Below are 137,633 nucleotides of genomic sequence, written 5' to 3'. Positions count from 1 at the left end.
CTGCCAACCAAAAAAGTATGGTGAAGCAATTCAGGCATTCTTGAAAGTCAAGACAATCCTTGGCTAGTCCTGCAAAGAAACATGATTTGTTATAGATGAAAAATAGACTTTGCAAGCAGTGGGCAATTTAGAATGAACTGTGGAGTGGAGCTTTACAGTTACGTGATGATATCACGTGACCCCGCGTACCTTAAAAATGATTTGTCAATCATTTATTCTAAAAACACAGTTACCATTAACATTTTTCTCAATAAAGAAATTGAGACAAAATAAAAATCCAACCCTGTCGAATGGATAAAAACTGTGTCAATCTTTAAAACATTTCTCCTATAGCTGACAGTTCCATTACACATATTCTTTGCAACATTGCTTTTGTCTAATATACCTGGGTCAATGGAAACCTGCCTATTGACATGACCTTCTCGCATCTTCTCTAATTGTAAATATGAAAAACACTTAGATACAAGCATGTGTTTTAACTAACATTTTATCTTCTAAAGGCTTGACATGTTGATGTTGAAATGTTGATGATATGTTGATGATATGTTGATGATATGTTGATGATATGTTGATGACATGTTGATGTTTAAATGTTGATGATATGTTGATGATATGTTGATGACATGTTGATGATATGTTGATGAAATGTTGATGATATGTTGATGATATGTTGATGTTTAAATGTTGATGATATGTTGATGATATGTTGATGTTGAAATGTTGATGATATGTTGATGATATGTTGATGATATGTTGATGATATGTTGATGATATGTTTGATGTTGATGTTGATGTTGATGATTTGAAATGTTGATGATATGTTGATGTTGAAATGTTGATGATATGTTGATGATATGTTGATGTTGAAATGTTGATGATATGTTGATGTTGAAATGTTGATGATATGTTGATGATATGTTGATGATATGTTGATGTTGAAATGTTGATGATATGTTGATGATATGTTGACACTAATTCCTTGCTGTTGGACCATTATTGGAGCTAAACATGTTTCATGTGTTACGCGTTCCTCTCAATGTCAGTTAGAAAAATCCTTGGAAGAGCAAAGTCCTTAGGGCTACAGAAACCAGTTGAGGGGAATACGGCATGATTCAACAGAGTCCTATACGACCCCTCAAACAACGAGGGCAGTTGGCATTTTCAAGGTGAGCTCCACTCGGTTAAATATCATTGCCTTTCGAGGACCATGATGAATTAGCTGCCATCAGGACAGGGAATTAAAATGCAATAGGCCTACTTTTTGTTGTTCTACGGTGTGAATTCACCTCAACTGACATTATTTCCTTCGACAGGATGTCAGAAATCACACCGAGGCCAAGCCAGGCAATTAATACAACATTTAATAGCGTAAACCTATTTGGTTCACTTTCATCCGTCTATCTATAGTGAATTTAGTTTTCTCATGGAAAATAAGCTTTTGTTCCTTGCCGTCATTTTTTTTCTGAAAACAAATAACCATCGCTGCCCCAACGAAATCTGGAATTGGAGAATAATGCTGTCCCACTTGGCACACACTGGTTGACTCAACATTGTTTCCACGTCGTTTCAATGAAATTGAACCGATGTGGAATAGAAGATGAATTGACGTGTGTGCCCCGTGGGGTCTATCACTTTATAAGACAGATTCACCCGCTCTTGGACCAAGTTGACTCTTTGTACAAGGTTGTCCAGCAGACTGGAACTAACAACAACTACTCTCTGAAATATTAATATCCATGGAGTGCGAGTGTGTCGTGGCCATCAGTGGAAAACTGGCACAACATTCAGGCAAACATGTGTGATGCATTACTAGAGGGGGAAGTCTTCTGTCTCTCTCTGTGCCTCCAGGCTACATCTCCCACTATCGATGCTAAATATCCTGTGACTTCCCAGAGCTACTATTTGTCCCACAAAGGCCCTGTTTACCGTGTACAAAATATATCCACTCTTCGTCCCGCTCTTGGAGTAATCAATGATCCGACAGGTTTGATTGGTCAAAGCAAGGGGATGGAAACTACACTATCCATCCACGTACAGATCAGTGATGACTTCAAGGAAGGATACATTTAAAAAGTATTGAAAGGGGGGCACTACATTTCATGCATCTCACAGTGAACAATGAATAGAAGGTTAATTCACTGAGGTAATGCTTTTAATGGAGGCTTTTAATGAATTGCTGAGTGTGGTTTTAAAATCAGTATTTCAATTTAACAGTCATCCATCATTCTTATTCTTTACCTATGAGACACAACATGTGGCAATTACAATGGCTATGTCATTGAAATTGGAGCAAGGGAGTCAACACTCATGTAAAGGTACCCTCATAACAAACAAAACCAAATAGTTTACAGGGATTCTAACACAGCTCTACTCCCAAATGGCGTACCCAAATTCTCATTGTAAATTCATAACCCCTTGAGTGCTGAATTATTAACTCTAAAATAACAGAAGAAGACATCAAACAATAACATGTCATCTTCAGAAATCTAGGACGTGGAAATTGTATCGTGAGAATTGTAAAACAATGCAGATTTTAATAATTTATAAAGACTTGGTGGAATCGAAGGCCTAGTGATAGGCCAACTGACTGGCCTAGTGATAGGCCAACTGACTGGCCTAGTGATAGGCCAACTGACTGGCCTAGTGATAGGCCAACTGACTGGCCTAGTGATAGGCCAACTGACTGGCCTAGTGATAGGCCAACTGACTGGCCTAGTGATAGGCCAACTGACTGCGGTGGATACTCATAATAGAGTATTAGTTGTCTGTTTCTATGTCTCTCTGACTCCTTTGAAAAAAATAACTGATTTGTCCCTGTGCATTTTGCTTACCTAACCGGCTCATCCAAGAGCTACAAGTTTCACACCTCTCTTTACTTCCGTACTTTCCCCTTATTAGATCTATGAGATAGGAGCGCCTGTGGAGGAAAAATATATTGTGCAATGACTCTTTTTCATCATAGTGCACTAGCATGTCCCTTGAGACAAACTCAAAGAAGGGAAAAAAAGGATGTTCACAATGAAAGAGCACTGCATTCTCTCTGGGTGCGGAGTGATGCCCTCATGCAATCTTTCTGGGTGCAGGGTGATGACATCATACAGAGAGAATAAACTCTTGGTGCTTCACTACACCGTGACACCATTGTTTGCATGGTAATTGACACCATTAGGATTCCTCACATTGCACAAAGGACTAGAACTCATTTAAGCAGTGGTTAGAATATGTAAGACATTCTAGTTGCAAAATGGATCTGAATGGAGGCCAACAGGTTGCGGGTTGAGACCTTTGTTGGCCAAAAACATACAGTAATTACTCATATATTACTAGTAATTAGAAATGCATTATGAGCGTTAATGTAACATTAATCATTTGGGCCACAAGGTCTGCAGCACTGCTGGTTTGCATTCTTCCCCACTAATCAGGGGTTGATTCAGACCTATGGCACCAGCATATTAGACTTTCTGGCCTGCTGGTGATATAAATAAATCAAACCAGGGAGAAATGAGGCATAATAAGTCATTTGATTAGAACTCTTAGAACTGCAGAAGTGATTAGGGGCGGATGGATACCTTAGCTGCTTCTCCGTCCAGACAGTCCCACTTCCTTCCCCTTGCAGTGACCTCCAACTGACCTGGAGATGACATGGCTATCTGTTGTGTTGCCACACTGCTGCCCAGTTTAACGACTGGTTCAGCTCCCAGCACGTTGTGTTTGTGCAGGCCATAAAGTCTGAGGTCGCGAGCTGCCTATTTTTATAGTTTTCCTGGGACAGTGTGAATTTGGTGCCATTTAAAAAGGAGAAGGATGATGGGAAGGATCTTCACTATAATAGAGAACATTCGAAAATGTGTGAGAAGACAGGCAACAAAGGTTTTAATGTCTCTTGCATTTGTCTTATTTGCTTAGTCTGACTATCAAGGTTAGTGATGGCTGGAGAGAGACCACCAGGGATACCTGCACCATGGTGACCCTCTCAACAAATGGTCCAGTTACCGGAGAGGCCGAGGTTGTACCAGGCGTCATGCATTCTCTGATTAACCACACACACGCGCACGCGCACACGCACACGCACACGCACACACACACACACACACACACACACACACACACACACACACACACACACACACACACACACACACACACACACACACACACACACACACACACACACACACACACACACACACCAAGAGGTCAAAGGTTGCCACACTTGCAGAAGTCTTAATATGTTTAACAGAACCTGTGACTAATTTGATGGTTTAACAACCATTGCCTTGCCCTCCACTGGGAGTGAAACTTAAGCATGCCAAATGCCTCTGCAATAAAATTGACATGATAGACACAATGCAATGGAAAATGTTTAGATTCAGTTGTTGATTTGCAATGTTATGTGTATAAAACTTCAATTACACCTCAACAATGTAGACTTATCCTCACACTGTTAGGGTATGGAGTGTTAATTTATCACTACCTTAATTCTACCCTATACGATTCCAAGGCTCCGCACTAGTGTTGTCGGTGTTTTCAGAAACATACAATGATGCCTGCATCGCTTCTCTCTCGTTAACCATGTTTCAACATACCTTCAACAGTGGTTTCAGTGTTGCTGAGGAGATTACACTGTCAGGCCCTCGTAAGGTAGCCATTCACAGGGTGGCATTTGATTTCCCTTCCCTCACTATGCAATTACTGCCTAAACTGGGCTCTGTCTGAAGCCTTACCAGGTGCTGTTGGAAATTGTGTGTTTGGCAAGAATTCCATCCGTTCAGGCAATATCAACATTATCGTCTCCCTTCCAGGCCTTTTATGGATCTCTGTCATTGATAAAGGTTACGAAACACAGCTGAAGCCATTGTAAAAGGGTCATATTGAATATTCTAAATGCACTGTTAGGCCATGGATGAACATACTGAACATATTGTCATGAATGTGGCCATGAATCCATGCCATTTTATCTCAGTAGATCCAAACTGCATTCACAGTGTAGGCTACCCATCTGGCCCTGGCACAATACTTCACTGTACAGTGGCGTCAAGAATGGCCTGTTGACAAATGGACCAGGTCTACTGGAGCTCTTCCGTCACTTATTTACCTCCCCTCAAAAGGGGCAAAAGCATGTTGGCTACAGAAAAGCTCGCTTCATGTCCAGATGGCCACGCCATGTCGTTGAATGGTCTCCATTGAGAGTGAAAGAAGGGTGGTTTCTGTCATCTTTCTTGTGTGAGGAAAATGTCTAATTATAAAATGGTGTGTACTCAACAAAACAGTGTTCACCACGTAAAACAGAAAGAGTCATTTTAATTCAAACATGCTTTTCTTTATTATTCATTTAGACTTATTGCAGAACCGATCACCCTCATTTATATGAACCGTCCATTCTGAGTGGGAGAGAACGACAAGGGATAGGGGGGCCTCAAAGCCGTGGAACATAACATGACTAACGTGGAAGCCAGAAGAAGTGGCAGAGGAAGTGAGATCCTAGATCCATGTTGTTCTCTGGACCATCTGGAGATATATGGAAGCCAGTCGTATGGCTGTGCTCTGCTGCTTAGGTGGAACAAAGAGAACATATGGCTTGTGAACCTCACCAATGGGGGTCTATGAATGCTGTGATGTCAGGCGTTCAAGCCTACTCAAACATGTTCTCCTGCTCGTTAAAAGAGAGAAGAAGTGGAAAGAGGGTTAACGAAGGATTTCTCACCGTTGTTTTGTTCTCTGTGGTGCAGTGAAGAGTTAACAAATGCATATCGTGTTCGTGGATCATTTTATTTCCAGGCTTCATCTAGCTACAAGCCAACAAAATTCCCGGGAAAAAGAGTTCATGTGGCCGAATCTATGTCGAATGCTTCAACTGAAGATCATTTTCATGTTTTGCCACACGATGACCGTTCAATAACGTCATTGTATCTTAAGCAAGACGTTTTCCCGGTGTCCACACGTCATTACTAGTTGGCAACATTGTGTCACACGAATGTGGAGCAAGAGGTCACCTCGACTGGAGGAGTGCGTTAGCGCCAGCGCTGAATATTGACACAGTACAAAAGAAGCCAAGTTTCACCAGCTATCCGTCACATCTCGGAGGCATGTGAACTATGCATGACGAAGTAGGGATCTGTAGGGAGCCGTAAGTGGACGTCGAGCTCACAAGTGTGTATTGTTTAATTACAGCCCAAGTGTGGATGATGGAGTCAGAGGGTGTTTGTTTGACTGAGTAGCCAGAGGACAGTTTGGAATAGCATGACCTTTTCAGCATTGCCAATTATGTTAATGTGTTTTTGTCTATCTGCTTGTTGTATAATTCGGTGTTATATCATGCTTGTTACGAACATCAAAAAGCAGTTTTCCGACTTTGTCTGTAACAGTTGTGAAATTTGATTGAGTCTGTTATTTTTTGTTGCTGTTGAGTATAGAGTATACATCCAGGAATTGAGACAGATACACAACAGATTTCCTGTGAGCTGTCCTTGTCAGCGCCGGTCGAGGTTAGAAACTTAACGCTTTCACACTTATTTAGTCTGTTGTCACTTTGTTGTTTACTTTACAGTATGCATACTGATATGAGAAAAAAAAATCATTGATGCTATAAGAAGCATATCTAGCACTCTACATCATAAAATGTGACAGTTGTCAAATAAAAAGGTTATCTCTTATTTTTTACAAAACCACGTTTGGAGAAAATGCGTTATTTATAGAATTGAGTTTGAATTTATGAGGCATTCTCAGTTCAATTATGAATTGAGCCCAACCCTGACGCACGCACACAGGCCGTCACTGTCACAACAAACATACTCGCCCACTGGTAGTGCAATAGGTCAGGCTTCACCTGAGACTGTCCCCTGTGTTACAAAGCGTGGCGAGAGTATCGAATCACCATAATGCACATATATAGATTTTTTTCTCAAATGTTTTGCCAGCTACAGCCCAATAATGTTACACTATGCAGTACCAGTCAAAGTTTGGACACACCTACTCATTCAAGGGTTTTTCTTCATTTTTTACTATTTTCTAACCTGTAGAATAACAGTGAACAAATCAAAACTATGAAACAACACATATGGATGTACTAATGGATGTAGTAACCAGAAAAGTGTTAAACAAATCCAAATATATGTTATATTTGAGATTCTTCAAAGTAGCCACCCTTTGCCTTGATGACAGCTTTGCACACAACGGCTCAGCCGTGAAGTGATAGGTCACACTTGCTCACAGAATGGAACCGCCGAGTGCTGAAGCGTGTAGCGCGTAGAAATCCCCTGTCCTCAGTTGCAACACTCACTACCAAGTTCTAAACTACCCCTGGAAGCAACGTCAGCACAAGAACTGTTCGCCAGGAGCTTCATGAAAGGGGTTTCCATAGCCGAGCAGCCGCACACAAGCCTATGATCTCCATACACAATGTCAAGCGTCGGCTCAAGTGGTGTAAAGCTCGCCGCCATTGGACTCTATGTTCTCTGGAGTGATGAATCACACTTCACCATCTGGCAGGCCGACGGAGGAATCTGAGTTTGCAGATTCCAGGAGAACCCTACCTGCCCCAATGCATAGTGCCCCTTAGTTCCAGTGAAGGGAAATCTTAATGCTACAGCATACAATGACATTCTAGACAATTCTGTGCTTCCAACTTTGTGGCAAAAGTTTGGGGAAGGCACTTTTCTGTTTCAGCATGACAATGCCTCCGCGCACAAAGCGAGATCCATACAGAAATGGTTTGTTGAGATTGGTATGGAAGAACTTGACTGGCCTGCACAGAGCCCTGACATCAACCCCATCGAACACCTTTCAGATGAATCGGAACGGCGACTGCGAGCCAGGCCTAATCGCCCAACATCAGTGCCTGGCCACACTAATGCTCTTGTGGCTGAATGGAAGTAAGTAGCCTCAGCAATGTTTCGACATCTAGTGGAAAGCCTTCCCAGAAGAGTGGAGGCTATGATTGCAGAAAAGGGGGTACCAACTCCATATTAATGCCCATGATTTTGAAATGAGATGTTCGACGAGCCCACATACTTTTGGTCATGTAGTTTATCTGCCTCCCACTTCACAATATGTGTCCTTTTTCTCTATATTTCCTACATACAGTATTTATAAAATTCTTCAGTATGCAGGTATAAAAGTAGTCTTCGGGTGGTCTCTGGATACATGCCCATCAACCGTAGACAGCAATGAAGCATGTCATTGGCTCACTAATAGGGGGATCATGGATGGCTGTATAATGAGAGCAGAGCCCTGTCAGTGGCCGTCTGCAGGCGTCCTTCCCAACCTGGCTTGCAGCAGTACCACCCAGCACTGTCGAAGGCTCTAAATCTCGTCTGCTGCTCTGCTGATGAGCCAAAGGCGTCCATCTCCCACAGACAAAAGCTATTAGGTTTCCACTGAATCCCCAGTATACTGGAGGACAGGAGTTTGCCTCTCTCCATCCAGCTCTGAATCAAACTCCATCCTGTCAGGCAAAGGGTGGTGTGTTTGTGTGTGCATGTGTGTGTGTGTGTGTGCGCGCGTGTGTGTGTGTGTGCGCATGCACGCACTAAGTTCATAGCCATTAAGGGCATTCTCTGTGTTCTGTCATTTCACTATTCCGGACAGTAGACAGAAGTAGGACAACAGGAAGCAAAACATTTTTGGCCAAAAACACTGTTCTGGCTTACAGGCAGATGCAACGTTTTTGGTATGGTCCAAAATCTGAAATTATGTATCTCCGAGAGTATTTTCTAGGCCAGTACTGTAAGCCAGAGTCATAGCAAAACACACTAGGCCTGTAAGGAAGCAAATCCATCTTGGCATTTCTCTTCCTGCAACACCAGCACAAAGCCTTACTCTATATGTTCTTGTCCACTCTAATTCTTGCATGTCTAATCGGTTCCAGAAGTTCAGAAACATCTGCTGTCAGAAGTTAGCTTGTGTCAAACTAGGCTGGCTGCAGTGAGTATCAAACAAAATGTCAGAGTCGAGATAAGCATGGTGCTGGGAAATGAAGAGCAGTAGAGGTCCACCAGCTGACACATTCTCGATCAGAAGGACTGGGCTGTAAACAGGGGTTAACTAATTCAGATCTACTGATAGTGTCCATGAGAAACGCCACAGCTGCCTCCTCATTGAGGTTGTTCAGAGGGAGAAAAAACATGTCTCTTAACGTTAGACGCTAATATTTGTTGAACATACTGCATTACAAAGATGATGGTACAAAAAAAAACACAAACAACTGTTGCTTTTTTCTTTCTAAACTCAGCTACAAAGAACATCCCTTATTCAGGACCCTGTCTTTCAAAGATCATTTGTAAAAATCAAAATAACTTCACAGATCTTCATTGCAAAGGGTTTAAACATGGTTTCCCATGCTTGTTCAATGAACCATAAACAATTAATGAACATGCACCTTTAGAACGGTCGTTAAGACACTAACAGCTTACAGACTGTAGGCAATTAAGGTCACAGTTATGAAAACTTAGGACACTAAAGAGGACTTTCTAGTGACTCTCAAAAAAACTAAAAGAAAGAGGGTCCTTGCTCATCTGCGTGAACGTGCCTTAAGCATGCTGCAAGGAGGCATGAGGACTGCAGATGTGGCCAGGGCAATAAATTGCAATGTCCGTACTGTAGACGCTTAAGGCAGCGCTACAGGGGGACAGGACGAACAGCTGATCATCCTCCCTGTTGTAAGGCAGGTCCTCACCAGATATCACCGGCAACAACGCCGCCTATGGGCACAAACCCATCGTCGCTGGACCAGACAGGACTGGTAAAAAGTGCTCTTCACAAACACAAACTGGAGAGGGATTGATTTGGAGGTGAAGGGTCCGTCATGGTCTGGGGCGGTGTGTCACAGCATCATCAGACTGAGCTTGTTGTCATTGCAGGCATTCTCAACGCTGTGCGTTACAGGGAAGACATCCTACTCCCTCATGTGGTACCCTTCCTGTAGGCTCATCCTGACATGACCCTCCATCATGACAATGCCACCAGCCATACTGCTCGTTCTGTGCGTAATTTACTACAAGACAGGAATGTCAGTGTCCTGCCATGGCCAGTGAAGAGCCCGGATGTCAATCCCATTCAGCACGTCTGGGACGTGTTAGATTGTAGGGTGAGGGCTAGGGCCGTTCCCCCCAAAAATGTCTGGGAACTTCCAGGTGCCTTGGTGAAAGAGGGGGTGTAACATCTCACAGCAAGAACTGGCAAATCTGGTGCAGTTCATGACGAGGAGATGCACTGCAGTGCTTAATGCAGCTGGTGGCCACACCAGATACTGACAGTTTTTTAAATATTTTGACCCCCCCCCTTTATTCAGGAATACATTTCTGTTAGTCACATGTCTGTGGAACTTTTTCAGTTTATGTCTCAGTTGTTGAGTATTATTATGTTCATACAGATGTTAAGTTTGCTGAAAATAAACGCAATTGACAGTGAGAGGACGTTTAATTTTTTGCTGAGTTTATTATCTTTTACCAGATCTAATATGTTATATTCTCCTACATTAATTTCACATTTCCACAAACTTCAAAGTGTTTTCTTTCAAATGGTATCAAGAATATGCATTTCCTTGCTTCAGGTCCTGAGCTACAGGCAGTTAGATTTGGGTATGTCATTTTGGTCGAAAATGTCAAAAAAGGGGCGGATCCTTAAGACATTTTTAAGCTAGCTAGCTACTTATCCCGCCTGCTGTGTACCTGAGTCCTATCTTGCTCACTAGCTAGGTAGAACCCAGTGTCCTAAAAGCCTGCCAAAATACTGCCCTCACCAACAGCGGGAGCGAAGAACACTGTTTACCGTTGTCCCAGCTAGCTAGTTATCGTTGTTGCCCCGCCTCTTCTTGTGTGGGATTTATCATGGTTGGTATCCAATGTTATGGTGCATTACCACCACCTACTGTACTTGAGCACCCCTGCCTCTAGCCTTTGTACCCGAGTCCTAGCTTAAAAATGGACCAATAGAGTATAAAGAGGGGCTCCTGCAGATGCAGGAATGCCCAAAATTGCTGGAGGCAATTGCACACTTCTCAAATTTCTAGGCAGAACGTCAGAATTGGCATATCCCAATCCCATGTATCCTTTGCCGATTAGGCTATCCCATAACACCTGGCGGCGCAGCAAAAATGCGGAAATATTTGCCAGAAGAATAAGGAATAACTTTGTGAAATGTAAGCAGAATGCGTATTTGTTCACCAAATTATGTTCAAATTACTTTTGTATGAAATTTGAATTCAAATGTTGAGCAAATGGTGTTAAACAGCCCGTTCCCAAGCTAACTAGCGAAGGCAATCTCATCGTGAAAATTGGCTTTTTACAGACGAACAACTAAACTAACTAATCAGAGTTACTGCAATGTGTCAATTGTCAAGACCCGGACAGTTTTTAAATCATGAATCAGTGAACTTGCTAGCCAGCTAAAGACATATAGCAAATCATTTTTCACACTATTGCATTAGGTAATGCATTTAAACAACATCTGATGAAAAGCTTAGGAAATGCAAGCAGCTGTATTCTGTTCAATCTAGGCTTTCTAGCCTAGTTATTATTTGTGCATTCTGTTGATGTGTCTGTTTTACTAGCTGCATGCAGTGTCTGTTTACCTAGCTAGCATTAGCTAACTTTCTCTTGCCACTTTCCCTTCCCCTATTGTGTTGAAAATCAAATCAAACTTTATTTGCCACATGCGCCGAATACAAGTGTAGACTTTACCGTGAAGTACTTACTTATAAGCCCTTAACCAACAGTGCAGTTAAAGAAGAAAGAAATATTTACCAAGTAGGCTAAAATAAAATGTAATAATAAAAAGTAACACAATAAAAGTAACAATAACGAGACTATATACAGGGGGCACCGGTACTGAGTCAATGTGCAGGGGTACAGGCTAGTTGAGGTAATCTGTACATGTAGGTGGGGGGGGCAAAGTGACTATGCATAGGTAACAAACAAACAGCGAGTAGCAGCAGTGTACTAGAGGGGGAGGGGGTGTCAATGTAAATGGTCAGGTGGCGATTTTTATGAATTGTTCAGCAGTCTAATGGCTTGGGTGTAGAAGCTGTTGAGAAGCTTTTTGGTCCTAGACTTGGCGCTCCTGTACCGCTTGCCTTGTGGTAGCAGAGAAAACAATCTATAAATTCTGTGACTGGAGTCTCTGACAATTTTATGGGTTTTCCTCTTACACCGCCTATTACATAGATCCTGGATGGCAGGAAGCTTGGCCCCAGTGATGTACTGGGCCATTCGCACTACCCTCTGTAGTGCCTTATGGTCAGATGCCGAGCGCAGTTGCCATACCAGGCAGTGATGCAACCGGGTAGGATGCTCTCCTTGGTGCAGCTGTAGAACCTTTTGAGTGTCTGGGGACCCATGACAAATCTTTTCAGTCTCCTGAGGGGGAAAAGTTTTGAGGTGCCCTTTTCACGACTGTCTTGGTGTGTTTCAACCATGGATAGTTCGTTGGTGATGTGGACACCAAGGAACTTGAAACTCTCGTCCCGCTCCACTACAGCACCGTCGATGTTAATGGGGGCCTGTTCGGCCCACCTTTTCCTGAAGTCCACGATCAGCTCCTTTGTCTTGCTCACATTGAGGGAGAGGTTGTCGTCCTGGCATCACACTGCCAGTTCTCTGACCTCCTCCCTATAGGCCGTCTCATCGCTGTCGATGATCAGACACTGATCAGACACTGATCAGACACTGTTGCGTCGTCAGCAAACTTAATAATGCTAAGGATCAGCATGGCAGATGTGTTGTTGCCTACTATTTCTTACCAACTGGGGGCGGTCCGTCAGGAAGTCCAGGATCCAGTTTCAGAGGGAGGTGTTTAGTCCCAGAGTCTTTAGCTTATTGATGAGCTTCGTGGGCACTATGGTGTTGATCGCTGAGCTGTAGTCAATGAACAGCATTCTCACATAGGTGTTCCTTTTGTCCAGGTGAGAAAGGGCAGTGTAGAGTGAGATTGAGATTGCGTCATCTGTGGATCTGTTGTGGCGGCATGCAAATTGGAGTATGTCTAGGGTTTCCGGGAGGATGCTGTTGATGTGAGCCATGACCAGCCTTTCAAAGCACTTCATGGCTAATGACGTGAGTGCCACAGGGGGGGGTAATGATTTAGGTAGGTTACCTTCGCTTTCTTGGGCACAGGGACTACGGGTGTCTGCTTGAAACATGTATGTATTTCAGACTCAGTCAGGGAGAGGTTGAAAATGTCAGTGAAGACACTTGACAGTTGATCTGAGCATGCTTTGAGGACACGTCCTGGTAATCCGTCTGGCCCAGCGGATTTGTGAATGTTGACCTGTTTAAAGGTTTTCTTGACATCGGCTACCGAGAGCGTTATAACACAGTCATCCAGAACAGCTGTTGCTCTCGTGCATGTTTCAGTGTTGCTTGCCTTGAAGCGAGCATAAAAGGCATTCAGCTCATCTGGAAGGCTCCCGTCACTGGGCAGCTTGCGTCTGGGTTTCCCTTTGTAGCCTGTAATAGTTTTCAAGCCCTGCCACATCCGACGAGCGTCAGAGCCGGTGTAGTAGGATTCAATCTTTCTCCTGTATTGAGACTTTGCTTGCTTGATGGTTCGTCTAAGGGCATAGCAGGATTTCTTATAAGCGTCCGGATTAGTCTCCCGCTCCTTGAAAGCGGCAGCTCTAGCCTTTAGCTCGATGCGGATGTTGCATGTAATCCATGGCTTCTTGTTGGGATATGTACGTACAATCACTGTGGGGATGACATCATCGATGCACTTATTGATGAAGCCAATGACTGAGGTGATGCATTCCTCAATGCCATTGGATAAATACCGGAACATATTCCAGTCTGTGCTAGCAAAACATCATCTGACCACTTCTGTATTGAGCGAGTCACGGATACTTCCGTGGGGAAAGCTTTCTTTGCATCTCTTTGCGTGGAGTAAAGGTGGTCTAGGATTTTTTTCCCCCTGGTTGCACATGTGACTTGCTGGTAAAAATGTGGTAAAACTGATTTAAGTTTGTCTGCATTAAAGTCCCCGGCCACTAAGAGAGCCGCTTCTGGATGAGCATTGTCTTCTTTACTTATGGCCTTATAGAGTTGGTTGAGAGCGGTCTTAGTGCCAGCTTCGCTTTGTGGTGGTAAATAGATGGCTACGAATAATACAGATGAGAACTCTCTTGGTAGATAGTGTGGTCGACAGCTTATCATAAGGTACTCTACCTCAGGCGAGCAATACCTTGACACTTCTTTAATATTAGACATCGCGCACCAGCTGTTATTCACAAAATAACACACCCCCACCCTTCGTCTTACCATGGGTAGCGTCTCTGTTCTGCCGGTGCATGGAAACTCCAGCCAGGTCTATATTGTCTATATTGCACCATTCGAGTTGGTGTTACTAGTTCAAATTAGAGGCTAAATTATTTTACTCTTACTGTAAACAACTTGACCAAGCCTAAAAATATGCAAAACTGTTAACAAAACGATTGAAACTTAGTAAAGGTAGTTGTGGCTTCAGCAACTTCAACCATCACTGAAATTTGAGCAGTGAAGTGAATTTCTCTCCCCTTGTCTCTGCTTGTTCCAGGTTGAAGGACATCCCACCCTGACACCCTGTAGATGTAAACAACTTGTTGTGAATCTCGCCGCCACCAGGATAATCCCAGGATATTACTCAGGAATGTGCACCAACATCACAAAGTTAGATAGAAATAGATTCACCCATGTTATTGTTTATCATGCAGATTTGTCAGGACATTGTAACTTATTAAACTCATTCTAAAATACTGACATTATTTCTGTCCCAGGGATTGCACGGTGTGCAAGTCTTCAATTTTAACCACAATTAGTTGAATTGGGTGTTAGTGAAGGGCTAGAACAAATACCTGTTAACTCCTGTCCTGTCTATTAAAAGAAAACTGCTGGTCATGATAAAATTGTGCCTCATGTACCGAACAAGCTTATCAATGTTTGAGGTTAATCTCATTGATGTACCTCACTTGGGAATTACTTATTTTGTGCAATGGACTGTGTTTTAAGGACTAATGCACAGATACAGGAAAATCAGTTCAAATATTTTAATTTCCACATTTTTCTGGTTTTGAGGCTTGGGTATCTGGTGACTGCAGTTCCGAAGCGTGCTGCTCAGACCAATGCACTATGGCAGTTCACAATGCTCTTGCAAGCCGTGAGAATACTTGATGACACCCGATGGTATGAGGTCGGTTGGTTTGCAGAGCCTTCCCCAAACCATAGCCCCCTAAGGACGATACTGCATTGTATAGCCCACAAACACTGCTTCCAGCTGCTCCCTGGCAGCGATTCTAAATATTAAAAATGAATTCTCCTGCTGCAGGACTATTTTCCTCCTGCAATGAAATGGGTCATATTAAGATCCAACATCTGTAATGCGTGACTCATGCCTCTTTGATGTCTATTTATGCAGATCGTGATCTGGTCTTGCCAGTCTGTGTGATCTATATTTCCATGCCTAGAATTGTATAATTGCAGGCTATGCTGTTTCTATTTTAGATGCCTCTTTAAGCCGTGATGGCCCAGGGAGAACAAATGTAGACCATGCTGTAAAGAACCACCCAAACTGACTGAATAGGGAATATACTGAAATTACTGTACTTCAAAACACAGCTTCAACATAGAAATGTGAGAGTGCTTTATAGTGATTGAAATCTTTGTTGGCTGCCATACATTCTAAATCCTTTCAGTATTGCCATTCAACCTTGGATGTGCCTCAGCACGATGTTTGTTTGGACTACAGGGGAGAGCATTTTTAATGGTTTACCTACTTGGCACAGACATCATTTCCATATCTAGTTTTGATTTACATTTGGTTGAGTTGTCAACTAACATGAATTCAAATACTTATGGTAATATATATATACTTTTATATACATGTAAATAGAAGTTTACATGTATATAAAGTAGCTATAAATATATGTCAAGAATCAACGAACATCAGTGTAGTGGTAGTAATACATTTAATCTATAATCATTTTAGCAACAACATATGTGTGTGGGGGAGCAGTAGTTCTTAGCCAACAGTCTTATGGCCAGGGTTAAGAGTCTGTTGGTCTGAGCCTTGATGCACCGGTACCGCCTGCTGGATGGGAGCATGGAGAGCAATCCATGTCTCGGATGGCTGGAAATGTTGTGATTTTTTTGTGTGTCTTTCTCAGACACGGCCTGAGAAAGAACGTCCTGGATGGCTAGGAGATCACCCCCAGTGACGCGCTGGGCCATCCGCACCACCCTCTGTAAGACCATCGAGGGCTGTGCAGTTGCCATACTAGACGGTGATACAACCAGTTAGGATGCTCTCCATGGTGCAGTTGTAAAAGTTCCTAAGGATCTGACAGGACATGCCAAATTGTTTCAGCCTTCTGAGGGAGAAGAGGCACTGCTGTGCCTTCCTCACGAGTGTGCTGGTGTGAGAAGACCATGTTAAGTCCTCAGTGATTAAGACACTAAGGAACTTGAAGCGCTTGATCCTCTCCACTGCAGCCCTGTCAATGTGGATGATGGTGTGCACCTGCTCCTGTTTCCAGTGGTCCACGATCAGCTCCTTGATCAGCTCCATGGTCTTGAGGGAGAGGTTGTTGTCCTGGCACCACACTGCCAGGTCTCTGACCACCCCTGTCTCATCGCTGTTGTCATGTCATCAATAAACTTGATGATGGATTTGAAGTTGTGCATGGCACATCATCTTATGTGAATAGGGAATACAGAAAGGGTGCTAAGCACACACCCCTGGGGGGGTCCTGTAGGAAGTCCAGGATCCAGTTGCAGAGGGAGGTGTTCAGTTCCAGGGTCGTAGCGGGACTTCTTGCACACTTTTGTGTCCACAGCCATAGCCCAGGGGTTGGCTGCGATTGCCCTGTGATTGGTATATCTGTCCTTCAGCTAAGCGCGTACCTCTGACTTCAACTGTATATGAACACATGTCTACAGCCAATTGCTGGCTTCCAATACAGGACGTTAGTATGAGCCTCCATATCAACATTGCCTCCGGTTGTACTCTATATAGAGAATAAAACGTTGGCAGTATCCAGGTTTTTCTTCAGACACCCTGCTATAACTCTTGTTATGATAAACAGTCTTCGTGTGTCATTGTCAGGGAAGATTTCATTCAGCTCCAAATCTCCCCTGGGACCAAAACAAATCTTCATCTTTAGATTTCTACTATTCAGCAAGTTGTTTGTGTTTTCCACCACAAACGGATCCAATTCTTCTCAGAAAACCGCTCCAGGGCATTTGTCAGATGAACATTCAGGAATCCCATTGTTGCAATGACATAAAACAAAATTCAAATGCCCTAATGTAAATACATTGCACTTTATCTATGTATTATGTATTATTCCTCTTTATAATGAGCCATAAAGTCAACAGCATCTAGTGAAAAGCCATTGGAATACTAAGGGAACAGGGTTTGTATTCTGTATTCTAGAGCCTACACCTGCTGCTCTTTGCTGAGCTCCATCATGAATGAGCCGGACTCAGACACCACAGGACCAGGCACGTACTGTAGAGATGAATGTACATCTCACACAGTGCATTTTCAAGGCCAGACCTCACTCGATTGAATTTCAACTCGGTACTCGCTGATAGTGTCTGTCAGTTTTAATTGAGTTGTTTAGTATCTTCAAAATGGCAATTTAATCCTGGTCTGGATGTGAAAGGCTCGAAATGAGGAGCCTGGCCTAACTCACCGATTAGGAAATGAGGTATCTCAGCTATGTTTTAATTGGATATAATTATAATTACGGGCTGAACTCTTAGGGGGGTCAGGGGATTAACATTTTTGTTGAGCATTTAATTGAAATGGTCACTCTTCGTACGTTCACACAGAGAATAAGTCTAAATTGATTGTGGAAAACAAACAGAACCTTAATCCTTCTTAATTATACAATACTTCTAAATAAGATATTGGCCAGTCAATTTGATTCAGGGCAGTTGCTTCATGCGGTGTTATTCTCTGTGACAGAACCACAAGGCTTTTCCTTTCAAACTGGATTGCTGGTGCAGGATGTTAGCCATCTTATTAATGTGGCGTGTCCAAGCAAACAGTGAATTGATCCCACCACTGCAACCTCCCCAACACCCCACCGACACCCTCTCCCTCACCTCTGGGAAATGTAATTGGCTGGGTGTCAGGTTTGCTTACACTCCTCTGTGGGCTGTGGTAGGTGTATATCAGCTGAGAATTAATAGCACACGGAGGTCAGCCCATAATCACCCTGATGAATATGGAAGAGGACCCTTTGGGTTTACACGGGATGGCTGCCAAAAATGATAATGACCCCCTTTGTGCCTCTTCTGGGGTCTATATGTCCTCATCTCAAGGTTGGGACTGACACACAGCCACTGGCTTAAGAGGAATGGACACTGTTGCCTTTTAGTGTAATCTGTTGGTCGCCATTTTGTTAATTTGCTAAGAAAATGAAACATACCTACCTGTAACAGAATGTGTTCATAAAAGTATTAGCCATGCAAATCTAATGACTATCTCATGGTCGGATGAGCGAAGTGTAACAGTCTATACATCTCTCATCACAGGTTGCGAGGAAAACTGTAGCATACCAAAGTGGTGTGATCAGGGGTCATCCATTTTTCAGTTGATTTTGCCTAGCTACCGGTAAAGTAGGCGGCTGTGCCAGATCAACTGTGAGTTATACGGGCTAATTAATGTGGGCGGCGTGCTGTGACAGGCTGAGCGATGGTGTCTCTGGGCCCAGCCATTCCCCCTTATCTCCATCAGCCACTCCTGGCCACTCATCAACTTCAGCCTGCTTATTCATGCACCCAGATGAGAGATATATTAGGCTGGGTGAAAGCGGTCACAGCTGTCCCAAATAGCTCCATGAAGATACTACTTAGCTGCTACCATGCCGTCCCTCTGTCAGCCATTTTGAGACGTTGACTTGTTGGAAACTAGAGGGCTGGTCAAACTGGCTAGACTTCTCCTGACCGGGTAAACGGTTAATTTCCTTCCAATTCTGCAACTTCATGAGGTGAATTAGAATTCAGTCTGCTTGCCAGCCATATTCACATATTAAATTGCCTTCACTCCGCTCCAGACTATCAAGAGAAACATTAAAGATGTCGAGGTCAGCACCTGCATGACCCACGTCGCTTTCCATTTGAAAAGTACTCTCAAGGAGAATGTACCAAGCTTCAAAGTCCGACAGATGAGACTCTGATGGGAGAACTCATCACCTTCCACTCTGATTAGGGAATGAACTTTATGAAGTATATGGCTGCTAATGTCAATAAATGATGCACCGAGGAACATGACTATAATCAATATTATCAGCTGATGGAAATGGGGCGTTTGAAGGGCTAAGGTAGCACAGTATGTGCACCAGTGGATTTACTCTAGGATAGCTTCAAGCCAATATTGTGCCAGGGAGGAAGGTTATAGACACAGGAGAATCATTTTGCAGTAGTTGACATAACGTCAAAGCAGTTAGGTGACATGCTGCAAAAGTCCCCATGCTCTTTTGCCTAAGAAAAACATGCATGGGTACCATCTTCTTTTTTTGTGTCTGGTCGGAACATATTCTCACTGTGCTTTCGGGGGTGTCCCATCTGACTACTATCACATGGCTTGGTATGTAATTAGCTCTGAGGAAATGAAAAAGCCTGGCCCCCATCAACAGATGAGATGCCCTGTCAGGGTCGACCACACACAGGCCTCCACCACCCCACCCAAAACAAGCCCTAGTCACACTAAACATGGTTGCTTATTTGCTTATGTCTCCCTGTTGTGATATTTCAAAACACTTACTCTGTCAATTATTAACTGAAGTGTCCTTGTTGCTGACTATACTGAACAAAAATATAAACTCAACATGTAATGTGTTTGTCCCATGTTTCATGAGCTGAAATAAAAGATCCCCAAAATGATCCATACACACCAAAAGCTTACTCTAAAACTGTTAGTGAGCATTTCTCCTTTTCCAAGATAAACAGTCCACCTGAGAGGTGTGGCACATCAAGAAGCTGATTAAACAGCATGATCATTACACAGGTGCACCTTGTGCTGGGGACAATAAATGTGCAGTTTTGTCACACAACACAATGCCACAGATGTCTCAACATTTGTGGGAGCGCACATTCGGCATGCTGACTGCCAGAGAATTTAATGTTATTTCATAAGCCTCCTCCAATGTTTTTTTTGAGAATGTGTAAGTCGAACTGGCCCCACAACCGCAGACCAAGTGTAACCACTCCAGCCTAAGACCTCCACATCCGGCTTCTTCACCTGCGGGATCGTCTGAGACAGCTGATGAAAGTGTGGGTTTGCACAACCAAGGAATTTCTGCACAAACAGAAAACATCTCAGGGAAGCTCATCTGCGTGCTCGTCATCCTCACCCGGGTCTTGACCTGACTGCAGTTTGGCATCATAACCAACTTCAGTGGGCAAATGCTCACCTTCGTTGGCCACTGGCATGCTGGAGAAGTGTGCTCTTCACGGATGAATCGTGGTTTCAACTCTACCGGGCAGGTGGCAGACGTCGTGTGGGCTGATGTCAACATTGTGAAGAGAGTGCCCCGTGGTGGCGATGAGGTTACGGTATGGGCAGGCATAAGCTAGGGACAACGAACACAATTGCATTTAATCCATGTCAATTTGAATGCACAGAGACATCGTGACGAGATCCTGAGGTCCATTGTCGTGCCATTCATCCGCAACCATCCTCTCATGTTTCAGCATGGTAATGCACGGCCCCTTGTCACAAGGATCTGTACACATTTCCTGGAAGCTGAAAATGTCCCAGATCTTGCCTGCATACACACCAGACATGTCACTGGATCCATGCGCTAGATTGATGTGTGTGACAGCGTGTTCCAGTTCCCGCCAATATCCAGCAACTTCGCACAGCCATTGAAAAGGAGCGGGACAACATTATCAACAGCCTGATCAACTCTATGCGAAGGAGATGGGTCATACTGCATGAGACAAATGGTGGTCACACCCGATACTGACTGTTTTTCTTATCCACGCCCCTACCTTTTTTCTAAGGTACTGTATCTGTGACCAACAGATGCATATCTGTATTCCCAAATCAAATCAAATCTTATTGGTCACATACACGTGATTAGCAGTCTGACGGCATTGAGATAGTAGCTGTTTTTCAGTCTCTCGGCCCCTGCTTTGATGCACCTGTACTGACCTCGCCTTCTGGGTAATGAGTTGTGCAGACCGCACCACCCTCTGGAGAGACTTGCGGTTGCAGGTGGTGCAGTTGCCATACCAGGCGGTTATACCTGTAAAAGTTTGTGAGGGTTTTAGTTAGCCTCCTGATGTTGAAGAAGCTCTGTTGCGTCTTCTTCACCACACTGTCTGTGTGGGTGGTCCATTTCAGTTTGCCAGTGATTGTGTACTTGAAGTTTTCCACCTTCTCCACTGTTGTCCCGTCAATGTAGATAGGGGGGTGCACCCTCTGCGGTTTCCTGAAGTGCCCGATCTCCTTTGTTTTGTCGACGTTGAGTGAGAGGTTGTTTTCCCAGGCACCACAATCCCAGAGCCCTCACCTCCGCCCTGTAGACTGTCTCATCATCGTTGGTAATCAAGCCTACGTGACTTCCCAGTCATGTGAAACCTGTAGATCAGGGCCCAATACATTTATTTCAATTGATGTATTTCCTATGAACCGTAACTCAGTCACATCTTTGAAATTGTTGCACGTTTGCATTCATAGTTTTGCTCAGTGTAAATTATCATCTGTTTATTTTCACAGCAACGAAACAACCCACGAAGCCAACTGATCTTGAGAGCATAGGAAATGAATCTGACATCCGTAAATGATCAAATAAAAGTTCTACATATGATAACCATGTCATGTCTCCATGTTTGATTATGCAATATTCATGTTACAGGGTGGCTTTTTATTCAGCTACTCCAGTAACAACCAGATCGGCACAGCTGTCCTTTTCACGCAATTAACTATTCGACCGCTGTTCAAATGTTTCGAAGTCTCACCTGCTCTCCAGTGGCTACAGCACCTGGTATTTTCTTTCATCATGCTACACAACTTGGTATACCCCTCCAACTCACCATCATTGTGTTGTACAGGAACAATGAACTTGAACACAAAACCGACTTTTTCCAAACAAGCCCATTTTAGGGCTCGAAAAATGCCTTAATTCTTAGTGTCATTAATTACTATTTCATCAACCTATGGATCAAAAATATTTTACAAGCAGTTCTCTTTGCTCTAAGAAGTCATGTGTCCTCAACAAAATGTATTTATTCAAGTATCTAGAGTCAAAATCCTTTAGCGTGTTTAGTAGGCTGAACGTAAACATATCAGACATACAGCTCCTTTGAGAGAGGAAAAAGAGCCATTCCAATAAATCACTCATCTGTATCCTCTCCTCGTCCCCACCCCCATATGCACAGAGCACACAGTAGCCTTCCTCTGGGAAATAAAGGAAATGCTAAGAAAATGAAGACGTCATCAGGTGTGCTCTCTGTAGATCAGGCCAGTGCCATTGCTTTTGCATTATTTGTACAAATGTGTATCTTTCTTTTAAGAACCCCCCCCCCCCAGCTCATTCTACAGTGCCCTCAGAAACTATTCATACCCCTGGACTTATTACACATTTTGTTGACATACAGCCTGAATCAAAAATGGAATAAATTGATTTTCTCTCTCTCACGCATCTACACACAATACCCCATTATGAACAAGTGAAAACAAATATTTACAAATGTATTGAAAATGAAATACAGAAATATCTCATTTACATACAGTGAATGGACACACCTACTCATCTTTATTTTTAATATGTTCTACATTGTAAAATAATAGTGAAGACATCAAAACTAGGAAATATGGAATCATGTATTATCCAAAAAAGTGTTAAATAAATCAAAATGTATGTTATATTTGAGATTCTTCAAAGTAGACACCATTTACCTTGGTGAAAGCTTTGCACACTCTTCGCATCCTCTCAACCAGCTTTATGATGTAGTCACCTGGAATGCATTTCAATTAACAGATTTGCCCTGTAAAAAGTTCATTTGTGGAATGTCTTTCCTTCTTAATGCATTTGAGCCAATCAATTGTGTTGTGACAAAGTAGGGGTGGTGTACAGAAGACAGCCCTATTTGGTAAAAGACCAAGTCCATATTATGCCAAGAACAGCTCAAATAAGCGAAGAGACAGTCCATCATTAATTTAAGACATGAAGGTCAGAAAATAGGAAACATTTCAAGAACTTTTAAAGTTTCTTCAAGTGCAGTCGCAAAAAACATCAAGTGCCATGATGAAACTGTCTCTCATGAGGACTGCCACAGGAAGGGAAGACCCAGAGTTAACTTTGTTGCAGGGGATAAGTTCATTAGAGTTACCAGCCTATGAAATTGCAGAAATTGCAGCCCAAATAGATGCTTCACAGAGTTCAAGTAACAGACACATCTCAACATCAACTGTTGAGACTGTGTGAATCAGGCCTTCATGGTCGAATTTATGCAAAGAAACCACTACTAAAGGACACCAAAAATAAGAAGAGACTTGCTTGGGCCAAGAAACATGAGCAATGGAAATCTGTCCTTCGGTCTGAAGAGCCAAAATAGGAAATTTTTGCTTCCAATCGCAGTGTCTTTGATAGACACAGACTTGGTGAACAGATGATCTCTGTATGTGTGGTTCCTACCGTGAAGCATGGAGGAAGTGTGATGGTGGGCTTTGCTGGTGACACTGTCTGTGATTTATTTCAAATTCAAGGCACACTTAACCAACATGGCTACCACAGCATTTTTCATTGATATGCCATCCCATCTGGTTTGCTTTTTATTTATTTATTTTACCTTTATTTAACTAGGCAAGTTAGTTAAGAACAAATTCTTATTCACAATGACGGCCTACACCGGCCCAACCCGGATGATGCTGGGCCAATTCCTTCAAGACTGTTGGAAAAGCATTCCAGGTGAAGCTGGTTGAGAGAATGCCAAGAGTGTGCAACGCTTTCATCAAGGCAAATGGTGTCTACTTTGAAGAATCTCAAATATAAAATACATTTTGATTTGTTTAACACTTTTTTGGTTACTATGTGATTCCATGTGTGTTATTTAATATTTTTGATGTCTTCACTATTATTCTACAATGTAGAAAACAGTAAAAAAATAAAAAAAATAAAAACCTTTGAATGAGAAAGTCTCTAAGAGATTTCCACACCTGGATTGTGCAACATTTGCACATTCGTTTTTTCTTCAAGCTCTGTCAAATTGGTTGTTGATCATTGCTAGACAACCATTTTCAGGTCTTGCCATGTATTTTCAAGTAGATTTTTGTCAAAACTGTCTTTTTGTTAAGCAGCAACTCCAGTGTACATTTGGCCTTATGTTTAAGCTTATTGTCCTACTGAAAGGTGAATTAATCTTCCATTGTCAAGTGGAAAGCAAACTGAACCAGGTATTCCTCTAGGATTGTGTCTGTACTTCGCTCCATTCTGTTTCTTTTTTATCCTGAAAAACTCCCCAGTCCTTAACAATTGCAAGCATACCCATACAATGATGCAGCCACTACTATGCTTGAAAATATGAGAGTGGTACTCAGAAATGTGTTGTATTGGATTTGCCCCAAACATAAAACGTTGTATTCAGGACAAAAATGTTAATTGCTTGTCCAATTGTTATTGTAGCATTACTTAAGTTCCTTGTTGCAAACAAGATGCATGTTTTGGAATATTTTTTATTCTGCATGGTCTTCCTCTTTTACACTCTGTAAATTTGGGTTAGTATGGTGGAGTAATTATGCCTAACTATGCCTAGCTAAATAAAGGTTACAAAACAAATACAAAAACAATACAACTAACATTTTGTTGATCCATCCTCAGTTTTCTCCTATCACAGTCTTTAAACTCCAACTCACGTAAATGTGAAAGTCACCCAGTAAAATGACCTGGGATGCCCAGGAATATTCTCTTGATAAATGCGTGAATTCGAAAATGTTCATGTCCTGCTAAGCATTCGAAATGTAACGAGTACTTTTGGGTGTCAGGGAAACTGTATGGAGTAAAAAGTACATTATTTTCATTAGGAATGTAGAGGCGTAAAAGTCAAAGTTGTCAAAAATAGTAAAGTACAGATATCCCCCCAAAAAAACAACTTAAGTAGATTACAGTACTTTTAATTAAGTACCTTACACCCCTCCATCTACCAATAGGCGCCCTTCTTTGAGAGACATTGGAAAACCTCCCTGGTCTTTGTGATTGAATCTGTGTTTGAAATTCACTGCTCGAATGAGCAGCATATGTGGGGTACAGAGATGAGGTAGTCATTAAAATATCAAGGTAAATACTATTATTGCACACAGAGTGAGTCTTGTTAAGAACATTTCTACTCTGAACTTATTTAGGCTTACAAAAACAACGGGGTTGAATACTTACTGACTCAAAACATTTCAGCTTTTCATTTTCAATTAATTAGTCAAAATTCCAGTTTGACATTATGGGGTATTGTGTGTAGGCCAATGGATTTTTTAAATATTTTTTTATTAATTTTAAATTCAGTCCTGTAACACAAAAATGTCAAGTGTGCATACTTTCTGAAGGCACTGTATACTTCCTGCGTTCTACACTATTGACTGAGCTTCTAGAACATCTGAGTTGATATCATAGTAAATCTCACGGAAAATACTGTTGACAAACGACAACATCAGTTTCAACTAGCTCACAGTTTTCACGTATCATATCATATGTTTCGGTGCATTTATTAAGTATGTGTAAACCCCAAACTAATGAGACAACTGCAACCACAACATGTCAAGGATGGTTAATGGATAATTGGTGAATTATGAGATAAAACTTTTTTTTCAAATAATAACTTAACATTTCTCGGATTGTAAAATGGTATCCAATAAAGGGAACTGTCATTTTATTTCGACGTTCTGATTTCCTCCCTCTATGAGTTAACGAGGAGGGCGGTCTATCGAGGCAGTTTCTACTACTGCACTTACGTATTGATCCTCTTCAATAAGTACTTAAAGATGTGTCTTTGAGGCAAGATGGACTCAGGAAGCTGTGGGTTTGACATGGACGGGCGGAACTATTTGCTGTGACTGATGAGACATGTTAGCGAATTAAATAACTGCTGGGAGAGATTCGATAGATTGGTGGCAGCTAGGTCAGATGAGAGTAAAACAACATGTCTGTCCGTATTAATGTCTTATAGGATGTGTGTATAGGTGTGTGTGAGAGAAGCATAGATGGTGACATTAGCAAACGTGATTTCACTGACAAGTGTATTAACTGGAATATTGCAGAATTGATCAAAGGAGACATTCATTATTGGTAAAGAGGCAAGAGAAGGCCTTTACATCATCGGAGCATGTACAGCATCCTCAGTCATTTTATTCCCTGTGAATCGACTCCTTGACAAGACAGTTGGTGTTATAGCTGAGTGTCAGTTATAAAATGGGCTCTGTTCTGATCAAATCCAGCTGTTTGCTCGTCTTTAGTAACAGGCATGCGACATCAATCTTGCGAAAGGACTGAAAAATCGGATGCCGTTAGGGGCTGATTTAAGAAGGGAAGTCTTTGAGCAGCTGTCTTGCCCGAGGTACGTGCTGCTGAGTACTGGATGGGCAATCCTTGACAAATGAATAAATGATTTGTGCATCTCTCTGTACGCAGCAGTCGGGAAGCCTTTGCATATACAAACTGACACACAAGTGTCCACAATGAAGCACCGCAAGAGAGAAATAGTGGATGCTGTGTTGTCCTAGTCAACCACCACCACACACACACACACACACACACACACACACACACACACACACACACACACACACACACACACACACACACACACACACACACACACACACACACACACACACACACACACACACACACACACACACACACACACACACACACACACACCATCCACTTCATTTAGACCACTCTCCATCACTCTGAAAGAGGAATGCTTTTGGCAGCTGTTTGAGTAGGCTTGAATCTGAACATTTGCCATTTAGTGAGATAAGAGACAAAGGGAATGTATGTGCTGTTGTTTTGAAATGAGCACTTTGTGTTTGCTCTGCCATTGAGTAGATTACTGCTAACACTCTACAATGTAGTCCTGTAGTGTGGGCCTGCACAATGCATATGTGAAATTGTTCTCTTCTGATAAGGAACAAAATAATACATTCTCTGTGAAACAGAAGGGAGTTTGCTAATATGGTAGTCCAGTCCAAATGTATGTCCTTTTGAATCAAGACATATAGCCCACCTATAGTAGCGCAGAAGGAATATCAATTTTGCTTTCCCCCTACACCTGTTAACTGTGTTTGATTCCTCCAATGTTTGAGGATGTTAAAAAGGAACATGAGCAGGATAAAAGGTGCACTGTTCGATATCTGAATAGTTACCTCTGTTCACGCTGCCTCCGGACATATGCACCTGGCATTTCATTACACTCTTTTAATAGATGGGCTGCGTTTTCTCTCTCAACCTTAGGTGTTGCTGCCATGCTAGCAGAAGTGCAGAGGTGTCACATTGTTGCGCTGAGGGCAGAAATTATCTCTACACCGGGTTCCAGAGACCACACAGTCTTGTTCACCACATTCCACTTGCAGCGAAGCTGGTTTTGACTGACACCTGAACCTAGTGAGTCACAGGTAGCCCGGGTCTCCCTTGGTCGTCCACACAAAGACAGCCTCAGACTGCGGTAAGGTAATCCGACAGCCATCTACCCAGCCTCCCCTTCTCTCCTCCTTGCGTCACCACCACCCCGCTCACCTGGGCTGCCAGCTGACCTCAGGCTATCTTAGTCACGGAGGGCTGACAAACACACACACACACACACACACACACACACACACACACACACACACACACACACACACACACACACACACACACACACACACACACACACACACACACACACACATGCACCCACGCACGCACGCACGCACACACACACACACACACACACACACACACACACACACAGAGGCAACTGCGAGTCATACACTTCAGACAACGCGTGTCTCTCATCGCTCCTCTTGACAACACGAGAGATGCAGGTGACTTGTCTTTCTGAGTCCTCAATCAAAAAGCTCTGACAAATGTTGATGCCTAAGGACCCGCACGACGGCCTTAGGGATGAAAGAACACTTTCCTGCTATTCACAGGGGCCACTGTTCCTGAATACTTTATCATGTTTTGTGTAAACAATGGGAAAATCTCTCCTTTAATTAGCAAAGGAGCCTGATTTTCCTTGATGACAGTTGGCTCAATGGACCTAATTGTGAGTAATTTCACAGAGGAAAAATGAGTTGCTCGGCTGATGGCCCGAATGCGTCTATTTTACACAATTATGAACTCTCTGTTCTCTGTAATGGAAAAATGATAATACAATAGTGTTTCTCCGGAGTACACCGTCTTGATAATAACCCACATCCTTCTTTCACAGAGTGAAGAAAACAATGCCACGAGTTCAACGCTAGTCACTTAAACAGTGATTAAGTCACTTAATCGACTCCCAAAGGCAAATGTTGTAGAATGGCAACACTGTATCAGAAGTATATGCTTTGAAGGACATATTTTTTGCCATTTGATTTGTGTGGTCTGGTCAGATTGCAATTGCTAAAATCCATGTGTGGGGTAACAAGAAAAATGCTGACTATAAATGTCACGGTATAAAATAAATAAAGAGAGTCACACACACTATATATATATATATACATAGAAACTCCTAGTAATTTACTGAGTAAAACACCAACGTTTCGGCATCACTGTGCCTTCTTCAGGGTTATGTCATGAATGCTTGAACCACAATAGTGAGGGGCGTGTCAAGGTATAAATGTCACGGCAACAACCTAATAAACAGGTAACAACCTGATAAACATGATACTAGGATTACATTTCACCAGTAATTACATACTACACATACTGTACAATATTGGCATTAACCTACGCTGACATATAATGCTACACAAACCCTAGTCCCTCAAAAGAAGTTTAATAAACAAGGGATCATTTACTGAGACTCCATCGGAGCAAATATGATAAACGTCCTTGTTTCAAGAACAATAGCTGAAAATCAAATGTATTTATAAAGCCCTTCTTACATCAACTGATGTCTCAAAGTGCTGTACAGAAACCCAGCATAAAACCCCAAACAGCAAGCAATGTATGTGTAGAGGCACAGTGGCAAGGAAAAACTCCCTAGAAAGGTCAGAACCTAGGAAGAAACCTAGAGAGGAACCAGGCTATGAGGGGTGGCCAGTCCTCTTCTGGCTGTGCCGGGTGGAGATTATAACAGAACGTGACCAAGATGTTCAAATGTTCATAGATGGCATTCACATTTCCCAACAGTTCATAATGCACACACTAATGTAGCTACATATCACTATGCAGATGTTTCTTAAAGACGCACAACAAGAACTTACATCCGATACTTAGTACTATTGAAGCGGGACATGAAAGCTGAATTACTAAGGAAAGCGCTTTTCTTCAACAGCTTTATTATTACAGATTACAGCTGTATGAAATGAACTATGAAAATAGTGCAGCGAGGTAAGATATCTTGCTGCATCACTGAGGCGTGAAGAAGCATCTGATAGAGCACAGCTGTTTTCACATTGTTGGACATGAAGAATGGGACTGAAGATACACTCAAGGCAAGAGGGTCTACACCTTTGATCAAAGAGATTCTGTACAAGCAATGCATTCAAGTGATTAGAGGGTTTTGTGTTTGTACAGTGACATTGAATCGCAGTTTAGGGATTTTTCCAAGGAATGTGAGAGAGATAAAACGAGATTTGTTACATGATACCCATCTGCGTTATGGTGGGAGTATTGCACATTATTGCCCCCAAACCAAATGAATTTCTTTCACAGACAGGGGTGGAAATGTCTCTTCAAATTCTTATCTGTTTTCCAAACGAAACAAAACAGGCTGTCATTAGCATTGAATTATATTCACCCAAATTCACCTTCTGAACCTGTTCCGAGTCACAGTGTTCTCCATTAGCTAGTGAAGTCAGTCTGTCAACGTCATTTAGTTCAGAATAGACATGAGGTTGTTCAACTAAGCATTCAGCCTTATAGCCGCACTCTACAGTATATAGCTTTTGGCAGTCGTAGAGACAGATTTTGTGCACATAAGTTCTCTATGTCCAGAGGTTTGTCCCTATGTCGACAAACATAAAGTGAAGTTAAAGAGGAGGAAGCCCTCACAGAGGCCATTATTGCACCTTACCCAGTGACTTCTGTGGAGCATGTATTTAATTAGAGACATGACAAGGAGGACATGAGGGAGTTCAAATGCACAAGTTTGTCATCTGAAGTGGAAATCACACCCTCACCACAGGGCAGGCTGAACACATTAGCCGGGGGTCGGAAATTACAGAACATCTCCCAACCTCAATGGAACTCTGTATGCGCTTGCCAAACTCCTGGACCCACTTCCTGGACTCACTGAAACTCCTGTTTCCTTCACATTTGGGTAAATAGAGGGCTTTGTCCAGACATTATTATTGGCTTATTGACCAGAAATGTGATATTTATTTTGCTTCGTACAGTAGCATGCCAAATTTGATCTTATTAATTGATTTCTATCCTAATGGCACTTTTAAAGTTCATGGGATGTTGGCAGAATGTCCCGTTCATTCTATCTTTTAAAAAATGTGTTGGGTTGCAGTACATTTGACACCGGTGAAACTCCAAAAATGCTTACATGGTTGAACATGGCTCAGTGGAGTGCCTCAGGGATCAGTTCTTAGCCCAGCGCTTTTTCACTCTGCCACCAGTGAGGATATGTGATCACTGAATCAGGGGAGACAGATCAAAGGATCCTTTCTTTCCTATGAGACTTGTGTGCTTGCCCCCACAGTCAGCACATTAAAATAAGGCTCTTGGGCACAGCTTTTCCATGGCTGTAATATTATCAAAGATATTATATTCCTCCTCGAGAAATATGTAATGCATTTGTTGGGTGATTGCAGAACTGTGGGACATTATGATAAGGAAAAATGGTGGAATAAAATGAAGCACAAAATAACATGAGGCAATATTTGAATTATGTGAAGGCTTTTAACCATCATAATACACACATAGAAAAATACGAATTGCACATTTGAATACTGAAAAGGTGGAAATATGGACACAGACAACACAGCGCTTCCATCTGGGTGAGAATGAAATATTTCAAGCTCACTGCCGTTGATGAATAAAAAGTGCTGTAAACACCAAAGGTGCTGTACTTCTATCATCAACAGTTGAATTGTAGACATAATTGCTCAGACTTCTACACTATAACTATAGCAGCCTTAATCATAACCTGGTCCCCTGCCACATTTCAATCAGAACCTAAACACAGCGTTAAGATTACAATCAAAGATTTGTATGTGTCATTGAACAGCCCTAAAAGAAAACCCCTTAATGCAATATCTTTATGGCAAAATGATGCCCTCGACTTGGCATACTACAGGTCCACTGCAGTTTTCTTCATATCAAATATATGTGGTAGTGGAGGGTAAGGGTGGTGGTTTATGACACCAAGAACTCATTTGTATTCCTGCAAAGTAAAGCATTTACGAGCTGCGACGAAGCCTGAAACCTACTTACAGATGGGGGGAAAAAAAGACCCTTAAAAATCGATTTACATGTCTCCTGCGATCACTCAACATCTCCAACAACTGATTCAATTTGCAGATACACTCCTCAAACAAAATGAATACACATAAAAGGAAGCATTATCACGCTCTCAACTGGATTGAGAATACTGGGAAGACAATGTCTCTCCATGTACCAGCTCTCCGTGTACAGTTTCTCGTCTGTAGCGCCTACTGTGAGGTGCCTTTGAAAATGTCACTTCCTCCTTCTTTTCTGTCCCATTGACTTTGTAATACAGTTCCCATTCGTCTCATTATCAAGCCACTAGCCCCGTTTATACCTGCGTCCTTCATTCTGATCTTGTCCCCGATTATGTCCTGATCATGCCCGTTTTTACATCAGAATCAGTTCACAGTGTGTCTCTCAAGTGTCTACACCTGTCTAAAAATGTGGGCACAATCAAAATGTGGACAGGATCAGGGCAAAGGACATGTTGGAACGTGTACTTGGTCACTGGAGCTGCATACATTAGAACTTGAACATGACAGTCGGTAAAGCTAATCCTTACGCTGCACCTCAGGTTTAAAAAAAAAAACTAAAGTTCTACTCAGGGTTTGAAGTTTGAAAGGACATCCAAGGAGTCCATATTATCCACCCCCAACATGAGTGTGAAATGGATACGTGCTTAAAGAACAGAACCCCACTCCAACTGAGGCAATTTGTCACTGTCCTCCTAAATCCTTTGAGGCTGGCTTTAAAGTTTCAGAGTATTATTCAAAGGGATAACATACTGTGATCTGTATAATCGTTGTCATTATCTTATCTTGAAATGTGATCATTCGTGTGAACGGAGCAATTAAAATTACATTTCTGTGCATGGATGGAGGCCTGATAAAGATGACAAAAACATTCCAAGCACACCACCCTCTCCCGTTATTGTTTGCGGAAGCATGAAGTTGTTTTGCATGGTGATACAATGGTGACATCTGGTGGGTAAATGCAGACATAGTGATTTAAAAAAAATACATATGTAGGCCTACATCAAGGGAGATCTACTAATCAATAACATTTATATATGAAGGGACACTAAGGCTCTTGCAACAAAATAAAACAAAACTCTACACATTTCCATATATATTCCTTCTCCAGTCCACAGAACAAATGTCTGTGCAATGTTAGACAACACAAGTGGGATATCTCTCCAAAATATGACCACGATATTGTGGCTGAGGATCTCTTATACCCGCAACGCACATGTATTCCACCGAGTTGGCTGATTGACATTCACACGTACAGTATATCCCGGTGCTGAGACCCGCTAAGCACAACCGGCCAGGGAGATGCAAATTCATGGTCGTGCATACGCAACGGGAGAAACAGAGCTTGTTGGGTAAGAGAAGGCCCTTACATTCTACTTAGCAACGAGGGGTCCGGGGGAAAATCCCTGATAGAGCCTGGATGACCATTTAAAACCTGGAGGCATGGTAAACAAATACAGACACGCAATAGACGGATTTGAAAAGAGGGACTGCTGTTTCACTGGCTCGCACTTCCTGGTTGTACAACAATCTTTTTTTTTGTCATACAGTGCTTCAAAAAGTCAATTAAAAGGACTTTCACTTGAATTTATTCGGCCGTTGCCTGAATAATAAAATAGATGATTCTACTGTGCAACGACTGTGTCTACTTAAAGACTGAGTTGAAAGAAAGCCTTGAAACTATGTTCCATTCATTTGAATGGAAATACTGTGAATATAATCTTATGAACAATACATTTGCACTTGTATCTGTCGTTCTCCCATTGAGTTAACTCCTCGCTTTCATTCCCGTTCTGTCTGCAGTTTTCAATGAGGCACATGTCTGTTTTGGATTACGGCACTCTTTCATCCTCTCATTGACTGCTGCATTTGATCTTTATTACTGGGCCTTGGCTTTACAGTATGTTGACAGATTTTACGATTACATGTACTGCAGGGTTGTGCTCATGCACCTTAAAAAAAGGAAACAGGCTACAGTATTCCAGTCCTTGAGGGGGTCCAATGTAATCAGATTAAGGGATTTCACTTTTGATTCTGAGACGATAACTGGAGAAACATCTGTTTTAAGATGTCTACATATATGGTGGTAATGTGTTTAGATTCAATAGCCATGACAATCAAACAAATTATCACTGTGACAAGATGATATTGCCTGTGCTTTTCCAAAAAAGTACACAATAAATTGTGCACATTTGGATTGAAAAGTCACAGAAGCCAAAGTCAACGCTCAAATAACAGAATCTGCATGTTGCTGAGGTGTTTAAAAGCATTTAGCAGCCACGAAATGTAGCCAAATAGTAATATATATTGCCAAAGGAGTACATTTTTTGTTGGTTTGTTTGGGTCTTTGAACACTGAGCCATCTGAAGCATTTCTGCTAGGCCGAATGTCCAATTCTACTATGTTCCATTGAGGTCTAAACCATTTTGGATTGAGATGTATTTTATATTAAGAAGGGGGCTCGTACATTTTTGCGTTTGGAGTTGTTTTTGTTTTTTTGATCGTGGACTAGACTCTGATTGGATTTTAGACTAACTTATTTATTTTGGATTTGAACTTTATGAACTTTATTTTGGACTCATTTTTTTTTATTTGAATTGCATGTTTTACTTGTCTGAAACTCTGATTGGTGACAATATGCTTCTTTTGCTCTTCATAACACTTTGGCTGTTTTGTTTTTGTTGCTCTAATATTGACACAGTATTTCCCTGAACTTTAAACTTGTAACTCAGTTTGAGATCCAATCTGATTTTTACAAGAGGTACGTACGACTTGGGTCAATTGGTCATCTGGTTTTGAAGACCCATATGGATTGAAAACCGGCAACTCTGAAGTAAAAGATGAACACATCCGAGCTAAAAATGTTTTGCATAAACACAATAACAAGATGATTTTAAAAAATATATAAAAAACATCCTGAAAACTTCAAGTTTAGCATAATCAAGTTAACTGGCTGGCTGGCAGGCAGGAAAGACAGCGTGGGAAGCTAATCTGCCTTGATACTATTAGTCTCTGTCTGTTAGGCTACTGGAACACTGAATGGGTGCGTGCATTGGCTGTCAGTCCATGCTGTCTGTGCCAACCTTCCTCTGTCTGTAATTCAATTAAGATGGTTGAGTCATGTCCTCTCTGATTCTGCTGCACGGCGATGTCCTGATCACGACCTCATTGTGCAAATGGTCATTGGTCGCATACGACTGCCACGATTGAGCAGACAGTTATGGTTCAAAATTAAATGTTTTAGATGTCATTCAGACATTTTGAAGATATATTTAGTCACTGACAAGCTCATTTTAAAAATTAATTTAAAAATCGGTTACACACCATTTACGTGTTGGAGTCATTGCAGTCATTAATCTATTGGAGACATCTATTCCGTCACTTAAGAATACAATTTGAACGTTATTAACCTGCAGTATATGCGATATTTTATCTGCATTTTGCCTTGTATCATCCATCACCCATAGGTGAAGTATCATTGTCCAAAACATTAAGGCTGCTTGATGATTAAATTAAGACACTAGAGGGCGCAATGTACCCATATGTAAAATACACCTCATAAGAAGACACATGACACTGATACATTTCCAAATTGCAATCCTGTTTCGCATTTTCATCGTTAGGAGTAACAACAAACATAAAACCGTTTGCGATGCATTACGAACATCTCTGTTTAAAACGTGACAATGAGAAAGGCTATTGGTAATCTTTCTATTCAGAGTTTTAAACTAGATACCTTTCTAATGAACCTGGCCTATGGGATTTAGGTGGGTAAATACATTCCAGGTTGAAACCTTATAGGCTGCATTTGTTATCAAGTTACCGGAACGTGATAAAGTCAGAACAATGTAAGAACATGTAGGCCTACATTTAGGCTACTTTGACGAATGACCACATTTTGAAGTAACTATATTAAAAGTAAGTCGCTCTGGATAAGAGCGTCTGCTAAATGACTTAAATGTAAATGTAAATGTAAAAGGAAATACACTTTTTTAAAGACAATACTTCTACAACACATTTTAAGTAGACCTGTGTTGCAGTTATCCTAAACCTGTCACCTGTCTCACATGCCATAATGACTGATATTTGCTTTGATTGACGTTCTCCTCCACAAGCCACGACAAGGGCTCCGGTTTACAATAGAAAGGAATGGCAAGTAGGGCGAGCAGAAGCACTGTTATCCAATGGGATTACAGGTGGGAGGGAGTTTGCCTAACTCTAGTTTTGTTCTAAATTACTCGGGACCTAAGCGTATGGCTGAAGCTCCTGCACCGTTATTCCATGGGACATTGCATTGGTAGCCTACAGCTGAGATATTTGTGCCTGGCTTTCCGTATTCTATCAATACAATTATTGAATTACTTTTAACTTTTGGATACACTTTTGACAACTGAGAGGAGATATTCACATGTATGTTTCACTTTTGTATTTCCTATGCATCGGGAACTTTATTGCGCAAATTAACCATCCCGAATTGCCGCTCACAGATGCGTTTTGCTACATGGGAGCGCAGTGGTGAAACTTCATTGACAAGCAAGGGGACAGAGCACTGCAGATTCAATTACTACATCAAGATATTCTAACACGGGACAAAATAAGAGTCCTACTTCAGGGTACTCAAACTGTGGAAATATCCTTAATCATCGCTGGAATTATGAATAATTAGTGCATTTTTGGAATACAATGCTTTAGTGTTGGCCAAACTCGAATAAAGTTGATGCATCTTCGTCATGGACTTTTTCTAATAAAGGTGGACTGGGATTTTGACCATGGCGTTTACAGGTAGGGGCTTAGGCCGGTTCCATTTGATTTTATTAATGCTATGGACTTTGTCGCAATATTCTTCATCCAGTCAAATCCGTCAAGAGTTTCGGGTATTGGAGGAGCAACCGATTGGTACCTACGTGGGGACGATAGAGACGAAGCCCAGCTTCGCCTATCGCTTCAGTGAAAACCACAAACTTTTTGCAATTAATGGCACCACTGGAGTCATTTACACCTCCTCTGTGATTGACAGGGAGATTTTGCAAAGTAATGTCATCAATGTGGTGGTCCTCTCCAGCCAACCTACCTATCCTACCGAAGTTAGGATTGTTGTACTGGATATAAATGATAATTCGCCAGTGTTTCCCGACTCATCAATTGTAGTTTCGTTTAAAGAAGACGCCAGCAGTGGCAGACAAGTGATTCTGGACACCGCCACAGATTCAGACATTGGGAGTAATGGAGTGGATCACACCACCTACAGAATAGTGAATGGCAACGAGCAAAGGAAATTCCGTTTGGATATTACAGTGAATCCTAGTGGAGAGGGGGCATTCTGTCACCTCGTTTCAACTGGAGGCTTGGACAGGGAAGTAACTCCCTTCTTCCAACTCTTGATTGAAGTAGAGGACAAAGGAGACCCTAAGAAGTTTGGGTACATGCAAGTAAATGTAACTATCCAAGATATCAATGACAACCCCCCTATGTTTGATCATGATCAATATCAAACGAGTGTTTTTGAAGACACAGCAGTTGGTTCTAGTGTTCTGCAAATAACAGCATCAGACCGAGATGAGGGCGCAAATGCAGACATCAGGTACTTTTTAGATGAGGGAACACCTTTTCAAATCGACCCCAAAGCAGGGACCGTCATTATAAAAGAAAGTTTGGATTATGAGCGTAAGAAAGAATACTCTTTGACTATTCATGCTATGGACAATGGGGTACCTTCTCTGTCAGGTAGGTCAGAGGCTACTATCAAACTACTGGATGTCAATGATAATGACCCAGTTGTGAAGTTTAGATATTTCCCCACCACATCTAAGTTTGCCTCTGTTGACGAAAATGCTCAGATTGGTACAGTGGTAGCCTTATTGACAGTCTCCGATTCCGACTCGCCCACAGCTAATGGTAATATATCTGTCTCAATATTGGGGGGTAATGAGCAGAGACACTTTGAAGTGCACACTTCCCCAGTTCCCAACCTAAGCTTAATCAAAGTGGCTAGTGTTCTAGACAGGGAGCGCATTTCCTCCTACAACCTGACTGTGTCGGTATCAGACAATGGCAAACCCATGGCCAGGTCCTCTTTTGCCAGCCTGGTTATTTTTGTGAATGATATCAATGACCACCCGCCCATATTCCAGGAAGCACTGTACAGAGTAGATATCAGTGAAGACATTCCAAAAGGCAGCTACATTAAAGGGGTCTCTGCAACAGATGGCGACTCCGGGCAGAATGCCAACCTTCGCTACTCCCTGGTGTCTGGAAACGGTTTGGGCTGGTTTGCCATCAGTGAAAACAGTGGTCTGGTTACCAGCGCCGCTTTGTTGGATCGGGAAGTAGCATCTGAAATAGTGCTCAACATCAGTGCAAAAGACCAGGGGCTGCAACCCAAAATGTCCTACACTAAATTGATAGTCAACATAACTGACGTGAATGACCAAGTGCCCACATTTACACAGAGCACGTATCATGTGTCCCTGGTGGAGCACTCTCCAGCCGGTGCTGAGCTCCTATTGTTGTCAGCTTCAGATGATGACCTTGGAGCCAATGGAACTATCCGGTTCTCTTTTGACCCGGAGACCCCGTCTAGTGTACAAGAGTTGTTCCGCCTGGATGTTGTATCAGGCAGGTTAAGCACAGCCACAGAACTGGACAGGGAGGACCAGGGGAGTTATTTACTTTACATCCAGGCTACAGACTCCGGTTGTCCCCCTCTCCACTCCATTGGTAAAGTAAACGTCTCCCTGAGCGATATCAATGACAATAGGCCAGTCTTCTACCCAGTCCAGTACTTTGCCAATGTGAAAGAGAACGAGCCCTCTGGCTCATTCGTAACCACTGTATTAGCCACAGACCCTGACCTGGGGAGAAATGGCACTGTAAAGTATATCATAACTGCTGGAGACACATCTAAATTCCACATTAATAGCAACTCGGGTCAAATCACCACCCAGGTGCCGCTGGATAGAGAGGAGAAGACCGCCTACCAGCTGCAGGTGACAGCAGCAGATGGCGGTGGACTCCGTTCACACACCCAGGCCATCGTCACCATTAATGTCATAGACACACAGGACAACCCCCCTACCTTTAGTCAGAACGCCTATAGTTTTGTCATGTTTGAAAATGTGGGCATTGGCACAGTTATTGGCACTGTAGCTGCCACCACTGTCGATCTGAATTCAAACATCACATATTTAATCACCTCAGGGGACCAGAGGGGGCTTTTTACTGTCAGTAGTGCAACAGGTCAAATCAAAGCATCCAGTCCGATAGACCGAGAGGAGCAGTCTTTTTATCAACTCAAAGTCATTGCCAGAGGTGGGGAGGTAACAGGCGAGGCCCTCGTCAATGTCACAGTGAAGGATTTAAACGATAACGCGCCCCATTTTATCCACGCCGCCGAGCACGTCAGTGCAGTGGAGAACTGGAGCACAGGGCACCTGATATTCCAGGCCAAAGCCTCAGACCCTGACGAGGGCACCAATGGCATGGTGCTCTATAGCCTCACGCAGAACCCCAAAGGCCTGTTCCACATCCATGAGAAACATGGGCTTATCACACTGACCGGGCCACTGGAGCTCACCACCAGCTCCTACCAGGTGGAGGTCCTGGCCTCTGATCTGGGGGTCCCCCTGCTCACATCCCGTCTACTGCTAACAGTCAGCGTGTACGACGTCAACGACAACGCTCCCGTGTTTGATCAGCTCTCGTACGAGGTCATTCTTTTAGAGTCTGAACCTGTCAACAGTCGCTTTTTCAAGGTGGAGGCCACTGACAAAGACTCCGGCCTGAATGGGGAAGTGATGTATGACATAGTTGGCGGGAACACAGGCGATGTATTTGGGATCTTTCCGGATGGGCAGTTGTATATTAAAGCTGAGCTAGACAGAGAGGTCCAGGACAGATATGACTTAGTGCTTGTGGCCACAGACAGGGCAGTGGAGCCACTAAGTGCCAGTGTCAATGTCAGTGTAATTCTAGACGACGTGAATGACAATCGCCCCCTCTTTAACAGCACTAATTATCTGTTCCACTTTGAGGAAGAGCAGAAGAGAGGGTCACTGGTAGGGCGAGTGTTTGCAGTGGATAAGGACTTTGGCCCCAATAGTGAGGTCAGGTACACATTTGAGACTCCACAGCCCAACTTTGAGCTGAACGCCATCACGGGGGAGTTGACCAGTACTCTGCAGTTGGACCGCGAGTCACTCATGAGACAGAGAGGCGCCACAGTGTTCAGCTTTACGGTCATCTCCTCAGACCAGGGGCTCCCCAAGCCCCTGAGAGACCAGGCCAAAGTGCAGGTTTACATCCAAGACATCAATGACAACCCGCCCAAGTTTACCAAAGACATTTACCAGGCCTCCATCTCCGAGTCGGCCCAGAACCTGACGCAGCTGCTGAGGGTGTCTGCCGTCGATGTGGATGAGAGCAAAAACGGACTGGTCCACTATCACATAAAGGAGGGCAACGAGGAGAGCCAGTTCACCATCGACCGCAGCTCTGGACAGGTCACACTAGTGGGAAAGCTGGACTATGAGGCGACGTCCTCCTACTCGTTAAAAATGATTGCTGTGGACTCTGGAACCGTGCCCCTCTCCTCCTCCTGTATGCTCAGCATTAGCATACAGGATGAGAATGATAACTTTCCCTCTTTCCCCAAATCTGCCATAGCCGTGGATGTTCTGGAGAATATGAGGATTGGAGAGCTGGTGGCCTCTGTGACAGCCACGGACTCTGACTCGGGTCATAACGCTGACATAACATACAGCATCACAGCCACAAACAACCACGGGACATTTAGCATTAGCCCCAACACAGGGAGCATCTTCCTTGTGAAAAAGCTGGATTTTGAAACTCAGTCTTTTTACAAACTGAATATCACTGCAAGAGACAATGGGAGACCACCAAGGTCCTCAACAATTCCTGTGGTCATCCATGTCAGAGATTTCAATGACAATCCTCCTATATTTACCCCCGGTGACATTTTTAAATCCATTCCTGAAAATATGCCACTCTCTGCATCAGTAATGACAATCACTGCTCATGACACGGATGCAGACATCAACGGACAGCTGGAATACTCCATAGTTCAACAGACACCCAGGGGAGGTCACTTCAGCATTGACTCCAGCAGTGGGCTCATATGCACAAACAAGGAGATTGACAGAGAGTTCTCAAATCTCTTTGAGTTGACAGTTAAAGCCACCGACCAGGCAGTTCCTGTGGAATTCCGGCGCTTTGCCTTGAAGAATGTCACAATATGGGTGACAGATCTGAACGACAATGTCCCCACTTTCGTTTCCCAGAATGCTCTGGTCGCAGAGTCCACCATCGTCATCGGCTCCATTCTCACAACGGTGGTGGCGTTCGATCCTGACGAGGGCTCTAATGGCGAGGTGGAGTACGAGCTGGTGATGGGAGACTCGGACACGTTCATCATGGACCGCTATAGCGGGGATATCCGGTTGGCTTCCCAGCTGGTGCCGTCTTGCCTTATCTACAGCCTGACCGTGTCGGCCACCGACCACGGCTCGGACAGGAAGACCTCCAGGACCGAGCTTACCATAATCCTCCAGGGCGCCGATGGGCCCGTCTTCTCCCAACCCAAGTACATCACCATCCTGAAGGAGGGCCAGCCTCCGGGTACCAACGTCATCTCCCTGGACGCCTCCAGCCCCAGAGGCTCAGCTACCAAGGTGGAGTTTTTCATAGTGTCGGTCCGCGGCGGCGGCAAGGCCGTGGGACGCCTGTTCACCATAGGCCGTCATACTGGAGTGATCCAGACCGCAGCCGAGCTGGACCGGGAACAGGGCTCTGACCTCTACCTGGTGGATGTGTACGCCATCGAGACAGACGCCAGTCAGCCCAGGACACAGAGAGCTGAGGTTAGTAGCCTGTTTATTTCTCTTCACTTAATAGAGTTCAATGGCTCCTTCGCATTGTGGTCGATTGCTGCCAGACAGCATAAATTGAACCCGTACAGATGTTGAAGTCGTTTAGTGGGATTAAATGAAATGAGATCAAGTTTTCGACTGGAAAACCCGGGAGTGAAAGGAAAGTGTCCAAGTCACACCTAGTCTACCTAGTGCATTCGTACGCACATTAATTACATTCCTTCTTTCTTTTTTTTTTTACTATATTGCTAAAAGTTCTGTGTTACATTACATCTAAATTGCCTTGGACATAAGTAGGCCTTGTTTTTTTGGCAAGATAATTGTATTGTTTCAGTTCCAAAAAAAGGGCTGGCCATAACAATCCGTCTAGCGTTTTGTCTGTGTTTTCTGGGAAGGGGCCTGCGTATCCTGTGTTGTTGCTGTGCTCGTGCTGTTATGAACTTTGATATTCTTATCAGTGAATAAGAACGACACAAATTGCTCATTGCTGCCGTTAATCATGCTGGGTTGCTTCTTATGATGGGCTTCCATGATAAATTGTTGTTGGTTTCTATAGATAGTAATAGAACACATAATGAAAATATGCGGATGACCTAGTGCATGTAGACTATACTATACCAGGGTCAGTAGTACGTTGGTGTTTGGAGCCTGAGGCTGTTTTGGTTTAAGGATGGTCCTGTTGTACTCTCCGCTACCACTGGGCCAGGCTCTGCAGGAAATAAGTGACCATCAAAATTGGGTGACCTCTTAAGACTCTGTGAAAAGATATTTGGGAAGAGGAGAAAGGGGGAAAAATCTGGAAGAGTGAAACCTAAGCTCTCCATTTCGTATGCATTATGTGATGCTGCACCTCTTGGGCTTCGTTTTAACTTTCCGTTGGGGATGGAGTTAAATTCTCTGAAGTTGAGCGCTGAAACCCGAGACCCAGTTTTGGGTGGCTAAGCTCTAGCCACCCCTCAAATGAAAAACAAATGTGATTCTATAGACTGTATATGTGTTTTGGGAAATTTCAACTGGAACCAAGAATTCATGTTATTACAGGCTTGATGACACAGGTTTATAAATTGGAGTTTTCTGAGTGCAACCAAAAAGGAGCCCACTGCTGCTTTTGACAGTTTTTGTGGATACCATTTCAACCATTACAAATACTGAAATTGAAATCCAATCCAATAATAGGTGATTTGGAGGCAAACTCAGATATGATTCAAATCAGAGATTATTTGCAAAGAATTGCACTGTCATTTCACTTAATGTTAGTAGGGTCAAATGGGGATGTCAAATGCTATCTCACTTTGCCTGCAGCACCACAGATACCTTATCTCTTCAATGGAGGAAAAGTTTTCCCTGTACAAATCCTGTTCTCAAAGTCCAGTGAAGTTTTTCACCTTTTCAGTCGCCTGAGCGATGACTTTAACATACCCTATGACTGTCACACTCTATTGTTCATTCTTAAGTGTAATAGCTAAAGCCACTTTGATGGTTTTAAACGGACTTTCCTTTGGGTGAAATGGCCTTTTCGATTTGCCCTACTTTAAAGCAGTCTCCGGTACTGCTCGGCAGTGTGACATAGGAAAGGCTAAGGTTTTGGGCATAGACTGACACACTTCAAATCAAAACGTAATATTTAAGGGCCCTTTCAAAAGGGTCTTCGTATTGATTGTTAAAAAATGTTGACCCTCACTTTTCTTGTGCTTTGCACTGTGTACAATGTTTAGGAATGACTTAAACATAACAGAATTCTGTTGAGTATGCCTTATCAATGATTGCTATCATAAACAACCTGACATGGCGCTGAGCTTGCTATGAAACAGAAGTTGCCGCTGAAACAGAAGTTGCCGCTGACTTGTTTTGGAAATGCCTCTTGGTATCTGATTAAGTTAGTATAAATACCATTGATTGTTGATTGGTTTCTGTCTTTTGGGATTTGGAGTTGGCTTTGATAGCAGAACATGATGTAACAACCTGCTCTAGCTCTTAACCTGTCAGCCAATATTGTTCAGGGTGTCTGGCCCGCTCTCTCTTTCTTTCTTTCTTTCTTTCTTTCACTCATTCTCTGAATCTTCCTCTGTCTGCCAACCCCCCTCCTCTGTCTTTCTTTCTTTCTCTCTGTGTCTTTTCATTCTCTGGCTCTTCCTCTCCCTCCCTTACCCTCTGCCCTCATCTCTCTCTCTCCACTCCCAAAACCACTCCCTCTCCAGCTCCAGCTCAATTGTTTTATTTTGCTCCTGGTGAAAAAGAATGGAGCTTTTAGGAGAGAGCCTGAAGTGCTACATCACTTATTTCCCCTCGAAAGCATTGTTCCTTCTGGAAATAAACACTGCCGACTCACAACAGTCCTTCCTTTGTTTTGCCTTCACAGATATAGTGTTGCTCCCCTCTGGCATTGGTTCAGTGGGCTCTGTTGTCTTATGGTCTGTGCCAGCATCATTCACTGACAGATTTAGGGTTGTGTATGGGACCCCCTCCTTTCTGACAGAGAAATAGGGACGTGGGAGTTGGAGTGGGGGGGACTTGGGAGAAGTTTCAGATCATCTCACAAACTGTGGAGGGGAGCATCAGCATTCTGCCCGCTGACCTGATGTTCTTGGACTGGACATAGAAACAGGGGAATACAGATGGCTAGATAGATGCCTCTTACTAGTGCTTATCTTACTCTAGACAGCGGAGTTGACCGACTTCTTTCTTTTCTCTCTCTCTCCCATCTTTAGCTCCCTCAAACTTTCTGTCGTCGTCGTCCCCCCATGCAAGGTACATTTTGTCCAGAAAACTAGCCACTCCAAAGCAAAATTAAACAAAGCAAAACCGTCTATCCTCTTGTAAGCGATGAGACAGTTGGGGAAAGACAGTTTATTTATATTATGTTGCTGTTTGAAGCAAGCTTATTGGGCGTTAAATGGATTGTGACTCAACCTAAATGCCTTACCATGGTTGGCGTCACTGCAAATACTCTGAATACTTTAGCTGTGTTCGGTTTGAGGTTGCCTGGCACAATGGAACCAATGGAATAGACAAAGTACAAACCCCGTCCACCTGGCTCTCCCGGCAGGCTTGGTCAAACGCTCAACGTATTTGAAAGAAAACAAACGCTATTTGAACCCATAAACTCCTCTACCTTGAACCCTGAGGAAATGTGAGTAGGGCATTTAGTGGCCGGTGGAGTGCTTGATGTAGTGTAGAAGCACTATGAAACACAAAACCTCTACAGGCAGGTCAACAAGGTAGAGCGAGGGCTGCGCTGCCCTGATACCATACGATATGCTTGTTGGCGTGGGGGGGATGAAGGGTTTCTGAGGCGAGCGAGACAGTAAATTCACGGGGTAAATTGGCTGGATATGTGTTTTGTAGCGGCCATCACCAGGGTTCCTCACAGCCTTCATGGAGTTGATGCATATGTTGGTCCTCCCATGGTGGTCCCGTCTGAGGTCAAAGTTCAGACAGGCCAACAGAGGATTCTCTCTAAGTGCCTGTGTCTTTTACGAGACAACCTATAAACCCTTCCTCACATGCATGCAGCGGGAAAAGCAGACACACACACACACACACACACACACACACACACACACACACACACACACACACACACACACACACACACACACACACACACACACACACAGCTGCCCTATTATTTTGTTGTTAATGTTCACAATTAAATAGCTGGATTACAATGCGCGAGGTCAAGTTCACACACAGTATCTTCCATGCCAGGACAGGAACACTCCAGTTTTCATGCTACCACTTTAAAGCACTTCCCCTGGAAGAATGACTCTAACTGTTACAATATCAATGCTGATACAGTGATAGCATCGTGGGGCACGTCCGTGGCTGTCTCTGTCCAGAGACCTCACTTGTTTTCTGAAATGTAGAACTTTTTGTTTCTCTATCTCGCCCGGTTTCAAAGCTAACGGCCACATCGACTCACAATGAGTGTCTGTTTAGCCACGATGATACCCTCAGGGCTCAGGTTGAAAAACAAGGCTGTGGGGTCGTTATCCAGACCATGTGTCACTATGTAGGCAAGTTGTGTCAACTAACGCCATGACACCCCCCTCCACAATATTCTTTCTTCCTCCCTCTCTCCCTCCCGTCTCTCTTTCGCTCTCTCCCTCTTCCTCTACAGTATATACAGCATAACATTTGCAAACAAATCAGCGCATCAAACAAACTATGGCAGACAAAATGAGAAAAAATGAGAAAAAAATGAGAAAAATTAGAAAAAAAATCCAGAAAATCACATTGGAGGATTTTTTATGAATTTATTTGCAAATTATGGTGGAAAATAAGTATTTGGTCAATAACAAAAGTTTATCTCAATACTTTGTCATATACCCTTTGTTGGCAATGACAGAGGTCAAACATTTTCTGTAAGTCTTCACAAGGTTTTCACACACTGTTGCTGGTATTTTGGCCCATGACTCTATGCAGATCTCCTCTAGAGCAGTGATGTTTTGGGGCTGTTGCTGGGCAACACGGACTTTCAACTCCCCCCAAAGATTTTCTATGGGGTTGAGATCTGGAGACTGGCTAGGCCACTCCAGGAACTTGAAATGCTTCTTACGAAGCCAGTCCTTCGTTGCCCGGGTGGTGTGTTTGGGATCATTATCATGCGGAAAGACCCAGCCACATTTCATCTTCAATGCCCTTGCTGATGGGAGGTTTTCACTCAAAATCTCAAGATACATGGCCCCATTCATTCTTTCCTTTACACGTATCAGTCGTCCTGGTCCCTTTGCAGAAAAACAGCCCCAAAGCATGATGTTTCCACCCCCATGCTTCACAGTAGGTATGGTGTTCTTTGGATGCAACTCAGCATTCTTTGTTGAGTTGAGTTTTTACCAAAAAGTTATATTTTGGTTTCATCTGACAATATGACATTCTCCCAATCTTCTTCTGGATCATCCAAATGCTCTCTAGCAAACTTCAGATGGGCCTGGACATGTACTGGCTTAAGCAGGGGGACATGTCTGGCACTGCAGGATTTGAGTCCCTGGCAGCGTAGTGTGTTACTGATAGTAGGCTTTGTTACTTTGGTCCCAGCTCTCTGCAGGTCATTCACTAGGTCCCCCCGTGTGGTTCTGGGATTTTTGCTCACCGTTCTTGTGATCATTTTGACCCCACGGGGTGAGATCTTTCGTGGAGCCCCAGATCGAGGGAGATTATCAGAGGACTTGTATGTCTTCCATTTCCTAATAATTGCTCCCACAGTTGATTTATTCAAACCAAGCTGCTTACCTATTGCATATTCAGTCTTCCCAGCCTGGTGCAGGTCTACAATTTTATTTCTGGTGTCCTTTGACAGCTCTTTGGTCTTGGCCATAGTGGAGTTTGCAGTGTGACTGTTTGAGGTTGTGGACAGGTGTCTTTTATACTGATAACAAGTTCAAACAGGTGCCATTAATACAGGTAACGAGTGGAGGACAGAGGAGCCTCTTAAAGACGAAGTTACAGGTCTGTGAGAGCCAGAAATCTTACTTGTTTGTAGGTGACCGAATACTTGTTTTCCACCATAATTTGCAAATTAATTAATTAAAAATCCTACAATGTGATTTTCTGGAATTTTGTCTGTCATAGTTAAAGTGTACCTATGATGAAAATTACAGGCCTCTCTCATCTTTTTAAGTGGGAGAACTTGCACAATTGGTGGCTGACTAAATACTTTTTTGCCCCACTGTATATATATATATATAATTATTTTTTTTAACATAAATTCAATAGTCAATAAAGAAATGTCATTGGTAATGAACGCTCTGAGCACCACATTAGGTCAACTAATGTCGACCAAGAGTCAACCTCAGACGACCAGACTGGCCAAACGTTTCAAAACGGTCTTCAATAATCATTCTCCTTTCTCTGTCTGCTGCCTATCTCTGCTGTTTGAAATGAATGTGGCGGGAGCTCCAAAGAGCTATCATATGGCCTTCAGAGATACATTTCTCTGGTTCTGTGGATTTGATTGTCAGGCCTCATCACTCCTCGCATATGTGGTCTGAACACAGAGGCTGAGCTAGTATCAGGCCCACTGGGGGGACGCCCTGCTGCTTTGGACTCTGGGACAATTGATCAAACAACAACAGGACCGGAAGCTTAATGAGTTTGTTCTCTTGACCGGAACCTTGATGAGAAATGCTCCTATCGAGTGCACAGGAGGTTGGCGGCACCTTAATATCGGGAGGACGGCTTCTTGGTAACGGCTGGAGTGGAATAGGTGGAATGGTATCAAGTATTTCCCCCCCAGAAGCCTCCACTGATTTGATTGGCCAGCAGTCCAGGAACTCCGGTTTACTGGGTGACTTTGAGTAGAATGTCTTGACTGGCTTTCCGGCGTAGGTGTTACAGGTTGTTAGCATCCAGCCGACATAGAAACTGGTTCAAGCTGATAGGCTGTCTTCGGGTGTTGTTTACTTTATTGACGTTGCATTCACATTAGTATTGTGTAGTACTAGGATCTACAATATCTAGTCATCTACAATATAGGTATTGTAATAGCTGTGCTGCTCAAGTCCACCTAACTTGCCTGGTCTATGAAGGAACGGTTCAAATCCGTTTCCAGCAAAAAGATTCCACTACTTAGGCTAGTAAAAAGTTAGAGGAGTCAGACCCAGAGTGTGCTTGGGAGATTGGGAGGAGGGGAAAGTCGAGAGGGGAGTTGATTTTGGCACATTTTCACTGCAGTAATAATGGATCCCAGCTACGGAATGATTTGTTCTACACGTGACACACACACACACACACACACACACACACACACACACACACACACACACACACACACACACACACACACACACACACACACACACACACACACACACACACACACACACACACACACACACACACACACACACACACACACACACACACACACACACACCAAATGTATACAGCTCCCCCGAAGCCTCTATTGTTTTCTCTGGACAAAAGTACACTGCAGCAGTACCTTTAGGCACATCTTCATTTCATCTGGAAAGAAAAACGCTTTCAGGGATTTCGATTGCCAGACCCTATATCACCACCCTGTATCATCAGCACCAAGTGACAGACCCTATATCACCACCCTGTATCATCAGCACCAAGTGACAGACCCTATATCACCACCCTGTATCATCAGCACCAAGTGACAGACCCTATATCACCACCCTGTATCATCAGCACCAAGTGACAGACCCTATATCACCACCCTGTATCATCAGCACCAAGTGACAGACCCTATATCACCACCCTGTATCATCAGCACCAAGTGACAGACCCTATATCACCACCCTGTATCATCAGCACCAAGTGACAGACCCTATATCACCACCCTGTATCATCAGCACCAAGTGACAGACCCTATATCACCACCCTGTATCATCAGCACCAAGTGCCATTAAAGGACTTGCAGGAAACGGAATGTGCGTTTTTGTTTTCCGCCCTCTGCAATGTCTAAACCCCCTCCTCTTTTTTTTGAGCCTGCGGTTAGCAGAGATGACCCCAAGGCAAGAAGGCTATCTCCCACAGGCAGGCAGATAATTGAGGAGCAGAGAGAGAGAGGAGGGAAGGGAGGAGGAGGAGGTGGAGGAGGAGGGGGGATTGAGGTTTGAGCTGTGGGAGAGGGTCAGAGCGAGCTTCAGCACCGTCAGGCCTAGAAACAAGGAGGGATAGATTGGCACCAGAGACGAAAGTTCACATTATTGTTGTCTTCCCTCTTATTTGATGAGTTTTCCATCAAGAGAGGGGGACAAAGTGCAGAGCATACTGTATCCTGGCTGGTCAAACGGTTTTGACAGGAAGTGTGATTTATGTTTTACCTGTGTGTGTGTGTGTCTCTCTAGAGTGCCTCGAAGCATCTCTCTAAACTCTGGAGAACACTTTTTTTATTAGGTTTCATTATACATGCACACCAGCGTGTAACTGAATAGTTGTGCCTTGTTTGGCACTTGAAAAAAAGACGAACTTCTCTTGAAATTATGTTGGCCTTTCCATATCATATCTTACATAATGCAGTATTCAAAGTGAACTGAATTGAGCAGGCAACTTTGGCTCATGAGATATTTTCAAATTCCGACCAGCTATTCTCCCAAAACAAGTTTGTGGTGTCCAAGAGTTACTGAAGAGGATTTGCTTGCGTTTTAAGCAGCACGAGTTCCATTCAAGTTCCATTCAAATAGTCCCATCTACATTTTTCTAAATCTAAACAAATGTATTACATTTGCACGGCAACAAACAAAACTTGCTTTAATAATAAAACAACACTTTTGTTTACACAATTCCAACAACTGAAGTCTCCAGTTTGAGAGAGAAAAAGAGCTCTCCTCTTTAGCTGGCCATTTCGGTGAGTGCAGCCCCCTCTGGTAGGGCTGCCTAATTGAAAACATCTGGGTGTACATTTTTTGGGGGGCAGCGATGTCCTAGCCAGCCAACGTGACTCAAGCTCTCGTTTTTGATTGGGTACCTGAGCAGCTCTCTCTGAGCTTTGTTGTCAGGCAAAGGTTCTGCTTTTATTAAACCGGACGATATCTCATGGAGCAATGGGAAGCGTTTAGCTGTTTGTGCTCCGTACATCGGGACACAGAAACAGTTTCTCTGGTTTCGATTACACGCGTTGACATTGTGCAAATGTTACTCTCCCCCCTCCCCCTCTCATCTGTTTCTCCTATGCAAATCGCTGGAGTGGCCTAATTAGACCAGCTGTGCTGTCTCTGATTCCTTTGCCGTAATTTAGCCTCACGTTGAATGTTGTCATATTTGCCATTTAGCCGTGTGCGTGTGTGCAGTTGTGTGGTTAAGTCAAGAATCCCCTGTATTTTGGCCAAAGGTGCATACATTGTCCAACAAGCAAAATGGAAAATATGCTGGCTACTTCATACTGAAACACTGTGTTCTGATCCCCCACTGGTGATAGGGACGTCCTCATGAGGTTTGCTCTTAACGGGAGCAGCTTCCCTGAACATCATGCACTGTAGTCATGCATTAAAAGTGACCCCATACTGTATGTACTTCGATCTACTCTACAGGTCTGTGCTGAACTTGCTCTGTGGTAGAACCCACAGCAAAAAACCTACGAGTCCTGGTGCATTGAACTTGTGTCATTTCTCTGCAATAGAGCTGCCTCTCCATTGGAGCCCAGGTGATTTATCAAGATCAGGCCAAGAATGGGATTTCCTTCCACATTTGTTCCTCTACCGTATAAACAGACACATACTCCCATTGCCGTTGAGTCTTCATTCCGCGTGTTGGCGTGAAATGGATTACGTAAAAACTTTCATTAACATGATTCTGGTCACGCATAAATGAGAGGGAGACGTATGTGTTGGCTCAGTCTTGGTCTGATAACGAGTTAATTCCCTGAGGGAAGGTGATGAACGTTCACACCGCAAAGGGTCAGGTTGCCAGTGAACGTAGAGACGTTCGACTTGCCCTTGGCAGAGCCTGCAGAATTTTCAGAATTAGCGGAAGCAATGTCCCTTGGCAGCTGAACCACTGCGCCAGCTGTGTGTGTGTGGTCATTCTTGCATCGTGTGTGTGTGTGTGTGTGTGTGTGTGTGTGTGTGTGTGTGTGTGTGTGTGTGTGTGTGTGTGTGTGTGTGTGTGTGTGTGTGTGTGTGTGTGTGTGTGTGTGTGTGTGACATGGCCCTACAGTGCTGGAGACCCTGACCTCCCCATGGCGTCTTTATGCATCTGAGACGTGTGACAAGGCTGAGACGCTGTTCATAATGATGTGGTTATTACGTCCCATCACGCCTCGCTGCAGGCCGGCCTATGAAACAGCTCCGTGTGCTCCTTTTGCCTCTGATTGGTTGCCCATGGAGCAAGTAACCCTGTCGTACGCACATCACATTATGCTCATACTCAGGCCCAGGTGCTGGGCGGAAACGTTATGAACTTTATAAAGACCTACTCCTTATATTTTGCCGATGTCATCGTGACATGTGTTTCAAATATGTTGTTTTCTTTATGGTTGCCTGTGGAGGCATTTGCAGAAGTTCCCTTTTCGATTCAAGTAAAATCACAGGTTTTTACACCTTTCTAAGTCTTCAAACCTTTCAACATTGCATTCTGAGTGTGTGACAACTTAAAGTATTACAATTGTTTGTACGTTCTGTAGATTTAATCATTGGAATGTGTGTTACTGCTAGGTTAGATAGCGCACACGCCAGGCAAGTTATCTCAAAGTTATCCCCAGGTCGCTACTCCATATATCATTCATATTCATTGGCTGTCTATTTCAGAGTATGAGCTCTGGCCACAATAGTAAACGCACATCAGATTCAGATTTATCTTTAAAACCCTAATATACCATCCGACTGTCAAGTTTCTCGTAAGCAGGCCAACAAGTGGTTGCCCTAGCTTGATGTCTTGGCATTATCGGTCATATGGAGTCAATCAGAGAAGGCTCGTGTTTTCCCCCCTCTGTCTGTCAAATGCCCTGTCTGACCCCTGCAGTAGGTTTCATAGCAGCTTTAAAGACACTGTGCTGTTTGGCATTAGGGCCATTGGGGACTGTGGTGCGTCTTAAGGTCGGGATTGTAAACGTGCCTCTGCCTCTAAGATTTGCAAAAACTAACACGGGAAATGTTTATCAGTGCTAATCTTGGACATGTGTTTTTGACTATGCTGTTGTCGTGATGTTTTCACCCCGTTCACTTACGCAACTGAATAGGACTTTAAAAGGAATTGTGACATGGACCTACAAAAGCATTCGGTACGAAATGTAGGCTACTACAATGTTTGGCGAAGTATAAATTATGCAAAGATTATGCAAAGATTATGCAAAGAACAAGCAGTGGATACAGTAGCAACCTTCCACCTCATTTTAGATCCACTTATCTTCAAAAAATACTTATTTTTCCTGCTCATTAAGCATGCTAGTCTTCGGATATCCCATTCATATCATTATTACATAAATTAGCCTCTCGGATCATTATCCTGTTGTTGTTGTTGTTGTTGTTGTTGTTTGTTGTTGTTGTTGATGTTGTTTTTCCACTCCGCATACATCATTTCGAGTACCACTTTAATTAATTTCTCACCCGAATCAGCTCTAATAAAAATAATCCCAGGATGATTCATTGAGGGTGGTATGATTAGGACAAGCAGCAAAGATCAGAAGCTCTTTTTAGCACCAATGTTAATTCATCCTCCCCCCTCAACCCCCACCTTTTCTCTCCATAGCTTCGTAATAGTCAATTCCGCGGTCTGGTTTTTATTCTTAGCGATCACTAGACCTCCATCGGAGTTGGATGGAAATGAGGCTGGCTCTCTCCGTCGCTGGGGATTTGCTGGTCGGATGGATGGATGGATAGAGACTCATCTGGAGGTCTCCTCTCCAGGCCTGTGGCTCGTAGGCCATTGAGAGGAGATTACATAGCCCAGCCGGTGGTTGTAAAACGCCGGCCGCCCTGGCAGACACCAAACGGGACTCACAGGAGTCCTTTCAAACATCACTATTGTTAGCCAGGGATTATGCTTTGAGTTGTTATCCCATTAAACACTGTAATGGTAGCTATTTTCTGCTTAGGATCCAGAGATTGTTGGGGAGCAAAAAAAATCTGGAATGTTCTTGAATCATTTATATGTCATCGACAATCTGTAAATAAATAGCAGGATTAGATATTCATAAGTCATTATTTTGTTTCCAGTTATAGACCTCAGTATTCCTGCTTGTTTCCCGCCAAATCCAATGAAATATGTTTTATTTGTAATATATGATAATATCGACTGGCAGTAAAACATTGTAGAATTAGCGATAAGTCTCTTACTTGACATAAGACGACCTTGTTTATTATTCTTAAAGCAGTGGGAATGGATCATTTGCTTAACTCCAGACTGAAAATGGAATTCCTTAGAAAGTCAAATTCTTGCCATTTTCAGGGTAATCATTTTTTCTCTCTCAAAGTGAGCTATTACGACTCCCTTTCTTTCTTTTATTTTATTAAACTCTGCCGTCAACAAGGCTTTTCAAAGTAATGCTCTTAGCAGGTCATTAAGCTTTTTGAGAGCTTTTCTGTAAGTTTGCCCAAACACTAAAACCCTGTGTCTTTCACTTCTGATTAGTGACACTTTAATAAAGTCGTTTAAAGTTCAGTGGACTGAATTTCCCACCTTTTTCGAATGTTTCTATGGTCACAGGGGAACGACCTGCATTCAGGCATCTATGCCATCTTTTAAATGCAAATCCTTTAAAAGTAACTGTGTAATTCTGTGTATTGGGGACTCTCCCGACTTGGCTGCGAGAGAAAGTGTTTTTTTAGATTTTTTTTATATCAGGCAACCGCGGCTGTTTTTCTTTCTGTCTTCTTGATCTGACAGCAATTGACTAAACCAGCCCTTAAAGCGTGACAAAAGCTTGGCAAAATCTTTACATTTATTTTCCTTTTTTCACTCTCACTGCTGCACTTTCCTTGGTCGGCCAAAGGTAGACAAAAGCTGTCTCTCTTCCACTTGATTGGGTCGTAAGGCTGAAGTGAATGTTTGGTTGAAAATCTTCTTAACATTCCCTGCATTTAGTTTTTCCTCTTCTGGGGAAGCCAGGAAGACTATGTCGAATCAGCCACAATCAAATCATTTACGGTGAGCTCACAGAGAAGGAATTAATGCATTTTATATTGGTTCCCTCCGTTGGAAATGATGGCTGTCATCCACTTCACAAGGGGAGCAGGGAAGCAGGTCATTGACTTGATTTTCATGGGAAGGCTGGTTCGGCCATTCAGGGCCTGATAGGTCCAGTATTGACAGCCTCGGAGAGGGGAGGGGAGCACGCCGCCTTCATTGTACCATGGTTTGCTGATGAAAAACAAGAGAGGTCCAGAGACAAAGCGCTCAATGGGAACAGTAGCCCCTGTGTCCCCGCTTCTGACTGCTGCCGGGGCTTGTGTCTCCCATTCGGCTGAAGTGCTACACTCCCCCCCCACATTCCTTTTTCACTCACTCTGTCAAGTGGCTGCAGAGGTGTTGCAGTCGCTCTCCCTGACACTGAGTGCAGAGGTTGTGTTTGCCTTCCTCATTTATAGGGAACTTGGCATTCTTTAACGGGGTTGTACTGTTCTCTGGCTAGACTGGCCGTATGTGTATCAGTTCTTCTTCTCAGTCACTGGCACTAGTTTCCATCGAGTTACTGTTAGCCACCGCTCACCGTGGCTATATTATAGTTTGGGTTATCAGTTCAGGTTTATCAGGCCAGACTTTAAAGTTAAGTGGTGGCTCTGTTTAAATACATTAGTTGGCTCGGGGCTGTGGGGTAGGACTTCTAGTAAATGTTTTGATGTTTTAGGAAGTATCTTTATCTGATAACAAGATACGGGTTACATATATTCTCTAATATCTCGAATAGATATTGTAGGGAATCAGAATGACTTTATTATTGAAAAATACCTTTTTGTAATGGTGTACAAACTCGATACAATTGCAAGAAGTTGGTCTACTCTTCTCACAAATGATCGGCTGCATGCCGTTTTCTATTACCAAAGCTGCATCTTTGTTCTTGTCAAACAAAGATTAGGATAATGGTGTTACAGTAAACAAACGGGGAGAGTTCTGAGATTATAAGAGATGATAGAGGATGACAAGAGATCACGTTATTTATTTTTTTTGGCGGTGGGGTTTAAACCGAAGGGATTAAACCTTGTGTTTTTTAACTGAGGAGGATAAATAACCATGACTGTGTGGGATGAACTCTGACCCTCCCTGACAGGGCTTCCGACCTCTCGGGACACTCTTTGACCTTTTTAGTTCTCTGGCCAACCCGGGAAACTGCCCTTCCCACTGACAACCAATCAACACAGACCCTATTCCCTTGCTTCCCTTTCACTCATTTGGTTAAAGTTATTACGACCCAACTGATAGCAATTAGAGGCCATTCAAAAAGTCACATTTTCAAAGAGAAATAGTTTGGGAGAGAACATACCACATACTATTTCAACATCCTAGGTCCCTGTAAGATTTTTTAGATCTGAGGACCACAGTGGCATTGTGGACTTGAACGACACTGCCGCGCCCCCCCCACCTCCCACTCCCACTCTGTCTAAGAAGGGGGTTCTTTTGAAGTGTGGATTTTATGGAGAAGTGTTTCTCACCCCCCCCAAATCTGTCGATTGTTGTATTGAGCCTGGCTTTCAAATGGGGATATAGTTCTCTCTATTTGGTCGTGAGCTCTTTATCATAATATACTGTATAAGGGAGTGCTTCCCTCTGGTATGGAGGGATTTGAGAGGGCTGGTCATGTGCTGGACTGATTAAGAAGTTGGTGGTGACCCAAGGTTAAACCCTCCAGGGGGAGGGGGTGTCACGAAAGCAGAATGAATCAAGCAGTCCGAAGGAAGAAGCTAAAAATGGGTCAAACCCAAACTGATCAGGAAGATGTGAAACCTCCCAGGACACGAGGGATTCCTTTTACCTTCCACCTTCACTTTCCTCGCTCTGTCCATTTACTTAGAAAAAAGGGACTCTGTTTCAGATAATACCATTCAAACTAAACCTCGAGCCCCTTTTGAGTTATCAACAGGGCCCATTTTTCTAAACACTTTTACTATTACTCTCTTCTTATCAAATTCCATTAATCGAAGATCACCTCTCTTCTTTTTTTTTTTATCCCTCCTCCGACTATGGGTGTAATTCAAGTCACAGCCGGGTTGTGTTCGTAGCTGTTTTATCTCCGCAGACGATTTGGACGTCCTGAATGGTGACAGGTTTGCCAGCCAGGCTGTTGCGGTGCAGTGCGTCTGCATTGAGTCTAGCCTGTTTTTTTTTTTTCTCTCCCCTTTTCCAGTGTCTGATGGGAGTCAGACAAGCCAGGGCTTGAGTAAGTACAGAGGCCAGCTCTATGCTCAGGCGCTGCCCGCGCTAGTGGCACAGCCTGGGACGGCCCAGATTATGTGTTACCAGGCCCGAGATGTCACAAGGTGATGGGGGCTTTTGTTGCCTTCCAAGGGAAACTTGGTCATTCTTTTGCACTATTCATTATCATCAGCATGAGGCGAACGAACAACAAGGCCAAAGAGAGAGCATCATGGATGTGCAACCTCTGTGCAACTGCAGTTGACATGCTCATTCTTTTTTTTCCATTCATTTTGTTGTTACTGGCCATAGACAGGGGCTCAGCTTGGAGCTCTTTTTTTTTGCAGGATTTCCGCTTTCTTTCTGACAGTTAAATGAGTGCTGCTGTCCTTCCTGGCAATGCATTGGCATTAAAAGTCATTGACCCGTTTTGATGGTTAACGCGACCCAGCTGAGCGACGCTTGTTTCTGCAAGCAGATGTCACGGTATGTTGCGTTTCATTTGGAAAAACCGTGTTAAAGGCTAGTTTATTTTAACTTAAATCATTATCGTCAGAACTGGATCGGAAAAACTTATCCAAGACAAAATGGAACTATAGAGTCACCTTTTTACTGCGTCTACAACATAAGGTTTACAAAACCCGGCATTACGCGTGTTGTGTAGCAAAGAAGAATCCGTCTTAACGCTGTCTTCATGAGCCGTTTCTGCCTTCCAATAAGCACTGAAAACCTTGCAAAATGGAGGCACTGTAAGTGGAATTCATTAGTGACTTTTCCCTTCCCCCTAGCCTCTCTCTTTGTCTGTTAAAGTGAATGTCTTGCACCACGGCCCCTGTGCCCTGGCACGGGCTCGCCAAGCTCTCTCAGGTCCAACAGGTAATTCCCAGGCATCCCCCCCCTGTTTGGCTAAGGGAAAAAAATGCTCAGCTTCATCCCTGTGTGTTTAAATCATCAACGGAACAGGGGGGGTGGGGGTAAGAGAAGGAGGTTGTGGTTGCTCTGCTCAATCCTTAATGCTCATTACTTCATTCAGAAAGGACGTATCCATCCTGGGAAATGTTTCAAACTGAGACATGGCGAAGAAGATCTAAATGGCGTAGTCTTTTTGATGTCTGTCACGATGCACTTAGCTCTTGGTAATGGGAATACGGTTTACACAGACTGGAAAATGTATGCGTTAATCGCCCAGCGTTTCCATTTGGATTCTGTGTATATTTAGAAATAAACAGTACTTTTGATACAATCAGGCCTATATCTCTAAAGCACTGAGATGGATGACCACTCTTAAACAAAATAGCATTATTAATCCGACCAAAGGCTCAACGTTTTGTTTACAGGATCCCTTGATGGTCCATCCGTTTTACGAGAACCGCTCATGCCGATTTATCTCCTGGACTGAACGTCCCCCACCCCATCGCAGACACACTTTCACCGCAAAGAGAGGGAGAGTGCTCTTCCTTCAGTCTCCCGGTCATACAGATACTATAGATACTTGCACCACCACAGTCTTGGACACTCTCTGTGTGGCGGCAATTGTTTTACCTTACGACCACTGTGTGTGTTTGCGCGTGTGGGATGCATATGTTTGTATGATGTGTGGCGTGTATGTACGTGTGTAAGGCGGAACAGCAGGGGTCCTATGGGCTATGGCTGGGATCCACCCGGGGGCCCGGTGGTGAGAGGAGGATGATAAAAGCTCCTTGGTGACACTGAGCCACCGCTTTCGAGGATTTCCAAGGCCTTGAATGGCAACTGTGATAATGCAGGGACAATCCTGCCCCGGTGGTCCCCCCCATTGGCACCCCTTAATAACTATATTAGTAATTAAAGGACAGACCCCCGCGGACCCTCCTCTCGCCTCCGGGAGACACACATTTGGTTAATGAGCTGTGGGAAGACTTTATCCCGTGTACCACTCCCTCCTTTTCTCTCCGTAACAGATAACCCATGCACAATAGATAATGTCCGTTCACTGTGATAAAGAATATGTGCACTGTTTTCTTTCAGTCAACTTCAGTCATAGATTGGGGAGTGTTATGTACGAAGGGGGGTGGTGTAATGAAATATTGAAATTGGGTGTGAGAGTTGATATCTTCAACCCCCTGTTTCAACACTTGGAGTCACCATGAGCGATGAACTCTTTGGCCCCAGGGGATATTTTGTGGAATTGTGGGTAACATTCTTTCAATATAGTAACTTGAACAATTTTAACGTTGGCTAAATCTGCAAGAGGATCACTCGCAGGCTTAATGCATGCTCAGGCTTTTGTGTAAGTCTACCCTGTTGCACTCAAACCGCTGGTAAACGTCACGTACATTAGCTGTGTGAGCCAAAGTGCGTGTCTAACATTACACTCATGGTGACCCCTTGGCTTCGTCTCCGGTGAATAACTCTCTTGACCAGTCTTTCCCCTCGTGTCTATGTCTACGTAAGCTAAACAGTCTCATTTCAAAACAGTCTCACTTTTATGGGTGTAGGGCCTTCATGTCTCTACTTGTCTGGTTGTCGCGATACGGTTCAATGATACATGATGTGTGATTTTTGGGACATTTTCTTTGAAAAGAACTACGACTTTAAAAGCTGTTCTGTCGTCAGCGTCAGGGGGATATTGTCATTTCTCCTCTCTGTTGCTCTGACACTTTTCGTCCGCGACCCAGACCCTTTCACACACTCCCCCCATCCCTCCCCACCACCGCTCTGGTCAGCGAGAGTTAGAAGTTATGGATGAGCATACTGATTATGCTGACAAGCCCCCTAATAGGAACAGAGGATTCTATCCTCCTCCCCTGGGCCCGTGATTGGGTAGGGGAACAGGGATGACAAATAAAAGCTGAACTCTTGAATGGCAAGGTTCTGCTTCCCGGGGTTCTGTTTGCAGCGTGGACCCCAGAGGCCATAGCTCTGCCGCCCAGGGGGTTGTCAGTTACTGATGGCACTGTTGTTGGTTCCAGTGTGAAGGGGGCCGAAGAAGCCCCCACAATCCTGCTTGTTAAATAGCATGAATTAATGAAGTGGAGGAGCTGGGAACTTCCTACCCCCGAGCAACAAAAAAAAAGAGCCACTTCCTTAGCATTTCTATGGGCCCCCAACTTCTTTTCATCCTGACGGTGTTTTTTTCCAACCCCAAACTTTTTCTTTTTTTTTAAGTCCTTTAATCCTCGGGATTTATGCTGGGTGGAGAACGGTAACTGATAAGCAAGTTCTCAGTAAGCACAAATAAAACCGGGTCTTTTTGCAGAGGGAGTCGTATGTAAATGCTAATGTGAACAGTGGTCATGGCTAACGGCATGAGATGAAAGAAGGCGCCGATGTGAGATTTAGTGTGTTTCTATTTTTCAACCGTACACAGCCCACTTCATACTCCTCACTTGTTTTGCAGTTCACTAAATGTTCATGCTCAAACTTTAGTTTTAGGTTTTGTTTTTTGTGTGTGCATGGTTCTGTGGTACGCTGGACCACAATCCAAGCATCTTATGGTCATAGTCAAAACAACTGCAAACCTTATGCCCATGACTCTCAATAATACATTTAAGTTGCTGTTGTAATGCTAGGAGAATTAAAATGAGCCAGGCTCTGTAAGAGATATTCCCATGGCACATTGCTCTCTTTTTTTTTATGGCCATCTTGCTTTCTTCATTTACTTTATTTATGAAAGTCCTTACATTTTATTTGGCAGTTTGCAAGTTTTATGTAACTTATGAGCTGGGGTCCTAGACACCTGATTTACAGACAGGCAAAGACCGTGGAACACTTTTATAGAACTGTAAACTGGTCCAATGATGCTGATGGATTAGACTAGCAGCGGACCATCTTCAGTGTAGAGCTTGACACAGACCTTGTTGATTTAGTGTGGATTTAATGCAGTCAGTATCTAGCACACAAACTATCAGGGTGGCAGGTAGTCTAGCGTTTAAGACCGTTGGGCTGGTAACCGGAAGGTTGCTGGTTCAAGTCCCAGAGCTAGCTAATTTCTCCTGTAAGTCGCTCAAACTACAATGTATCACGCACCAATGTGGTACTAGAAGGAAGAACACATGGCTCAACCAATTCTACCACCCCATTTAAAAAAAAAAAGTTATTTTGGTGTCATTTTTATGAAGCTGGATTGGCCTGAGAGGCTGTGACTATGGCTGACGATGGCCTGCCACAATGGCCCCAAGTCAAAGGGATAACAGAACAGAAGTCCTGCAGTGAATCAGTCCAGTGCAGACCCAGGCGCTGGACAGATAACACAGATCCCTTTGAGGTAATGCTGGTTGGCCGCCAGAGCCTAATGGGATCATGTTTATACTTTGGGTTTATCTCCCGTTTTCGACTGCGAAGACCCTCCGACGTACAAAGGCTGGAATTCGCCTCGTAAAGCGGATACCGTGCAAGCAAAATAAATAAATAAATAAATAATCACAAGGTCGAGGGAGGGGGAAACAATGCCGCACGGGACGAAACGCTCGATTGGTATCTCGCGCTGGACACATACACATGCACGCACCGTGCATTTTGCCATGGCGAGGGTTGTAAACATCATCTGAGGCTCACATCGGTTCCGCTCTGGCAGGGGAAAACACTTCTCCAAGTTTCAGACGCCGATTGCGAGCCGCGATAAGGTTTCTATTATGCTTCCTTTACGAGAGCGCTCTCTAACTGATGTAGACGAGCGGCTGTCTGGCTGCACCAATTTCTAAGGCGCGCATTAAGTGCAGCCATCAAGCAATTATATGCTGTAGAAGGATTGCCTTCGTGCTACACTGTACAGCCATGGTTTGTTAATCATGTGTTATTTCAAGCATATTAACTCTTCTTCCAGTACCCACATGGACAAAATAGCTTGATCTGATACCAAGCAAATATTCAGACTGTAATATAACTGGAAATGATACTACGCAAAGATACAGACTTGTGTGCACATAGACTATGCATATCCATCCATCCATCCAACCCACTCCCTGGAACCCATGGTGTCACTTCAGGCTGAAATGACAAGTAAGGCAATGGGGTCTTGCCCTGGACAAAGCACTGGAAGTGACCAGCTCAGACTCCACACAGACTTCCCCGTCTGGCCTGTGAAACTAGACTCTGGCCATTATATCCTCTCTGTTTCTCTCCAGGCTCCCCCGTGGTCTCTGTCTGACTGCCCCCCCCCCCTCCAACAAAGCAAAGACCCAAGGAACTGCAGGTAGCGATGCTTTGCTTCCCCTCAAAGTCCTCGCTAAAGCAGGGTCTTTTTTAAAAGGAAGCCTCATTGAGGCCTCTTTTTAAAAAGGTTATGAAATTAGTCAATTAGAATCTGCACAGGGAAGATAGAGACAGAGCGAGGGAGGGAGAGAGAGAGAGGGATGGAGGAGAAAAGCCTCTCTTACTCTCCCAAAGCCCCAGCATGGATTAATCACCCTGTCTGGAGAATGAATGGCCGCTCACATCCCCGGGCCTGTTATTTACAATTAAGTAGTTAGACAATAAAACTCACGCCGCAGAGTCTGCTCAAGCCCTGCCTGCCAGCTCTCTCTTTTAATTTTTTTCCTCCCTCACCCTCTCTTTCTTTCTTTCTCTCTCTTTCTCTCCCTCTGACTGGCATTCTGACTGCCGAGAAGTAACAGAACCCGTGGAACCAGATAATGGGGCGAGGAATGTCCCGGGCCTTTATGTTTTGACTTGTATACCTTTTTTTTGTTGTCGTTGCATTTACTTCGAGCCCTGTAAAAGTCACACACCCTTGTGCACACATTTCTACTAATACACTCCTCCTGGTAAAGCTCGAGGGAAGGCGGTGTCAGGAGGTGACTGGTGTCAGACATGCAGGGTCAGTCTAATCCCCCTGGAGGGAATCAGCATTTACTACAAAACAAATAACAGGAAAGCAGGCCGCTCTGCAACATTTCCAACAATCCCAACCGTGGTATTTCTCCCGCCCCTTCTCTCCTTTCTGTCTCTGTGGTGACGCTTATTTTTAGGACTTCCGTAGACTCATATCCTTGTTGTCAAATAATGCACGTCTCAAGGTGTGGTCTAGATGTTTTGACAGGAGGCTGCATTGTACATTGTTTATTGTTTTATCCAGTGCGATACAGTTTCATAGGCCCAAATGTGGGTCTAAAATGGCATAGAAATCATGTTGATGTGTCAACATTTAAGACCATGGTCAACATTGGCTGACAAAACCAAAGGCCTTCAACATATGATGTAGTGTCAACATACTCATCATGGGCAACTCTGAAATAACAAAGACACTAGAGGGAATGTATAGTGAACCTCACAATCTCAGACTGGTAGCATTGGTTACAACATGAACTAAGTCAAACTCACTCCTGTTTATTCTCCTGTTTTGGATGCAGCTTTGCTTTAATTAGCATCACAAGTGGTTTCATTATTCCATTTGTTTTCATGTCAGAGGTTAAGTGTGGCATAGTGCGTAACGCAAATAACAAGTGTTACACTTGTGGAAAATGACCAGAATGTACTACCCTGTAATTTGGAATCCCCACACTCAAGACAAATGAGTATACCCTCCTTGATTAACTGGCAGAAGCGAGTTAATTCTTCTCTCTGTGTTTATCTTACTCTAAATGTTGTTACCAGAGGGCTCACTCGTCTCGGTATTCTAATCATAATACGAAACCCAAAAGTTTTTTTGAGGGAGGCCTAATGTTTCATACTTAAACATAAAGCAACATTGGACAATGTCATCAAGCTCGAAATAGACGGTCGCTGCTGGCAAAGCGGAGGCGGAGAGGGTTTGGAAAACTGATTACAGGCCTTAGATTTGAGCCCACTCTTGACCAAAGAATCAACATATTCAATATATAACGTTTCAGGAATAGAAGGAGAGAAAAAAAAAAGAAAAAAAAGGGGGAAAAAAGCGAGAAGAAAACGTTCAACAGGAAATAGCATCACTCTTTTCGATTGCCAGTCCAACGGTGTTCGCCAAGAATAACAACGAGGGAGTCTGTAGTTAAGAGGGAGAACTCCTCGCTGGGGGAAAAAAAAAAAGAATAATATTATAGCCTTTGTTGAACTCCACCAAGAAATGTCTCCTCCTTCTGTCGCGTTCTCAATCACGATGGCTCCACTGTGTGAAATGGTTGTGGCAAAGCTCCGTTTATCTCATCTTTTTCACTGACAGAGTCTAGAGTTACCTCTTAAAAACCATATCTGCCATCCTGTGTGTTTCAGAGTTCATGTTTTACAATGTGTGTATATTTGACCTCGGTTTGACTTATAGAAGAGTAATTGCACCTGTAAACAATGGGGAGTGGACCTGGGGGAGAGAGTCAGAGATAATGCAGACTTCTTCTAGACTGAGAACTCAGATTTGGTGGAGGAACCATGTTGAGAGATCCAAATTCTGTGTTGTCTTACGGAATGGTGTTTTGGATCGCTGAAAAACATCTCTAGACTACAAATGATTCTCAGCATTCCCATTACGGCCTCGAGTGTTAATAGATTTTGTTATTTGGATGAATAACGTGTACAGCATTGTAATGGACAGAAGTTGTACCCAAAACAAGCCAAGCATAACTTTGAGGTATGACGGTCATTGGCAAACATTCACCGCTGTGTTTTATACAATGGATAGTGATGAACTTTGGTCGAGGCTTCAGAAAATGATCTATTGGCCAAAGAGAAATGTCATGACGGCTTCTTTTAAAGTATTTACCATGGCCAAACTATAATGAACACCTGCAAAAGACAACGTCTTCATATCCTTTTCCAGCACGTTCCACCCCATACAGTAGGTAAAATCACCATCACCATTCTCCTTCCCTCCCTTGCTCCATTGTGCCTCAATGACATGTCTCCGTTGGCAGTGACTCGACACAATTCCTTAGTTCGCCAGAGTTTCTAGCGGTGTGGAGTCTATTCTAAACACAGAAGATGGAGGGGAAAACCGATAGCCGTTTTCATGGGCTTCCCGGCTGCCAATGCTCTAAATTTGTAGACGGAGGCCTCCGTTTGGACAGAGTAGCTGTCTCGGACCGGGTAAGTGATGGATCTCTGCAAGCAGAGCTGACGAGACAACGTGAGCTGGCTGGACCCAGGTTAGAGCGGAGAAACGCCATATATCACTCCCAGTTAAAAAAAAATAAAAAAAAAACGTTTTCTTTTCCAAACACAGCTGGCTCACTGAATTTGGCTTATTTTTTCCCTTCCCTCACATCCCTTCTACGAAAGCAAAGACCCAGTTGGATAAATGTTAGCATCCCACCTGAAAACATTCAGTGGAGCGCAGAGGGAGAGGACGATCCAGTATGGGAAGTATTATCGTCCGTGTCCACCTGCCTAACACTTTTTGACCTCCTGATCTGTCAATTACTACACAGTAGTCTAGAGTTTATGTGAAAAGCTCCGAAATGACATTTTCGACAGATAATGGTATTGTTATGGTCTTAAGACCATCTTCCTCCAACTGTCCTCCATATTGGTCTCTCTCTGCATGTTGCAGTCGGTTCAGAGGACCTATTTGATGCGCTTAACACATTTTTATTTTCTCACACATGTCCAAAGGACATGGCGTAAGTCTCTCCAGATGTCCCATGTTTGCACTGCATCCATGAACAGAAATGACATAAGCCCGTAATTTTCACTGAGACAGATTTTCGCCAGACCAAGGGTGCACTATTACGGCGCTATGTCAGTCAGCAAAGTGTGTTTCTTGCAGTGAGGTGTGTGTGTGTGTGTGTGTGTGTGTGTGTGTGTGTGTGTGTGTGTGTGTGTGTGTGTGTGTGTGTGTGTGTGTGTGTGTGTGTGTGTGTGTGTGTGTGTGTGTGTGTGTGTGTGTGTGTGTGTGTGTGTGTGTGTGTGTGCATGTTTATGTGCGTTTCACAGAGGGACACAGCTGTCTTGGCCTATGTCTTGGAATGAAATTGATACCGCTGTGTCTAAATGTGCTTGTATCACTGCCTCTGGCGCTATTAATTGACAGAGTTTGGCAATGTTCGTGACAACAGCTCAATCCAACAATTTGTGTGTAGTAATCACTAATAGACTTTTATTCATGAATGAATACAGTCACACATTTTCCACCCAGAACCTTTCGCACACTGCGCCTTTGTGCACCAGCAGACAAACAATTGCTGAACCTCAGTGCTCACATGCGTCTCAATTTTCTGGTGTTTATTTCCTACAAACTTGTTTGGCCCTACATTTTATGTCCGAAGTAGGTATTTGTCTGAAGCCGAAAAAGAAAGGCAATTCACATGAGCACCTCAATTCCTACTCCACCCATGTTCTACCAAGGTTTTCCAGCACATAGCTTTGAACTACTACAGTAGCTATGTTGATCTATTGTACTTTGAACAACGTTGCTTAGGATTCAAGCCTTCTCAAACAGCCTAGGATTCAAACCTTCTCAAACAGGAGGCGCTCCCACAGCAATGTGACTTGTTCCGCTTGAAAGTTAAAGTATTGGACTCTTCACACACCACACTAATCCCATTCTACCACCTTTTCATTTTTTTATTTTATTTTATGAAAGCAAGCTTTGCTTTTATACTTACAAGACCATCATCCTTGATTGAGCGAACTGTTTTGCGGTGGTGTAAAGTACTTAAGTAAAAACACTTTAAAGTACGACATAATAAGTAGTTATTTGGAATAGCTGTACTTTACTATGTATATTTGTGTCTACTTTTACTTAACTACATTCCTAAAGACAATAATGTACTTTTTCCTTCATACTTTTCTCTAACATCCAAAAGTACTTGTAACATGTTGAATGCTTAACAGGACAAGAAATGGTCCAATTCACAAACTTATGAAGAGAACATCCCTGGTCATCCTACTGCCTCTGATCTGGCGGACTCACTAAACACAAATGCTTAGTTTGTAAATTATGTATTGGAGTGTTGGTGTGTGCCCCTGGCTATCCGTAGTATATAAGTATATTTTAGCAATTACAATTACTTTTAATACTTAAGTATATTTAAAACCAAATACTTTCAGACTTTTACTCAAGTAGTATTTTACTGTGTGACTTACTTTTACTTTAGTAATTTTCCATTAAGGTACTGTATCTTTGTCAAGTATGGCAATTGGGTACTTTTCCCACCACTTTTGTTTTGTATTTTGTGTAGTCTTGTCATTATACAGGACCAGTCAAAGTTTTCAACACACCTACTTATTCCAGGGTTAATTTTTAAAATGTATTTTCTACATTGTAGAATAATATTGAAGACATCAAAACTACGAAATAACACATATGGAATCATGCAGTGCCCACAAATGTGTTAAACAAATCAAAATAGATATTATATTTGAGATTTTTCAAAGTAGCCACCCTTTCCCTTGATAACAGCTTTGCACACTCTTGGCATTCTCTCAACCAGCTTCATGAGGAAGTCACCTGGAATGCATTTCAATTAACAGGTGTGCCTTGTTAAACGTTAATGAGTGGAATTTCTTTCTTTAATGTGTTTGAGCCAATCAGTTGTGATTGTCAATATTATGGCAAGAACAGCTCAAATATGCAAAGAGAAACGACAGTCCATCATTACTTTAAGACATGAAGGGCAGTCAATCTAGAAAATTTCAATAAGTTTGAACATTTCTTCAATTGCACTCGCAAAAACCATCAAGCGCCATGATGAAACTGGCTCTCATGAGAACCGCCACAGGAAAGGAAGACCCAAAGTCACATCTGCTTCTGTAGCTCAGTTGGTAGAGCATGGCGCTTGTAACGCCAGGGTAGTGGGTTCGATCCCCGGGACCACCCATACGTAGAATGTATGCACACATGACTGTAAGTCGCTTTGGATAAAAGCGTCTGCTAAATGGCATATATATATATATAAGTTCATTAGAGATAACTGCACCTCAGAATGCTTCACAGAGCTCAAGTAACAGACACATCTCAACATCAACTGTTCAGAGGAGACTGTGTGAATCAGGCCTTCATTGTCCAATTGCTGCAGAGAAACCATGACTAAAGGACATCAATAAGAAAAATAGACTCTCTTGGGCCACCAAGAAACACAATCAATGGACATTTGACCGTTGGAAATCTGTCCTTTTGTCTGATGAGTACAAATGTGATATTTTTGGTTCCAACTGTCGTGTCTTTGTGAGACGCAGAGTAGGTGAACGGATGATCTCCACATGTGTGGTTTCCACTGTGAAGCATGGAGGAGGAGGTGTGATGGTGTGGAGGTGCTTTGCTGGTGACACTGTTGGTGATTTATTTAGAATTCAAGGCACACTTAATCACCATGGCTACCACAGTATCATGCGCCAGCCATCTGGTTTGCACTTAGTGGGACTATAATTTGTTTTTCAACAGGACAATGACTCAACACAATTCCAGGCTGTGTAAGGACTTGTTTGACCAAGAAGGAGAGTGATGGAGTGCTGCATCAGATGGCCTGGCCTCCACAATCACCGAATCTCAACCCAATTGTGATGGTTTGGGATCTGTTGGACCACAGAGTGAAGGAAAAGCTGCCAACCAGTGCTCAACATATGGGGAAACTCCTTCAAAACTGTTGGGAAAGCATTCGAGGTGAAGCTGGTTGAGAGAATGCCAAGAGTGTGCAAAGCTGTCATCAAGGTAAAGGGTGGCTAAATGAACACTTTTTTATATTTAGATTCGTTTCACTTTTTTGGTTACATGTGTTATTTCGTAGTTTTGATGTCTTAACTATTATTCTACAATGTAGAAAATAGTTAAAACAAAGAAAAACCCTTGAAAGAGTAGGTGTGTTCAAACCTTTTGGTACTGTAAGTATTCAAATCAAATGTATTTATATAGCCCTTCTTACATCAGCCGATATCTCAAAGTGCTGTACAAAAACCCAGCCTAAAACTCCAAACAGCAAGCAATGTAGTTGTAGAAGCACGGTGGCTAGGAAAAACTCCCTATAAAGGCCAGAACCTAGGAAGAAACCTAGAGGAACCAGGCTATGAGGGGTGGCCAGTCCTCTTCTTGCTGTGCCGGGTAGAGATTATAACAGAACATGGCCAAGATGTTCAAATGTTCATAAATGACCAGCATGGTCAAATAATAATAATCACAGTAGTTGTAGAGGGTGCAAGAAGTCAGCACCTCAGGAGTAAATGTCAGTTGGCTTTTCATAGCCGATCATTAAGAGTATCTCTACCGCTCTTGCTGTCTCTAGAGAGTTAAAACAGCAGGTCTGGGACAGGTAGCACGTCCGGTGAACAGGTCAGGGTTCCATAGCCGCAGGCAGAACAGTTGAAACTGGAGCAGCAGCACGGCCAGGTGGACTGGGGACAGCAAGGAGTCATCATGCCAGGTAGTCCTGAGGCATGGTCCTAGGGCTCAGGTCCTCCGAGAGAGAAAAAAAGAAAGAGAGAGAATTAGAGAGCGCAAACTTAAATTCACACAGGTCACCGGATAAGACAGGAGAAGTACTCCAGATAACAGACTGACCCTAGCCCCCGACATAAACTACTCAGGAGACACTGTGGCCCCATCCGATGATACCCCCAGACAGGGCCAAACAGGCAGGATATAACCCCACCCACTTTGTCAAAGCACAGCCCCCACACCACTAGAGGGATATCTTCAACCACCAACTTACCATCCTGAGACAAGGCCGAGTATAGCCCACAAAGATCTCCACCACGGCACAACCCAAGGGGGGGGGACAACCCAGACAGGAAGATCATGTCAGTGACTCAACCCACTCAAGTGACGCACCCCTCCTAGAGACGGCATGGAAGAGCACCAGTAAACCAGTGACTCAGCCCCTGTAATAGGGTTAGAGGCAGAGAATCCCAGTGGAGAGAGGGGAAGGCAGAGACGGCAAGGGCGGTTCGTTGCTCCAGAGCCTTTCAGTTCACCTTCACACTCCTGGGCCAGACAACACTCAATCATATGACCCACTGAAGAGATGAGTCTTTAGTAAAGACTTGAAGGTTGAGACTAGAGGTCGTCCGATTAATCGGAATGGCCGATTTAATTAGGGCCGATTTCAAGTTTTCCTAACAATCGGTATTTTTGGGCGCCAATTTTTTTATATATTTTTTATTTATAAATATTAGTCCAACGCAATAACGACCTACTTCTCTCTCGTTGCACTCCACAAGGAGACTGTTACGCAAATGCAGTAAGCCAAGGTAAGTTGCTAGCTAGCATTAAATGTATCTATAAAAAACTATCAATCATAATCACTTGTTATAACTACACATGGTTGATGATATTACTAGACATTATCTAGCGTGTCCTGTGTTGCATATAATCTGACTGAGTATACAAGTATCTAAGTATCTGACTGAGCTGTGGTAGGCAGAAGCAGGCGCGTAAACATTCATTCAAACAGCACTTTCGTGCATTTTGCCAGCAGCTCTTCATTGTGCGTCAAGCATTGCCCTGTTTATGACTTCAAACCTATCAACTCCCGAGATGAGACTGGTGTGACCGAAGTGAAATGGCTGGCTAGTTAGCGCACGCTAATAGCGTTTCAAACTTCACTCGCTCTGAGCCTTGGGGTGGTTGTTTCCCTTGCTCTGCATGGGTAATGCTGCTTCGGTGTGGTGGCTGTTGTCGTTGTGTTGCTGGTTCGAGCCCAGGGAGGAGCGAGGAGAGGGACGGAAGCTATACTGTTACACTGGCAATATTAAAGTGCCTATAAGAACATCCAATAGTCAAAGGTTAATGAAATACAAATGGTATAGAAGGAAATAGTCCGATAACAACTACAACCTAAAACTTTGTACCGAGGAATATTGAAAACTCATGTTAAAAGGAACCACCAGCTTTCATATGCTCTCATGTTCTGAGCAAGGAACTGAAACGTTAGCTTACTTACATGGCACATGTACACACTTTTACATTCTTCTCCAACACTGTTTTTGCATTATTTAAACCAAATTGAACATGTTTCATTATCTACTTGAGGCTAAATTGATTTTATTGATGTGTTATATTAAGTTAAAATAAGTGTTAATTCAGTATTGTTGTAATTGTCATTATTACAAATTTCTCAAAAACATTATTCGGCCAATTAATCGATATCGGCTTTTTTGGCCCTCCAATAATCGGTATCGGCGTTGAAAAATCATAATCGGTCGACCTCTAGTTGAGACAGAGTCTGCGTCTCTCACATGGGTAGGAAGACCATTCCATAAAAATGGAGCTCTATAGGAGAAAGCCCTGCCTCCAGCTGTTTGCTTAGAAATTCTAGGGACAATTAGGAGGCCTGCCTCTTGTCACAGTAGGGTACGTGTAGGTATGTACGGAAGGACCAAATCGGAGAGATAGGTAGGAGCAAGCCCATGTAATGCTTTGTAGGTTAGCAGTAAGACCTTGAAATCAGCCCTTGCCTTAACAGGAAGCCAGTGTACGGAGGCTAGCACTGGAGTAATATGATCAATTTGTTTGGTTCTAGTATTCAGACCCTTTACTCAGTCGTCTTGGCACAAATGTATTTGGGGAGTTTCTCCCATTCTTCTCTGCAGATTCTCTCAAGCTCTGTCAGGTTGGATGAGGAGCGTCGCTGCACAGCTATTTTCAGGTCTCTCCAGAGATGTTCAGAGACATTGTCTTGTCTGTGTGCCTAGGGTCATTTTCCTGTTGGATACCTCTGGAGCAGGTTTTCATCAAATATCACTCTGTACTAAAGGCTGAAAGCTAAGGCTTCCGCTTGTCACGAATGCTAAGGCTTGGCCACTCTACCATAAAGGCCTGATTGGTGGAGTACTGCAGTGATGCTTGTCCTTCTGGAAGGTTCTCCCATCTCCACAGAGGAGCTCTGGAGCTGGAATTATGAAGGCCACTGTGTTCTTGCGGACCTTCAATGCTGCATACATTTTTTGGTACCCCTCCCCAGATCTGTGCCTCGACACAATCCTGTCTCGGAGCTCTATGGACAATTCCTTCCACCTCATGGCTTGGTTTTTCCTCTGACATGCACTGTCATCTGTGGGACCTTTATATAGACAAGTTTTTGCATTTCCAAATCATGTACAATCAATTGAATTTACCACAGGTGGACTCCAATCAAGTTGTAGAAACATCTCAAGGATGGTCAATGGAAACAGGATGCACCTGAGCTCAATTTTGAGTCTGATAGGGTCGTAATACTTATGTAAATAAGGTATTTCTGTTTTTTACTTTGAATACATTTGTGAAAATTTCTAAAAACTAGTTTTTGCTTTGTCATTATGGGGTGTTGTGTGTAGATTAATGAGGAAAAACATTTATTTAATACATTTTAGAATAAGGCTGGAACATAACAATATGTTGAAAAAGTCAAGGGCCTGAATATTTTCTGAATGCAGTGTGTGTGTGTGTGTGTGTGTGTGTGTGTGTGTGTGTGTGTGTGTGTGTGTGTGTGTGTGTGTGTGTGTGTGTGTGTGTGTGTGTGTGTGTGTGTGTGTGTGTGTGTGTGTGTGTGTACACTACCATTCAAAAGTTTGGGTTAACTTGTTTTTTAAATAAAAGCACATTTTTTTGTCCATTTAAAATGACATCAAATTGATCAGAAATACGTTGCAAACATTGTTAATGTTGTAAATGACTATTGCAGCTGGACATGGCTGATTTTTTAAAATGTCATATCTACATAGGCGTACAGAGGCCCATTATCAGCAACCATCACTCCTGTGTTCCAATGGCAGGTTGTGTTAGCAAATCCAAGTTTATAGTTTTAAAAGGCTAATTGATCATTAGAAAACCCTTTTGCAATTATGTTAGTACAGCTGAAAACTCTTGTGCTGATTAAAGAAGCAATAAAACTGGCCTTCTTTAGACTAGTTGAGTAAATAGTACCTGCAAAACGCCAGTCTCAACTTCAACAGTGAAGAGGCGACTCAGCTACAAAAGTCATTTATAACATTAACAACGTCTACACAGTATTTCTGATCAATTTGATGTTATTTTAATGACCAAAAAAAATGTGATTTTCTTTCAAAAACAAGGTCATTTCTAAGTGTCCCCAAACTTGTGTGTGTGTGTGTGTGTGTGTGTGTGTGTGTGTGTGTGTGTGTGTGTGTGTGTGTGTGTGTGTGTGTGTGTGTGTGTGTGTGTGTGTGTGTGTGTGTGTGTGTGTGTGTGTGTGTGTGTGTGTGTGTGTGTGTGTGTGTGTGTGTGTTAGGTGGGTGCAGAAAATACTCTGAAAACGAAATTGCTAACGACCCTGTTAAAAATCCAGGTATGTGGTTCTCGGTAACAGCCGGATGGCTCATGACGAGAGTTGGAGATTGTTTTGTGTGCCTCCAATCAAGTTGTTTTTCAAATTTCCATCGACACTGCTGTTATATTGGCAGACATATGATAGGTATATTTCAACTTAACATTGAGCTTCAACCAATAATATCAGTAACGAGTGTATCTCAAAGGTTTCCTATGTATGCTGCTTTCAAGGTGGGTGCTTTTGACAATTCCATTCCCCGTCTGGCTGACTTTAATCTGGATTAGTCGTTTCCTTCCTTGGATTACTGTAGTAGCTTCCCATTTAATTGAACAGCATGTTGTTTATTGAGTTTGTATCAAGGTATTGCAAAGAGCCAACAGCTGCATAAGCTTTCAGAGAAAGACGAGGTAAGCCACTTTATGCAGTTTAGCCATCATATTAAATCCACTTTATGCATTTCAGGCATTATATTAGGGTTTGGCGGTATCCAGATACTCACAATGTCATACTGTACTTCTCTCATTCCAGGATTTATGGTATTACTGGTTTAGTACACAAAGGGGAGCCAAAAAACACCATTGGTCGTCTATTACCAGAATGCTAACAAAATTAGTACAAGTAATAGCGAATTTCCATGGAGGCTGCTAGCGCAAATGAAAATAAACAAATAGCAAAGAAAGGCAATTCAGCTCATAAAGTTATACATAGGTAGGAGCTACCGAATGTCATGTTTGGTGAGTTTGGACAATGTGAACAAGAGACATTGTCAGTCAAATGAACCAAGTTTGGACACATGCTTGTCAGAAGGAAGAACAGTACTGGCTCTGGAGCAGCATGTGTACACGCTGTGTCTGTGTGTAGTCTTGAGTGTCTAGGGCAATGGGCCTTCCTGCTCTGCTCAAAGAGGACAGAGGAGGGAAGAGGAACAAACAGACCGAGAACAGAGAGGATATCAAATGCAAGGAAACCAAGAAAGCAGTGGCAGCTTTACATATAACGAATCCAAATGGCTTTGAATTCTCAAACACGGCAGAAAGATAACACAATATGATGCCCCATCACCTTATTAAATTCAGCCACTTGGCCTCCCGAGTGGCACACTGGTCTAAGGAATCGCAGTGCTTGAGGCGTCACTACAGACCCGGGTTCGATCCCAGGCTGTGTCACAACCGTCCGTGACCGGGAGTCCTATAGGGCGGCATAGGGAGGGTTTGGCCGGGAGGGGCTTTACTTGGATCATCATGCTCTAGCGACTCCTTGTGGCGATATGGGCGCCTGCAGGCTGATTTCAGTCGTCAGTTGAATGGTGTTTCCTCGGACACATTGGTGCAGTTGGCTTCCGGGTTAAGCGAGCGGGTGTTAAGAAACGCGGTTTGGCGGATCATGTTTCGGAGGACACATGACTCGACCTTTGCCTCTCCCGAACCTGGAAGTTGTGGGGATGAGACAAGATGGAAATTGTGGAGAAAAAGGGGAGAAAATACCTAAAACAATATATAAGTTATGCCACTTACTTAAACAACTAGCAAGTTAAACTTCAGGGTTGCGTAAAACGCACGAGAAATATCTTGCTGCATTTGCAAACGCAGATCTAAAATGCTTCTTATTGTCATTTCTGCTTGGCAACTGACAGATTTTGTGCTTCAGTTGCACTTGTACACTCGGATTAGAATTCACGAACAAGCATATTATCAACAGACATCGCTTGGACTATTCTCCAGTATGTTTCAGTATAGCCTACTTTTCTCCCGAAAATTTGAAAGATTAACTTTAGGCATATCATTAGGATATGTAGCTGGTTACCAGTGGTCTGAAGTCCTTAAGTAAAAATATTACTTAAGTAGTTTCTTGGGGTATCTGTACTTTACTATTTCTATTTTTACTTTACTATTTCTATTTTTACTTACTTGTATTTCACTACATTGCTAAACAAAATAATGTACTTTTAACACCATACACCGAAAAGTACTCATTACATTTTGAATGCTTAGCAGGACAGGAAAATGGTCCTATTCACTTGCTTATCAAGAGAGCATCCCTGGTCATCCCTACAGCCTCTGATCTGGTGGACTCACTTAACACACATGCTTCGTTTGTAAATGATGTCTGAGTGTTGGAGTGTGCCCCTGGCTTTCCTACATAGGATCATCAGCTAGATTCAGCCACGGGTCAATTTATTTTTGAGCGAATGGGCGGCACATAATACCAAATAGATTTTTAGACTGAATATTGACCCCATGAAGCCTAAAGAGATATACTATTTGACCAATGTAATGAGTGCGCTGAGAGTTGGGAAGCAAATCAAATTTTATTTGTCACATACACATGGTTAGCAGATGTTAATGCGAGTGTAGTGAAATGCTTGTGCTTCTAGTTCCGTCCATGCAGCAATATCTAACAGCAAGTACAGGGATTAAGTGTTTTAATAAATAAACACGAAACACAATCAACGCACCGACATGAAACAGAGTCAATAACACCTGAGGAAAGAACCAAGTGGAGTGACAGATGTAGGGAAGATAATCAAGGAGGTGATGGACTCCAGTTGAGTTTCATGAGGCGCCGTGTGCGCTTGACGACAATGACAGCAGCCTGATGACCTAGAGGTCGGAGAGGGAGTATACATGACAACTATAAAGCATCATTTCAAACCTTGATTACATTTGGGGACATTGACCTGCGTCGGGTTCCGTCTTTCAGATGGGACGTTAAAACGGGCGTGCTGACTCTTTGTGGTCATTCAAAATCCCAATGTTAAGGCTAAATTCCCAACCTGGTCATATTTCCATCATCGCCACCTAATCATCCCTTTCATTCCTAATTGGCATATGTCACTCCTCACCTCTCCTTATGATAGCTGATGTTTTGCGTTCTGGGACAAACACGGTTGCCGTGCATCACTGAGGTGGATGAGGTGAGTTTCCCCCTGCTATGTAAAGTGCTTTGAGTACCTAATTTGGTAGAAAACCATTATTTAAATCCAATAAATACATAATGAATTATTACTATTTGTATACGATCACATACGGTATGTCCCTCTAAGCATGGGAATAATTGGGAACCGAGTTTCAAAAATTAAAATAACTTGGAGCTGATTTCCTGGTGTTTTTACAGTCTTTAATGTCCAACAATGAAAATGTTAAATAAATGTTATTTTTTCAAGAGTAGGTTTAGTATGCGAACCTTCGTAATAATACGTTGTCGTTCAGTTATGCAAACCTCCTTGTCAGCATGTAATGAATAACCTTTCCATATTATTTTGATGCATTACCAGCTCCTTTTGTTAAACCAAAAATTGAAAAAAACCAGGCCCTCCATTACTGTTGTGAAAGTGAAGGTTTTGCTAGGGATATCCCAAGTGAAAGCAGAAATCTACTAAAGGGGAAAATAGTATTAGGGTTATTAGAGAAGGGAAGGGGGTGAAGAGTAAAAAGGAAGAGAGGACACTATTAAGGAGAGGAGGGGACAGCTGAGAGGAAAAGAGAGAGGGAATAGACAGGAGAAAAGAGGGTTTGAGGACACAAAAGGCGAAAGGACCAGAAATAATGAGAAGGGTTAAGAGGGGAGGGGTAGGGGGGGAGGAAAGAGAAAGGAGGCTAGGGGACGAAAGAGGAGGAGGGCCCATGTAAATGTGTCTCTGGGCCTCCCTCTCCCTCCCTTACTCTCTCTCTCTCTCTCTGGCCAGTGCCAAGTAGTGGTTTCGGGCTTTGCGTGCCGCGGTGTGGGGGAGGTGGAAGTGGTGATTGCTCCTGTCTTTGACTAGATCAGATGTGACACTGTTAGCTCTTTTACCCCAGCGCATCTCTTATTAAACCCTCTGCCCTCGACTGATTGACAGCGACCAGACGATCGGATTAAACCAAACCTTTTTTTTTGTGTTTCCTCGAATGAATGAAGTGCAACTTTCTGCTCGTGTCTCCATCTTAGTGTCCATAACTTTGTGTTAAATAGATATTAATATGGTGTTAATTGTTGCAAAAGTATTTTTTGCGTCAGTACAGTCATGGTTGTAACGTGACATGAACATGGTAGCCATCTTTGATTTTCTCACAGTATCTCAAAAACCTGATTGTTTTTTTTTACAGTAAATAATGTAGGGGAATACCCCAGCCTTTGTCCAGCCTCTAAAGACACATACTTTATTTAGTCTTATCTTAAGACCAGAGACTAAACATACCTCACAAAGGTTGGGGGCAGACAATAATTGGTGATCCTTTGTGTGTACTGCCGTGCAGATTGAGTAAATGTTGAATTAATAAGTAAATGACCGTGGTCCATTTGTTTGTGTGGGGCGTGTACATAACAGTGCATGTTGGGATATGCTTTCTCTGTATCTTGGATTGCATATCCCAAGGAACATTCTCTGTCATTGTCATTGATAATGACTTTCCGTATTTGTTGCCAGACTAAACAATTCCTTCATTACTAAACACAACTTTATTTATTAGTGACGGATTAGCCTCCCCGCTACGGAGTCACCAGAGGGACAATTGGAATGAGTCTTTTGTTGTCTGAATATTTCTGCTCAAATTCTCTGTAAACCACAAACCATTCATTTTGTGTAGTTTGTCTACATGCTGAAAGAAAGGGGGATGTTTTTGGTGAATAGCAATACAAATGAACATAACCAGTCCCCCACCCCCCTTTTCCTCCATCCTCTGGAAAACTGGAGAATGGAGGAGTTGGACGCACAATAGAGACACAATATAGATGTCAGGGTCGGCATTGAAGGTCAACTAACAAATGACAGCATTTCGCTAAACGGGGGTCCTGACCCCCAACTACCCAGGAGCTCCCACAATGCCACTGCTCCAAGGGATTAATCATCACCTTCTGACCCCCTGAAGTGACCCCAAAACCCCCCAGGAAGCCCATAGGTGTTATGGGATGATAGCAAAGACATAGCGAGGAGAGAGGTAGCTAGCTAAAGCTCAGTGGGAACGTATGGAACGTATGGGTGGCTTCCTCCCCTAAGGATTGTTCTGTGGGTTTATGAGTTCACAATTAATCGTCTATATACGTTTCTTGAATGGGAATTGAGATCGATTGTCTTGGGGCCATTTGGCTGCAGTCAAGCACGCCACGAGACAAAACAGGGTGTCTGTGAAGCTGGATCTTTTTTGAAACGTTTCCTTTTTGTTCCTCAGACAGGCCCAAAGGGAAGCCCCTACAGCGGTAGTGACCAAGTCAGCTAAATGTATGCCAAACTCAACATGCTAACGAATGCTAATTCAAATAATCCAACATTTGGCTTCTTAAACCGTGTTTTCTGGTTTGAAACCGGTCCAATTGAGTCTGACATGTTTATTCTAAACAGACAGTAATTATATTTACCTATTTGACGGGTTCCTACAGGACATGGTGTACATGATTTATTTATGCTATAGAGACAGTGAGCCCTTCATGCTACAGACAGTAAATCAAAAGGAGAGTCCTTCAAATTAGGGTTACTCAGAATAATTTAGAATGGATGGTATAGTGTAGTGTTTCAGTATGTGGAAGATGTGCATCGTGTCTTTATAAAAACAAGGATTTACATTTTACAAGGCTTATGTATAATTCAAGTTATTGATAGTACTAAACAAAACAAGATAATGAAATGCACAGGCAACATGATGGGGCCGTATACATTTGAATCCGGTAACGATTTCTCCATGCTTTGAGAGCTCCTCTTTAGCCAGTCAATCGCTTTCCATGCTAGCATTCACTGCGGCTGATGTGCATACAAAAGGAAAGTTAATCAAGACGGATGGTATTCCGAGCGAGTCCGTCTTTATGATAAAAAAAATATTTAAAAAACAAGTGAACATTAAACATGTGAAGCTTACAAATCTTCCTTGTGAGGGAGGTTTGTGAGGGAGGTTTGTGAGGGAGGTTTGTGAGGGAGGTTTGTGAGGGAGGTTGAAAAGCAGTCTTCAGTGGATAGGAGAGACTACCTCCAACCCTTAGTCTGTTGCTATGAATGGTCTAGGTGGGGGGGGGGGGACCATCTCTTGTTGTCAAGTTATTTGGCAGAAGTCTTTTTTTATATAATTTTTATATATATATATTTTACGCAGCCTCATGTTAAATGCATCAACATTTCTCTTTCCTTTTTTTTTTGCACCTCTCAAAATGTCTTTGGATCAGGCCATCTTGCCAAATGTTTCCTGTCAGGTTTCTAAATGACCGACGCAGATGTATGGGACGCGAAATGAATGATAGCTGCATGGCCACGGAAGAGGAGAAAGAAAAAAATAGGTTATTCTTTTGGATCAGAAATGACAATGTGGGATTTTATGATCGAAGCAGTGTTCAACTCGCGCCAGCTCTTCAGTCGTAGCTGCAGTAGTAGACTAATGTTCCCACAAACTAAAATCTCAACCCTCAGTGCACATTTCTATCTGCAGTTTTGTCAAAATGCAGTTATCGACATAGCCTTGTTCCGTTCAATGTTCTGTACCTGTGTAGTACTCGAAGTACCCCAATTGATGATGTTAAAGGGGAAATGAATAAGTACATTAAAGAATCTGTACCCATTTGATTCTTACAAATGGATCATGAGCTTCGTTCAACTGTCGTACCTCATCAGAACACAAAATATAATAAGCTTGTTCTACTTCCATGTTTGTAAACGAAGCAAATGTAAGACTGTATTGCCTAAAAACATGGTTAAAACTACAATGTTGATATCATGGACAGTCAATCCTTGCATCCATAGTTCTGTCTTTGAATTTGAGAGTGGTTACCTTTCTTTTTACTGAGGGGAGAACACTTTTTGTATTGTTTTAACTGCTGATTGCCACTTTAAGTTCATAAGAATACTCAATAAAAATGGCTGACACCATTGAAACAGAGAGGGTCCGGGAACTTTCAAGCCAATTATCTCAGAATCATCTTTTTGCAGATATTACCTTCGTGTCCCAAGCTCTCGATGTTATTACTGCTGTGTGCAACATTAGTATAGTGTGAGAATACTGTCACACATGAATGCTATGTACTTCAGTGGTATTTCTTTACCAAAACATTAGCAGCCTGTCTCTCAGAACTATATTTCATCAACAGTTACTATAACCCATTAGTAGTGGTGGAAAAAGTACCCAATTCTCATAAAGTATAGATACCTTAATAGAAAATGACACATGTGAAAGTCACCCAGTAAAATTCTACTTGAATAAAAGTCTAAAAGTATTTGGTTTTAAATATACTTAAACATGAAAAGTAAATGTAATTGTTAAAATATACTTAAGTATCAAAAGTAGAAGTATAAATCATTTCACATTCCTTATATTAAGCAAACCCGGAGGCATTTTCTCCACTCCAACACTCAGAGATAATTTGCAAATGAAGCATTTGTGTTTAGTGAGTCCGCCAGATCAGTAGGGGCTGTAGGGAGGACCAGGGATGTTCTCTTAAGAAGTACGTGAATCGGACCATTTTCCTGTCCTGCTAAGCATTCGAAATATAACGAGTATTGGTTGTCAGGGAAAATGTATGGAGAAAAAAGTAGTCCAAAATATAAAAAGTAAAGTACAGATACCCCAAAAAAACTACTTAAGTAGTACTTTAAAGTATTTTTACTTAAGAACTTTAAACCACTGCCTGTTCGTGTCTAGTAAACACATAAAGGTGCATGTTTATGTTCTTGGAGAAACTGTTGGCCAGAGAGTGTGTGTGTGTGTCTGCTCAGTCCGACCTCCCTCTAAGGCTGTTAAACAGTCGGGGAGCTTGGAGTGTCGCCGGCATGCACAACCATTCCTGATTAGGTACCGACCATTGTTACTGTTTTCTCGGTTTTCACATAAACAGAGGCTGCAGGGGGTTCCCAGATCTGTTCTCACACAGAGTTGGTCCTGTTTTAGATTTAATCACACAACACACACACACACACACACACACACACACACACACACACACACACACACACACACACACACACACACACACACACACACACACACACACACACACACACACACACACACACACACACACACACACACACACACACTGCCCTCCATTCACCCGTGTAGAATAAAATGCACACAAGACTTCAGTAGACTGTCCTTCCTTCCACCCACCCCAAGCCCTTGTCCCTTTTCACCTTCTCAATCACGTTCTGTTAGTGGACCATGGAAAGGTCATGAGGTCAACTCTTGCCTCCCCTGGTGCCCTCGAAGCCTCATCAGGTCCCTTACTTTTTAATGACCTTTTCTTCCTTAATAGTTTAATAGAGTGATGTACGTCACTGAAAAGAAATAAGCAACCTCTGCAGATTTGTCTGTCTTTCATGCGTAGTTTGGCCAACTCCAGATGAGCATATCACCAGTGCCTTTTCTGCTCCCTGTGCCTTAAAGTTGTACACATTAATCACTGGTGGACAGCTACTATTAAATGGATGCCGGAATAGTCTTTAAAGCCAGGCCTTCTCCTTCCAGAAGACTTGGAGACCGACTTTGGCTTGAAAGAGACAAGCCTTGTATCTGTATCCCTTAGATTTAGTAGTTCTCTTGTTGAAATCCCCTGGGTTGAACTTCAAACTGCAAGCAGGGGCACTCAGTATTATCTTCCACTGTTAAATATTTATGATGACTCTGAATCATACAAATCACATCAGTTGGCAATGGAAAAGACAGTTGTATTGTTCTGTTTTTCTTTCTTACCAGTCAGAAATAGTTTTTTTGTGAGTCCTTTTAAATGATCATTTAGCATAGTGTTTTATCAGCCCTATTTTTACTTGATTACCCCTATTTCCTGCATGCTCGACGTGGTTTAAATGCAGTAATGGACGGTAATGGTGGATACGCTGTAGTGATAAGGCCATGGACTCACGCAGGGCTTGTAGCTCCTAGATGGAGATGGACTCCCGTAACGGTCTCTGTCCATTTTGTCGAAGCATACTTTTCGCAAATCTTGTTTTACTTCTTTCTTTTTTTACCTTACCGTTCTCTCTTGGGGAGAAATGAGGTGTGCTTGTTTGATGTTCTTAAATTCTCTCAAACCTATTTTTTTTTTTACATGTATAGTAGTTAGTGGGCTGTGGTGGTTATGGGGATAGCTTTGTATTGGGCTGGAGTCTTGAAGAGGTGAACGTTGTCTCTCATCTGTTCCATTAGCTCTGCTATAGCTCAACTAATAATTCAACTTTCCACCCGACTCTTCCTGGTATCAGCAAGAGGGAAGAAATATTACCACATTAAATACAACGACAATTCATCATGATTTGTTTCAAGGGTTTATGTGGGGAGATGTCAACAACGAGTCCAGCAACTCCGTGAAGAATACTCTGGTCCAAACAGACTGTGGGTTATTAGTTTTGCAGGGTTATATATTCCTCCTGAACACATTGAGGGTGACCTTGCTTGACAGAGGCTGCAGGGGGCTTGGAGGACCAACTGTAGACAAACTATCTTTTAGCAGTACTCCTTTGAGAGGACTGTGATCCCATTTATTAAAACCACTTGTCCGGCATTGTCTCTCCTCCACCCGTTGGTTTCATAAGAACTAGGTGCTTTGTGATCGTTTGCAGGCACTCCTATTTTGTTTAGTTTCGTCTCTGCGTGTTTTTTTTTTTCTGTCTGGAGAAGATTTGGAAGCTCGGAGGACAGGACCCTATCCTGACTTCTCTCCGGCACTGTTCGTTGGGGTCTGGCAGTGTTCCAGCTTTGTCTAGCTTTTCCCGAGCACATTCCCCATCCCAGCACGGTCAAATTCTCCTCTCCAGAGCACACACTGCCGACTGCGGTCAGGAAGATTGATTGTTGCGGGGGCTTTTGTTTGACAAATCAAGCGGTTCAATGATTGCGTATGTGTAAAAAAAAAAGCAGGTGGATCAGATAATTTATACCTGATCCCATTGCCTTTTATTTTTTTGCTTACATTTCCTTTTGCTCTTAAAAACGGAGACTGGAATGGTACTTGGAGTTCTTAAGCCAGCATCACCATAAATCTGAGGCCCAAAAATCCCTGACGTTATATCTAAACAGTTAAATGAGTAAAGGAGAGATGGAGGGAGAGAGAGATAAAGATGGTCTTTGTAAGCGAGTCTCAGGAGCCCCAGGAAATGAATAATGTTGAATGTGCCGTTATATCACCCCAGTCCGCCTTTACATTTCTCTGAGCTATAGCAGGACATTCATCAGACTTGCACGGATCATGCCATACGCTTTTCAGATTAAGCAATGCAAACATAGACATCGGGCCTGGTTTTTTTTTCTAGAGGGTTCATCCATTCCTCGTATCAGGAAGATGACAGATCCCTTCAAACAATGCAGTGCCTCTTAGACACTACTGGATCTTATGGAAGGGTATGATTTTACCCATAGGGTCGCTTAGAGCTTCGGAAGGTTTATCCATTGTATGAAATGACCAACTTTGTTTGTATAAGTGTCCTGGTAGACCTTAGTGATGGGTGTGGTATAGTTAGAAGGTCTTAGAGTTACTGAAGTGAATGTGAGAAGCTCCAGTGAAGGCTCCTTCCTCTCCCTCTGGGAAACATGGCAATAAATTGGATCCCTTCTCTGTAATGTGTTTTCCTGGGGACTACTTGTCACATAGAGCAGTGTTTCCCCAACTTTTTCACTCAGGGCCCCTCCACCAGCATTGGGGAATGTCCCGCACCACACATTTTTGCAGCTTTGGAGCTTATTTCTTGCAATACTACACATTTTGCCATGTCTAATGTGTGTTTATGGGATATTTGAGTGACTCAAAATAAAGGAAAAGGAGAAAATCGATAGCTGACATGGGCTAATTGATCTGGACATTTCTGACAAGTTATAAATGTCTCTCGAAGGTATGCAATAACTAACGTGAAAAGAGGAAGTGATGATGCACTATACAATTGCACCTTGTGCAATCTACTATTGCAACTTTTAAGAGTAAGTTTAAAGCTGGACTGAGTTTCTTTAAAAATTCAAGCGTTTTAGAACATCTACTCATTCAAGGGTTTTTCTTTATTTTGTACTATTTTCTACATTGTAAAATAATTGTGAAGACATAAAAACTATGAAATAACACATATGGAGAAACCAAAAAAAAGTATTAAACAAATTCAAATGCATTTTATATTTGAGATTCTTCAAAGTAGCCACACTTTGCCTTGATAACTGCTTTGCACACTCTTGGCATTCTCTCAACCAGCTTCATGAGGTAGTCACCTGGAATGCATTTCAATTAACAGGTGTGCCCTGTTCAATGTTAAGTTGTGGAATTTCTTTCCTTCTTAATGCGTTTGAGCCAATCAATTGTGTTGTGACAAGGTAGGGGTGGTACTGTGTACAAAATATGTCCGTATTTGGTAAAAGACCAAGTCCATATTATGACAAGAACAGCTCAAATAAGCAAAGAAAAATGACAGTCCATCATTAATTTAAGACATGAAGGTCAGTCAATCCAGAACATTTCAAGAAGTTTGAAAGTTTCTTCAAGTGCAGTTGCAAAAGCCATCAAGCGCTATAATGAAACTGGCTCTCATGAGGACCACCACAGGAAAGGAAGACCCAGAGTTACCTCTGCTGCAGAGGTAACAGACACATCTCAACATCAACTGTTCAGAGGAGAATGCGTGAATCAGGTCTTCATGGTCGATTTGCTGCAAAGAAACCACTACTAAAGGACACCAATAATAATAAAGAGCCTTACTTAGGCCAAGAAACACGAGGAAAGGACCGTTGAAATCTGAGATTTTTGTTTGTCTCTGTGAGACGCAGAGTAGATGAATGGATGATCTCTGCATGTGTGGTTCCCACCATGAAGCATGGAGGAGGAGGTGTGATGATGTGGGGTGCTTTGCTGTTGACACTGTCGTGATTTATTTAGAATTCAAGGCCAACTTAACCAACATGGCTATTACCCCATTCTGCAGCGATCAGCCATCCCATCTGGTTTGCACTTAGTCCCACTATCATTTGTTTTTCAAAAAGACAATGACCCATCACACCTCCAGGCTGTGTAAGGGCAATTTGACCAAGGAGGAGAGTGATGGAGTGCTGCATCAGATGACTTGGCCTTCACAATCATCTGTCCTCAACCCAATTGTGATGACTTGGGATGAGTTGGACTGCAGAGTGAAGGAAAAGCAGCCAACAAGGACTCATGTGGGAACTCCTTCAAGACCGTTGGAAAAGCATTCCAGGTAAAGCTGGTTGAGAGAATGCCAAGAGTGTGCAAAGCTTACTTTGTAGAATGTAAAATATAAAATATATTTTGATTTGTTTTACACTTTTTTGGTTACTACATCATGTGTTATTTCATAGTTTTGATGTCTTCACTATTATTCTACAATGTAGAAAATAGTACAAATTAAGAAAAACCCTTGAATGAGTAGCTGTGTCCAAACTTTTGACTTTTGACTATATATATAAATGTCTTCTGCCAACCCCTTGCGCCCCCCTCCCAGTGGAGATGCCCCACAGTTTGGGAACCACTGAGATTGAGGACCCAGTATTAATCTTTCCCAACATGCTCTCTGTCCGTACGCCAGCTAACTTCAAGACCCTATCCAATGATTGGCCAAATGTGATTGCGGATAAATGTCGTTTCACTGCAAATAAATAGTGCATTCTGCCTATCATTTTTGTCTAATCATTTTTTTTTTTTATAGAATCAGCATGTTTTAATGGTTTTAGTGTTGAGCTCATTTTCTGGCATTACAAACATTCTTTGTATTCTTTTATTTAATTCCGAGCCAACGTCTGAGTAATTTCTTGTAATGGCTCGTGATTTTGGCCCTATGCTATGATGAAGTGTTACAGTAAAATACCTCTGGTGATCCAGGTTTTGACACATTAGTTCCATGTACTCTGCTGCTACGAAATCCTTTTTTGGTGATGCAGCATGGAATTTTTCCATTTTCAAAAGGCCAATAGATAATTAGTGTTGGAAGTTGATACTTCCCCGAACTTTCACCTCAAGTCGTCAACAAGGTCTAATGACACGTAATCATTTTGAAATGATTATTCTCTACATGAGACGCACCCTTTTCCATTTTATATGATCACATGAACCAGATTTAGCTTTCCGACATGTTGCATCAGAGGTTATAATGTGTTTTGGTTTTGGAACTCTCTCTTCGAAAAGAGACGATACTTCGTTGATGTTTCATTTACTCTGTTCAAGTGGAGTCTTCGTGATCACAGCAATGAGTAGGAGAAATTGTGTCGTGTATTACCTCATCTTTAATGCAGACCAGCATTGAGTTAATTAATTGGCGCTACCCACTGGTAGGAAATGCTGACTGACTCAGTAACTCACTAAATATGTGCTTACTATAGGGGGTCATGTTCAAAGACTTCATATCGTTCCTCCATGACCCCCCCCCCCCATCTTCCCATCTTCGTGCAGTCATCTTGGCATGACTGCGAGTATGATTGGGGGAAAGTGTACGCGAATCACTGCCAGTGCTTCCACCTTTTTAAAATAGGAGGCCGATAATAAGGGAAAGGGTATGTGCACCGGGAGGGAGTGGCCTTTTCAGTACATTCTGTCACTGTTAGGGGAAGAGAAGTTGGGAGTGTTCAGTGTCTGCAGCCTGAGCCTTTTTTCTGCTTGAAGATATGGCTTGTTGAGACGGCAAACGGAGTTTGTGAAGGGTCTCAATCCCACAAATGCCGGTTCCTACTATCAATGGATGACGTGTGTGCAATTCCTCACTTTTAATTGGAAGAGGGCTGGAAGGTTTTGCCAGGAAGTTGAATGCAGTGGTAGTTAAGGAGGACAAGGACGATTTTATGAATGAAATCATCTAGGGGTATATACAGTCGAAGTCGGAAGTTTACATACACCTGAGCCAAATACATTTCAACTCAGTTTTTCACAATTCCTGACATTTAATCCTTGTAAAAACTCTTAGGTCAGTTAGGATCACCACTTTATTTCAAGAATGTGAAATGCCAGAATAATGGTATAGAGAAGGATTTATTTCAGCTTTTATTTCTTTCATCACAGTCCCAGTAGGTCAGAAATGTACATACACTCAATTAGTATTTGGTATCATTGCTTTTTAAATTGTTTAACTTGGGTCAAACGTTTTGGGTAGCCTTCCACAAGCTTCCCACAATAAGTTGGGTGAATTTTGGCCCATTTCTCCTGACAGAGCTGGTGTAACTGAGTCAGGTTTGTAGGCCTCCTTGCTCGCACACACTTTTTCATTTCTGCCCACAAATTGTCTATAGGATTGAGGTCATGGCTTTGTGATGGCCACTCCAATACCTTAACTTTGTTGTCCTTAAGCCATTTTGCCACAACTTTGGATGTATGCTTGGGGTCATTGTCCATTTGGAAGACCCATTTATAACCAAGCTTTAACTTTCTGACTGATGTCTTGAAATGTTGCTTCAATATATCCACATACTTTTCCTTCTCATGATGCTATCTATTTTGTGAAGGGCACCAGTCCCTCCTGCAGCAATGCACCCCCACAACATGATGCTGCCACCCCCATGCTTCACAGTTGGGATGGTGTTCTTCGGCTTGCAAGCCTCCCCCTTTTTCCTCCAAACATAACGATGGTTCTATTTTTGTTTCATCAGACCAGAGGACATTTCTCCAAAAAGTACGATCTTTGTCCCCATGTGCTGTTGCAAACTGTAGTGTGGCTTTTTTTATGGAGGTTTTGGAGCAGTGGCTTCTTCCTTGCTGAGCGGCCTTATGTCGATATAGAACTCATTTTACTGTGGATATAGATACTTTTGTACCTGTCTTCTCCAGCATCTTCACATGTTCCTATGATGTTGTTCTGAGATTGATTTGTACTTTCGCGCTAGGAGACAGAGTGCGTCTCCTTCCTGGGCGGTATGACTGCTGCGGGGTCCCATGGTGTTTATACTTACGTATTGTTTGTACAAATGAACGTGGTACCTTCAGGCATTTGGAAACTGCTCCCAAGGATGAACCAGACTTGTGGAGGTCTACAATCTTTTTTCGGAGGTCTTGGCTGATTTCTTTTGATTTTCCCGTGATGTCAAGCAAAGAGGCACTGAGTTTGAAGGTGGGCCCTGAAATACATCCACAGGTACACCTCCAATTGACTCAAATTATGTCAATTAGCCTATCAGAAGCTTCTAAAGCCGTGACATCATTTTCTGGAATTTTCCAAGTTGTTTAAAGGCACAGTCAACTTAGTGTATGTAAACTTCTGACCCACTAGACTTGTGATATAGTGAATAATACGTGAAATAATCTCTGTAAACAATTGCTGTAGAAAATCACTTGTGTCATGCACAAAGCAGATGTCCTAACTGACAAGAAATTTGTGGAGTGGTTGAAAAACGAGTTTGAATCCAACCTAAGTGTATGTAAACTTCCGACTTCAACTGTAGGCATCCCACTCACAGTATCTTAGTCGATTTGACAGACTTTGTGAACAATTCCTGTCAGATAAGAAATCTTCTGGCCATGTTGCAGGCGTAGACAGGCTTAGACCCTGGCAAATAGTCCTTGATCACTTAAGGTATCATAATCGACAGCACTCGGGAGCCGTTCGGCCTTTGAATCATTCATGTCAGGCATAAATAATGGAGCCTATCAGCCAGTTATAGCAGCTGCAACTCGAAACAGTAGTGGCCTGAAACACAATCTTTTCCCCTGTAAACTAATGTGTTTCACCTGCACCACACTGGGGCGTCTGGGCCTGAGTGACAGGTTGAGCAAGGGAACTAAAAAAACTCATTCCTCCCTCCCTCCCTCCTGACCTTGCTTCCTCTTCCTCCGATGAAATGTTTCACCAAGCCTCTTTGATATCTCTCCCCCAGGGGAGCTTGGGTAATGTAAACTATAAGCGCAAGGCGTAATTATTTCTCATAACCGCACTTCTTCTCTAATTAGTTCACTCCTCAGAAATGGGCCGTGCATTTTTTTACACATCAAGAGGACCCGGGTTGGAAGATAAATATTCATTGTTTGTTGACTTTGCCGAGTCCCTCGGCTCTGGAAGTGCTGTCGCTTTCCGTCTTGTTTTTACATGGTACATAGCGCCCCGACCGGGATGGCCGGCAAGGCCCCGCGTTAAATCTGAATCAGGGTCAGATCCACCACATCCTCATCCCAGACAGAGACCACTGAACAGCCCTAACCACTGATTCAGGATCAGATTAGTAAGCGGTCACCGTGGAGACACGTTGTAATCATAGGCTTATGAAAGCTGCTCTTGGTTTTGGACAGTGTTAGTACGTATTCAGACTTTAAAAAAGGATTTTCATCTGGCTGGGAATGAAAACAGTTATAGAAAAGCAATTATAGCGCTTAAGTCATCAATAAGAAGGTTCTCAATTCAATTGCCATACATGAATCCCCTCTCTCTCTCTAGGCATCTCAATGGCTTTCCTACTGGGTCACCTTTAATGGACTGCCGCGCTTGAAAAGGGTCTGGATGTTGGCATTTGTTGGTAGTTCCAGCATGCTGCTTGTTTCAGAGTGGATTTGCAGGAGCACGTGAGGTCTGTTTTTCCTGTCAATGGCAGGCCTGAATAGACTCCTGTATCTCACCCCTCTCGGTGGTCCTGTGGCCTTGAAGCTCATTGTCTGCACGGTAAATGCCTGTGAGGGGAAACTTGGGTTGGTTAAAAAAAACTCAGCCAGTCCCATTGTGGACGTGACACAGCTGTTCCTTTTCCCATTTCCTATTGCGCCTCAGCAACCCACATCAACCCGCACAGCGGCAGAACCAACTGGAGGACTGAATAAGACTGAATAGGCATGCTCAGGAGAAAGCAACTCGCGGTTGAGTTTTTATGTCTAGCGAATAATTACCATAATCACTGTCAACATTAATGGAGATTGCAACGCTGGAGAATTCAAACCTGGCTTTTTATAGAAGCCCTAAACAAAAATGCAAAGGCAAATGTCTGTTGTGATTTAAAGCAAACACTGTTTACTGGCATTGAAATGCATATTTGGGTTAGGGGATGAGATGTGATTGCGGAGTATGAGTGGAAAGGCAGTATTCCTGGGCTAGACACAATTTGACACCGTAATGTGTAGGTCTCTTATCTTTATTTATCTTTCTCTGTTACTCTCTGTCTCTCTCTCTGTCTCTCTCTGTCTGTCTCTATTTCTTTGTCTCAGTCTGTCTCTCTGTCTCTCTCTGCCTCTGCCTCTCTCTCTATGTCTCTTCCTCTCTCTCTCTCTCTCTCTCTCTAATTCTCTCTCTCTCTGTCTGTGTCTCTTTCCGTGTCTCTCTCTGTCTCTGTCTCTCTGTCTGTCCATCTCTCTCTCTGTCTGTCTCTCTGTCTTTGTCTCTGTCTGTCCATCTCTCTCTGTCTGTCTCTCCCTCTCTCTTCTCCGTTTTTTCTTTGTCTGTCTGTCTGTCTGTCTGTCTGTCTGTCTGTCTGTCTGTCTGTCTGTCTGTCTGTCTGTCTGTCTGTCTGTCTGTCTGTCTGTCTGTCTGTCTGTCTGTCTGTCTGTCTGTCTGTCTGTCTGTCTGTCTGTCTGTCTGTCTGTCTGTCTGTCTGTCTGTCTGTCTGTCTGTCTGTCTGTCTGTCTGTCTCTCTCTCTCTGTGTCTATCTCTCTGTGTCCGTCTCTCTCTCTGTCTCTCTCTGTCTCTCTTTCTGTCTGTCTCTCTTTCTCTGATCAAATGAGGTAGATGCAAATAAGAAGTGTGTCTCCAGGCAGTAGTTAGACACTGTCTGTACACTGTGTAGACTAAAGTAGGGTTTGGCAAGGGTCCACAGATCCTCAAAAAGTACTGACTGGTGGGCATCACCGGCTGGTATGGCAACTGCTCGGCGTCTGACCGTATGGCGCTACAGAGGGTAGTGCGTACGGCCCAGTACATCACTGGGCAAAGCTTCCTGCATCCAGGACCTATATACTAGGCGGTGTCAGAGGAAGGCCCAAAAAATTGTTAGACTCCAGTCACCCAAGTCATATACTGTTCTCTCTGCTGCCGCACAGGAAGCGGGACCGGAGCGCCAAGTCTAGGTCCAAAAGGCTCCTTGACAGCTTCTACCCCCCAAGCCATAAGACTGCTAAACAATTAATCAAATGGCCACCCAGACCATCCCCTTGTTTTACACTGCTGCTACTCTCTGTTTATCATCTATGCATTGTCACTTTACCTCTAACTACATGTACAAATGACCTCGACTAACCTGTAACCCCACACATTTACTCGATACCGGGCCCCCTGTATATAGCCTTGTCATTGTTATTTTAATGTTACTTTTTATTATTTTGTACTTTAGTTTATTTGGTAAATATTTTTCTTAACTCTTTCTTGAACTGCATTGTTGGTTATTAAGGGCTTGTAAGTAAGCATTTCCCGGTAAGGTTGTATTCGGTGCATGTGACTAATAAAGTTTGATTTTGATTTCAACTGAATATGATCTGTCCGATTTAGAATTCTAACCGTGACGTCTATGGTGTGTTCGAACACACAACTGCGTGGTCTGGATGGAACTGTCCCAGTCGAACGCATTGATAAGTCCTTTCTACTCTTGGCACCGGACTAGCGTTGATCTCTACAGTGCACCCGGTGTCAACGTAAGACTATGTATACAGTATGTGAATATGAAACACGTGACATTTCAGCAGCTCTCCTCTCTCTGCAGTGTTCTGAAGAGGGGTAGAAGCAGGATTTGACCCCTGCTGGGCGCGTGCGTATCTGTCAGAAAAGCCGGCTTGGACGTGTCGCAGTGAACCGACCGGCTATACTAGTTGTTTCTGTTCATGGGAAACGGTTGTGTTCTTTTTTTCCCTCCAGGTGGAAATTACGCTCCAGGACGTCAATGACAACCCACCTGTTTTCCCAAACGATCTTCTTGACGTGACCGTCGAAGAGAATGTCAGTGATGGCTTCAAGATAATGCAGCTAACAGCCACAGACGCAGATGAGGTAAAGTCTCCCAGGATTGGCCTTTAAAAAAATATATATATATTCTGTCTGTTCCTTGTTTGAGTACAACTCTGGGAGATACGTTCCCTCTGTCCCCTTTACACAGCGATACCATCGTTATCTCTGTGTTACCATCAAAATGTGTTTTCTGATGTACATTATGACTAGTGTGTAAAGACAACCAGGGCTTAAGGGTGCATGGGTGGCGTACTTACACGTACAGCGCCCAACCTCCCAAATACATTCCAGTGCTCTTATCTGCGTGTATTGACCTCAAATCTGGAAATGAGCTGATGTGATCCTCTGTTGGGGGATTTTCAAAGAGACAAAAGAAAGTGGCTGCAGGAAGATTCTTTTTCTTCTTCTGATACCCATCATTTTTTTTCAGTCCAAGTCATGCGCTCTGCAATTCTCCTACCAAGTATTTGACCACAGCTTGAAGTTCTCTTGGAGCAGTCGGAGAACTTTTTGCTTTCTCACTCTCACTCTCACTCACACACACACACACACACACACACACACACACACGCACACGCACACGCACACGCACACACACGCACACACACGGCCCCCAGTGATGGTGAGTTTTGACGTTACCTCAGAGGGGCCACGAGTGTCACAAAGCCCTGAGGAGAGCGGCTAAAGATTGTCTCCTCACACCGGGCAGATTGTCCCTCCGCGGCCTCTGTAGTTCACATTACATCATTGGCTTCGCCCTCGATTAGAAAAAGGCTCCATCTTTCGCAGCTTAGGCAGGATGTGGACATAAAATCCAGCACTGAGCGAAAATCAGGCCCTCCCAGCATCTCCAAGGCCTGCGGTTACTCAGCCCTGCCAATGAGACAAGGGAACTGAATGGAAAGAACTGGGGCCATTGTGAGGAGGGATTAGTGTGTGAGAGAATATGGACTCATACTTAACGTTAACTTATGAGGCCACACGTTTTTATTGCACAGCTGTTACCTCACCAACCTCGCCAGTTAGAATGTGAGACAAATCATGCACAATCCATTTCTGGAATGGTCATTGTATTCGGAATATAACATTGACTGTAAATCCTAGATTTAGGTCAATATTTTGACTAATCTGGCATTTTAAGGGCATCATTTGAGTACATTGTTTTGGACTCAAGTGAACTTGACCTCAGAGCTCTGATCTTGAAGGATGTGATATATGGTATCGAATTGGACGGCCGGTGTCTGTGCGTTTCCTTCTCACTTTTTCCTCATAGTCAAAATCAAAGGGGAAGAAGGACTTGAGCTGCGTTTCAGTAGTATCGAATAGCTTCCTTGCCTTGCTTCCTCTCCTTCCCGACCACTGATCCGAAAGTATCTTCAGGGAAAAGCAATATGATGAAACCTATCCAGTCCTTTTACCTATTAATGAGACAATTATAGAAAGGAAAAGGCACTAGTTTAGAGTATTGGGACGCAGCCTCGGACGAAGTAGTTGCACTCCGATATGATCATTAAACAAACTTCGATACAATATGGACTTACTATGGCAAAAGAGACATTTATCCAGAACTTAAAGACAGAAATGAATAGGTCACTAAATAGTAGGAACATAACATTTCGGGTTCCAGCTATTTCGGTCCAGATAGGGCCGGCCAATTTCTGCCCACATCCTAACGCAGGAAACTTAAGTTGCCCTGACACTAAGCGTACGGAATGCATTCGGGCCCGATTCAGAAAGCCACATGTGTGATCCACGGACGCGTAGCCAAGCGCAGCAAGCTGTTGGCCAGCTGACTGACTGATTTCAGACATCATAATGATCCCATCCAATTTAACAGTGCTACATGTGGGATTCATGTGTGAGCATATTAAAATGCTGTTTCTACGCATCCGTTTTTTTGCTACACCCATTTCCACCCTGGGTTGCATTCAGTTTGGAAAATTAAAAAAAATTGTGGAGGCCTCTCTAGGAGAAGAAGAAGAAGAAGAAGAAGAAGAAGAAGAAGAAGAAGAAGAAGAAGAAGAAGAAGAAGAAGAAGAAGAAGAAGAAGAAGAAGAGAGAGAGAGAGAGAGAGAGAGAGAGAGAGAGAGAGAGAGAGAGAGAGAGAGAGAGAGAGAGAGAGAGAGAGAGAGAGAGAGAGAGAGAGAGAGAGAGAGAGAGAGAGAGAGAGAGAGAGAGAGAGAGAGAGAGAGAGAGAGAGAGAGAGAGAGAGAGAGAGAGAGAGAGAGAGAGAGAGAGAGAGATCACTTTTTGTGGAGAGAACATTCTCGTTTTATTAGCATTCTGACATAGTGGAAAATATGCAGGTACCAGGAGCGAGCTAAACTAAGAGAAGTATCTAGAACAATGGGTGCTAAAGAAGCAAAATAACAGCGGAACAGCCAAAAAGACTGTTGAAAATACAAATGAGTGTGACTGAAGTGGGTTGCTACAAGACACCGTTACTGTGGCCTTGAATGATGCACCCCGAAATGTAAATATACGAAGACTCATTTCCTAAAACAACAGTTTCCGAGTACATCGTTATGCTATATGTACATCATTAGATTGATGCGTTGTAAATAGGGGCATTAGTACACATCACCTCTCAACACGTTACTGTGAGTCAGACTTAACACCTGTGTTGTGGCTGGCTCAAACGGCCTAGTCGTGTTTCAGGAAGCTCAGTTTCCCGACAGCTCTATGAGCCTCTCACCTTCCCCTGAGCTGCTGCTGTTGAAACTCATCTGCTAAATGAGTTTCCTTGTGCCCAAGTCTGGCCCGGAACCCTGCTCTTTAATTGGTTGGTCCCCCCCCCCCTTCCCACTGTGCCTTGGGATGGCTGTAAACTAGTCAAAGTCTTTACTAGGGAAGGTCAGGGGAGCGGTCAGCATCAGGGGGAGACGATGGAACCCCTACTCCTTTCCCCTCTCCTCCTCTTTTCCCCTGTCCTCCTCTCTCTCCTTTTGAATCCTATACAATAATTAATTGGCAGACGAAGGGTGTCGGGTTCCGTTTTTGCAGCCCAGGTGGCTGATGGGAGTCCCAGATCCAGCATTCTGATTGAAAAAAAATCCAAATTCAAAACACACTCTCTGGGTCTGAGGATGGGCTCTCTGGAAATTAATCTAACTCACAATTATGGGGGTTTCGTCCTTGGTAAACTAGTAATAAACTGTAACTACTTTTTATATTGTATATTGGCAAGATCAAAAGTATACATGAAATTAAAAATGCTTTTAGCTTTTGACCAGTCAAAACTAAAGACCTCTGTTGAAAAGTAGTAGCTTTTGAAGTGGACCCCCCCCCCCTCACTTAGCATCAGACATCAGGAGATGGTGGTCTGCTCTGGTATTGTCCTCAGCGCCAACCTAAATGTCAAGATCTGTCGCCGCTGTTATTGGGTTTTCATATCGTGTTCAGTCCTCTACTCCAATTGCAAAGGACCGCTATGGCTTTCACATGTGTACTGGGTTGTACTTGTCTAAAGTATCAAGGGATCTATTAGTTGCATTTATAGAAGAACCCTATAGCCCCAGAGTTCAAAGAGTAAGGCCCCAAGAGAATACTGCCATTCAGCTCCTGTGAGTTTTTTTTTCTCCCTCACCAGTATGACCATTGTATTCTGAGGGGAGCATGCTAAGTGGAAGCTACAACTACAATGTTGTAGTGTTTAAAAAATAATAATATTTCACTCATTGAGATGTATAGTATTAGAATGTCTACTCTGCATTTATCCCTAGAATAAAGTGGTTGTGAACATGAATTTCACTCTCACTAAGATTCATCATATGATGTCCCTCTCCCTTTAGGACTGAACAATGACTAACCCTATGTTAATCATAAAAGTCTCACGTTAAAACTTCATAATATAGGGGCGGCAGGTAGCCTCGTGGTTAAAGCCGAAAGGTTGCTAGATCGAATCCCCGAGCTGACAAGGTAAAAATCTGTCATTCTGCCCCTGAACAAGCCAGTTTAACCCACTGTTCCTAGGCTGCCTAGTTAAATAAAGGTCAAATATAAAGTCTATATGGCGTCTTTATACTCTTAGAAAGAATAATTCACGTTTGTATTTCTCCAGGGTCCTAATGCACTGGTGACCTATACCATCATCAGCGGTGCTGATGACAGTTTCCGGATCGACCCGGAATCGGGGGACCTGATTGCCACCAAGAGGCTGGACCGGGAACGTCGCTCCAAGTATTCCCTGCTGGTTCGAGCTGACGACGGGAAGCAATCCTCGGATATGAAGCTGAACATCACCGTCAGTGACGTCAACGATCACACGCCCAAATTCTCCCGTGGAACGTACTCTTTCGACATTCCCGAGGATATGGCGCCAGGTAAAAGGCTTCCTGTCACATGGCGTTGCTTGTTGACTACCAGGTTATTTCATGCTTACTCAGATTGTGAAAGGTCCCAAATGAATTCCTGCAAAACGTTATGCCATTCCTCTTGAATGCCATGTGTCTATCCAAAGGGCTTTGAGTGCAGGACATTTTCTAGTTAGCTAGGTCAACAGGGAATCAAAATGTGGCACTTTTGAAATATGAAATATGTATTTTTTTTCCTAATATGGCAGTTGAAGGGGTTGTTTGGCAAACGTGAGGGAATCCCAATCCAGCCATTCAAAAAGCCCTCTCAAATCCTCACTGTCTGACTGACTGCATATTGACTTGTCAGGCTCCATCGTGGCGGCGATCCTGGCCAGTGACTCGGACTCAGGGGTGAACGGTGAGATCACGTACTCCCTGGAGGACGACGACGAGTACAAGACCTTCCTGCTCAACCCCGTCACGGGGGTCTTCAACGTCACGCGGCCCCTGGACTACGAATCCCAGCAGTACTACATCCTGACTGTGAGGGCCCAGGACGGCGGTGGTCAGGCCAGCACAGTCAGGGTCTACTTCAACGTCCTGGACGTCAATGACAACCCGCCCGTCTTCAACACCACCACCTACAGCACCTCGGTCACCGAGAGCCTCCCCCCTGGCTCCAGTATCATCACTGTAGGGGCCAGTGATGAAGATGATGGTATGTTTGTACTTTGTGTCAGTTGCTAATGTCCACAAGTGGGTAATTTGTCACAGCAATGACGTCAATGGATGGTTCACTGAAAACACTATAAAAGCCTGGCCTTTGAGGAACCCCCATTCGAGACAATTATGCCTCTTTTGGAAGTGAACATTTTCACAGTCTAATAAATGGCATATATGCTATCAGGAAAATGATCCTTTGGTTGTGTCTATGAAGGTTTTAGGTAACATTGGACTATGGAAATACAATTATTTCAAAGAACGTAACAGTATTTTCATTAGATTATGTTACTGTAGGTTATATGGGAAACTAAGAAAACACTAAAAACACCACAATTCAAAGGTTAAATCCATCACAAAGAAAACATAATTTAATTTTGGCAGGTCTTAAAGGGGCAGTGCAGTTAAAAAAACGTGAATCCCTTTTTTTGGGGGGGGTGATATTTCCTCTCTGAGGTCGAAATAACACTCTGAAATTGTGAAAACTATGATAATTCCCTTTTAGTGTAAAAGCTTTTTGGAGAAAAAAAACATGCCTTGGAATTTCATCCTGTTCAGGTGGAATGGAGTTTTTGTCCCACAGCAAAAAACACAATCTGATCTGATTATTCTACATAGAGGTCCTAAAATGACTGATTATTATCATTCCTAATTCTATGTTTTTCTTACCAATGACCAGTCATCTTTTATTTTCATGTGTATCCTGCTTTGAAGGGGTAAGGGGGGGGGGGTAGGCCCTAGAGTCTAGACAATTCTATCTGGGCTGTGTATGTCAATATATTTACAATATATATATTTATATTTGCATCAACACGCCCACACGATCAAACTGAGTATTTCAATGACTAAGGAAGCTCGGGGAAATAAATGATAAAAAATATATTTGTTATTTTCATGAGCAGTTATGATTTAAACATACAAAGACTGCATGGGGGCTTTGAGAAACATGGGAATAAGACATTTCAGAAGAACAGAGTAATGTGATCACTCTCAAATTCAAAGACTATGGATGCAAGGACTGACCATCCATGGTATCAAAATTCTGTTGTTAGGCTATACAGTGTTTGTTTACATTATTATTATTTATTTTTTTGGACGAACATTGGAGTAAAACAAGTTTATATTTTGTGCTCTGACGGGGTACGACAGTTGATGTCAGCTCATGAGGCATTTATATGTTATCTTTTTCAAGAATCAATGGGGCACAACAAAAAAAAACGAATTTATAAGTCCAAAAATAGATGTAGCAACTGCTGACTGCCCCTTTTAAGTTGAATTACATCACTAGTATTTTCTGACGCATGCTCATGTGTGGAGCGCATGGAACAGCGGTAATTCTTGGAAATGATATTCTGAAATAGAGCTCACCTCTTGAATGTTGGCATTTGACACAGGTAAGTGTTTTAGGGATTGCAGAATCTGCTCTTTCTTATGCTATTTAGACCTCAAAGAGTCTTACCTGCATTTAACTCTGTAGGAGGATTAGAAAAAGTGTATTTGTGGTGCTCTGTTTTCTGCCACTGTGTCAATTCCAAGCAGCGCCCATCTCTTCATATACAATTTGACAATTGATAATATATATTTTCTTTATTTATTTAACTTTGTTTATTCAGGGCAGCCCAATTGAGACCAGGGTCTCTTTGTGAGTAGTGCCCTGAGAACAAACCATTGACAAATTGTCACCCATCAGACAATTGTCAATTTATTATTGGGCTCTATTCAATCCACATAGCGGATGTTCAGCGTTATAGCGTGATGATTGACATTTAAAGGCAATGGTGCTTTAGCGGAGACTGCATTCACGATAAACACTGAATGTGGGCGGCAGGTGGCCTAGTGGTTAGAGCGTTGGACTGGTAACCGAAAGGTTGCAAGATCGAATCCCCGAGCTGACAAGGTAAAAATCTGTCATTCTGCCCCTGAACAAGGCAGTTAACCCACTGTTCCTAGGTGGTCAAGAATTTGTTCTTCACTGACTTGCCTAGTTAAATACAATTAGAATATGTCAACTCAATCTGAAATTTCCTTCAAATTTCAATAGTGGAATCTATAACGCTTCGGCTATACAGATTGAATAGAGCCTCTTTCCTTTATGCTTACTAATATTATATATGTGAAACAGGTGTCGATATAGTTTAGGTTTAGTTTTGATGGGCCATCAGCTGTGCAGGCGGACTGCCCGGGTGAATGACTGGTGTTGAATGAGGGGCAGAAAACAATGACCTGTCCTCTAAAAACTTCAAGGTGTTAAGATTCTAAGAAGGACCGTGTGTTATATAGACGTATTTATGAAAAGTCAAGGGCGGAGGGGAGCATGACTTTAAAAATGGCAGAGGAATTAAAAATGTAAATGAGTTTTGAGTCCACATTATGGTCTCGGCTTTTGTAATGTTCACATGGTTTTCCAGCATGTTGGTCATTGTAGCTGTGTTACAACATTTTGCGGATGCAATTTCATCCACTCTAGGGGGAAATATATAAACCAACATTGCATATACAGTACTATGCAAGGCCCGCAACTCTTTTTGCATGACATCAACACCTATAATGATAATGCTGTGATGATAAGGCAGTTCACTAAACAAAATCTTCGCCATACATTTATTTGACATTTTATTTCCTGTCACATTAGAATCACATTGTGAAATATGGTTCATTAGGCCTATAAGTGGCTTTGAGGTATTCGTCCATTTCAGGTGGTTACGGTTAGGCTGCTCCATGCTATTATAACAGCCCTTACCGTCCCTCTCCGACTGCAATTACCGCTCCAACCAGACCAGGCCTAATGTGGTTACTGTAACCCACATTCCTGGGGCAGAAGTCTGTCTTGTTTTTTCCCAACGTCAGGCTTCCTCTCTTCCACTGTCCACTCGCTCTCATTGACCCTCACTTTTGATTGTCAGTGTTTTCTCAATGTTCTCTCTGTGTTATCAGCACCACTAAACGTCATTGTTAGCACTTCCTGAAGTTCCTCCGTCCTTGACCCCCTGTAGACGTGGTTGTAAACTGGGGACTTGGCCTTTTGATAAGGGATTGCTTGTGTACAGTAAACTCAGCTGGAGTGTGGGAAGGTGCCAGGCCGCTCTCCACATGAATACCCCAATGACTTGAATTACAGCCGCTCAATTTAAGTTCAGTTTTCCCCGGCTCCAGGGGAGGACTGAGGATTAGACTAGATTTCAAGGTCTGATAGTTTGCATTTGTGCAGTTACTGTAGTTAATGATGTAATTGAAATGAATGTTTCGATTGTGAGGAAAATCTGAAATTATAGAATGCGGCGGGCATTCAGTAAAGGAGATGATTTTTAGTTGCTGTGCTGTGTCTCACGCTGCATAAAAGCATTGTCTGTTTGGAGGAAGAAAGTGGAAGGCTGCTGAGCTGCAGTTGTTTGTGTGAAGACAATTTGTGGAAATGCATGTCGATAGCAATTAGAAACTGGGTGGTTCGAGCCCGGAATGCTGGTTGGCTGACAGCCGTGGTAGATCAAGCCTTATACCATGGTTATGACAAAATATTTTTACTGCTCAAATTACGTTGGTTACCAGTTTATAATAGCAATGGTATATGGGCAATATACCACGGCTATGGGCTGTATGCAGGCACTCCGTGATGTGTCGTGCTTAAGGAGCAGTCCCTTAGCTGTGGAATACTGGCCATATACCACACCCCCTTATCGATTATTGCTTAAACATACAATTCTAATCCAGACATACAGTATGTAACAGTCATATATCTAAGCAACCCAATATCAGTAGATGCCATTCAAAATGTTCGAGGAACAGTGCAGTATATCACGTGACATGTTCTTGGGTCTATTTTAAAATAGTCTAATCCCATGTTTTCTAGATGAATACTTTGTCTTGAAACACAAGGGTCCATTAAACTGTAACGACCCCCTACCATCAAAAACAGCTGAAGCAAGCACACAAAGCTTCTTCAGAACTTCACATTTTCTAGTACAAGTAACTTCAAGATCACTGACTCAAAATCAATGGCTATTGCTTGCCTTCCAGGTCCGAATGCCCAGCTACTCTACACCATTGCATCAGGAGATCCTCAGTGCCAGTTTGACGTCACCAAGGCGGGGGTACTCCAGACCAGAAAGGCATTGGACCGGGAGGCCCAGTCCTTCTACAACCTGGTGGTTACTGTCCATGACCTGGCCCTCGCCCCCATGACCCGCTTCACCAGCACGGCCCAGGTGTCCATCATCCTGCTGGACGTCAACGACTGCCCGCCAACCTTCACCTCACAGAAGAGGACCTATATCCAGGAGAATACTCCAGTCGACACGGTGGTCTTCACAGCCCATGCCATCGATGCAGACAGCGGGCCCAACAGCTACGTGGAGTACTCCCTGAAAGGCCCCTTTGGGAATACGTTCAGCATAGGAACTATCGATGGAGACGTGAGGCTGGTGGGCGAACTGGACCGGGAGGAGATGTCGAATTATACGCTCACGGTGGTAGCCACGGATAAGGGCGAGCCGCCGCTGTCTTCGGCCATGGATGTGACAATGCTGGTGCTGGACGTTAACGATAATACGCCCAGTTTCTCGCAGAACATCTACGACATCGAGATCGAGGAGAGCATGCTGACGGGGACCGACGTCATCCAGGTGTTTGCCAGTGACGCTGATGAGGGAACCAACGGGCAGATCCGCTTCTCCATTGCTGGTGGCAACACCAACTCAGATTTCCGTATTGATTCTGTCACCGGGGTGATCTCGGTGGCCAAGCAGCTGGACCGCGAGGTGCAGTCGTCTTACTCATTGGTGGTCCAGGCGGCCGACCGCGGAAGCAGCCCAAGGGTGGACCGCTCCACGGTCAACATCGTGCTGTTGGATATGAACGACTGCCCGCCGGTGTTCGAGCTCTCTCCTTACTCTGTGAGCGTTCAGGAGAATGTGGGGACTCTCCCCAGGAACATACTACAGGTCAGTGTGGTCTTTCACTTTCAGTCAACCATTCTAAACTGTTATGGTCAAATGTTATTCACATTTCTGGACTGGACTTTTGAGCCATAAACAAAGCACTAATTGATATGCCAGGCCTAAGACCTTCAATGAGCTAATGGCTTAACTACATTTGTAGGAATATTAACCCAATAAGTATGTGTATGGTATCCATTTACAAAAACATCAAGCATGGTGGTCCTGTTTTTGCGAATTAAATAAATTATATATGATACCAATCAGTTTTCTTGTTTCACTCGTTTGAGATAAAAAATAATTGCTTAAGAAAATATCATTGGTATATGAAATTGTACAGAGTTAACCTGTTGGACCCATTACGATCTAAAAACCAAATTGAACGAAATGGGTTCTCGAAACAACCTGTCTCCACTTCAGTGAGCAGCCACAAAAAAATGAAGTGTAGTTTGCCTGTATACTGTACAGTACCTATGAGGAAATGAGTCTGCAGCTATGTGGGAACAGCGCCAGTGGGGTGGGTCGCCACCCAAGAACACATCCCTGTGCCAACCTGGCTGTGGCCCTCTATCTGTGCCCTGGCAGGCAGCGCCCATACTGCGCTGGCACTCACTAATGAGTCCTTTCAGTCTCAAGATTTACGCCCAACCTCGCAGCAATAGGAGCGGGGGTTGGGAAAGACCAATATCAGATTTGAATGGTCCCATTTGTCAGACAATATTAGGTATTGTCATATTTTTTGGAATCTCTGAAATAGTGTCTATTTTTACTCTAGGTTATGGCGAGGGATGATGACCTGGGTTCCAATGGCCAGCTGAATTACATGCTGAGCGGTGGGAACGAGGAAGGAGCCTTTAGTCTGTCGTCCAATGGTCAGCTGATCCTCACCCAGACCCTGGACCGCGAGGCGCAGGGAAAATACACCCTCGTCATCACGGCAACCGACTCGGGTAAGAACACAGCAGAGAAACCTGTGAGGGGAGGTCAAAGCAAAATCCTTGTGAAAATGTGTCTAAGTAACAAGACAACATGAAGATGGATAGCGGCCGCAATGTTTTATTACGTCTCTTTGGTGTTCTGAAGTATGGCGCTCCTGTGCAAATGCATACCATATTCAACATGTTAGTGTCTATCATCTCCTTGAAAAGGGAGCATATCTCTGGCGAAGGATGAGCGCTCCTCTTTAGGAGGCATCTGTGTTGCATCACATGGTCATAGAGCAAAATATCCTGACATAGAACACATATCTGAACAGTCTGGATTTCACACTAGAAGCTACGCATTGTTTTTTTTCTCCCCCCAGAGTAAATTCATCTAAACATGCATTCTTTCAGGCTTTTTATGTACGCTGAGTGCACAAAACATTAGGAACACCTAATCTTTCCATGACATAAACTGACCAGGAGAATCCGGGTGAAAGTTATGATCCCTTATTGACGACGCTTGTTTAATTCACTTCAAGCGGTGTAGATGAAGGGGAGGCGACAGGTTAAAGAAGGATTTGTTGTTGTTGAATTTTTACCCCCTTTTCTCCCCAATTTCATGGTATCCAATTGCTAGTAGTTACGATCTTGTCTCATCGCTACTACTCCCGTACGGGCTCAGGAGAGACGAAGGTCGAAAGCCATGCGTCCTCCGAAACACAACCCAACCAAGCCGCACTGCTTCTTAACACAGCGCTCATCCAACCCGGAAGCCAGCCGCACCAATGTGTCGGAGGGAACACCGTGCACCTGTCGACTTAGTTTAGCGTGCACTGCGCCCGGCCCGCCACAGGAGTCGCAAGGCAGAATATTTAAATGCCTTTGAACGGGGTATGGTAGTAGGTGCCAGGAGCACCGGTTTGTGTCAAGAACTGCAACGCTGCTGGGTTTTTCACATTTGACAGTTTCCTGTGTGTATCAAGAATGGTCCACCACCCAAAGGACATCCAGACAACTTGACACAACTGTGGGAAGCATTGGAGTCAACATGGGCCAGAATCCTTGTGGAACGCTTTCGACACCTTGTAGAGTCCATGCTCCGATGAAATGAGTCTGTTCTGAGGGCAAAAGGACTGGGGTATGATCCTAATGTTTGGTATACTCAGTGTATATCCTGTATTTGATAGAATAGGGCCCTTCTCTGTTTGTTTGGATACGGTGGTGGAGCTTGTTTTATCCAGATAATAGGTCAGGTTGTCATTCCATAGAGGTCAGTAAATGTGCAGTTAAGTTGGTACATGTGTATCCTTGTTGGAGCCAAATCACATGGTATGGTTAGTTAAGCATATGTTTCTTTGGGCTACTCTGGCATGGTCGTCATGGTCAAAGGGTGGTTCTGTTTCATCCCTGGACTGACCATGTGACCAGCAGAAATGCTGGATATTTTTGACTTGGTGTAGACTTTGGGGAGTAATTAATGTTGAGATTCACTCTCTATACTCCGCGATAATATGCGTGTATTGGGATATTGGATTATAATAAGGGGCTTTCCTGATTGCAAGGTCTGAAATATATATGGTGTCAGACCTGGGTGGCATCTTGCCCTCATGGTTGTTTTGGAAGTGCCATGGGCTTAAAAGCACAATCTGTACCTTTCATCTCCAGTCAAAATGGTCAAAGTCACGAAATGTAACACAACCTTGCTGATTTTGTTTGATTTGTGACTTACTCTCAAATTCAGAGACATTGAATACTATGATTCAATTATAGACAATTCTAAATGAATTATGGCAATTATTGTGGTCCTCTTTGAATGCTCCACAAGATTCTATTACTCAACAAATCCAAAATATTTGATGGAACACTTTGGAAGTTTCCCCATGAAGAAAAAATTATGCATGAAGAGGGATTTGAGTAGAATATCAAAATATCGAAAAACCCATAATCATAGTGCAGTCTAAATTACCCTCACATTTTTGAGGCCGAGACACGGAGGGAAATTGTTATCCCATTTACTATCTGGCAGGACATCTTTAAGGTACAGTAGATGTTGAAGACTTTATCCCACGTTATCACTGTCAAGTACAGCTCATTTTAACACTTGCATTTGAACTCTTTCTTTACTGCAAGAAAAGGAAAACGTTTTTAAAAAAGTAAATACTTAGTCGTTTTTTTAAAGTATTTTTCTATTGCACATTTCAGAGCTAGCCTTCTTGTCAAATCAATGATGTCTTTGGGTGACACACAGTAGGCCTAATAATAGTTGTGTAGTTGAAATATGGTTGATGTGGATCACGGATCATGGAATGAATTCCACTTATTTGGAAGGGCTTGTGTTGCTGCTCTATCCTGCGGCTGCCACTGTTCCAGGGCCTGTCTGAGGGTTTCAACGAAGGTAAACTCGTTAACCAGTGGCTGAGTGGAGTTTCAGGCCTGACTCTGTTGAGTGAAATCTGTCATGAAATGGATGGAAACAAAAGAGCTCTCTGGTCCTGGTTCTCATAATGGTTCCTGGCTGGGGAGCAGGGAGTTTGGCACGCTCCTGTCATTATTTGGAAATCTGCGCTCCGGCATGAAATGTGGCACAAATACAAGCTGCATAAAGGTGTTTTACAAGGAGGCTTGTTGAAGGGAAACTTGAAGATCAGATCCGCTTGCAGTGGAAAGTTGTTGGCATAATTTCTGAGGGAAAAGTGTGACTAAAAAAAGAGAGATAATAGAACTGTTGAGTCTCAGGCAACTGTAATAGCTATATGGGGCAAACATCTGGGATCAACTGAAGGAAAATCCGATTTGTAACCCACTGCCTACCAGCATACCTGTACAAGTAATTCCCCCACATAGAAGGCTGTAGGACAATAGAAACTCGTAAAAAGGAGGTACACACGTGACACGTGTACACACACACCAAAAAAAATGAACATTTAATGTACGACATGTTGGCCTTGTGCATGCACCGTGAACTGTCATAGCATTGCTTCTCACCCAAAAATATTTTAGAAGGCCATATGTTTACAGTGCAGTACGTATATTAACTCTGCAGATGTTAAACATCTCCTAAAGTAATTTACATCAAACTATAGCTGTGTCGTCTGCGGGGTTTGATGCTAGCAGTTTCTAACCATCGATATAACGTGAATGTGTTTTCAGAAAGTATTCACACCCCTTGACTTTTTCCACATTTTGTTGTTGCAAAGTGGGATTCAATGGATTTAATTGTCACTTTTTGTCAACGATCTACACAAAATACTTTGGAATGTGAACGTGGAAGAAAAATTCGAATCTATTTAAAAAAACATTTTTAAAAAGTTGTATGAAAAAAATAATGTTTGTATCACCTCTGGCAGCGAATACAGCTGTGAGTCTTTCTGGGTAAGTCTCTAAGAGCTTTCCACACCTGAATTGTGCAACATTTGCCCATTATTCTTTTCAAAATTCTTCAAGCTCAGTGAAATTGGTTGTTGATCATTGCCAGACAACCATTTTCAGGTCTTGCCACAGATTTATATCAAAAGTGTAACTCAGCCACACTGGAACATTTAGTGTCTTCTTGATTCAGTGTAGATTTGCCTTTTAGGTTATTGTCCTGCTGAAAGGTGAATTCATCTCCCAGTGTCTGGTGGAAAGCAAATTGAACCAGATTTTCCTCTAGGATTTTGCCAGTGCTCAGCTCCATTCTGTTTCTTTTTATCCTGTAAAACTTCCCAGTCATTAACGATTACAATCATACCCATAACATGATGCAGTCACCACTATGCAATGGAGAGTGGTACTCAGTAATGTGTTGTATTGGATTTGCCCCAAACGTAACACTTTATATTCAGGACAAAAAGTGAATTGCTTTGACACATTTTTTAAAGTATTAATTAAGTGCCTGGTTGCAAACAGGATCCATGTTTTGGAATATTTGTATTCTGTACAGGCTTCCTTCTTTTCACTCCGTCAATTGTATTGTGGTGTAACTACAATGTTGTATTGATACACCATCCAAAGTAGAATTAATAACTTCACTATGCTCAAAGGGAAACTCAGTGTCTGTTTATTTTTTTAAATTTTAATTTTTACCCATCTACCAATAAGTGCCCTTCTTTGGAAGGCATTAGCAAACCTCCCTGGTCTTTGTGGTTGAATCTGGGTTTGAAATTCACTGCTCGGACTGAGGGATCTTGAAAATAATTGTATGTGAGGTATAGGTGATGATGTACCCATTCTAAAATACTGTGAAACTATTATTGCCCAGTGTCAGTGCAACTTATTTTGTGACTTGTTAATTAATCACATTTTTACTTAAGTCTTGCCCGTTTGCACTTAGCCTTGTCATAACAAAGGGGTTGAATACTTGTTGACTGAGTCTTAATTCATTTGTAAACATTTCCAAAAACATAATTCCACTTTGACATGATGTGGTATTGTGTGTAGGCCAGTGACAACACATCTCCAGTTAATACATTTTACATTCAGGCTGTAACACAACAAAATGTGGAAAAAGTTAAGGGGTGTGAATACTTTCTGAAGGCACTGTACATGCATTCATTTAGGCTGTCCATCGAGCCATGCTCCTTTATGAATGCTTATAGCAATAATTATAATGCCCATTAGACTACCTCCTTTGCGTAATGCTGTATTTAAAAAAATAAAAAATAAATTCCTGTATGACGTTGGAAGTTCGCTAGTTGTGCTCACCCTCATACTCAAGAATATCTCCATTGCCTTGAGGATCAAGCTGTCAGTGGGGGCAACCGTGCTGGGAGTTGGACTAGTCTAGTGCATGTGCGTGTGTTAAAACGTCCCCGGAGGAACATTGACATGCACAACGTTTGGTCCCGTTTATTAAAGAGGCACAGTAAATCCCCCGGCCCATGCCTGTGGTGGCGGTTACCGTCGCATAGAGATCCCCTCTTTCACATCTTGCCATTAGGGCCAAAGTGTTTTTACTTTCTCCTTTTCAGGGCTAAATGACGCCTTAGTAGATAAAGGATTGTAATGGCCATCCCATTTGAAGACAGGATCTTTTATGTTGTTCAATGGCTTCTCATGAATCTGGTCTGTACATTTTCTTAGGTTTCTATACTATGTCCCAGCATAGGATTCATCCATTAGGAATGAGCGGTCTGGTCGTCTTAAAAATGATCTCCATCTTGGATTTATTTCTAGATCCTTTTTTAAAAATGTTTTTAAAAATGTTTTTGGGAAATATCTCTCATCTATGTCCTTACCTAGCTTGACCGCATTAGTGTTTAGCTCCTTAGACTGATTTCAACAAAAAGTGAAGCTGACAAAGTCTTGAGAATGACTGATAAGTAATAGGTGTTGTAAAAGCTTAGCAGGGACCTTGCCAAATCACTGTCCAAATCTTGCCACAATAAATCTTTAATGGGACCATTTCTGAAGTCCTCAGCCATGCAGACTAGTGGCAACACAAGACGAGGCCAAATAAAACATCAGCCCCCCCAAATGAACTTTAACAGACCTGTAACATTCTATATCAACTCTTAAAAACCAGCGCAGTAATAATGTGGAGGAGCTTTTTCCCTATGCCTCTTTTTCCAATCATGGTTTATGGTCCGCTTAACAATTTCTGGAACATAATGTTTGTGCAAAATAGCTTTCGTGTCTGATAAGAGTCTTAAAGAGATGGTGTGGGTTGAATAATTTGTGCTCTGCGGCAGCCAGGAGATCCATGTTTTAAAAACTCTGGCTCTCTGTGACCCTGAGCAGGTCTTTTCAACCGTGATCACAGTTTGTGTTATGTGGTCTAAGAAAATATCCCAATGCCCCAGGGCAGTGATTGGGGATATTGCCCTGTGTAGAGTGCCGTCATTCGGATGGGACGTTAAACGGTTGTCCTGACACTCTGGTCACTTAACATCCCATGGCACTTGTTGTAAGACTCCAGTGTCCTGGCTAAATTTCCAATCTGGCCCTTATACCATCATGGCCACCTAATCATCCTCAGCTTCCAATTGGCTTCATTCATTTCATCTCCCCTGTAACTATTCCCCAGGACTTTGCTGTAAATGAGAATGTGTTCTCAGTCAACTTACTGTTAACTTTAAGGGTAAAAATAAAGAATCAGTTCATCTCAAATGAGCAATTAGCTGCCAAAATAATGCATTGGCATACAATTTATGCCAATAGGCATTAGAAATTAGTGGCATAGACAGATCTTTTTCAGTTGTTGTCACTCTTTTTTTACTTTTGGAAACAACAGTCATTGTCATTTGCACTAAGATGCATTGGTAAGGCTGTGTTACAATAGAATGGGGGGGACCTCTGTACGGGCTTACTGGTCGACAGCAATGTCAGAACCATTGAACAGTTCAGCAAAAACTAAACATGCTATGGTAATAACAGCACAAAAGGAAAAATCACTTCATAAACTCTTAGTATGTGCCCTGCAGTAGAAGAAAATGGCAGTTTGTCTGTCAATGGACTTTTCTTGTCTGTCCGTCCGTCCGTCCGTCCGTCCGTCCGTCCGTCCGTCCGTCTGTCTGTCTGTCTCCAAACCCTATCCATAACATATGGGGGAAAGTATGTCAAACCGTTCAGACACGGCACTCCATAAATAATTGGAAAGTTCTATAACGTTTTAGGTATAATTTGATGAATACGTCTGAGATTGAAATAGGGTTTTCGAAACAGGGAGTGGCATGTTCTGTTGTTTTATAGCTGGGAATAGCCTTTTAATATTCTCTCACTCATTAGCTGTGAGAAAAATCCCTGTTTACTTTGTTACGTCTGGCAAACGCAGCGGTGGGATAGCTCGCAACCTACACACACAGCCTCACCATCCCCATTCAGGAGTGTTGGAGCGGGCGCATTAAAAGGAGCTTTGTCGCAAAGCAACAGGTTCTCAGAAGGAGAAAAATGTCAATTTTGGGGCGAGATGGCGGCCAATTCACTGTGAGTAATGATGTGTTTTATTTACGCTGTCCCAAAAGAACACAATCTAGCTGCAGTCCATAAAGCGTAATTAACCGTTTAGCCTTAAGCTCCCAGCTACAGATGGCTGTCTCATAAATTTACACATTCATCCATCTTCCTAAGTCAACCTGTCCGGGAACTTCCAACTTTAATGAACCCAAGAGTTTGGACAACGATGCCATTCTTCTGATGAAGTGTTCAACAATAGATCACTGGATGATATTGAAGGAAGAGATTATCCCCAGTGCCAGTAAGACATCCCAAACCTCTCTCTTACCACAGCTCAGACTGGCCAATCCCTGGAGGTTACAACACTTCTCAGGGTGTTGCAGCCATTTCCTCCAAGTCAACCCCCTGCACAGACCTCCATGTGTGGCATATGCTCTCCCACCATCTTCAGATAGTTTCATTGTAATTAACTATGTATTTTGTACCCCCTCCAGCCCCGAAAGTATGGCCCATGCCACCTTTTCCAGGGCTAATGTGATTTGTCCACTGGTAATGTACACTAATAAGGTGCTTAGACTCTGCCATATGTTTATGCTAGACATTGCTTACAGGGGAGGGCTTATGGCCGGCTTACAAGGAAAACTGTCTGTGTGTGTTTAAGGCCGAGCAAGCTGAGCAGATGGAACACAGCACTCCCAGTGAGTCTTCGGAGCTTGTTATTTTGAACGCTGACACCTAGGGTTATTTAGGGTTCTCCCATTCGCTCATTTGACCCCACCAATAACAGACCTTTAAGGAGCCCAGGCTCAAATGGAATAATTGCATATTAGGGAGGAACTGAACATCGTTCTTCTCATGACCATTAGGTATAATTTAGAAATATCAAATAGACAGTTATGTTTTGGTCTCAGCTGCCCACATTTTGTCAGTGAACAAGCCTAGGGGAGTATGCTTTACGCTTAAATGGTATTGCTTTTTTGATTGAATTAAAGGGGTGAGGAATCCTCATACTGCGCTTGTGCTTAAGGAATTTAGCTGAGGTGTCGTATTTCTGCGTGTGAAATGGGCCATAATGACGCAACGTCTCTATCTTTTGTTTTCTCCCGTACTCTAATGGCATCTACAAGGTTATCTGAATATCATCAGTCTGAATTCTTCCGTTGGAAACTAAAAAGTTAACTGTGGAGACAAGTCTCTTGTCAGGACTTAGCTTGGGTTCATCGTGTCTCAACACTATTGCAGAGCTTGCTGACTCCACTACGAGTCTCAGGGGGCAATCTTTGTCTTGGAAACACGGTACCACGAGATGAAATATTTTCTTTACTGATTGAAAGAGCACATTTCTTGGGTCCAAACACCATTTCCTCATGTTGTAATCTTCAAGACATATTTTGATTAAATATATACACTTTGAGCCAGTCAGCGCTTGTTGGCAAAACATTTTGTAATCACAGCAAAGTCCCCCATGTAGCATATACAATGTATCGCTGTGTTGTTGATATGTCCCAGTGTGACGTAAATACTGATGTATGAAAGTGTAATCATCAGGACAGGGGCACGTCGGGTCAGAGCAGTTTGTTTTCCTACACAACCTAAGATGAACACCTATAGAAGAGTATGCAAACGAGTGAAACTCGATTCAAATGGAGCAGAAGTGGTGTCAGATGGCTTTATCTGGTACCTTATCAGGCACCTTTCCAACTGCTGAAGCTCGATTTCAGCCATGTTTAATTTTTTTAAAATTAATTTCTTTAATCAAGACATTTTTGGGATCATGTCTACCGAAACAGTGTGTTCCTCTAACTATGCACCATGTGATAGATTACCAAGCCTTTTCCCCCAGTGAATGTAATGAAGTTAGGGCCTACCCTGGGGTATCACCGGAGATGGCAGGAAAAAACATGCTGCGGTTTATACTAACTCGTAAATAGTGTCAAATACACAGAACTGCTGGTGCAGCAGGAAGAAAGAGCTTTCTGGGAACACGTTTTGCCTATGGAAACAATACTTTTTTAACCACAATGCATGGCAGCACAACCGGTTCTGCAGACGTCCCGGTGATACTTTCCACCGGCTTTCTTTCCATGGAACAATGATTGCATTTGTCATGTGTCGGTGGGCGAGACAAGGTTTGCTTACAGCCAAACCTGCTGTATGCCTAGCTCTGCCATATCTCTCCTGCCATTGGTCACAAGTGGTGGTAACGTTCGCCATACAAGTCAGCTGAAAATAAATCATTGACCTTCACACGCTAATGGAGTGAGATTGCCAGATCCCAGTGCAGGCTGTTTTGGGTGAGATGCTGATATTTTGGGGTGAAAGAGCTTTCCTTTAAAACTGCATATCCTTCTCGCTGTTTCATTCGGCAGTCACGGTCAAACTAATGGAGTCCAATTATTAACTTGCCTTGTTACCAAATATGGGTGAGAATTAGGAATTTAGCGTTGTAAGTATGGGTGTGGGTGATATCTATGGTCTCTTCCTCCCCTGATTCAATGTCACATAAGTAGTCATGGAACGTTTCCTCCTAACCAAAACTATGCATAATCACCATTATTTGCGTACATGTGCATACCGGCTAAGATATTGTATTCCATGATGACTGAATCTGTGAGCCCACAGAATGTAACGAGAGAGATTTAGAACTATGTACACATTTTGACAGCAGATCCAAGAAACAGCTGCTCTTGTTATGTGATCGCAATGATCCCCGGGAGGTTAAGAAGCAGACTCTGGAGAGAGTAAGATGGTGTGAGACTGATCCACACAGAAAGATGTGGAAAATGCCTTCGTTTGAACCCTGGCTGTCAACAAGGGTGAGTTCAGTGCAGTGTCAGGGTCAGAGAGAGGAGTGTTTCATGGGGTTTAAGGCCGGGGGGTTGGGCTTCCTTCAGGCTTACCCACAGATTAGCTGGGGTAACAGAGTCTGTCCCTAGCGCCCAGCCCCTGATGCGCTGGGCGCTTGGCATGGGGTCAAGGGTCACACAAGTGCAACGGCTGCTTCGGTTCTCCGGTGGCGGGGCGGCAGGCCGAGTCTTTCTTCTCTCCCGAGCGAGTAAACAGGTTGTGAATTCACATCCTACCAAAAAAAAGTGAAAGGTTTGGACGGAAGCCAAAAGTATCCCACCTAAAAAACAAAAACACGCTGCTCCAACCCCATTGTCTTCCGTTTTTTTCCCAAAAGGGGAACAATGCTATTGCACTGCAGCGGCTCCACTCTGACCCTCAGGGGCCAATTCTATGTGCTGGGAAAACATGCACCCACCTTGGCTTCGGAGAACACGGTGTATTTCAACTGAACATGTCTGCATTGCACTACGTCTCCATAGGTTAAACAGATATCCACGCTTCACTCAGTTAGTGACTCGGAGACAAACGGCAATTGGATTTTAAAGCCGTTAAAACAGTCGAGGAGGTGCAGACCAGAACATCCTTAGCCGGCGACGTTGCAGGGCTTCTCGCAAGTTGTCTGTCAAACAGAGCTTGCCTGATAACATTGGCTCATTGGCTACCTTAAACTAAAACAGATACTGTCTGACATGGAATGCTGCTTAATAACCTCCTTGATTAAGAGGATCAGTTGTAGAGTGACGGCCATTTTGATCTGCTTCAATCAATCAATCAAATTGTATTTGTCACATGCTATGTAAACAACAGGTGTTGACTAACAGTGAAATGCTTACTTATGGGTCTTTTTCCAACAATTCAGAGTTGGAAATAAAGATTAAAAAAAAATACCAAATACAAATTTAAATAGTGACACCAGGAATAATACACAGTGATTTAATGAATAACAATAACGAGTAAAAAAATAATATGGTTATATACAGGGAGTACCAGTACCGAGTTGATGTGCAGGGAAACAAGGTAATTGAGGCAACTATGTACATATAGGTAGGGGTAAAGTGACTAGGCAACAGGATAGATAATAGACTGAGCTGTAGCAGCAACGTAAGTGGTGTGTGTGTGTGTGTGTGTGTGTGTGTGTGTGTGTGTGTGTGTGTGTGTGTGTGTGTGTGTGTGTGTGTGTGTGTGTGTGTGTGTGTGTGTGTGTGTGTGTGTGTGTGTGTGTGTGTGTGTGTGTGTGTGTGTGTGTGTGTGTGTGTGTGTGTGCACATGTTATCTGTGTGGGCTTATGTAGTGTGTGTTGAGGTGTCAGTGTAAGTATGCGTGAGTGGAGTCCAATGTATGAGAGTCAGTTTAAAAAAGGGTCAATGCAGGTAGCCATTTGATTAGCTATTTAGCAGCCTTGTTTAGCAGTCTTAAGGCTTGGAGTTGGAAGCTGTTCAGGGACATGATGATTCAGGGCCTGGTGCACTGGCACCACTTGCCGTGCGGTAGCAGAGAGAACAGTCTATGGCTTGGGTGGCTGGAGTCTTTGAAAACCATTTTGGGCCTGGTATAGAGGTCCTGAATGGCAGGGAGCTCGACTCCAGTGATTTACCGGGCCGTACTCACCACCCTCTGCTTCCATAACAACCCACGAAAACAAAATGATGACTCATTCCTGTTAATCTCATCACGTTATATGGCATTTGGGTCCCGCGTCCTCATCACGTTGTATGGCAATCACATCACACCGCTACTAAGCAGTTTGCTGACTCATATGTTTTGATACTGGTGCCACTGGTTATGTAATTGAATGAGGACAATCCAACTTAATGATATTTATAGTATTCAGTGTTCCATGCATTTCATTTGGGCCTTGGGGGGGGGTCTTAAAAAATCTATTGCCTTTGAATGAGCGAATATGTAAGCAAAGGCTGCCTTATTCTCTACTTTGAAACACCTTCCTTGAAATGATGCACTGTATGATCATAAATTACCGTGTCATATGTTCCTTTCAAAGTCTAAGGCCTATAGTTGGTAATAAATACAGCATTGTGAACATGGTCTACTTTTCTGAAGGGACAACAACGGATGACTCATCTTTGTAATGACTCAACAGTATAAAGATTAGAGCTTGTGGTTTCTGAGCCCGGTATTTTGGGATAAAAACCTGTTTACTTTTTCCCCGTGAATGTATCATTTATTTTGTGCTGGAATGCATTTTTTGTTTGGGGCGTTCAACTATTTTAAGTGTGTTTGTGCGAACTGCTGTGCTAATCATTGCAGCTGGATGCATTAAGAATTGAGTTGAATCTGCAGGAATTAAATGCAAGTTCTGTCTTTGGAATTATTTGGAGAGGATTGTTTCTCACAGGAAGGTTCTATGACAGCAGATATCACCCCAACGCTCATTAGCTAAATATAAGGTTCTTCTCTGGACCATAATCCCTTTGTCATCCAAACGAGCAGATAAGTGTTAGTTATGCGGCAAAGAGCTTATGGAGCACGTGTTTTGGACGATCCTGATCTTTACAAATCAGGAGAGCCCCTCCTGGCTCTAAGGGATAAACTCCATCTTGTCCCTCTGCGTGAGATTCTGGAGTCTCTTGATGTTTTGATTGTGCACAGGTTCCAGACCAAGAGAGATTATTCACGGTCACTTTTTCCAAATGTTTTTGATTATATTCTTATTAATCTGTGCCTCCGCACATTATGCAAGGTTCAAGTATTTGATGCTATTAACAGATGAATATACATCTGCATGTGAGCCGCGAATTCATTGGTAACACTTTAAATTAACGTGCTATCTAAAGAAGGGTTTGTGAAGTGGCACTTCAAGCCAGCAGATGTTTGAATCTTTTAGAATCTCTGCATTGGAGTTCGTTTTCATCTGCTATTGATTTAAATCCATCCCTCAGGGCCCAGAGAGCCTTATTTCGTCACTCGCTTGGGGAAAGAACGGTTAGATTTCTGCTGAAAATAGCATTTTCTGTTCTCGAATTCCACAGAGTAACTCACCGAGTGCTGCTTGCCTCAAAATAGATATTAGTACCTCAGCAACCAGATTGAATCTATGATATGCAAGACCCCAGGAAGGACACGTTCTAAAGATTCTGTTTCAGAGTTATTGAACTCTTCTGACGTGTTTTGTGTTGATGTGGCAGTATGGCTCAGGAAGTCGGACTTGTGGTGACCGAAGACGTTTGCTGGATTAAATGCAGGGATCTTTTGCTTGAGTCCCTGAAAGGACATAAATTGCTTCAGCATGTAAATGATAAGCCAGCACAATAAGTCATCTCATATGGTACTTTGTTGGTCTGCACTTATCCCTTAGGTCTTTCAAATAAAGCTCTTGGTCTTTTGATATGCTCTCATTCCCTCGTTCTTTTTTTTCTCTCTCTCTCCTTTTATGACCAGGCTCTCCTCCCCTGAGTGGAACGGGTACGGTCACCGTCCTGGTAGATGACGTCAACGACAACGTCCCCATGTTCACCTCGGCCACCTTCCACACCACCATCCCCGAGGACGCACCCACCGGCACCGACGTGCTCCTGGTCAACAGCTCCGACGCAGATGTGGGCCTCAACGGTGTCGTAAGGTACAGTCCCCCACCCCATTCCATCCCTAGGGTCATAAGCGGGGCTCCTGTACCCCAAGCCGAACATTTGATTCGGATCCCCCCTCGCCCTCGTACCCCCAATGGGGAGGCGCAGGGGGGGTACGTCAGTTTGCCCCACTTTCCCAAAACATCATAATGAGGATGTTAATTGGCTATGACAGAACTAGTATCAGGGTTTCCATGGGTTCTAGGCCTTAATGGAGAGCATAACCAGTTGCCATCAGTATTAGTTTCCATTCTCACAGCCCATTAACTTGGGCTTTTTTGAACTTCTGCTTCTGGACTGTCTGAACCACTTCTGGTTGTAGACAGCTTGGTTGTCTGTGGTCCCAATAAGTCTGTGTTCCATCTGTGTTCACACTTTATTCCATAATTTGTCCCCATTTTATAGGAAGCGTTTTCAAAATATGTGCTCTTGTGAGCTGTTTGAAAAAAAGCCTCTGTGAGAAGCATCAAAACACAGGAGAAAATGGAATGAGATACAATATTAAGATGAATACCTTAAGATTTGGGTAATGCTTGGCCAATACATTATAGATGGTGCTTTCATCAAACAAAAACCACATAAAATGTATTAAGTTATTTTATGTCTGTGTTTTTCAATGAAATATTACTCTCTGCCTCTTTAAAGCTTAAAACAGTGCCCTCCGTAGGATTATTTTGGCAATGCTGATCAAGATATTTGAATCTGGGCATTTATAGGCAGTAGAAAGCTTACCAGTAGTATGTGCTGCATATTATCACAATATCTAATGTAATGTATGTAGGAAACTGCTCCTCCTGGCGAGAGTATAGTAACAGTATTAAGATTGTATTGACTAAAACTAATGTTCAAATATTGTCTCTGGATAAGAGCGTCTGCTAAATGACTTAAATGTAAATGTAATGTCTCGAAGTAGTGTATAACGTATATGCATATATGTTCCATTGAAAATAAATGAAACATCTCATCTAAAACCATGCTGTACAAATCCTCTCATTTCCCCACTGTGTGTTACTAAAACGTGTCCTCTTCTATGTATCCCTACAGTTACAGTTTGACTGGAGGCAACGGTCAGTTCTCCATCAACCCAGCCACAGGCCAGATCATCACCAGCTCCCTACTGGACCGGGAGGCCAGAGCCAACTATCAGCTCCTAGTTGTGGCCACAGACGGAGGGCAGCCCCTCGGCACGTCCAGCTCTGCCACTGTGTCGGTGGTGGTGGCAGACATCAACGACAACCCTCCCCATTTCCACCACCACCCCTACGTCACACACATCCCTGCCTTCATCTCAGCAGGTGGGTTCAGATTTTATTCATGAATATTCATTTCAAATATTCATGTGCTTACAGTATATGTCTAATGATATTATGCTTGTATAATATGTGATTATATAACTAAAGTATCAACAGTATTTATTTGACCTCCTATGAAATTATTACTTTTGTGGAAAATATTGATGATTAAGCATACATCTGCTGTAAAAGTTATTCTGAAGCATTTGGTCTCATTTTGTATTTTTCAGGCAACTTGGTATTCGCTGTGACAGTGACAGATGAGGACGCGGGACCCAATGCTCAGCTCCACTACTCTCTAACTGGCCGCAACTCAGACAAGTTCAAGATTGACCCCTTAAGAGGAGCCATCACAGCCAATGAGAGGTTGACAGGCAGCTCGGAGGTTACCCTCACTGTCCGAGTGAAAGACGGCGGAACCAATCCCAAAACAGACTTGACCACCGTGACCGTCCGGTTTGTGACTGGGGGAGACTTCCCTGTCATCAAGCTGAAGGATACTACTTTCACATTCCCAGAGAGCCAACCCACAAACACGATCATTACCACAGTGACCGGGTCTTCGACACGTGGCGGGGCCCTGTCATACTACATCGCCAGTGGAAACCTGGATAATGCCTTTCACATCGACCAGTTGACTGGAGAGCTGTCAATCAAACATTCACTGGACTTTGAACACATTCAGAAATATGTGCTCTGGATTGAGGCCAGGGACCAAGGATTCCCCCCCTATTCCTCATATGAGAAAGTGGAGATCACAGTGCTGGATGTGAACGACAACCACCCCGTATTTGACAGGGAACCATTACATGCAGAGATACTGGAGAACCTGTCCCCTCAGCGGGTGCTCATTGTGTCTGCTGTGGATCAGGACAGCGGCCTTAACGGCCAGCTGGAATACGCCATAATCGACGGCAACAAGGAGAACAGCTTCAGCGTCAACCGGGCCACTGGTGAAATCCGAACGACCAGGCCTCTTGACAGGGAAAAAGTAGCTCAATATGCCCTTAAAGTGAAGGCCACCGACCGTGGCAACCCTCCCAAAAGCACGGCTGTTAAAGTCCTGATAAACGTGCTAGATGTGAATGATAACGCTCCCAGGTTCTCTAAGATCTTTAGCGCCACAGTGCCCGAAAACGCCCCAGTGGGGTACACTGTCACCAGGGTTACAACCACAGACGAGGATGCAGGTGCTAATGCCATAAGCAAGTATTCAATCACAGACACAAGTCTACCGTTCACTATCAATCCAAGTACAGGAGACATAACAATCAGTAGACCACTCAATAGAGAAGACACTGACCATTACATTGCCAAAGTCTCTGCCCATGATTCTGGCTGGACAGTTAGCACGGATGTCACAATATTTGTAACAGATGTCAATGATAATGCCCCCCGATTCAGTCGGCCATCTTACTATCTGGACTACCCTGAACTTACAGATGTGGGGTCACTTGTTACTCAGGTGTCTGCGACAGACCCTGACGAGGGCTTCAATGGCAAAATATTCTATTTCATCAGGTCCCAGTCAGAATACTTCAGAATCAATTCAAGCTCTGGAGAAATCTTTATCAAACAGCATTTAAAGTATAAAAACTCAACTGGCAGCAACATAAACATAAATCGCCATAGTTTCATCGTTACTGCTTCAGACCGTGCTCCAAAGCCATTGATGAGTGAAACTACAGTCATTGTAAACATAGTAGATAGTAATGACAATCCACCCAAGTTTGAATCGTCTAGCTACTTTACACCTGTCACTAAAAGCGTCAAAGTTGGCACCAAACTTATCATGGTCGTAGCTCTAGACAAGAAAGATTTTGGCCTCAACTCTGAGGTGGAGTACATAATATCAGGAGGGAACAGCTCTAGCAAGTTCAAACTGGATAAGCAGAGTGGATGGGTCACTGTCGCCGCCTCACTCACCTCAGATATGAACAAGGTGTTCCTCATGGATGTTACAGCCAGAGACAAAGGCAACCCCCCTCTGACTGCTAGAACCACTGTGAAAGTGGCAGTCACTGAGGAGAACCACCACACACCAGAGTTCTCCCAAAGCCAAGTCACAGCTACCATACCGGAGAGCCTTGCTGTGGGGACAGCCATCAGGACTCTCTCTGCCAGGGACAAGGACAAAGAGATGAATGGGCTCATCGCATACAACATCACTTCGGGCAATGACAAGGGCCTATTTGCCGTGAACAGTAAAACAGGAATCCTGTCTCTGGCCAATCATCTGGACTTTGAGGAAAAGCAAAGATATGAGCTCAGAGTGACAGCCACTGATGGGGGATGGATCGCAAAGACCAGCTACGTCATGGTTACAATCCATGTGACCGACGTGAACGATAACCCACCTATATTTGATCCTGATGAGTATTTCCCTGTGGTACAGGAGAACGTTCCCAGTGGCACCACAGTGGTGAAAATGAATGCCACAGACAGAGATTCTGGGCCCAATGCCGTCATGGCTTACGTGATCCAGTCTTCAGACAGTGACCTCTTTGTAATTGATCCAAACACAGGTGTAATCACCACCCAGGGTTTCCTGGATTATGAGGCCAAGCAGGTCTACCACTTAACAGTGAAGGCCTTCAATGTCCCAGACGAGGAGCGCTGCAGCTTCGCCAACGTCAACATTCAGCTCAAGGGGGCCAATGAATACGTTCCCCGCTTTGTCTCCAAGCAGTACTACTTTGAAGTCTCTGAAGCAGCTCCAAGAGGCACAGTGGTGGGAGAGGTGTTCGCCAGTGACCGCGACCAAGGACATGACGGAGTGGTTTATTACCTAATTTTTGGGAAGAGCAGAAGAAAGGGCTTCAGCATCAACAGGAAAACAGGACAGATCTACGTCACAGGTCCGCTTGATCGTGAGAAAGAGGAGAAGATCTCCCTCAAAGTCCTGGCGAAGAACGCGGGAAGCATCCATGGGGCGGATATCGACGAGGTCTTTGTGAACATCACCATCCTGGATGCCAATGATCCTCCTGTTTTCAGCCAGGAACTGTATGATGTTCAGATCAGTGAGGGTCTCTCCCCTGGCGGCTTGGTCACCTTCGTTAGTGCCCAGGACTCTGACTCTGTCCCAAGCTGGAGCAGATTCTCTTACTCCATAGTCTCAGATTTCAAGAGAAATGTCTTCAACATCAACCCCCAGACTGGCCAAGTGTCTGTTGCAGCTGAGCTGGACAGAGAAACCACTCCTCTGTTCAGCCTGACTCTGCTAGCTGTGGACTCTGGTTCACCCTCAGCAACTGGAAGTGCAACCCTGATCGTGAATCTGGAGGACATTAATGATAACGGTCCTACTCTGATGACGGTGAATGCAGAGGTCATGGAGAACCAGCGAGCCGGGACAGACGTTGTAACTCTTACCTCAACCGACCCAGACCTTTCACCTAATCAAGGTCCGTTCTCGTACAGTCTGCTCAGCGCCGGTTCAGCCAACAACTACTTCGGCCTCAGCCCCGCTGGAGTGCTGACCACCAGTCGAGAGATCGACAGGGAGCAGATCAGTGACTTTTACCTCTCGGTGGTGATCAAGGACTCCGGCGTCCCTCAGATGTCCTCCACCGGAACGGTCCACGTAAAAGTCAGTGATCAGAATGATAACCCGTCAGAGCCGCGCTCAGTGGAGATCTATGTCCACTATTTCGGAAACATGTTCCCCGGAGGGTCCCTCGGGGTTGTGAAGCCCCAAGACCCAGACATCCAGGACAGCTTCCATTGCTCCTTGACCCCTCCTTCATCCAGTCTGTTCACCATCCCAACAGGCACCTGTGATCTCAACTCAAAGGCCCGCTCCACAGACGGAACATTCGAATTAGCTGTCCGGAGTAGTGATGGTGTCCATGGCTCTGTCAGCAGTAACGTCCGCGTCTTCTTCATGGGGTTCACCAACGCCACTGTGGACAACAGTATCCTGATTCGCCTCCGTACCCAGGGGGTCACCACCTTCCTCACCCATCACTACCTCAGCTTTGTTCGCATCGCAAACTCACAGCTGGCGGGGCTAGGCACTGGAGTACAGCTGTATGGTGCGTTTGAACTCAACAACCAGACTTTCCTGATGGCCGCCATAAAGCGCAGCCATGGACAGTATGTCAACCCCAGTGGAGTGGCCACCTTCTTTCAGAGCATCACAGAAGTTCTGCACAGGCAGTGCGGGGTGCAGGTAGACTCAGTGGATCATGACCCCTGCACACGTAACCCATGTCAGAACGGGGGCAGCTGCAAGAAGCGCCTTAGCGTGGGGCCAGATATGAAGACAGAGGAGAGTGTCCCGGTGATCCTTGTCACAAACCACCCCCTCCAGCCATACGCTTGCAGTTGCAGACCAGGGTACGCGGGGGCGCTGTGCGAGACTGATATAGACGAGTGCTTGCCGTCCCCATGCCACAACAGTGGGACCTGCCACAACCTAGTGGGGGGATTCTCCTGCACCTGCCCCGAGGGATTCACGGGCATGGCCTGCGAGAGGGACGTAAACGAATGCCTCTCCAACCCCTGCAAGAACGGGGCGCTCTGCCAGAACTATCCCGGTGGCTTCAACTGCCTCTGCAAATCCGGCTTTGCAGGTACTGTACAACGCCTTAGGAGTCATTTGGATTTTATGAGCAACACAACCACAGATGTTCAGCTAGGCTCAAGTATACACACACTGCACATGAATCCTGCTTGTCCAAGTAAAGTATTTTCCTCCAAACGATTGCAAGAGGTGTTGTAACCCTAGCATACAGGCCTGACTGCCAAACATTTTTGGGTTTTACGATTACTAGTTGGGGGGTATCAGCTTTGATGCATATCATCTTGTCATGTTTACTTTAATAAAAAGGATGATGCGAAATTGAACCCAGTAAGGGCCTTAGTCTCATATAGACTCATATTCCTCTCCATGTATTTCTTTCTACAGTACTGCATATTTGAGATGTTTAAGGTTCTTTCTATCTTTCTGTTGGTCGAGCATTTAGAGGTTTAATATGTATTGAAGATTGCTCTCCCTAATTTCGAAAAGTGAACTAAATAGTACTAGCCACTGTGTAAATCACCCCCTCCCTGCTTGAATGTAATGCTAAGTTGATGATATGGTGAATAAATTAATATTACTCTTAGTGAAGGGAGAGCACATAGAGAAGCAAAACGAGAACAGTAGTTTGAATCATGTCTGTTTGGTCAGCTGCTGGCTGTAGTTGCTGAAAGACATTTCCAATGATCAACAGCAGATGTTTTGCCTTTTTTACTATGACCATAACAAATGACCACAAACCTTTTGCGTTTCATCAAGACAAATGGCCCTCCTGAAGAATTGCACCTATTGACATACAGTAGTTTGCATGCCCTCACGTTGAACTCCACACTTCCTGTTTTCCCTGCCTGGTTGTGGTGAAAGAATGTATCTCCTTTAAACTATTTGACTCATGTTGCAGGAGTCAGTACCTAAAAATACATGACGCTGCAGGTCATTGTCAGTCTCGCCCCTTGCATACCTTGTTCTGTCTGTGTCTATTAATATATTTTTTTCCTTAAGTCATCATATTTTCATCATGTCTCTTGGCCCCAGAGATCCAGTAAAGAGGCTATAGTTGTCACATCTATATATAATCTCCCAATGTATTACTTTTTCACTCATCTAAGTTTCAAATAGATTATCCTAAGTTTGCAATAGCATAGACCCCCTGTGATTTTAAGTCCCCCCTCCCCCCACACACATTTTCCTTTGTCATCCCCACCTCGTTCATTTGAATTTGTGTTGTTTTGTGAACCCAGGCAAAACGTGTGATTCCATCATCAATCACTGTGAGTGTAACCCATGTTTTAATGGCGGCTCCTGCCAGAACAGAGTGGATGGATATTACTGTCATTGTCCATTTGGTGAGTATTAACGTAGGGGCAACTGCTAGATGATTGAAAACTATCTGGATTGGCAAAAATGACTGTTGCTATCCCCATTGTCATTTATTGTATGTCTCCATGTCACATTTATTCACATGTTGTTGAACTGTTTCTCTCTTCTTAGCATGATTAGCGTTAGCCTAGGATGGCAGATGGCAACAGATTCCTAGCTATGTGCTGATTTAGTAGATGCAGCATGGTGAATTATTCATGACTTCACTGTTTGATTTGTATTCATTCCTTTCGTCCTCAGGGGTCTTTGGAAAACACTGTGAACTCAACAGCTACGGCTTTGAGGAGCTGTCCTACATGGAGTTTCCTAGCCTGGATCCCAACAATAACTACATCTACATCAAGTTTGCCACACTGAAGAGCAACGCTCTCCTCATGTACAACCATGACAACCAGACCGGAGACAAGGCGGAATTCTTGGCTCTGGAGATCTTTGAGGGACAGATGCGCTTCTCGTTTAACTTGGGTAGCGGGACCTATAAACTAATGACCATGATAAAGGTTGCAGATGGACAGTTCCACACAGTTATTGCAAGGAGAGCTGGAATGGTGAGAGTCATTTCTATGTTATATATATATGGCTGTACCAAGATGTCTTTATTTGGTTTTGCACCATAAACGGTTGGGAAAATATATTTTATTGTACGTTTTAATGGTTTGATGGGACCTTAATTGCAAAAATGTAGAGGGGAAAATCCTAAAGCCACCAGATGTACATAGAAGATTAGTTTATGATTCAATAGCAGTTATGACCTCCTGAGTTTTTATAGCCGAGAGCAGCGTCCACATTTGGCCTCGTCGTCTTTTTTTGCACCATGAGATGATAATTAAACTGCCCACACAGTGGTAGTTCTGTATGGGGGTTTTCATAGTTTGTAATTATATTTGATTGCTTGTTGTGATTTACAATATAACCTCCAGAATAGCGTCAGACACTGAAATCCCTTGTATTTGAATCTAGTATTTTCTCTGCCAGTTGGCGGGGAGAGAAAAAATCAGCAGCCTGTCCAACGTTTTATACTGTAAGTCTCCGGCTGGACATCAGATCTGTCATTTCTCACCCTGCACTGGGATTTCATAGGAAACTGGTCAAATCGTTCAATTGTCCGCTTTGAGATGTGCAGAGTGACAGAATGGAAAGGTGTGACAGAATGGCAAGGTACACAACAGGCATTGAGAAATGCAATGCTGCCCTTACTGCACTGCAAATATTACGGGTAGGTTGAGGAATGACCATGTTGAGGCTCTTAGCCGAGCTCGAAGAATGGAAGCAGAGCGGGCACGTGTCGTGCCTGAAGTGCCAAGTCCCTGAGGCGGTGTAAAGCGAACCTGATCAGTGTGATTGGAGAAGGTGATGTGGGTCATTGAGGTTGTCCCTTGAAGGCCTTTTCTTTCCCCAGATCCTCCACTTTTGGATTCTGAGCAGATGAAAACCAGACACCGTTCGTAGTAATGTATGACGCACCGAGAGTCAAGGACACCGTTGTTTATATGAGAAGCATATTTTAGATCACCCTACTGAAATCGGCACCCCAACAAGCATTGTTTAATTGTTTATACTCTGTTGTTATAGCTTTATTTACAATGGCAATGGCAATGAGAATAGTATGACCACTAAGTTAAGAACACTAATGTAGTTTACGTTTGTTATACAGTCCTGTCTCAATTTAACTGCAACAATTGTGGTCTCATTCTTCTCAAGGCTATTTTTGCCTTATTTCTGTTTGTCTTGTCATGAATGAGAGTGGTTTTAGGCCTCACATAAGAAAATCTACAACTGGTTTACACCCTTTAGCATCTACATTCAGTTGTTTTCCTCCTCGACAAGTGTTAAACTTGACCTTTTCACACAAATAATCCAACAATAGTGTGTTTCTGTAGACAATGGCATGTTTCTGTAGTGTTCAACAGCAGCCATCTTTCTGGATTTGTCATCTAGAAGGTTGGTCATGAGAAAATGATGCTGTCAAGTGACATCACTGATTTCGTTTACCCTGTTTCATACCTTGTTCCAAGTTAACCAAACAAAAATAATGCTCCTGGTAGTTTTTTTTTTTCCAAAGGGTTTTTCCTTGAGAAAAACCCTTTTCCAATCGTGTGAGACACTTGACAGTGTGTGTATGCTGCGGTTTGGCTGCAGGGACTTTGATCTGAGAGAAAGGCATTAATAAAATGCCCATCTGGCTCTGACGTGTAGGTCTAGCCCTTCAACAATAGCGACAAAGCCCAGAGACAAATTACTCTTGTTTCCCTTGTTGCTTTTTCGCTTCGTAAAACGTTTCTGTGTTAGCAATTACCTCAGGAGACCGAGAAGGGGAGGGGGTCACGCTCTCCGCCATCTCTTGGATGATTTGTGCTCACGCTCCAAGCAGGCCGCTCCGTGTTTACCTAAGATCCTGGTGTAGGTGGAGCATGCTGTCATGGTTTTTCAACACGTTCACACACTTTCCTTTTCTCTTGCCACCTCTTTTTTTTCCACATCAGTCAAGCTTCAGAGACACATAGGGAAAGTAGAACAATTATTAGCATTGGCTAAGGGTGAAAGTCATATCTTAAGGGAATCTCAGATTAATATTTAAGTCTACTGTACCTCCCATCTTCATAATGATGGTTTCAAATACGGTATGCTATCAAACGACATTGATTGTGACGTACAAAATCAGTCATGTGGTTATCTGTAAACCGGAGTGCTCGTCTGAGTAAGACATGACCGTCTGAGCTGGTACAACTATCAGGAAGGAACAACGTGTGTGGTGATTTGTTGTGTGCTACTACAGTATATGTACTGTACAGTCCAAGGAGAATGACGTGAGTGTGTCTGCTCCCCTCGTCATGCAGGCTGCGTCCCTGACAGTCGACCTGTGTGGAGACGATCAGGAGCCAGGCTACTGTGCTGTGAGCAACGTGGCTGTGCATACTGACTGGTAAGAACACATAAAGTAGAGCTTAGCACACACCCTGGCAGAGTACACACAGAAGAGAATTTGGGTATAGAGGAAGTATTTATTTCCATATGAAAATGTTCATAGTATACGGTATCTATAGTAATGAGAGAGAAAAACAGAATTCCATTTGAAACTGTTTACTTTCAGAGTGGCTTACCACCTTCAATGTATGCAAATATCATCATTAGTCACTATCTAAACAATGCAGCAATATCTCAAATTTCTGCAAAGAATGGAACAATCTGTGGGTACATTCATCACCTTGACTGTTCTCAATGAACCCTTGCATATCCAGCGAGCCTAGTGTAAATCATAGTGTATGTAAACACGTACATGGACATCACTTGTACCGTTTAGCATTGTGAGAGGCGCAGAGTGAAAAGCCGTCTGGACCCAGGGGGTGGGGGGGTGTATGCGAGACTCTGTGTGAGCGATCTGGCAGATGAGGAATGGTCCGGGAAGGTCATTGTCATTGTGAGAGGTGCTGACCTCCAGCGGCTTCTCCTTCTCGCAGGATCCTGGACGTTGGGCCCAACAGGCTCTCGGTGGGTGGCGTCAGGTCAATAGAGCCTGTACTTCACCGCCGCGGCCAGGTTGCCACCCACGACTTTGTGGGCTGCATCATGGAGTTTGCCGTCAACGGCCGCCCGCTGGAGCCCAGTCAGGCCCTGGTATCTCATGACATCCTTGACAGGTCTGGTTCCCTCCCTCCCTCCTTCTCTTCTTATTTTCTGTCTTTCCCTACACCCCCTCCATCCCTCTCAATCCCCCTAAAACCCCAAACTCTCCCAGCAGGATATCTGGTCATTCTCTGAAGCTCTCAACCCTCAAGAACAGCTGAAGAGCCATCTTTGATATAAATAGCAGATGTACAGTTTCTTGAAATAGTAATCGTAGAATGGAAATTCTTTCTCTTGGTTGGTTGTGAATAGTGGTGAGGATAGATCTTTTAATATGCTAAATCCCTGGATCTTTTATGGGTTTTTTTGTATTGCGGGAATCTCATCTGCCGTGTCCTATTGAGGGCCGGCTGTCCACCAGGGGGGCAGACTTGTGTGTGCCTGTCTGACTGTCTATTTGTTTGTAGATGTCCCAGACTGGAAGGAGCCTGCACAGCCAACCTCTGCAGACACGGGGGCACCTGCATTGACTACTGGTCCTGGCAGCAGTGCAAATGCATGGAGGGCTTCACTGGAAAATACTGCGAGAAATGTATGAATAATTTGGAGGGGAATTTTGTCATACACTTCTGAATTTGACCATTACTCAGAAGGCAGATGGTATTATTTTCTTTGACTTGTGCTTTTCATTCTTTCATAGACATCACGGCCGACACGGCTCTCTCACTGGATGGGACTGGACGCCTTGACTACGCCATGCGCCAGAGCCCCAAACGGGACATCCTGCTGCGCCAGAGCCTCATGGGCTTGACCTCTGACCTCTCTGGGCCCAGCAGCCTCAAGGTTAAGTTCCGCACCCGCAGCAAGAGTGGCACCCTGCTCCACGTCCAGGAGAGCAGCAACTACACCACCATCAAGGTAAAGGAAGTCTCCACGGAGCGAAACCCTATCGGGTAACAAGCCACACACAGTACAAATACTGTATGCATGCAGAGATGCGCTTCTAGTGCTAATGTGTTTGTCTGTTTTGCTTTTCCCAAACCATTCTGAGGTTTCTATACTTAGATTTCTCACTCACATGCGTTCATTTGTGTCTGTTTCTCCATCTGCCACTCGGTCCACACTTGAACATGTCACACGTATGCACAATCCTCCCTTTTAACCCCCACCCCCTGAGTCAAAGCTATAAGGGGATCTGTGTCTTTATCACCTCCTCTCATTACCCTTACATATACGCTCCTTCATTCTGCTGATATAGAGTTCAAGGCTTTGACTGATCCGGGGCAGCTGTCCGAGGGCCCAAGCTCTTATTCATCCTTTTCCTTTTTCCCCCAGTCCACTTCCTTTCCCTCTAGGACACACCGGGTCTCTCTGGTTGTGTTTTCCGGTGCAGTGCGTGTCCCCCCAGAATCCCCCTACCATTACTACTATACGGCCCAAAGAACAATATTGAATGTACTGCTTGACCCCCCCCCCCCAACCCCCCCTCCCAAAAAAATATATATGCATAGGGTATAAATAACGTGATGTAAAAGAGATAAGTTAAATTGGTTCTCCAGATCTCGTTTCCTGTGTTTTTGGCTCGTGTGATTTTTTTTTTCTCTTCCATTTCCAGATTTTCGTCGTGGGCCTTTAAAATCAATTCTTCCTGAAGCTACATACCATTGCTGATGTTTTGTTTCTTTGAAGGGGAGGCAAAAGAGGTTACTTTTCCACTTTAGGCTGAAATATATGAGATTACCATATACAATGCCTGGCACACTGTCATTTTGATGAATTACTTCTATATGATTCACTCTGTTGCGTATGGATATAGTTTATGCATATTGAAGGTAATAGTATGAACGTTCCTGCATACCTAATATGATCATCATACTAATAGCTGGTTTACTGGTATTTGGCATATGCAACCTTTACCTCTGCACTGCAACAGTCGTTGTTGTAAAGGAAAATGTGTTTTCAATCAATGTAACTGGTATAATAACGGTACTGTAAATTAAATAGATTATTAGTATTACAAAACAAGAACAGCTCTCCAACTGAAACAAAACATCAACAACATCTCTGAGTTGGGAATTATCAGAGCATACAATCACATCATCATGCTTATCACATTTATCCACTCTTTCCTTCTCAACAAACAATACAGTATCAGTCTGTCTGCCGGGCCTGCATTCCTGTCTGTCTGTGTCCATCCGTCTATCCAATCCATCCGTTTGTCCTCGTCTGCCTATCTGTCCATCCATCTAACTCAGTCTCTGTCTTTTTCCCTCCCAGCTGAAGAACGGCAATGTCCACTACATATCTGATGCTGGTGTGGGGGGTAAGGTGGAGAGGACCCTGGGAGAGATGGTCCTATCAGATGGCCAGTGGCACGTCCTGCAGGTCTTCAAGAACGGCTCTTCAACCTCCCTCCACGTGGACGGGGCACTCGTCAAGCTCATCCAGCACCCCACGCAGGACTTCGGGGGTCTCAACGTCCTGACCATGTCCCTCGGTGGAATCCCCTCCGGGCCCACCCAGCAGAAAATTGCATCAGGTGAGGTGGTGATGTGTGAAGTTTCTGTTATTGTCATACAGTATGTGTATGGTAGATACCTTTTTCAATTAATATAAGGTCTTCTGTTGAATCAGACCATATGTTGCAGTCCTGCTCTCTGGAGCAAGTGTAAATTGTGTTTTATTTGACATTGGACAAATTGTAGAAGAGAGTTAATGCTGCTCTCTTTTACAGATCATTTCTAGACAATAACTAATGTGAAAGTAGTTTGATTAGGTGGGGAGCCCCGCCTTTGATGCTTTCATGTTTTTATTTTATTGCCATGGAATCTTGTCTTGGATTAGATCTAAATCAGATCAGATGTCACATATCAAATGTTTTCGGACTTGAAAATAGTTTGGATAGGGTGAACGAGAGGGCTTCCAGGGGGAAGGGATACACCACTGTACATTTTAGACTTTTAATGGAAAGAAAATGACTTTATACTATGGACTAACATGGTAAAAAAAGAAGCAATTTTAATGATTTGTTGGCCTCTTTCACACAATAAGGTAAAGATATACTTCAAAATAAACATGCATGCCTATGGCAGGCTGACTTGCCTAGCACGAAGATGATCTGGTCCCGGTTTCTTGGGGCCACACATACACCAAATAGGAACTGACCCTCGCTTAATATGCATGTAGAAGCATTTGTGGTCTGGTGTGCATTCAACTAGTAAGGATCTAATGAATAGAACAAAATGGGATAAATTCAATAAACATGTGTTTACATCTGTGAGGGAACTTTGTGGAGCAAAATGAAAGCGAAGGTTTGAATTAGTCACCAAAACATTTCTTCCAGATGGATGTCTTGAAGCGATACGAGGTCTGAAGATTGTCTGGCATCCACCTCCTATGTTTTTGAAAATAATTACATTGGCTTCTCTCAGAGTTGCCAACGATTTATTTACGCGTTTGAGAATGTTATTTGTCGAGGTGTTTTCCATGAGGACATTTCATTGAGATTTTGGCCGATGCTTAACCAATTTGCCGACTAAACAAAATTCCTCCAGTTCTGATTATAGCTTTCAGTTCCTGTTATTTACAAGTTGGCGATCCCAGCCACTTGGCACATTCTGAAAAACGCTCAAACTTAATTCGGAAATTATCACTGTATTGTCTTAATAGCCGTCCAGGAGTGCTTCCTGTTATTTGAACACCTCTTCCTCTCCCTATTCTTCCCACAGGCTTCGACGGCTGCCTGGCCTATGTGAAGTACAATGGGGAAAATCTTCCCTTCAGCGGCGATCACAGCACTGTCACCATCTCTAAGACCAGCCCAGCCGTCAAGATCGGCTGCAGAGGGCCCAACCTGTGTGAGAGCAGCCCATGCTGGGACGGCCTGATGTGCGTCAACCAGTGGTACACCTACCAGTGCCTCCCGCCCGGCGAATGCGCCTCGAACCCCTGCCAGAACCGAGGGAGCTGCGTCCCTGGCCCCCACTCTAGTTACACCTGCGTCTGCTCTGAATTCTACACTGGCAAGACCTGCGAGACCCTGGTGGCGTGCCTGGGGGTTCAGTGCCCTCAGGGCACACTCTGCAAGACAGCCAACAACGGCGGCTTCATCTGCAGCCCGAGCCCCACGGTCACGGAGCTGACCTTGCCCATCTGGGCGGTACCGGCCATTGTGGGCAGCTGTGCCACAGCCCTGGCCCTGGTGGTGCTCAGTCTGATCCTCTGCAACCACTGCAAAGGCCGCAACAAGACCAACGTGCCAAAGGAGGAGAAGCAGCCCAAGGAGAAGAAGAAGAAGAAGAAGAAGAAAGGGAGCGAGAACGTGGCGTTTGACGACCCAGATAACATCCCGCCGTACGGCGACGACATGACGGTGAGGAAGCAGCCTGAGGGCAACCCCAAGCCAGACATCATCGAGAGGGAGAACCCCTACCTGATCTATGACGAGACAGACATCCCCCACAACAACGAGACCATCCCCAGCGCCCCGTGTGCCCCCTGCCAGATGCCTGAGGCAGATATTGAACACTATGACATAGACAACGCCAGCAGCATCGCCCCGTCCGACGCCGACATCATCCAGCATTACAAGCAGTTCCGCAGCCACACACCCAAGTTCTCCATCCAGAGACACAGCCCTCTGGGCTTCGCCAGACAGTCTCCCCTGCCCTTGGGGGCCACTAGCTACAACTACCAGCCCCAGTACAGCCAGGCCCTGAGGTCCACCCCTCTCAGCCACTCAGCCTGCCCCACACCCAACCCCCTCTCCAGACACAGCCCGGCTCCCTTCACCAAGCCCTCGTCCTTCTACCGCAACACCCCCACTAGGGAGCTGAACCTGGCCCGCCGGGATGGAAGCCCCCTGGACCTGCACCACAACGAGATAGGCCAGCCGGGCGCCATGTTCAACTACGCCACCCGGCTGGGCCGCCGCAGCAAGAGCCCCCAGACCATGGCGGGCCACGGCTCCCGGCCGAGCAGCCGGCTCAAGCAGCCCATTGAGCAGATCCCTCTGGAGACGGGACCCCCTGTGGGGCTGTCCATCGAGGAGGTGGAGCGGCTCAACACACCGCGGCCCCGCAACCCCAGCATCTGCAGCGCCGACCATGGCCGCTCCTCATCCGAGGAGGACTGCCGGAGGCCCATGTCGCGGGTCCGCAATCCGGCCGACGGCATCCCCGCCCCCCCGGAGTCATCATCTGAGAGTGACTCGCACGACTCCTTCACCTGCTCCGAGATGGAGTACGACCGGGAGAAGCCCGTGGCCTACAGCTCCAGGGTTCCCAAGCTGTCGCAGGTCAACGAGTCGGACGCCGACGATGAGGACTACGGCGGGCGGCTCAAGCAAAGGCGTTACTCTAGCCGGTGGGCCGAGGGCGGGCCCGCTGCACAGGCGCCGATGACGGACCATTACACTTTGCCCCACAAACTGGGCCAGCAAGCCGGGGGCTTCAACTGGGACAACCTGTTGAACTGGGGCCCCGGCTTCGGCCATTACGTGGATGTGTTCAAGGACCTGGCCCTGTTGCCGGAGAACGCAGCTGCAAAAGAGATGGACATTGAGATGAACAGTGGCGACGGGTCAGTGACCATTCTGAATGAAGGGGAGGCCGAGCAATATGTATAAGACTATTTATTACAATCCCGTACAATATGGTATGTTCTCTGAAAGACAAACTAAGACGATGTATATAAGAAGCAGAGAACATTGGACTCGCAGTCTCCATTAATGTCTTTGTGCAGTAAGGCAGAAAGGGACACCTGTAATATTACTTCGAATGGAGTGTAAACCTCCTGGAAGAGTTTACCAGTCCTTTCCAGACCTCATACTGTAACTGTACAATCATTCATCTCTTTAAGGCGTCATTATGCGAAATACATTAACACCAAATGGTTGGAACAAAGAGCCTGTGTCTGAATTCAATTTAGGTACTGCAAAGCTCCATTTTATCTTAATCAAAATGTTTCTGGTCTGTATTATCAATAATGCCACTCCTTTGCAAGACTTCTGTTACATTCACTTGTGAGAGATAAGCGATAACGTTGAAACACTTTGCAGGAGAAATTCCAAAGGCCATAGCAATAGAAACCCAGTCCCGATTCTCATTTTTAAAAGGAAGCATGTGTGTTTTGATCCCACTGCACCTGTAAGCATCAAGATACAGCCCTCGGTGCGAAAATGAGCGCACCACTTTGTTCGCACGGTAATCGAGGCCTGCCAATGTTATGACACGAGCACGGTGATAACTTTCTCTGGCTGTATGTGCTCACAGATGACCGGCTAAGCACTCCAAGACCCAAGATTAATCAGGTCCCTGCCTTACCGACATTTGAGGATGGAGAATGGGGAGGTTACTGTTGGTTCTGTTGGCTGGGGGTGGGAAGGTTCTGGGGTGAATAGTCTGGGTCACAATCCTCCGAGCTGGAGTGTTATTCGACCAGCCAAAAGGTTTGGACAAGGCTAGCTGATCCATCCCGTCTTGACGTGAACCCCCCCCCCCGCCCCACTAAGACTATGAACTTGTGTACATTTTTTTCATTCATGGGAAATCATGGAAGTTATAGTTGTCAGTGTTTTTGTCCATTCTTTTTAAATGTATGGTTTCTACTTTTTGTACTGTTTTATTAACTTAATTAAGTGACTTAAGCAGTGTTTTATGGATATGTTCACCTGCTCAAGTGTATGTTCTTACTTTCAGGGAAAGTAAGATCGAAGACTTATTTTTTACATTTGTTACGAATGTAACATCAATATTTTCCACTTTTGATAAAACTATAACATGCTTTGTAAATGTAAAAAGCCAATAACAGAATAAAAAGTATTTATTTAAAGGGTCTCTTTCAATACAAGGTGAGCACAACCATGCGGTAAGCAATCTCACTGCAATCCTATGGGGGCTGTCTAAAAATAACGCAAACTTAAAATAGGAACCTTTGAGCTTATATAGCAGTTCAATAATGTGGGTGGTAAGGTATTTTATACTCTAAGGACTCTAAGCCTGTTGTGAGCTGAATTGAACAAAACATTTCAAAAGGCCATTGAGTACCTAAATGAAACTGAGCCACGGTGCTGGCAGCCAAGCACAACATCCAGCGGACCTTGCGACGCAGGGCCCTGTATTGCTTTCAACAATTATTTACATCTGGCTTATTCAGCAGAACAATTTTTTTGTAGCCTGGTGATCCGGTATGCAACATGCTTATCTTCTCTGTCATCGAGAAAGAGAGAGAGAGGCCATGAACCAAGCGAGGAGTGACAACTCCAATCTGGTGGATTACTGTGGGCTCCTGGAGAGGTTCTGTCCTGCCGAGGCCAATGTTGACGAAGCCTGCTTGGGAATGCTGTACCATGCTGATGCTGAAATAATAATAACACTCATAATGATAATGACAGCAAGTGAAAAAGAACATTGAGTAAATACAAGAGAAGATGAATTAAAATGAACCTCACAGCATCTCTCTCTCTCTAATGTTTGTGAGACTGGCATGGCAGGGTATCAAATTGAATAGAGGAGTCAAAGATTGCGTAGCAATGCACTCCAACTATATGTGAATTAGAAGGGAGACAAACCCCTATAGGTGAGAGGGAAACAGGGCTGCATTAAGGGAGTATTGTCCTACTAAATAAAACTAGAGAAATGGGTAGACACTGTATACTTGTCATAGAAGGATTTGTTGTAGTTGAAAAGTTGCCAAAATTGTGTTGTTGAATTGTCTTATCGTAATAATTGCCACTAGCTGGTTATGAAATGGAATTGCTACAGTGTATACCGTATATTTCTGACGAACATAATATAGAACACTGGATAAACACAGTTAATGTTATTTCAATGGAGTCAAATGGACAAACACTCGTAGGACTATATTCAATCCGTATCGCAGAAGTTCAGCGCTACAGCGCGATTGAAAATTAGGGGCTCTCTCCAACCCTTAACGCTGACTCCTTACAGATTTCGTGACAGAAATGTGAAACGTCTCCGCGGGAACATTGACTTTCAATATCAATTGGGCTTTAACGGCTGAATTTCCGCGATAAAGATTGAACAGGCAATGTTCCCGCGTTAGCGGAGGCCGCGGTCACAGTAAGCGATATATACATGTCGGCTCAATCTGAAATGACCTTTACATTTCTAACGCGCAATCCGTAACGCTTCAGAGATACAGATTTAGTAGAGGCCCCTAGTCAAGCACAACTTCGCATGATTACATTTGTTAGTTTAGCAGTGCAGGGTGACTTAAGTTATCAACGTTCGCCACATGAAGTTATCAACGTGTCAAGTTAAAATTGGAACAAATTGTTTTCCAAGCGAGCGATAATGACGTAGATGCCAACAAGGCGTTCCTGATGTTCTGTATCTCCCCGTGCCAAAACCTTCTTTGTCTTGACTGAAGGCGCGAAACTAGCTAGAGGCAATTTCCCATGCAGCTTAGTGGTGAGCGAAACCATTTTAAAGTCAACAAGTGTCATCGAAATAAAACTGCCATTAAAACGCTTCACTATTTTAAAATCCACAAGTGTCATCGAATGAAATTGCCGTTACAAATGGTTTTGATCGACTCTGTTTACTTTGACTTGTCCTCAATGTTTATAAGAGGATGTGGTGTGGCAATATTATTGACTTTCTTAAATCATCCAGTTCGTTCAAAACCCTCCCAGAGCTTGTTTATAAAGATTGATTATTCCTAAGACTCCGGCGTCATGAGGCACGGTGAAACTATAACAGCTTTCCTTAGGCTTAAATGATGTGGCTTTTAATTAAAAGCATTGTCAGAGGAACATAAGCCTTATTCACTAACAAGACTCAGATTTGTTGGCTGATCCTAAAATCTATTCTGGGAAGTGGCCTGCCTATCTTGCATGTAGTTAAAGCTCTAGAGGATAATCTACTGACTGGAACATCATACGAAGAGTTTAGTTCCAAAACGCTATATCCATTCACTTTTCACATTTGTTTGTTTTATTATCAGAAATGATTGGGTACCTGTTTTGTCTGTGAAATATATTACTGTTCTCAGATTTTGAATTCCTAGATTTTGAATGTGTATTAACATGGATTTTGTTGCAAAACGCTATATGCTGTATACATTGCTTAGCTGGAATAGAATGCTTGTTTCCTGTATACTTTAAATACATAACTCATATTACCTGTATTGATTCATTTAAATAAATTATTTTGTTAAAATATTGACGTCACAAATGTATCATTTGTACCGGTCTTTGCTAAAAATGTGACTATTTGTCTGACTATCAGTGCAAAAAAAACAATTCTCAGAGTGAGGCGTATATGTAGCGTTTTGCAACAAAACATTGATTATTTATCACTCTGAAATGAAATGATCTCGGGATACGTTTCAAACAAATACATGTCTGTCATTGAACAAAGTGAGGTTATTTAAACAATAAAAGCTCATTTACCAACATTTACGAAAATGGATATATAGCTTTTTGCAATTAAACTCTTCATTAATGACTATCTTTTTGAGGCAGGTGTTCATTTATGCTTACAGAATCTTAAGGCCTTGATGGATAAAATGGAGGACAATCGCTGGCTCATTGGTGAAATACTTGCACGTGAAATAACAGCTAAAGAGATCTACATAATGAGGAGTGTTCAAGTTCACATCTGCATCAAAGCTGTGTCGTTGCCTTCAGTAGTGTTCCTCAATGCTGTGCATTAACGCAGCCAAGTCGATGCCTTTCAACTGACATGAAAGCATCAATGAAATAAACTGCGGGCGAAGAGAGAAATGGTTTACATACTTTTGTATGTCTGCATCTTTGGAATATAATATATTGTTTCTATGACTTGCTGGCACATTCTCTCGTCCAAAGGGAAGGATTATGTAGGCTTATACCGTATGCAGTGGCGTGTCCAGAGGGCGGCTACGTCCACCCCTGAATTCTGATTGGCCACCCAAGTGCCCCCTACCAGAATTCTGAGATCTGATAGATTGTCAATGAATATATTGATCATTTTGACCAAGACGTTAAAAAAAAAGAGTACGACATGCCATATTGTTTTTGGCCAGACAGCACCAGATACACAGGCTACAGATACCAAGACAGAGCGGCACTGTTTGCCTCGTGAATTGAAGGAACATTATGAAACACGGATGCACACGCATTGGGAAATCATTTTTTACGTTTATTTTTTTTTGTAAACATTTCACTGGAAGCCTTGCTTCCCTTGGCATCCATGGATGCATGCCACTTTGTAGGCCGAACGTCGTGACACTGACGGCGTTCATAATTGATGTCCCTTTCCATTCAAATGGCGGTGGCACGGAGCGCTGTTGGGATGCTGGACTTATTTTGGAGGTAGGTGAAGGTGCTAAGGTAGCCTACTTTTTGAAGTGATTAGTTTGACAATCAGATGAAAACATCATGACTGGTTGTGTTCATGACACATGAAAAGATCATGCATTTTTACAGTTAAATAACATCTTTACTATAAAGCCCATGAAAAAAAGATGGTGCACGTGCACGCATAGGAGGTCCCAATAAATTTTAAAAAGTCACGGTAGAATTCACACTCTGGATGGCATTTTCACAAAGTGAATTTACTCCTGTATGATAATGCCCTCATACAAAAATCCTGACCTTGGACGCAAACACTTTAACAAGACTTTTCAAGTTGATTTATGATTTACCTCAACAGGGAAATGTACCAAAACTAAGCATTTAAAGCGTCAAACTATAACAATTATATTGAAAAAAATCCATCTTGCATCGATTAAGGTTCAAAATGTTATGGCCACCCTAAACTGGTTCTGTGGCCCACCTTGGTCACCCCATTCAAAATGTTCTGGACAAGCCACTGCTTATATGCCACCCTCTTGAAAACGCTACCAGAAGCGTCTGATAAGTGCTAAGCAGCAAACATCAACTGGTATCAAACGTCCCGTTGCAGTGCCACTACACGCCCTGTTTCATCTGCAGACGCTAAGAGGACAACACTTCCCATCTGGTATGAGTTACAACGTGAAACTGCCGGCTCAGCATTTTGTTTTATTTTGTTTTGTTTTCTAATTCAGGGGGATGCTGACTTAATTGCCGCCTAGCTCTCTGTGCTTGGCTAACGGTTGAACTAGTGTCCTGTCCCCTGGGGAAAAAATAACACACTTGTCTTAGATTTGGAAAGATAGTCTGGTTGACATTGATTTGGGGTGAGATAAAGGCACATTTGACTCCAGTAACTATAGTGGACATTTACAGTGCCTCCAACCTAAATGTTTGAGTTCAGAGGTTTTACTCGGAGTCGGCTATCCATCAGACAGAGGGGTCTCCTTCAAGTCATCCATGGTCTCAGCTTCAAGACACAAACATGGAAAAAAGTGATTGTCTACAAGCAATGGTCAACAAGTAATCCCCAGTCAGGCCAAAGCCACAGCACATAGCACTACACACACAAACATCTGCATGGGCCAAGTCCTTACACTGCCAAGTATGCATCTGTGGGTGGGTCGCCTATCCAAATGTTTACTCACTCTGCTGGCCACCACCTCATCATATAACATTGAATGGATACTGATAGTCATTCCTCCATTTATGGAGTGTATATGCTAAATCCCTTTTCATGGAATCTCTATAGAGCAAAGAAAGACAACTGAGACCAAATCAATGCTGCAACCGGTGCC

At 43.4% G+C, this 137,633-nt stretch overlaps 1 protein-coding gene across 1 annotated transcript; it reads left to right on the top strand.

Moving 5' to 3' along the window:
- The first annotated feature begins 35,863 nt into the window (after positions 1 to 35,863).
- Positions 35,864 to 132,827, top strand: LOC118363553 (protocadherin Fat 4). Its single transcript, XM_035744521.1, has 17 exons — positions 35,864 to 41,444; positions 90,970 to 91,101; positions 95,120 to 95,381; positions 95,722 to 96,072; positions 100,089 to 101,011; positions 101,781 to 101,955; positions 115,048 to 115,228; positions 116,280 to 116,530; positions 116,758 to 121,104; positions 122,294 to 122,398; positions 122,673 to 122,980; positions 125,270 to 125,355; positions 125,891 to 126,070; positions 126,464 to 126,588; positions 126,697 to 126,914; positions 128,274 to 128,535; positions 129,725 to 132,827. Exons 1-17 carry the CDS (start codon positions 36,339 to 36,341, stop codon positions 131,620 to 131,622), a joined length of 14,910 nt encoding a protein of 4,969 aa, XP_035600414.1. The 5' UTR covers positions 35,864 to 36,338; the 3' UTR covers positions 131,623 to 132,827.
- Positions 132,828 to 137,633: the final 4,806 nt, after the last annotated feature.

This window comes from Oncorhynchus keta, chromosome 30, assembly GCF_023373465.1.
Source record: "Oncorhynchus keta strain PuntledgeMale-10-30-2019 chromosome 30, Oket_V2, whole genome shotgun sequence".
NCBI lineage: Eukaryota > Metazoa > Chordata > Actinopteri > Salmoniformes > Salmonidae > Oncorhynchus > Oncorhynchus keta.
The sequence above is the reverse complement of the archived record's forward strand: the minus strand, read 5'-3'. Positions and strand labels throughout refer to the sequence as shown.

Coding starts and splice junctions, on each gene's coding strand:
- LOC118363553 (XM_035744521.1), top strand. CDS start 36,339: ATGGCGTTTACAGGTAGGGGCTTAGGCCGGTTCCATTTGATTTTATTA. Junction 96,073..100,088: donor GGCCAGTGATGAAGATGATG/GTATGTTTGTAC, acceptor CTTGCCTTCCAG/GTCCGAATGCCCAGCTACTC. Junction 101,012..101,780: donor TCCCCAGGAACATACTACAG/GTCAGTGTGGTC, acceptor TTTTTACTCTAG/GTTATGGCGAGGGATGATGA.